Source organism: Haemaphysalis longicornis, unplaced genomic scaffold (assembly GCF_048455015.1).
Source record: "Haemaphysalis longicornis isolate Haplotype H1 unplaced genomic scaffold, Haemaphysalis longicornis Haplotype H1 scaffold_6, whole genome shotgun sequence".
In the NCBI taxonomy this organism is placed as follows: domain Eukaryota; kingdom Metazoa; phylum Arthropoda; class Arachnida; order Ixodida; family Ixodidae; genus Haemaphysalis; species Haemaphysalis longicornis.
The window spans coordinates 52,220,393-52,364,571 of record NW_027526407.1 but is presented as its reverse complement, the minus strand read 5'-3'; the positions used below and the strand labels follow the sequence as shown (position 1 = coordinate 52,364,571).

General features: G+C 47.8%; 3 protein-coding genes across 3 annotated transcripts in view; all 3 read left to right on the top strand.

Annotated features, from left to right (window-relative positions):
* LOC144141561 (transmembrane protein 62-like) overlaps positions 1–46,490 on the top strand; it is a 56,808-nt gene extending 10,318 nt beyond the window's left edge. Inside the window, exons 6-14 of the mRNA XM_077673105.1 lie at positions 2,370–2,488; positions 8,012–8,137; positions 13,280–13,435; positions 22,598–22,747; positions 24,402–24,525; positions 31,423–31,504; positions 37,917–38,042; positions 43,687–43,805; positions 46,031–46,490. Coding sequence (XP_077529231.1) covers positions 2,370–2,488; positions 8,012–8,137; positions 13,280–13,435; positions 22,598–22,747; positions 24,402–24,525; positions 31,423–31,504; positions 37,917–38,042; positions 43,687–43,805; positions 46,031–46,444 — 1,416 coding nt within the window. The 3' untranslated portion in view covers positions 46,445–46,490. The remainder of the gene's footprint in view (positions 1–2,369; positions 2,489–8,011; positions 8,138–13,279; positions 13,436–22,597; positions 22,748–24,401; positions 24,526–31,422; positions 31,505–37,916; positions 38,043–43,686; positions 43,806–46,030) is intronic.
* Positions 46,491–56,660: 10,170 nt separating this feature from the next.
* Positions 56,661–92,173, top strand: LOC144143016 (transmembrane protein 62-like). The gene is made up of 14 exons (XM_077674839.1): positions 56,661–56,837; positions 59,662–59,773; positions 61,856–61,993; positions 65,675–65,720; positions 66,565–66,712; positions 69,360–69,478; positions 73,443–73,568; positions 74,628–74,783; positions 77,391–77,540; positions 79,890–80,013; positions 81,336–81,417; positions 81,923–82,048; positions 89,094–89,212; positions 91,523–92,173. Exons 1-14 carry the CDS (start codon positions 56,661–56,663, stop codon positions 92,000–92,002), a joined length of 2,103 nt encoding a protein of 700 aa, XP_077530965.1. The 3' UTR covers positions 92,003–92,173.
* Positions 92,174–106,233: 14,060 nt separating this feature from the next.
* Positions 106,234–143,905, top strand: LOC144142666 (transmembrane protein 62-like). The gene is made up of 14 exons (XM_077674326.1): positions 106,234–106,700; positions 107,088–107,199; positions 108,555–108,692; positions 111,949–111,994; positions 112,956–113,103; positions 113,527–113,645; positions 117,405–117,527; positions 118,791–118,946; positions 120,553–120,702; positions 122,353–122,476; positions 126,953–127,034; positions 130,287–130,412; positions 137,632–137,750; positions 143,460–143,905. The coding sequence occupies exons 1-14, from the start codon at positions 106,518–106,520 to the stop codon at positions 143,814–143,816; spliced, it is 1,983 nt and encodes a 660-aa protein (XP_077530452.1). The 5' UTR covers positions 106,234–106,517; the 3' UTR covers positions 143,817–143,905.
* The last annotated feature ends 274 nt before the right edge of the window (positions 143,906–144,179 follow it).

The window sequence follows — 144,179 nt, the reverse complement described above, 5'->3', positions numbered from 1 at the left end:
ACGGCGTTAATTAAAATACAAAGAAAAAAAAATGACTGCGGCTTTGCTCAGCTAACCTTGGATATGCAAAGCAAAAGCTTGGCTTAGTCTGGTTGAATCTTGGTTTCCCTTTGTTAAACCCTAAGTATGTCCTTAACACGCGTTTGTTCCCTGGCTCACTCCGCTCTCTCCTTGCCCCTTAAAAGCTGTTGGGTGCCCGTGATTCTATGTAGTTCTGCGCTCCTCTTTGAAATAACGTCTCTGTAAACCAAGATAGAGCAGGAGAAAAGAATGCTCGAAATAATGAAAGGGCAAGATTAGGCCCGCATGAAAACTTTTAGGCAGCTGCAAGGTTTTCAGGTCACGGAATATGCATACGAACGGTAGTGCCGTGTTCAAACATCAGATACCAGCACCTTTGAGAACTTATTCCCACCAATTGATTTAGAATTTCTTTGTCGATATACTACTACACAAAACGCTAACTTTCTTATGAGCTAAGTAAAGTATATGCACTCTACAAAAATTCATTGGCTGTCCCTTTAAATGTAAACATCAGTCGTGACTTCGTCTACCGGTGCCACTAAAAAAGCGCCAATTGCATTCGCTACGCGTCAAGCTGCCCGTACATATTGCTGTCACGAGAATTCTAAGCGACACGTCAAACATAGCGGGGGCATAGTCGAAGGCTTCAGTGTTAAGTATAATAGCGAAGGGATACGTACCCACAGAATGCCACGTACCCTCCATGGAGCATTAGACATAAGCCTTGGGTGCACGCTCGGGCATTCACTTAGCATTTACCGAATCTTCCGAACAATTACAGTCAGCGCAAGTACCACGAGGTTCAACCACAAGGCGTTTTCGCACCAAGAAACATAACGCAGTGTTGCAAATCCACAGAGTAGCGCATAACCGCAGCGTTGCATTGCAGAGCGCCTTACAAGAATAATGTATGTGCCGTTTTAACATGATAATATGGGGTTGGGCTAGGCAATACATGTGACAAATTGTTGTTTAAATTGCCGTAATTAGGTCACGCGAGATTTTGATTGTGTCTTTAATTTTGGAATACAAAGAGATCCCGCTGATAAACAGTTTTGCTGACCCAACATGGACATTTATGTTCTTTCTTCAAGCGGTGAAACTAGAGAGGCCGAATCGTTCGAAGGCTCTTGGCAGTTTTCAAGAATCTGTTCTGTGCGGAACCTAAATACTACCCCACTGCCGGAGCGAACGGCCGAGTGTTAATTGTATGTCGTGGTATTTTGTATATTTTTCTGGGGGAACGCGCGTAAGTATGCACAACGTTTCGGCTGGACAGACCTCGTCATTATCATTACACTGCATTTTCTCTTTCCTTCCCGTACCTGCCGATGTTTTGCCATCATGATCTTGAATTGTTAACAGCATGATTAACAACAAAATCATGATCCACCCGCCGTGGTGGCTCAGTGGCTAAGGCGTTGTGCAGCTGAGCACGAGGTCGCGGATTCGATTCCCGGCCGCGGCGGCCGCTTTTCTGATGGAGGCGACAAGCAGAAACGCCCGTGTGTACGAGATTTCGGCGCACGTTAGACATTCCCAGGTGGTCGAAATTAATCCGGAGCACTCCACTAGGCGCGCCTCATCGCCTGTGTTGCGTTGGCGCGTTAAACCCTAGAATAAATAATAAAATCATGATCCACGACTAACAACAAAATCTCTCCTTTTTGCAACGACAATGTTGCGTAACCAATTGGTCATTGGCCTATTGGTTGAATATTGGTCATGAAGGGTAACAGAGTGGATCCCTAGAGAAGGCAAGCGTGGCCGGGGGCGGCAGAAAGTTAGATGGGCAGATGAGATCAAGAAGTTCACGGAAATGAATTGGTCGCAGTTAGCACAGGACCGGGATAACTGGAGATTAATGGCAGATGCCTTTGCCCTGCAGTGGGTGTAGATATGATGATGATGATGAATGTTGAATAGATGTTTCTTCTCCTCCCCTCCTGTTATAACCCTTGGCCTATTTCCTCGGTCAAAGCCTGTTTGTTGCTGTCACCGTCATGCGTGCCGCTTTTTTACGTGTTTTGGTTAAACATTTTTTATATTCGCGTGACCTCCATCCTCACTACTCCTCACAATGGTTCTGCCGGGCAGTTATCACCAGCGGCATTTACGAGAGATTAGCACCTTGTCCGCTTGACAGTCGGAATTTGTGGACCTTTTATGCATGCCTCCTCCAAAAGTTCAGCGCCTCTGCCCTGCAGCATCGCTCAGATCAGGGCAGCATCTGTACGCGGGTATGGATGGCTGCCAAACCGATGACGGGGAGGGAATACTATCAAGGCTTGTATAGTTTGCTGAGAAACTGTTTTGAGCACATCTGCATCGCATGTCTTCTGCAGGCCGTGATAAGCCACATCAAGCAAATTCGCGAGGAGACTCGTGGGAGCAACTTCACCATCTGGTTCGGCCACCACCCGACACGCAGCGTTATCTCGCGCCAAATTCACGAGCTTCTCAGGTGCGTGCGCGGGTATGCTGCGTGCATCTCTTCTGGCGTTTTTACCCAAATAAGAAACACCGTTAAAACTCAAGCCAAGCTCAGTTTGTGTCGAGCAGTAATTCCCTAGAGCACGCTTCCCCATGACATTGCTTGTAAAAACTTCATGTGACTCTGTAGGCGTTTTTAGCCAAATAATAAAACCGTTAAAACTCAAGACAAGCTCAGGTTGTCTCTGTGTCGAGCAGTAATTTCGGGAACACGCTTCCCCATGACATTTCTTGTAAAAACCTTACGGGACTACCTAGGCATCTTTACCCAATAATGAACGCCGTTAAAACTCGGGCCAAGCTCAGGTTGTCTCTGTGTCGAGCAGTAATTCTTTGGAACAGGCTTCCCCATGACATTGCTTGTAAAAACCTCGTGTGACTCTGTAGGTGTTTTTACTCAAATAATAAACACCGTTAAAACTCAAGCCAAGCTCAGATTGTCTCTGTGTCGAGCAGAAATTCTCTGGAACAGGCTTCCCCATGACATTGCTTGTAAAAACCTCATGTGACTCCGTAGGAGTTTTTACTCAAATAATAAACACAATTAAAACTCAAGCCAAGCTCAGGTTGTCTCTGGGTCGAGCAGTAATTCTCTGGAACAGGCTTCCCCATGACATTGCTCGTAAAAACCTCATGTGACTCCGTAGGAGTTTTTACCCAAATAATAAACACCGTTAAAACTCAAGCCAAGCTCAGGTTGTCGCTGGGTCGAGCAGTAATTCTCTGGAACACACTTCCCCATGACATTGCTTGTAAAAACCTCATGTGACTCCGTAGGAGTTTTTACTCAAATAATAAACATAATTAAAACTCAAGCCAAGCTCAGGTTGTCTCTGTGTCGAGCAGTAATTCTCTGGAACACGCTTCCCCATGACATTGCTTGTAAAAACCTCATGTGACTCCGTAGGAGTTTTTACTCAAATAATAAACAATTAAAACTCAAGCCAAGCTCAGGTTGTCTCTGGGTCGAGCAGTAATTCTGTGGAACACGCTTCCCCATGACATTGCTTGTAAAAACCTCATGTGACTCCGTAGGAGTTTTTACTCAAATAATAAACACAATTAAAACTCAAGCCAAGCTCAGGTTGTCTCTGGGTCGAGCAGTAATTCTCTGAAACACGCTTCCCCATGACATTGCTTGTAAAAACCTCATGTGACTCCGTAGGAGTTTTTACTCAAATAATAAACACAATTAAAACTCAAGCCAAGCTCAGGTTGTCTCTGGGTAGAGCAGTAATTCTCTGGAACAGGCTTCCCCATGACATTGCTTGTAAAAACCTTATGGGGCTCAGTGCATTCCTGAACATGTTCCCGAGCCCAGTCCAATCGTGTAGGCAGATTGGGCGAGGCTCGAGAACATGTGGGCAAGATAGCTAGCTATCTTGCCCATCGACTTGGTCACTAACGTGCTAGCTGCCTTGCTTTGTGCATACTTCCTCGGGGAGCAGAATGGCACGTCATATTTCCACGAGCCGCCGATCTGCCGATTTTATATCGCAATAGCCTGCCTTTAGTGTTGACCCCAAAAATAAATTCTATTTCTACGCATGTAGCCGCTCATCACACTAGTTGCCGCTGCCACCGGAGTGTCGGCTTGTATATATGTGAGACGAGCGGCTTTCAAGCTCAAATATCGAACTCAAGGTGGAATGTGAACGCATACGAATATAAGACAGCGGATGACGAGTGTAGTGCATACGAAGGGTGCAGGAAGAGTGCGGTAGGAAGGGGTGGGGAAGTGCCCCATTTGCAACCCCCTGCCGACACACATGGCCACATGCAGTCCGAAGCCCTCCGGTGTGCTACACGGTAAACGTTTTTACGCTGTTATCACCGAAAAAATAGCTGCTGTATAAGTGGAATAAGGGTGTTGGGAAGTAATTATAAGCCTTTATACTTAGGTTCCCACACGCTAACTTGTACACTTGCGCCCTTTTTGTGTGGCAAATTCGGTGTTGATCGACCGCAACACCTTCGACTTTTGTATTGTGTGGAAAGGGTGTGAAATATGTGTTCAGGTGCAAACAGAAACCAGCGGAGCTGGGGACGATCTAGTTTCTTCTGTTGTTGTACATTTTGATAGGTTTTGCTAGGCTTTGTTAAATTTTGTTTGGTTTTGCCATGTTTTTGCTAGGCTAGGCTGAGAGCTGAGTGGTGAGTCCAAGTAAAGTCGCATTTTACAAGGCTGTTCTTGGGTGTCCCCTGCTCTGACAGCGCATCCAAGGGAGAATTAAGTTAGGTCGACCGCAGCTCCGCCGTTTCTCCAGCTTTACACACCTAGTGCAAGCTGTGCCAAATTCTTTGCGTTTTAGTAGCCCCGAATCACTATCACCGGGTGCGCACACGCATGCGCCCCTTCTTCTCAAACTCCAGCAGGCGCGAACGCCAAGTTCAATGTTATACCTATCTGCGGTGTTGCACCGTTTACAGGAGGCGCAGTTTTTTTCTTGGCATTTTTCTGCGAACGCCACCGAACCAAGCTCAAGCTTAAACAGTTCCACTGGTAATAAATTATGCCAATTCATATTGTTATAAACACCGTGAGGTACAAAACATCCCTCCGATCGTAGAAAATTTTCGAATCTACCCTGTAAACGGTTAGAAAATACCTCCAAGGTTGGAGGTGTTTTACACCCTTTTTCCTAGTTTCCGACGCCCTAATTTGTAGCTTTCCACCAATTTTGTGAAAGGGTGTTCAAATAATGAGCAACTCTTCTTGTTGGGTGTTGAAAGCTTATGAATAGGTGATTGGTGTTTAATAAAATTTCGTAAGTTATTGAACATAATAACCACCTCACGATTAAAAACTTATTCCAAATTCGCATGCTCACTTGTATATGCTAACAGTGAAATATAGTTGCAAAATCGGCGCTAAAATGGCTCATTTTCGCGGCAAGCCCACCGACTCGGTCGGAGAACTTTCCTCTGCTGCGAGAAGAGCTGATGCATTCCTAAAGTAAGCAAGTATGTACGCGTTAGTTTTCTTGCTCAATTCATTTGCGGTCCAAGTGAGACTTGTGCGTGTTGAATGTGTGTATGTCATGCTGCGTGTTCAGCCGGTCCACATTGTCATTCCTAGCTGCGCTGCCCACACCCTTATTGCAGGGTGGTAGGCACGTTTACACCCTTATTTTAGGGCGTTCACAGGCACCCTTTTATTATCTGTACTCTTTTTTTTACTCCAAAACACCTTTTAAAAGTGTGTGGCACCGGACCTGTTTCTACAACCTTTTTGGCCAAAAAGGGTGTAAAATAGTTTAGCGTGGAAGCTTGGTAGCTTGATTGTCCTTCAATATTTACTTAAGATTTTGGTTTTTTCGGTACTTATAATTTGTGGCTACTTTGAAGGAATATTTAATTATGCGAACGAAAGACCGCAGATATCAAGGCACTATTGTCGCGCTTAAAAGCCGGGATGCTTGATCTGAGGTTGTAGAAATGTGTGTCCAGGCATTATTAATTGTTTCGAGCGGCTCTGACGTGTGTTTACGCCGTTAAAGGTTATGCCTAGGCTGAAAAAAAAGTGTCTAGTTTGCTGCTCTGTATGTTCAAGGTGCGAACAAAATTGTGTTCAGGCAGTGAAAGTTCGGGTTCAGCCTGATAAAAAAGTGAAGGAAGTTCAGACTAGCGCGTAAGACTTGAAGGTCGCGAAGCTGTACGCAACCTTCACGGGCACCGCGAAGGTGTACAGGGTGTTGCGACGATAATTTTTCCTCAGCGAACCGCCGCTCTGTTCGCGCTCAAACTTGCCACGAAGGTCGCAATTTGTGGTCTATTTTGTTTGATACTGTGGGGGCCAAGCCCCACATAACGGGGCGAGAAGGCGCTAGCGACGTCGCCCTCCTTGGTGGGGCGAGGGCGATCCTCGCGCGCTTCCCTCCTCTCCCTACGAGGCGACGGGGGATGCGCGCAGGAGACTGCCCGGGAGAGACCGCCCTTGGGACGCGCAGTGATCGCACGGTACGTAAATGCCCTTCGGCCACTTCTGGCCGTTTCTTGCATTGGCCGTTGTTTCCCACTTCCGTGGGTCACGGCACCCACCGTGTCGATTAGCGCATGCCTCGATTTGCGTCAGTGCGTTTATCTAGGATGCCCGGCGAGTCTCCGCGGGCATATTCCACTCATGGTGGGTTGCCCCCGCGTCCGCGATGTGACGGCTTGCGCCGTCTGAGGTCAGCGGACGAGCGCCGATGCCGCCCGATCGAGTCCAGCGGCTTGAAATGTGTAGCGGCCACAGAGAGCCCCCTTCCCCTACGTCAGCGAGCGTTGCGGCCGGCCAACGCCGGCGGACGCTAACTGCTGCCCGACTACGGGCTGGGCACACGCTGACGGCTGTATGCCCCAGGGGCTAGGTGCTTAGTGCAGTGTAGTGTTTGTATCGTGGTTTCCCGCGTAATAAACCCCTGTACTATGAAATGTCTCGCTTCCATGTGAAGTGACTGACAACGTACACTCGCGGCGAGAGTCGTGGCTCGCTCTCGAACCCGTCGTGGGCAGAGTCTCTCGGCAGGGCAGTTCGGTGCTGCGCGAGAGCAGTGAGGATAACGACGGCGCGTTATTCTATTATTCTGTTCTATTATTCCTTAATGACAAGGATTAAGTAAGGATAGGATGATGCCCACAATACCGGGAGCAACGATGGTAATCACCTGCACCATTGCTGTATTGTAGTACTGCACCATTGTAGTACTGCACCATTGTAGTACTGCACCATTGTTGCTATAAGGGTGACCTTCCTTTGTTTTTTGGGAGTGATAATAATTGGACATCACCTCGGAGGGGCGCGAGCTAGGACGTGTCTTTCTCGTTACGAACAAGTGTTGCCACGATTACGGCGAACGCTTGAGCTTTTTTTTTTTGGCCAATCTTGGCCGATCTTCCTAAGTGGATATGCTCGGCATTTTCTCGCTATTCTTAAAGGAGCCATGAAGAGACAATACAATTTCGCTTAATTTGAAAGAACTAGGATTCAGTATCTCACTCAGCTCCATTACAGCCCCAAAAGATGTTTTTTCAACGAAAAAAAAAAGCAAGAAGTACTTAAAAACTTTCAAATTTTGCGCCACAGTGACGTTATGAGCAAGAATGACGTCATACTGGCCAACAATAAAACATAATTTCCAGTGCGTTAACTGCGCGTTAGCATTCACGTGGTGCGGTCAAATGGAACTAGAGGCCCCATTACAGACGTCCAGTCATGTGTCGTCGCGACAGGCCAGTTAGGCGGCCGCCAATCGCACAAACAAGGTTCCGTGACGTCATAGAAAAGTTGCGGGAAATTGGCTATGGGGTCGCGACTGCTTCACACGTTTTCTTTCATATCTCCGTTATTTGTTCGAAGATTGCAATGATATTGGTATCATTGTTATCGGGACTAAGCAGTCTTTCTAAAAAACCCAACTTGTATTTTGTCTTCATGGCTCCTTTAAGGGCGGACACGAAAAATTTTGATTCGTGAAACAGCTTCGCAGTTAAAAGATGCCTGTATTTTCAGGTTTGGAGGTCCGTATCTGTGCGGCCACTACCACACTACCTTGGAGATGTACCCTCTCGGCGTTTACCTCCTCCAGAAGACAGGTTTCCTCGAACTCGTGCTCGCCGACTGGAAGTATAGTCGCGTGTAAGTGTGGCCTCCTATAATTGACTTCCCACCCCCTCACGCCATCTCTGTCTACATTTAGGCGTTTTCCCAATCGCCCAATTGGTTCGCCGTCCATTTTCATTCGTGTGAGCATGTTCGAGGCCCGATATTGGGGCTTGTTTAAATGCTACAACCTTTGCCGATTTCAGTGGATGGTTTCGTGTTGTCAAAAGAAAAATACAGAATTGTGCGCCACAAGTCGTTATTGGCGATTTGGAGCAAAACTTAACAAATCGCGTCAGAGAAAATGTGCCATTTCGAAGAGTGGCGGTGGTGCTTAATATATCTTGAGGGAAGGTATAGGGAACAGGCAGCTGGACGGGTGGCGCCACCACTCGGCACTGGCCCCGTTACAGGAACGGCGCTACGCATTGGATTACGCAGCCTTCTGTTGTTTTTGTCGTGTTTGCTTCGGTGCTTTTAAGGCTTAGGTGGCGTTGTGAGGGGATGTGTGCAGTGAAACGAAGCAAAGACAGATTTTTTAGGTCCTTAGATGCACTAACGGCTAAACTCGTGGGACGCTTCTAAGTTTGGGTATGGGCCTCATTCATACGGGCGCTTTTTGTGGCGCTGTACGCGCCTTGTCAATACATTTATCGTTATGAGAATACATATGCATCATTGAAAAAAAAAAACGGAACAAATATTACACAATTTAGATAGTGACAGCAATATTAGCCAAATCTGACAATCACCGTACGTAGCAGGAAAAGAACAAAAATATAATATATTGAAAATGAATTAATAAATGACAATTCTACGTAATCATGCGCTTTTATGTGCATCTGCAGACAAAGAGAAGAGAACTGGAAACCGGCTGGTGATATCAACGCGCATTCCCATCCCGCGCTCTCACGGGGTTAGCTGTATGGATTGAGGAATTAATGCCTCCTAGAAGATGCGCGCCCGGGGAAACATAAAAACCGCATTAAAAGTTTTACGCAAGATTAGACAACTCTCAAATTTCGGCGTTTGTTTTATAGCGGTTTCCTTTGTTTGTTCCAACAACTAGTTACAGCAGTTTAAGTGCAGCGCAAGCGATGAAGTTTCTGTTTATTCAAGGGTAGGCGGGAGCAAGCTTGTTGTGAAACGCGACCGCAACATCCAGTTGTGAAATTTAGGGCAGGTTTTCGGCCCACTCCCGTCCCTCGTCGTTCGACCACACAGTGATTGTTTTTTGAAAAACATCATTAACCAACTAGCCAGTACAGAAGTCTTATCACAGGCATGAAGGAATGCTTTTCCACGTCAAACAATATATTTCTACTGTCATGCGGTATTTATTCTAGAGACAATTCCAGATGGCTGTTTGTAAATGCATTTTTGAGAAATGAACCACCGCGTTTCTACCGCAAATAAGGAGGTTACATAGCGTTGTCCCTCAGCCTTTTTCTTTTGGGGAAAATCTTAGAAGCTGTCCACAAACTTTGTGTTTTGCTCGTGCACGACGCCGTTTCTTCATTAACTGCCAAAGGCCAGCGCCAAAGCATTCGTGGATTGCCTGCCCGCGCCGGCTATGCAGGAGCATTTAGTTGCAATGTCTCGATGCGCCAAACTGCACGCATGCGACAATACTGCATGAAAAATTTGCACGAAAGAACGGACTTGCGCTTCCAGCTCGACTTCCACCTTGGCGCATTGAGCGGCGTCTGCAATTTGGAATTACTGAGTATGGGCGTAAATCGTACAAATGTTATGTCTCGTAAAGGTCTCCTGCACCCTAAAAATTTACCGATCTGAAAAATTACGCCCACCTCCCCCTCGCGGGAACCCTGGTGTGATGCGACGCATCTCGGGGGTTCCATTGGCGTACCATTCACTAAAGGAACCGTCGCATGAAGATGTCGTCGACTGAGAGAGAGAGCAAGCGAGAGTGAGCGAGAGCGAGTGAGAGTGAGCGAGAGCACCGCTGACGACCGTCGACTGAGTGCGCCGGAGCGCGGCACTCCGCTTAAATGCGCAGCGCCCGTCGGAGCGAGAGCACACCGCGCCGCGCCACAGATGTTTGGGTGAGAGCAGTCGCTATCGGAGGAGAGGTGGAGAGGCGCAGCTGTGCGGACGCCGCGGACGCGGACGCCGTCACGCAGGAAGGACATAGGGGCGAGCATGAGATGCGTGTCATAGTCATTGTGGTTATTTAGGCTCTACAAGCCGCACCACAGCAGAACTACAGAAAGCCATGAAGTACGCCGCGCTGATCGCCACTGGCGTTCCACTGACGAGCGGTTCGCCACGGGCGGCGCTGTTCGCTGAAGCGGCGGGGCGCCACACTACAGCCGTCCGGTCCGTATAGGTGATATTCATTGGCGCTGCCCGCGTGCCGGCAACATTGCGTTTGCACCGACAGGTGCCGACCAAGGAGGTTATACAACCTCCTTGGTGCCGACGTGCCGGATCCGGGCGTCCCCGTTTATAAGGCGACATCGTACGGGCCGTGTGCAGCGCAGGACGCCGCGACTCCGCCATGTCTGTCGGGCTATCGGCGACGCAATTTGTTTTAACGTACACGCCGTGTTCGTGTGATTCCATAACGTAGGGGTTGTCACGTTGACATTGGCTACGCGAAAAAAGAGACTGTTCCGATAATCGGTGCGACAGCATCATCAACCAATCTCTGCGTGCACTTACGAGCGAGTACAATTCGGTCGTGGCACCGAGGCTCCAAAGTAAGCGCTTAGTAGAGTACAGTTAAACGGCAGAGTAGGTGCTGGCAGCAGGAGCAGCAGCAGTATGCTGTCCCAATCTGTGCCACAGCCTACTCAAAAACATTACTACGACGACAACTACTGTTTATCACAGCGTCCTAGGCTACCTAACATAAGACACAAATGGAGTCGTCGGCACAGGTGAGCTGATTGCCAGCCGACGTTTCGATATCGGCTACAGATAAGCTGACTGCCAGCCGTTGAGCCGCCGCGTCCTGATTTCCAACGGGATCACTTCTTCCTTCTCCCGTCCTCGTTAGCACTTTCCGTTTCAGGAGACTCAAATTAACGACGTACAGGTTCTACTTGCGACAACCTTCTTGAGCACGAATGGTAGTTGGTATGTAGAACACAGTTTTCAAAACGAGAACTTGCTTTGTGCGCTCTGCTGAAGATAGATTTCGGCTGTGTGTGTACACGACGTTTTCTACTGAGTTGTGTTGCGCATATCGGCATTTCTTCCCCCGCGCCATGTTCCCATGTGAGACTTTTTTACGTTATCTTCTCTTTCTGTTTACTGACACAACGCCGCCTGCATAAACATTGCCTGACGCGTCGCCCGCTTTCCAATGGGAAGGGTAGGGACGCTTAGTTCAACCGCTATGTGGAGCGCGCCGGCGTACGCCCCCTTACGTCACTGCTCGCGAGTCGCGAACACTGCACCCACTTCTACAGCGTGTGTCTGTCAGCTTGCCTCGAAGGCGTCGGAGCGCCGTCTGGGGAACGCTAGACAAACTCAAAAATTTTGCATAGTTTCCGAGAAGCGGCGCTGGCTGGCGGACATGAAAGCACGCAGGAAGGCTCCGGAGCGGAAAAGGGTAGGAGAGAGCAACAGGAGAGTGGGCGTTTGGCCATTTTTTGCTCACGCGTTAGACAATGTTTATACAGGCGGCGTTGACTGACATATAACGCGTTATTTGTTGTTCTGGTTTTTGTTCATTCGAAATTTGATGTTATCTTACAATTCTGTCGCGACACTCACCCTTTGTTACCCCCCTTACACAATGACCTGCAATAGGGGCCTGTAAGGTATTTTTAAATAAATAAATTCAATGCGCGGCAAATGGAACGCGAACACGAAAATATGAGTCAGAACACGCAAAATTGAAAAAACCTTTTCGTTGAGGTCTAATAATGGCGGCGTGCTATTGGTATTTTCGGAAAGCCACATTTCCGGACCTTGCTTCTGTAACCAAGCCACGCGCCATATTTGCATGTTCGCCTTTCATTTGCCTCGTATTGTACGTCCGAAATTATGCCGTCTTGTTCTGTTTTAAAGCAAGATGTGTCAGCGCAGTTGCGTACAGACGAGTATTATGGGGGCACAGAAGTTGCCCTTCTTATGAAGGCCCCAAATTCTTAGGTAATTAAGCCTGTCTTGAGTCCTTTTGTGCCTCTTCATGTCTCCCTGCGTGTTTCTTCTATTTTCTTCGCGTCACATATCATTGCCCGAAATCTCCGTCAGCCGTCGTGACACCAGGGAAATCTATTTGCGATACGAACGAGCCAATTCAGAGTCCATTCACAAATTGGGTAACGATAGAGTTTGGGCTACAAGATGCTAAAAATTGTGACCGTTCTCGTTTAAAGGGGCCCTGCAGCACTTACCATTGACTGCCTAGAATGTATTTTGGGGTAAAGTATATTGTCTCAGCAATAACCTTCCGAAAGAATTATGAAAATCCGTTCACTATCACCGAAACTACCCGCGATGAGAAATCACGCATACTTATTCCCTCTCAACTCGATCGCGGACAACGCGACGAAAGCTGCGCGCTCCCTCCCGTAGAGGGGGGCGGCTAGTGGCGTTCTCTGGGCGGCCTTCGATATATCACAGGCCGCGAAGATTTCTCCTTTTCTCCGCGACGTGGAGGGGTCTATTACTGGTCTAGTGCCACAAAAAAGCATGCATGACTGCCTGCTCGCAAGCGTGCGCTCGGGCTGGTAGGGCGTTTTTGAAGCAATAAACGTTTGTTGTAGAGTGGTATGGTTTAAAGTGGAGTAGTGAGTTTGGCACTCAAACTACGCGCGCACTCAAAACACAAAACAAACCCCAAAACTGTATACAGGATCAGACATGGAAGAGGTTGGTACACAGCGCCGACGACGGCGGATCTTACAGGAAAAGCGAGAAATAGGTCGCGAAGTTGACCAGCAACAGCCAACAGAACAGCCACGGCCTCAATGACGTCGTTTGGGCCATGCCAGGGGTGCATAATGAGGAAAATTGAAGACACGCGGTTGGTTTTACCGCGTCTTTCGCTGATATTTGCACTCTCACCGCTTCGCGTGCACGTGTTATATTTGGCTCAGGTATTCCTGGAAGTGTAATCTAAAGCTCTTGCAGGTTTACTTGCGCTGCTCAAAAAGTGTTGCAGGGTCCCCTTAACATACAGGTGACTGCTTATTCGTCCAGGTTCCGGGTTGCGGCGGTCGATCACGGCCTCTTCAGCTTCGTAGACGTTCGCTACCGTGAGTGGCCCATTATCCTGGTGACAAACCCGAAGAGCGTCGTGTCATACATTCCCTCCGTGGAGCCACTGAGCCGCATCTCTCGTTCCACACACATCAGGTACGAAAAATGGTCGTCGAGTTGCGCCGTGTGCAAGCGGGAAGCTGCCAAACCAAACCACAACTGCCAAACCACTTTTCACATCGAGGCTTCATGCAGAACGTTTGTCGGTCGGTGTGCGTAAACCAGCGACTAAAACTACTAATGGTATTTCTTGCAACAAAGTAAATCATACCCATGCGTGGTGACTACCCACATTTAAAGCGAAGCTTTCTACGTCCCACTAATTTAAAGCGAAGCTTTCTACGTCCCACTAATGGCGTCCGTGCGCACCACAAAACGAACTGCAGGAATGACAACTTTCTCTAACAATGATGATGATCGTGGCGATAGTGAAGAAAAAACGCTTCCGTTGTCGGAATTGAACCTGGCTTCCTCACGTTTGGAAGCAGACGTCTATCCTATGGTGCCATTCCGACATGGTTGAAGCAGTTTAGATTTTGAGAAGGGTGCATGGACGTGAAAAATTGGACAAAAAGATCATGCACCCCTTTGGACCAAGTTACAAGAAGCACTCGGTGTGTGCGTGGTGTATCTGCAATGTACTAGAAAGAACAAAAAAAAAACGACGCAGAACAAGAAAAACATAACACACAAACAAGACCACTGGATTACGATGTGGGGTTGCCTGTTGGGTCGTGTTTGCTGCTCTTCAAAACGCGGAACCTCCATTCGAGTGATGTTAGTTCCAGCAAGAGATTAGTTTGGTGATGCGCTTAAGCTTAATTCAGGAGCCCCTGCTACACTCTTAATCTGGTTCCATATAAGTTCCAGTTAAAAACGGTGATCCATATATTTTATGTGGATCCGAACGAAAGAATAACTGGAACGAGGCATATAAGTGGATCTTATCTGGAACCGTCAGCTTGTTTTCTTTATGTTCGTGGTTTTTATCTGGAACCGAAGAAATGGGGTCATGCGATGTCGGCGGTTCCGGTTACTGTTCCACTTATGTCCCAGTAAACGGTTGGGGAGAGTGCGTTTGTATATTTTTTGCTCGTGTCTTGTTCCACATAACTCGTGCACGGCAGTGAAGTATACGCTCTTTCATGCATCAACTGGAACAATGAACCGCATGTATATTAGGTGCTTCTTGACCCAAGATGCACGTGCGCGTTTAATATACACGCGCACACCGCACATAAAATATAATGAACTTCGCCGACATCTATGAAACTGCCTTGCAGCAGTTAACTTTCATAATACGGCTAAGCTGTAGTTTTAGTGATGTCCTTTGACAGAAAACGAAATCCCACTTTTTTGTCAACTCCGTACAAAGCATTAAAAATGTCGAGAGGAGGATATCTTAGGCAAAAGAAAAAATTGCAGGAACCCATTTCCATGTGTTCTGAGACACCCAAACCGCTTTCGTGAACATCGTATTTTTCTAATTTGAGGCTTCTAGTACAAAATCACCAGTGACTTCAATTTGAGAAGGACTAAACGTCTTCCCTTTCTCCATATGCCGTTCGGGCGAAGCCATAACTGCTATAGCGCTGAAGAATTCGTGGTGCTTGTTGAGGCCATTACATTTTATGCATTTGGTTTACAAAGCTTCGCAGAAACGGTAGTTTTTGTTCAACACTCAGTCATCATCTCGCTGTGGTGTAGTACGCGCTCAATGGTACTTAGTCCACGTTACTTATGTTGTGATGGGGTACATACATAATGTTAACCGACTGCGTCACATTTTACACCACCCACATCATGCTACGCATGCAGTTATATGCTTAGAAGTTAGTTTTTGTATTTTGTCTCGTCCCGGCTAGTAATTTTCACAAGCAAAAACGAAAGCCTCTTTGCAGGAGGAGAATGACACAAAACCCGGAGAACTAAATCTACCCCGCGGCATCTGCCTTACATTCTATATATTTATACTGAAATGGCATTCTTATTTCAAATTATGCATTGCAGTATCGCGAAAATTCGCAGTGTTACCCTAATGTTGTTACTTGCCGTAGTAATTCAAGTTCACCGAATGACCTGCCTTCTCCTGCTGGTTCCCCCGTTGCTCTTTTCCTGCGCTATTGGTGTTCATGAAGAAAAACTGCTGGAAAACGGGCAGATGTATTATTACTCGCTAATTAGCGAGTAATCCCACTGGATTCACTATGCGGAAGTAGTTTTCTATAACGTGGGTATCAAAGATCGTCGCAGTATATATTATTGGTATTGGAAAGACTTGTTGTCAAGAGAACGCAGTCAATAAAGAAGCGTCGTTTTGTTTTCACTGCAAAGAACGAAATAAAGCTGTCATCAAAGTGTATGCACACATACCGCACGCGCTCACGGCCCGCGGAGAGAAACAACTTTGCCCAACTAACGTGTTAAATTGGCTAATATCTGAGCTCTTCGTTCCAGCCTCAGAGCCGCGTAGACGTCCGCTTAGAGGCCTACTGCTATTTTCCGAAGCAAATATAAGCGATCAAGGGTGCCGAGATTGTGATCTCTACCGCGGACTGGTCACTGGCCACGGCGTGCATCGCCAAAGGCACGGAGGAAGAAAAAGTTGCCCGAAACGATTACGAAACTACCGCCACTTCAGTGCGGCATGCCGTGCGGATGCGTTGACAGCATGGAGGAAAAAATACAAGGCAGCGCCGCTTGCGTTGATGCATGGTATAGTGGGACGGCAACGGGTACAACGACGATGAGGGAAAAACGGGACTGCGTGAACACTTTTAACGACAGCAGCGCCCCTACGTCTCAACGTTTACGGAAGCTAGTTTTTGTTCGTCCGCATGCAGCGCAACTAGTGGCCTTCTATAGCGGTTTTCTCGATTGCTCGCGTTATGCGTCTGATGTACTAAATGAACTGTCGGTCAGACTGGCGGGAACGGTTACCAGTTTGGTTGTGGCGTGAAACTGCGGATTTCTTCATGTCCTCGGGCTGTATTTACTGTTCGACGAAGTGAAGTTTTGCCTGGAGGCGCAAAAAAGGTCAGTGCTGCTTATTTATGTTCTGGTAACGGTTGTTGTTCTTTGACTTGTTCATCACTGCGTCCGATAAACGTGCCGCTCCGCTGCCTGTTCGATGCGAGAAACGTTTGCGGACGTTATTACTTTAAGCTCGTGTGTTTGTGGGTCGGAGTCGGCTTGACATTTCTAACTGCGTACGTTAGCTAGTGCTATATAGAAAGTTGCTTCTGTGCGCATTTCTCGAGTCTGTATGTCCCCTTATGGTGTGGTGTTGCTTAGTTGCATATTGACGGTTGCTGTCCTGTCAGTGGTACTGAATCTTCAAGGGTTAGTCGCACGCCATTGTCTCGCGCGCACACACTGCATAACTTGTTTGTCAGAGCGTCTGTCTTTAGACTTATCGGCATTTTCAAACTTTCGTGTTGATTGCGTTGTGTTGGTCTGCTGAGAGCCATAAATTTACTGTGATAATCACGCTATTCCGCCTAATGTTAATGTACCTTCAAGGCGTTAGCGGCAGCAGTGCTTACGTTTATCTGTGCTGTGTGTGTAGTTATTCCCGGTTTCTTCCAATGCCTTCGATGAATTCAGATGTTCTATTTACACTAGTCAACTTAAGTTGGCTCCCTGACGTGTAGTGAAATGCAAGGGAAAGTGGTTGTCTGAGCAGTAGCGTAGTGACAAAACGTTCCTTTTGTGGAGGGGAAGGCAGGTGGTAACACGCAGAAAGTGTGGTGCCGTTTCTATGCTGTCAATGTCAGTGGTAACCTGAGACCGCGGAATAATTACCCATAAAGCTCACGTGTGGACTATAAAAGTTTTAACATTACAAAGTAAGTTTAAAAATAATCAATTCCTGCATTTTTATGCTATCAATGTCAGTGGCAGCTCGAGAGTTGGAATAATTTTCAAAACGCTTAGGGTCAAAGTTGTTGCATCATGATGTGCACCAAACGTTAATCCATTTCTGTTCTCCTACGAAAGTAGAAATTATACTGCAAAAGCAGATTGCTACATTCTGTATTCATACTCTATGACCTGTTCAGAAACGGTCTATGGCTGACTGTGGAGACATTTGGCCCTGCACTGACAGGTTGTGACATGTTTTTGTTCCTCTGCAAAACAAACAAACAATGAAAACAAATTATTTTTATTCCTTAGATGCTCCTGCGAAGTCATGGCTGTGGAATTCACTATGGCTGAAGACATCTTCGGCATGCTGAAGGGTCGTTGGGGAGAGTGTGGCGGATTATGAATGCCCTGTGGAGCTCATAGGCCACAAAAGAGTACCTTTTGAGTCGTGCATATTGTGCAGATATTCACCAGTTCGCGTAGACCAAGAACAGGTGAGCTTAAAGTATGTTCAGATATTTTATATCTCAAATTGTTTAGCAAGAAAAGATTACCAGGGCTTCCGCTGTAAAAAAAAAAAAACATTCGAGTTTCGTGGGACGAATCAGACATTGTTCAATGTTTTCTCGTGCTCCCTGGGTAAATCAAGGCAGAACTTCATTCCCTGATATTTTTGTACTGTTTATTTTCTAGGCAACAGGCTGAACATAGACCTTAAACAGCGGGAAAAGGAATGCACATGGCCATTTTAATTGTATTTGGACCCCTTCTTGGAAGTGTATGATCACAAGGCAACACATTAAAGCTCTTGCACGGGATGAAATCATTGCATTCTACAAGTAAGTACGCACTGCCATTTCTGGGTCTTTTATGGCGCGTTTTTAGGTAGTTGCTTTATAAATAATGGATTGAAACTTCTTTTCAGTGACAGCTTGGCCTGTGGCTCAAGGTGACAGTACGAGCTTTTCGGAACACGTCGGCGAAACTTTCCTGGAAGTGCACTTTGAGACGGCCCTGGCAGAAACACCCGGGTCTTAAGTTTGGTTGGGTAAGCTGGCATTTTGTTTTTGCGAGACTCAATTTCTGGGTCTGTTCGTCCTAATAAAATCTCACTGTTAAGAAGTTATCGTGAACGCCAATATTGGCCATTGTGTTCACATTCCGCCTATTACGGATGCTCCAACAGTGGCCAAAAAAACACTATTTTGTATTTTAGTTTTGTAAATATTTAGCTCTTACACCTTGAGAGTTGTTGCTGTGATTTGCCAGCACCACGGACACGCCGAACGTGGTTGCTGCTACAATACGGTGGCAACTGACGATTTAAATTTTCCGCTTTTAATACGCCCGTAGCACCAATAATACTCCCAAATACAGGCGTAGCATGAGTAATGCTTGCATTGGATTTTGACAGGGGGTTAAATAACGGGTAATTTTTTTAAGGGAATTGTTTAGAGCACAGAAAGTGACGTCTGCAAGAAAATGTGCTATAGTTGCGATTTATAATAAAATTGTGCAACAGCCTAGTTCAGCATTAGTCAACTCAACTTCTGCCTCATACCACTACGAACCATGGAGGTAATACATATCGAGAGGGAAATATTTTAGGTGGAACTAATTCCACAAAAAATTTCTGCCACAGTGCGATATTTATGATTTCCTATGACTGGCCATTTATTTCTTTGTGGTAGAAACATCGTTTAGCTGTAAGTTATAATAAGCCAGCCTCACTACAGCATTCTAGGAAGCACATTATACAGTACAGAGAATATTTTTTGCAGAGAGAAGGTGTGTAAAATATAATGCCGAAAGGTGATTATAGTAATTATTATTTGGTTATAAACGAAACCTCTCAAGGATAAAAAAACCTTATATTCAGGATACCGAGGCAGCAAAGTTGGATACTTTCCAGAATGAGGGCAATTTCATTCATTGTCTGTGGTGATATTGTTTAGCGCACTTTCACCTTTAACAGCACTCCCAGAAAAAACCCAAGACATCACTGATTTTATATCAATTACTGTGTTATGAAAGGGCCTAAGCAACTCGCTCATTTAAAGCAACCATGTAACAAAATTTTCTTGTTTCCTTGAAGGTACATGAGGTGAGCAGTAAGTCTTCTCGAGGCCCGGTTATTGTGAGAGAAGGGACTGGCGGCATCAATATTGCCCGCAAGAAACACATCACGGATTCGCCGCCTGCATTGTCACTTCAGGATGTGGTCATCCTCTTCGCCGCATATGTCATCTTTTTCATCGTGTCATCATATTCATATGGTTGTGTGCCTTTGGAGAGTTCTTGGAACTTTTGCAGGGAGTTCTTGGAAAGCATGAGAAGTTTGACAGTGGCCTGGTGTCATTTAAGTTGGAGTCTCTGTTGAAATACTTGAAGTGTTCAGCTCTACTTGGGATTTTAAATTATTGGTAGAGGTTAAAGTATCTCTTGAAAGGCATGAAGGAGGTCAGATGAAAGGCATGAAGGGGGTGAAATCAGATGAAGAGGTTTAAGTTACTGGCACATGCAAGTTTCATGTCAACTGAACACTGAAGTCGTGCCTTATTTTTCATCATTGGCACAATGCGCAGGCTGCCTTTGACTCTATAGTGGGTGTTAATGTAGTTCATGGCACCGCATTCTAACGTCCTTATTATTCAAGTGTAGCTCATGAGATTTTTTTTTCATGGCAGTGCTGCTGCTGATGCAAAAGTGACAGTGATTATTTACGCAGATGGCTTCCGCATTCATTGATAAATTTTAGTACCGGATGTGAGCTTACACCCATGACCTAGAAGAATTGGAAATGTGCGTATTTGGCTTGAACAAGTTTTCTTCTTTGAACAAAGCTGCATTTCTTGCTTGGCAGAAGCAAGGCTTTGGTCACAATTACACTGATAGCAAGACGGGGGGGTTTTTATAGCACGCAACTGTGAATTTCACCTAAGGTAAAATGTTGAGGCTGGAAAAAATGCTTTCAAGTCTGTTTGTAAAACTGGTCACCTGTATGATTCAACGCTGGCTTGTTTGCTTCTTAAGGATTTCTGACTTGTTCCCGCTTGAATTGATGACGTATATAATTAGTCTGCTTGTTAAATTTTAATATGTGTAACATGCTTCCAGCTACCTGGTTTGCAAAATTATATAAGATTCACGCTGGCGTTTGTGAGACTTCTTGGGATGAATTATTTTAAACAACTACAAATTGTTCGGGCAAGTAACGTGCCTTAAGTCAGAGGCCTTTTCAGGACGCTCATAAAGTCTATTTTGCTTACAAATAGCTTGATGTTACACTTACGTCTGGTGTCAGGAAACTACTATCTTTAATAATCACGTTTTAATGGTGGCATACTGCCACATATGACCTCTCGTGTCAAATTGTTTCATCGTTAATCTTGGCTCGAGCGTTGTTTCTAAACTCTTGCACTGCAGTGTTGTAGGTTTGTGATAATACAACCGTGTATGGCTTGTTTTTAGGCCTTTCCCTACAATTTAATAGCAAACTGCATTTTCCCAATCAGTTATGCGTAAACATAGTATGGCAAGCGCAATGAGTCATTCCGCCTTTGAATTACCTTGGTTTATCTGATAAGACAGCATATTTGATGCTCACTGTTGTATAATGTATGTGTCAGTGCCGCGGTAGACGCACACGTCTATTTATTTGTGAAGCAGTTGCCCCTAATACCGTCTTTATTAACCATGTTTTTGAGTAAAGGTGAATATGTGAAAATGCCACTTGGAGCCTAGTGTTATCGTTATGGTATTTATTCCTTGTACGTTGGTCATTTTCTGTGCAATTTAAAATAGACAGCTATTCAAATCTGAAATGTATCATACTAACACCCAATAAAGTTGTATAGTATGTTGAAAATTAGTGTATGAGTCATAATAGTTGGTTGCGTGCGTATTTTAATGCAAGTATATTGTTTCTTTTACATGCAGCTGAAACACAGAACAGGATTCTGCGGGTGAAGCCAAAGACTGTGTGCCGCTCTAGGTGCCTCAGACCAACTTTTATATAGAACTGTGCTCCGATAGGCAACTGTTGGGAACTGTCAGGGACCACACTGCTGCGGTGGTTTCTGCTTTCCAATTGTTGGTATCACTGCGGGTCATATATCAAGGCTGTGTTAAAATGGTGCTTGCGGTTTCCTGCTGATACCAATGCATCCGCCAGCCTGGAATATGACCTCGGTGTATACCGACAGGAAAGCAGAAATATTGGAAAAGTGGAGTCCCATAGACAGCTTCCCAATGTCTATAGGAACACCGTTTTATATAAACAGCTGGCCTGAAGGTACCTGGAACGGCGCACCGGATAAATTCCATAATCATTTTACATGGATCAATGTTCCAGTAACTTAAACTACCCTTTTATTTGGAACAGTGATCCGCATACTTGTATTTGGAACACCGATCCACATAATTTAGTTGCAAAAATATGTGGTGCACTGTTCCACTTAATTTTCAGGATATGTGGAACACGGTTCCAAATATATAACTGGAACTTTTTTGCAAAAAAGTTCCAGTTACTAAGTGGATCTTACGTGGAACCAGATTAAGAGTGTATATGGGTGATCTAATCCTTCTGCCATACTGCCAGTGGTAGGCCTACTGCATTTAAGTAGTTTACCAAAATTCAATGCCAAGGTGTCATCATATACCAACTTTACCATCTTCTGTTCCCCTTTATATATGAGAATGTCGGTTTGATTTAGGATGACTGATTCTTGCGATAAAACTGTGAAGAAAATTAGTGAACATTTACAGCCGTCCTGCTAAGCTTCAGAGAAGTAGCACATTTCTTCAGAGCCCCGCCACAGCGGCTCAGTGGCTAAGGCGTTGTGTTGCTGAACACGAGGGCGCGAGGTTCGTTTCCAGGACGCGGCGGCCGCTTTTCTGATGGAGGCGAAAAGCAAAAACGCACGTGTGTTCGAGAATTTGTCAGACATTCCCCCCTCCCCATCCAGGTTGTCAAAATTAATCCGGAGCCATCCACTGTAAAGTGCCTCATCACCTGCGTTGTGTTTCCGCGTTAAACATAAAATCAATCAATCAATCAATCAATCAATCAATCAATCAATCAATCAATCAATCAATCAATCAATCAATCATTTCTTCGGTGTATCTGCAGCTGCCCTTTTCCCTGTTCTTCCACATTTGCTGTTATGCGCTCTATAATAAGGGCGCGACATAAAACTACCAGGTAGCCCCTCCCTTTCATTTACTCCGCCTTTGTTTGAGGTACACGTACCCACTATCGTAATCGACAATATTCTTCACCGAAACTCCCTTGTTCTGACACGAAGGCAACGGCAAGGCAACAGGGCCAACAGTCCTCGCGAATATATACTTAGCAGAGCTGACGGAACACACTCCTGTCGTCCTTTGCAGGGTGCTGGTGTTTTCGCCCCGGCCGATATTTGAGGTGCGTTGCAGCATTGACGACGGTGGCTGGCAGTCCCTGACGCGGGTCGGCAACAGTTCCCTCTGGGTCGCTCCTTGGAATACGTCCCAGGTCTCGGGTGGGCTGCACACTCTCACGTGAGCAAACGTCCCAGGTTTCGGGTGGGCTCCACATTGTCACGTGAGCAAACGTCCCAGGTCTCGGGTGGGCTGCACATTGTCACGTGCGCATACGTCCCAGGTCTCGGGTGGGCTGCACATTGTCACGGGAGCATACGTCCCAGGTCTCGGGTGGACTGCACATTGTCACGGGAACATACGTCACAGGTCTCGGGTGGGCTGCACATTGTCACGGGAGCATACGTCCCAGGTCTAGGGTGGGCTGCACACTCTCACGTGAGCATACGTCCCAGCTCTCGGGTGGGCTGATCATTGCCACTTGAGCTTACGTCCGAGCTCTCGGGTGGGCTGCACATTGTCACGTGAGAATACGTCCCAGGTCTTGGGTGGGCTGATCATTGTCACGTGAGCATACATCCCATGCCACGAATGGGCTGCACATTGTCAGGTGAACCACTCTGCGACCCTGTTAGTGTTTACAGTGATTGCACCAACGCCCCACAGTTCCCTAACCAGTCCTTTAGACAAAGCGCGCAATGGTGCTTAGTTTGCAAAAACTTGACCTCTGCCGCCAAAACGACCAGATACAAGTTTTATAAGAGGGACTTGGTACTGGGTGAGTTGGCGTGAACTTTGCGGCATGGTTGAAGAGCCAAAAAATCGACGTACACAAGAAAGATGACAGGAGAGGTGCTAACTATCAACGTTTTATTTCCTTAATGTGCAACGATATATATAGGAAAAGAAAGGAAGAAGAAAGATGCGCAGATGAGCTGTGTGCAGAGCTTCACTAGACGACTTTGGAGATTACAAGTGGGCAGTTTCAAACCATCTCATTTCACTACTGCGAGACAAGACGTGTCGCTGACACAATCACCTCCTTTATTGTTCTTGTGTCAGCGACACGATGCCACATATTAAGTCATCGCGAGGGCAATTTAACTCCAGAAAGCAATCCGGTTTCGGGCTCCCATTGTTTGTGCACCTGAAGAAAACACAGGCGGGATGTATTCTGAGGAGGAATTTCCCTGTTTATTTCTTGGTTGCACACGTCTATGCCTTCGTTTCTTGTGATTGAACCGGGAGTGTTATTGTTAAAATAAACAAAGGAAACCCGCCCCCCCCCCCCCCCCCCCCGCGGTCAACATGTCACTAAATTTCGAGGAAGAAGCAATCTTTAAACAGTTTAGTGAACTAAACTCTGTAATTAGCTGCTATAATTTCAGTGAAACGACGTTAAACCCACCGTGACGAGTGGAGGCAACAACGCTACGCAAAACGCCGGTTACGGCTTAACCTGTCGCAAGACTGAGTATGCCGGTTTGATGGTTCTACGGGACAAGTTTTTAACTCATTCATGTTTGAAGCGCGGACAGACGAAATACAAGAAGAGGACAACACGAGCGCTTTGTTGCTCGTGTTGTCCTCTTCTTGTATTTCGTCTGTCTGCGCTTCAAACATGAATCAGATCCAACTAGCTCAACTTTCCGTTCTACTGCAAGTTTTTAACCACTAGAAAGGGCTTAGGTGGGCACATACCCACGAGATTCAGCGGTACAGTTGTTTCAAGCTTGCGTAAAAGATATTGATTCTGCGTTGCGTCACGTAGCATGAACAGTTTAAACGATGGTCAAGGCCTGTTAAAAAATGGATATGGCATGTTTGTGTCCAGGGTGGAGGCCATGGACTGGACAGGCGGCTGGTCAAAACCGACGAAAGTGACTTTCTCCTTGGACATGAGCCAACAAGCCCCCACACTGCTTACGCTACTGGTCCTCAGGTTCGGCGTGCTGGGGGTGAGTGCATCATTCTTCACGCTATCACTGCTCCTAACAATGACTGCAAGACTAGGTGGACATGGTGTTGTGGAACATTATACATTACCGTGCATGTTCACTCGGATGTGGGGACTCGCGACCGTGTGCTTACGACTAACCAAGCTTCTTTTGCACCCGACTTTTATCTCTGGAGAAACGATGGCACCTCTAGGGTTGCTGTTGGGGGGTGTAGGCTGCACGAGATTATTTTTGGTTTTTTGCTGCTGGTATATGGAGTTAAAAAAACTTTGGTTGATTTGTCGTGCTTTGGTTGGTCGTCGTGCTCCGCCGCGGCCTTGGTCTGCTAGCAACTCGCTTACATGGGGCTGAGCAAAGCACTGGCTCGAACAATACGTGTTCAGTCATGTTGCCTTTGGCGATAAACCCGTGCTAACAGCTGCTTCCGCTCCGATGTAATATGCGTGCGCCTCTTGTGCGGTAAACCCCATGGAGACACGATCAAGAAGACCTTTTCTCTTAGCACGGATATGTATTAGCGGACGTACAACGAAAGCAAGCATAATTGCAAGCAGGTACTACCAACCAGCAGCTTTTGCACGCGTGGGAACGTAATCACGCCGCATGCAGCTAGGCTTTGGCGAAAATGTTACTTCGAAACCAGCCTGTTGACACCAGCCACATCCGACGATTACAGGCCAAATTGGGCTTTCGGCTACCACAAACTCGACGTGGTGGAGTCTTCCGAGGACACTCACATCCAGATGCACGTATCCAATCGGTTGTATCTCAGCTCCGTTGAAGGCAAGCAACCGTGTGGCGGTTGCGGACTGGATTAAGTGGGGCACGTGAGCGATGACGGAACGGTCCAAAATGTTGACAGCAGCACCCGTGTCAACAAGAGCCTTTAATGATTGGCCCAGCACGACCACGTCGAGACACACGTAAGGTGCATCGTGGGAAACCTTCGCCCGGACTGTGGTGTTGTCCGGCACTCGTGGAGCCACAGTGGGCACAGACAACACTACAGGGTTTACCTCGTCTGTAGTTGCTTCGCTGACCTTGGGCACTTATGGTACATCCCATTCCGTACGCCCTGAAGTAACCTCTGGCGACAAGCGAGGGGCTTGATAAGTTACGCGGGTTCCGGCCCTCGACGACCCGCGCTGGCGTTTCCCGGTCGACCAGACAGAACATCTGTTCGGCGGTCACAATCATGCCAACTGTGGTACAACGGGCGTGGAAGGTACAACGGCCGCAGTCAGCTCCGCGGCAACCGGCGGACACGACGATTCCACGACCGCCATACGATTGGACAGGTCAATTATTCGACCGTTCGCATCCGCTAACCAGGCAGTCATCTTCTCAGTGATTGAGGTCATCTTTTCGTTGATGGCGCATTTATGGCGGTCCAGGCGGTCAACGAGGCTGCGAAAGAGCGCTTCTAACTGGCCCGGATACGCTTGGTTCCTCGCAGCAGAATCGGAGAACGCGTTGGGGCTTCCCGTTGATTTATCATGAGGCTCGCGCAGATCCTGACCTGATTGTGGGGGTTTAACGCGCCGACGCAACGCAGGCGATGAGGCGCGCCGTAGTGGAGGACTCCGGATTAATTTCGGCCACCTGGGGATCTTTAACGTGCGCCGAAATCTCGTACACACGGGCGTTTTTGCTTTTCGCCTCCATCAGAAAAGCGGCCGCCGCGGCCGGGAATCGAACCCGCGACCTCGTGCTCAGCAGCGCAACGCCTTAGCCACTGAGCCACCGCGGCGGGTAAAACCTGTTGCGTGGGCCCCGTCGTAGACACGCTGGATGTATTGAGCGGCGACCGGACTTCTGGATGGGAGACCACTCACGGGAAGCGATGCGGATGGGTCACTCGCCGATCCAACTCCTTGTGGAAGAACCCGCCGCCATCTTGGTTTGTAGCCGCGTTGCTCTGTCTCTCAGGGGACTGGATGCTGGATGCAGGCGCGGCAAGAAGAGACGGAACCTCGGTGAGGGCTCGAGCTTAACTGCGGGTAATCATGTCTATCCCACCGCTGCCACCAAAAATTCTAGGGGCAACTATTCACAAGTACACACCGTTAACAGGAACACAGTGACAGGTTAAATCACCGTCCGAACCAGTCAGTCCCGCGATCTCATTCTTCGTCTTCCTCATCCTCTTCCCCAGCACACCTCTCTAACTAGGTCACAGTCCTAGGGGTATTGTCTTTCTCTATAGGTTTAATATGTATCTAATTAATCCATAACAATATATCGCACAGGGGTTCGTTCCCTTGAACAGTAACGTGAAATGCAACGGACAGAGAATAGAAGCATTATTTGTATGGATGCGATAGACCTTGGGATTGGAAGGGGCCATGAAGACGATATACATGTTCAGTTCATTGAAAAGACTGTTTTGACCCGATAAGATTAATATGGATTGTATTGCAAACTTCAAACAACTAATCGACATATTAAGAAAACGTATTCAACAGTGGCGACTGTCTAACCACGTCCGGCCATTTTCCGATGACGTCACAGAATCTTGTTTGTGGAATTGCCGGTCACTGACCTAAGGCACCGCCAAAAAGCATGACTGGGAAATTGTAGTGGGTCTCAACTTCGTTTGATTGTATCACTTGAATCATAACGCGCAGTTTACACACTGTGAAAATGTTTTTAACGCCGGTTTATAACTAGTGCCTCCTGCACATTTTGTAACATTACAGCTCGAAATTGGAAAGTTCAATATTTTCGCATTTTTTTTCGCCTTAAAAAACGTCGTTCGTGTCTGGAATGTGAGCTACGAACATCCAGTTCTTTCAAATAGAACAAAGGTGTATTTTTTCTTCATGGCCTCTTCATGGAGGAGACGTCTGCAGTGACAAAAAATCACCACAGTCTGCTTATTGTTCTACTTTTGTTTGTATATAGAAATTGTGAAGAAAGTACTAGCGAAAAATTCGAGTCCAAATATTGACCAAGCTATCGCTCTCTGATACCCCTAAACTACTATTTTGTGCCTGCCATTAAACTTTGCACCTTGTATTCGTGCGACTAAGGCTACAATAAACCAAGTGTCGCCCGCTGTTCCTTTGCATGTAATAGTAAGGTTTGCATCATTTTTCCTGAATTCAAAAGCTTATAAATTTGACCCTGCCACGAAAATGGGAAAGTGTAACACTTTCTGACGCAAGTTTAAAATATTCTATACTTTATTTGAGCGAAGCGTTGCCAGTATTTAACATAGCATTTTATACTGTCATATTCTTCTGAAATGAGAAACCTCAAATTACGGCTGTGCAAAACTTCAACTTTCCGGTGCTAGGGAAACACCAATTACGTATTAGGCTAGTATTTAACGCATTGCTAAGAAACTTTGTACAAAACAATGAGACGTGACATTCTACATGCCTCCAAACTCATACAGCGTAGACAAAAATTGACGGCATTGCTGGCAGATGTCTGCTCTTTGCAAGCCAAAACAGTTTTTGTGAGAATTTTAGGGGGATGGGTTTAAAGGTAATGGAAATGCCTGAAGGACCCGTGTATTCTTTTAAGTTTGTGGTAAACAGGGAAGCGAAATTGGTGGGATATCAACAGCAGAGCTCTTCAAGCTCATAGTAAGCTTTTCGAGCGTTACCCTCCCCCCAAAAAATTCTGCAGCTCGCACTTCTGGAGCAAGGCTCAAGAAACACCAGAGCTGGCGACCTATCTCCTTGCGTCGAAGACTTGCACCTCACATGAATTTCCGAACTTGTCGCTGAAAGTTTGACTGGCAAGGCGGGATCCTTTGGTCCGCAGCCTTCCACGTCTCTCCCGAAGTAGCAAGCGGTATTACAAATGAAGTACCAAGCGGTGGAACCGGCGGCAACCGGCATGGTGAACAGTGCGTCGGTAGCGCGAAATCGGCGTCTGTGCTTCCCACTTCAGGCGCGAACGCACGTGAACTGGCGAAACGAACACGAAATCACGCCATGAACGCTGGGTAGAGTGTTCTCGAACGTCGAACTCGCCGACGCCGGGCGCTGCTCACAAGGCACACGCTCACGTGTGCTCGGTATTTTCCCTTCGTATTTTTGTGAGCTCCTCACGGGGCGCGAGCACACACACAAGCATGGACGGTGCCGGGCGCTCCTCACAAGGCGCACACTCCCGTGCGCTCGGCTGGGCTGGGTTTTCTGGTAACGCTGCACGTTGGAACTAAAGGCTTAAAAGCTGTACTTTTAAAATGCCAAGGAAAATACCGAGCGCGCGTGAGCATGCGGCTCGTGAGGAGTGCAGTGGTTGCCAGCTTGACCTTAGCGTTAGTGCCGTGATCTCTCGCGTGCTGTTCTCCTAGCCAATTCACGTGCATTCGCGCCTGAAGTGAGGAGCACAGACGCCGAGTTCGTGCTACAGACGCAGAGTTCGCGAAGCCAGTTGTTGCCGTGGGTTCTAGCGCGTTCTAATGCGGTCCACGTTAAGAGAAATGGGAAAGACTGCGGACAAAATGATGCGGTCCTGTCAGTCATGGAGAACTTTCAGCGGTAAGTTCGAAAATCCCCGTGAGGTGCAACAGCCCGGTCACCGACGTAGACATGAAGCTGAGGGGCTATAACATAAAATAAAAGCCCAACCCGTACCACATACGTATCACGTGTGACGCCAATTAAAAATAAACAAACTGGACCGAAGTCAACTAGAGTTTTGAAGAGAAGGAAATACCCACCAAAGGTGGAAAATAAAAGGGAAAATGCTACACAGCGACACCACAGCCAGGAGAGCGGGCCCGGGGAGACTCCCCTGATCTCCCCTGGGACGGTGGCAGGAAAGGTTGGGATGAGGGATGCGGATGGTGGTAATAAGGAATGGGTTATGGGAAGATGGGTGGGAATGGGGACAGCGAGGTCTTGTTCTAATCCTTAGATGTCTGACTCCTAAAATAGGCCTGATAACTCAGGATGGGCGTCAGACGGTTCCAATTGGAATTCAGGCGACCCCACTATAGGTTCCGACCATCTGAGCTCCGACATCGAAGAACAGGGAGAACCTGCGACGGAGTGACGACACCTAGTCTCCGGACCCTTTTCACGACCAGCCCCCCGGCTAACACCCACGAGGTCCCCCGAGTACTCAAGAGACACCTGCCCAGCCTACATAGGTACTAATCCCCCTCGCCTCGACGGTTTCGGATACTGGTAAAGCTAACTGTCCGACAGACGGGGTAACTGTACCCTGTACGCATCTGTCGATCCATATGTGCACCTGAATCACCTATCTCCATAGGAAAGCCTATGTGACTTGTAGGGTTTCGGTGGACCTATAATGTGCTCCTATGCCAACCACTCACCCACCAGGGAACCTTCCCATACGGGCAGCAGTCATCAGGTGGAAGGAGTAATTCGAATAGAGTACGACCAGCCCGACTCCCGATACTGAGGACGAGAAGCTTCCCTAAGAAGTGAGCCAATCCCTCTTTCCTCGGTCCTAGCAAGTGCGCGCCTCCTAGACTGGTCGCTACTAAAGGCCAGAGATCTTGGCCATCATGAGCACCTATCGAAGGCCCTGGATCCTGTTGTCCAGGAACCTTCGTGTCGGCAGCGAGCAGTCGTGCCCGCGTGGGGTGACTGCGGCGGTCCCTTAATAAGGGATCCTTTTTCACCGCTTTTAAGCCAAGTTCCCAGAGCCAACCTCGGTAGCCACCCAGGCTGTCCGGGCCTGCCTCCGCGTCCAGCATCGGCTCTGGGGCAAGGAACTGGCTAATACAGTTCCAGAGAGTCGCTGCCACTCCCTTGGGGTTTTGCATCCCCGGGTGAGACCTGGCACCCACCCACCGCTGCCGTTGGCAACCGACCAAAGCTAGGCAGCCGAAACCGCCTTCGCCCAGCCAGCTGGCAGGGGGGACCACGAGCAGGTAGCAGTCGGATTCCCCCCCCCCCCCCCCCCCACCGACGTAGACAGAGGAGCCGCCACCTCTGCTGCTTCTCCACCCTTTCACCACCAGTGCAAGCTGCCACATTTTTTCTGCCCCCATGTAAGAAGCACGCCGGTAGGAGGAGTGCACGCTCTGGGGAGTATTCATTTATGTGGGGCTTTATTGGGCGGCTTTTCATCAATTCCACTGGCTGCATTCCTGAAGGAAAATGGCGGGAAGCCGGCACATGCTGCGCAGTGAAATTATAATCTAGCCGGCCCTTATTTCGACGGTAGAGCATCTGGGAACAAAGCCTTTGCTTTATTACGCACACGTGTAAAAACGTCACGAGCTGCAGTTTCGTGCATTTTCGAACCCCTATGGCAATAAAAGCCACTCTTTCCTCTCGAACGATACGTCCACAATCCCGAAGCGCAGCAGACGTTGCCAAGCGTCTGCAACAGGTAAAGACAGCGGAAAGTGATCAGTGCAGATCACTTTAAAGGTTTCTTTAAAAAGGGGAAGAATGAGTGGTAGGCGAGTTTTGCAGGGTGAGCTACACTGGCCGAGGTTGAGCAGTTTCGCGTGGCTCCTGGAGAGCCGTGCGGCGCATGCGCGAGGAGCAGTGACGTCACACGGTGCACAGAACGTTGTTCGCTGCCCGGCGTCTCTCACACACCCCACGCGCCCAGCGTCTTCGCCGACCGTGGCGGCCCGGTCCACTTGATGATCATGCGAGGTGTGGCTGCGTGGAACCGATGGCTCGTGCGTCGCAGAAACACCGGCGTGCACCTGTGAAACCATCTTAGCTCTTGGGCGATTGGTTATGCTGCACCGGAGCCGCTTGATAAATATATACATGTGTCACATAATGCGCATACCGTGTGTGTGTCATTGAAGCAGCAGCGATCATGATAATCAAGCCAATCCTAGACAAGCAGAAAACCTAATAACCAGCTGATCCTTAGCTCACGCTACGTATATCCTGGCGTAGCGGAGCTAAGCCACTGCTATTTTTTTCTATTTTGCAGATACGGCTCATCTTCAACTTGCATGTCCTGGCCACGCTACTGCTGCTGCTCTGGTTCAAGGCAGTCCAGACATTTCCGTTGGGTACGAACGCACACCCTCTCAAATAGTGCTTACAGCTGGACGAAGTAGTAGGAGGATATTTCAGATGCAAGGCATCTGTTACACTCGGCCTGTCCCTCCATCCGGCGTCCGTCCGCAACCCTCCTGCTTTACCCTCGCCCGCCAGCTGCGTTAGCACGTTCTCCTCGCCATGCCAGCTGTGCGTTAGTGCGCATGCGTGTCTCTCTCTCATCACTCTGTCTCGCAGAGCGGCTATATAACCGCGGTATCTGCAGCGCGCTCCTCAGTCGCTCCGTCAGTCGCTCTTGCTGCTACTGCTCCGACTGCTGCTCCGATGAGTTGAAATGGACACTAACATGCCTGCTACCGCGTAATTGGAAATGTACGTGTGATTGAGCATCATTTAAGGTTCGCTACACTTCAACCACATTCGGGTAACCAACATAACGAAAACGCAAATTGAACCCCGTTAGATGCCTTGCATCACCCCAGGGTTCCCCTCGCGGAAGATGATGGAAATTTATTTAGTTAAGGAGTACTGATACGAAATTTTTAAGCTGATCAGGAAACCACTGATATCTCTGCGTCGTCCCAAAAAGATCCGAATGTCTATGTGCCTGCAGCATATCTGCCCGACGTCCCAGTAAGTTCAATTTTTTATCAAAAAGTTGCAATGTTGCAGCACGTTGCTGCTATTTCATTTTCAACGTTATTTGGACGTATGTTACATGCATACTCTACTTGTGGCTAGTACTCTGCTGGTGGACGCTATTTGGGCAGATCTAATTGGCGTAATTTAGTCGTAACTGGTATTTCAGCTCCTAGCTTGGTACACACGTACTTTAGATATAATCAACTTATAGCTATTTCTGCTATGCTTTATTTACCAAATGTCCTTGGTTAGAATTCCGTGGACGTTGGTACAGGAATGTGCTAGTTTTCTGATCAACGAGCGCCGCTTTTTTGGGGGATACAAATTCAGAAACCATAATAAGTAATTAATCTCAATTATATATGCCTGAAAAAGAACGAGGCTCATATCTTCTTTTCTTTGATGGAAACAATTTTTGCTTGGTCGTGCGGCGCGGCGGCTCAATAGCTAAGGCGTTGTGCTGCTAGGTGCAAGGACCCGGGTGCGATCCCAGTAACTGTTTTCCCAATGAATACGAAAAGCGAAAGCGCCCGTGTGTCGATATTTCGACTTGTGTTAAGAATCCGCAGGTTGTCGAAAATTAATCCAGAGCCCTGCATGACAGCGCGCCTCATAGCCCAGGTGTAGCTATGGTGCATTAAACCCCACACTCACTCACTGGCTCACTCACTCACTCACTCACTCACTCACTCACTCACTCACTCACTCACTCACTCACTCGCTCGCTCACTCGCTCAATCAATCAATCAATCAATCAATCAATCAATCAATCAATCAATCAATCAATCAATCAATCAATCACTCACTCACTCACTCACTCGCTCAATCAATCAATCAATCAATCAATCACTCACTCACTCACTCACTCGCTCAATCAATCAATCACTCACTCACTCACTCACTCACTCACTCACTCACTCACTCACTCACTCACTCGCTCATTCAATCACTCACTCACTCACTCACTCGCTCGCTCAATCAATCAATCAATCACTCACTCACTCACTCACTCACTCGCTCGCTCAATCAATCAATCAATCAATCAATCACTCACTCACTCACTCACTCACTCACTCACTCACTCACTCACTCACTCAATCAATCAATCAATCAATCAATCACTCACTCACTCACTCACTCACTCACTCACTCACTCACTCGCTCGCTCGCTCGCTCGCTCGCTCAATCAATCAATCAATCAATCAATCAATCAATCAATCAATCAATCAATCAACCAATCAATCAATCAATCAATCAATCAATCAATCAATCAATCAATCAATAAATCAATCAATCAATCAATCAATCAATCAATCGTTCCACGTGCGTAATAAAATACAGCCGCTGGCTGCATAAATCACGTCGGATACTGCGCATCCAAACATGCTAACTGAAGTATTTTGAAACTTTACAAATGTTGTTCTTCTGTATAAGATGCTTTGCCACGTTTAAAAATGGACAACCCACCCAGCTGAACGTAAAGTGTCAGAAAGCAGCTGCACTAGGTAAATTAATCAGAAGATTTTTAATAGTATTTCATCAAATTTTAAAAAATCGAATACGAATGCGGGTTTTTTTTCTTTTATAAAGTCTGTTTGAGACCTCAGCCACGGCCTCCGCGATCGGCTACCGGCGGCGCGCCGCAACGGCGCGCCGCCGGCAGCCGATCGCGGAGGCCACGCCTCAGCATAATAATTCAAAGCACAATTTTGGAAATCGTGTTGCACTTGAAATGTAAAATGAGCGCTTTAAAGTTATCTAACCGTGCACGACTGTTCAGCTTGGGCCTACTATTAAGTCATTTCTCAACGCAAACATGGTTCCTTATTTAGGAGTTGATAAGGAAACACTGTATGGTCACATAGGTTCCTGGACAGTAAGAGACGGCAAGACTGCATGCACTCCGCGCATTGTGCTAAGCTGCGCCACATGGCTCAGTAAAGGACTACTGGAGCAAAAAAAAAAAAAAAATAAGCGTGGATGAATGTTTCGCCAAAACCTGACATCTTTGCTCTTCTTGGCCGAATTGTCAGTGGAAAAAAAGAAAGAACTATACATAAGCTTCAATTACATGTAGTTCACAGTAATTCTAAAGCAAACGTAACAGAGTTTTAAGCTGGGCAAATTGATATGCGTAGGGTCATTCTGGACAACAGCACGAAAAAAGACGTGGGTGAAGGCAATGGACAGGACGACCACTCGTCCGGTCCATTCCCTTCGTCCACGTCTTTTTTCGCGCTGTTGTCCAGATTGAAGCAAACGAGCCAATAATAACACGAGCACGCTTTTTTTAAAAAAAGACATGGGTGCTGCTATCCGGAACGTTCACGATGCTAGGATGCCTTGCAATCAGTGTTTCGCGTTTCACGGCAAACAAACAAGCACAGAAAAACTTATAACTGTTTATAAATAATATGTCACCGCTAAAAATAAAAAAATAAAAAGCATCGCCCATGCCCAGAGTCTTATCCATTTTTCTGCTTTAATAAAGTCAATACCTTTCTTCTTACGCTGTCATAGGCAAATAAAAAATAAAAGTACACCTGTGCTCAGGACTCGCATGCAGTAATCGTTTTAATCAAGAAGTTGGCAGCGTTTTTATCGAAGATTGCCTCTGTGATATATCTAGCATGGGCGAAAAAATATTAGCAGTGGCTTACCATTATCCACATGATTAAATATTTGTGCTCATATCAAAAAGGAAATCCTGAAAAATACCTGACTCCACGTACAGTTTCGTTTGTGAATGCAGACACACACCCCACATGATATATTGCATGACATACACAAATTAAAAAAAAATGTAACCAGTACGGTATCATGCAGGCTATTACAACACGCACATGCTTGTGCTGACTTACGCACTAAAATGCCAATACACTATATCCGAGGGTATGTAGACCTCCCTTAGTGACGCCACAACATCGCCTACACTGAAAGCCCGCTTGTTCAACCTACAAGAACTGCCTCTCCAGTGTGACGCCAGTTTATTAAGAGAGAGAAAAAAAATAGCAGTGGCTTAGCTCGGCTATGCCAGGATGTACGTAGCATGAGCTAAAGTTCAGTTGGTTATTCTTAGGTTTCCTGGTTGTCTAGAATTAGCTTATTATTACTGCTGCTAAAACGATTCCCAATCAAATTCAATCCATTCTAATCCAGTCGCGGTGGCGGTGGCGGCTTCGGCGCTCCAGCTGTGCGCGGTGAGTCGTCACTTCTCCTAGCGCATGCGCTGAACGGCTCTCCAGGAGCCACGCGAAACTGCTCAACCTCGGCCAGTGTAGCTGACGCTACAAAAGGGGTGTTGTAGCAAACTTTACTACAGATCACAAGAAGCATAGTTGTTACATCTGACAAATAAGACCAGCTTTGTTGAATATACAAACGTTGTGTACACGCTGTGGCCAACATATCATAACATCGAGGTGCTCCTTCTCAATCAGGAATTACTAAACCAAAATAGTCATGGAGGACGAAGCCAACAAAGCTCCTCGCACTGGACGTTCCATCCGCGCAACTACTCAACCAACTACGCGCTCAGAAAGCAACCTCCGCCCCATATCTTTGACCTCCTGCATTGGAAAATTGCTAGAGCACGTCATATACAACCGTATTTCCCACTATCTAGAATGTAACAACCTGTATCCTCCCAATGTGCTAGGCTTCCGCCCCGCCCTCTCCACACAGGATGCCCTTTTACAATTCCACCACGAATAAATAAAACACCCACCTGCCAAAGATAGCTCTGCGGCACTCTCACTTGACCTGCACAAGGCTTTTGACCGCTTATCACATGAGAGGATCCTCGCAGCCATCAGCAACCTCGGACTGGAAACCCGATTCTATATCTATATTCACAACTTCCCTTACCAACGCGCAGCCGCTATCAATCTCGACCCCATACAATCCACACCTTTCCAATTGCCTTATCGTGGGTCTCCCCAAGGGGCAGTTCTCTCACCGTTACTTTTTAATATTACTCTTATCCCACTCGCTCACCAGCTCCTCAACATACCCTCACTTCGCAGCACAATTTACGCAGAATATATCTTCCCATGGGTGCCACGTGGCAGTGATAACCAGATAGAAGACACCTTACAAACTGGACTTGACCACGTCCTCACACACATCACCCCTCTTGGCCGCCCACCAAATATGCCCTACTTATCATGACACCTCCAAAAGCCCACCCTTCCCCCCAACCATCAATACGACTATTTGCGAATGACAACCCCATCCCCCACACTCACGAGCTAAGAATCTTGGGTCTAACTATCGCACACAACAGATCTACACTCCCCACACTCAAGTACATAAAGAAATACACAGCCCAAACTATCCACCTCATAAAACGAGTTGCCAACCGCCATCATGGCTTAACAGAACTGGACCGAATACGTTTATTACACAGCTTTATGATCAGCCGCATACTCTACCAACTCGCCTACATGCACATCACAAACACTCAGACAAACGCCCTGGATGCCATGCTCCTTAAAGCAGATCGCGCGGCCTTGCTCCTTTCTTCCGGGGCTCCTGCCAATTTCCTTACGTCGCTAGGCATCTATAACACCATCCCTTAACTTCTTGAGGCCCACCGGACAGCCCAACTCGCCAGACTCTCCACCACACCTACGGGCCATTACATACTCCAAATCACAGGGCATACACCCCTCACAACATCCACTACCCCCCAACCTATTCCACGCAACATCCGCGCTCTCATCCGCATCAAACGGCTTCCCCGTCACATGCACCCCATATTCCATGCGAACCGCCGAGCGGCTCGTGCAAGTCATCATGCAAAACTCCACCCCCCTGCCAAACACACCCTGTACGTAGATGCAGCCAAATACGCACACGAACCGGCCTATGCCCTCGCGGTTACCGGGCCTGACATCAACGTCCCGACACACACTGCCACCATCTCCACCTCATGTGCAACTACGGCGGCGGAGGCGGTCATCGCCCTTGCGCTCTCCCAGAGTCCTATCCCAATCACCGTCCTATCAGACTCGCAGCAGGCCATCCGTAACTTCACGAAAGGCTTTATATCCCCCGTAGCCCTCAAAATGCTTCTCCAAAGCCCCCCGACCGACCCAGTGCAACTGGTGTGGACCCCGGCTCACACCGGCATAGGTGCTAACGAGGCAGCGAATGCACACGCTCGAGCTCTTACTTCCCGGGCCGCTGTTTCTCGTACACCTATACACGGGCCTCCCGAAAACGAGACCTGCGAGTATCTCCTCAGTTTAAGGGAAATTACACTTCATTACAGCCTCCTCCGCCGTACTCTGCCACCCCCACACCCACACCTATCCCCCGAGGCTGCCCACATGTGGCGTATACTACAAACGCACACGTTCCCTCATCGTACTCAACTAATACATACGCATCCGCCTCAATTCCACACACCCCACTGCCCCAAGTGCGGTCACCTGGATACTCTGTATCACTCTCTTTGCGAATGTCCTACTGACCCATACTCCCCACTCCCCTCCTCATCCCACTGGGAGCAGGCCTTGGGCAGCTCCGAGGATCGTCCAGCCAAGTGCTAATCACCTCCCGAGCTCTGGCGGTCGCGGCAGACCTTTGGTCCTCCGCCACCCCCCTCACTAATCTGGTTTTTTAAATAAAGTTTCGCTCTCTCTCTCTCTATCTCTCTCTCTGCAAAAATTTGGTTCCGCGACACCGACGATCTGTAGTGAGGACACAGCGTGCACTTCGCTCAGTCGTGAGCGAGCTGTAATTCCGTTGCACCCTCTTTGCGTCCCCTTTGTTCAGTGGGTCCTCCCGACCTCAGCGCGGACTTTCTGTGGTGTGGCTGGCTGCGTCGGCCACTGCACCTGCTGGCTTCGGTGGATTCCGTGTTCTGGCCCCTGGTCTGCCTTCCACTCTACCTGTCTATCGGTAACTGCCCGCCAACCTTTCCTTCCTAACACGAACCAATCCTCTTAAGGCGAATCCGTGAACTCTTTCACTGAGGCAAATGCAGTTATAGTTGATTTGGCAGCTGCCACATTTTGGCATGCACTGGGTGCATGCCCAGAAATCTCTTCCCTTCAGCGCAGCTTGCTTGTAAATTTTGGAACTTTTGGGCAAACCTCTTCGTAAGCAGCAGTTCGGAAATTCTTTTATCAATGTGGAGCATTTCTATAGTCATCATCAGTTCGGCTTTTTTTATTTATCAATGTGAGGCATTTCTAGAGAAAGCAGCAGTTCTGGTATTTTTTTACTTGTCAATGAGCAGCATTTCTATAGTTAGCATCAGTTCGGGTTTTTGATTTATCAATGTGGAGCATTTCTATAGTAAGCAGCAGTTCGGCTATTTTTTTATTTATCAATGTGGAACATTTTCTATAAGAGCCTTCGATTTCATGCAGTATGCAACACGCATGGCTGGTAAGGATGGCAGTGAAGTTTGTTCTGTTCGTTTCTACGACCTCTAGTGTCGATGAGGAACCGAATCGTCGGGTTCCGGTTGATTTAGAAGACTCAGCAGAGCGAAGGTGATTGAGGTTATCGAGTATAGTGGCCCAAGTGACGAATTCGAGACTAGGTTGATACGATCAGAAGCAAGGACTTTATGTACGGCTATTTACATTAGACTAGCTTAAAACAGCAGCAAGATTGCAACCCCAAGATTCCAACTCCACATGAGCACCTCAAACTCCGTCTAACTTTTCTATGCTCCAAGTGTACACCAATCACCTGAGCGACAATGGCAGGCATTCTGCTCACCGCAGTTTCCCGGCACACAGACGCACCCGTAACGTCCCACGCTATCCTGAAGGCCCAGATCTACACCTAGCTTGAAGGGGCCTTGAAGACAAAATGCAAGTTTGGTTCATTCGAAAGATTGCCTCGTTAGAATCAAACTGCCACCACTTTTAATGTAGACCTCGCTCAAATAAGCTATATAATTAGGAAAAAAGGAAATGGCCATGCGACCCACTAGCTCATTTCCCACACCCGTACCTATGATATACCAGCCAGCTCTGCGATTGGCGGAGGCCGGCAAAAGCAAACGCAAATTAGGCAGAGCTTATAAGTTTCCCGAACGAGCTATTTTCGCTTAAATTTAGGACAATTCTTTTTAAAGCAGTAAGAATGGTGGACAAACAGGGGAAGTTACGAAATCACACGTAAACTCAGAAGTACCGATGCGTACTGATGTTGGTACTGCGCGCACTCTGCATGGTCTAGTTCTACAGGAGTTCGGGGCTTTGGGGTTGTCTCAGACGACACTGACCGATTGAGGCAAGCAACGGGGTCTTACGTGACCATTTGTCGAACGAGCACTATGTTTCACGAAATGATTATTTCCTCGCATAACAAAAACAAGCCAAGCTTAAATACGGTCAAAAACAAACTAAAGGCAGAAAACGGCTTGCCGCGGTATGGTGGTGCCATCTAGGTTCACTAACGGTAAACAAGGCTTCCCAATCGGCTGCACAGCGGTCGGCTTCTTCGATGTCATTGCAGACCACGTCAACACACGATTTAGGGTGAAAACCAATATTTTAACTTACATTGATTAATTTCTCTGTGAATAAAACGTCGTTTGCATCCGGACAAGCGCTGGGGGCACTATAAAACACGAAATCTTTTGAATAAAACAAACTTGTGTTTTGTCTTCATGGTCACTTTAGGGGTCATAAATCTCAATTCTAGCTTGAACGGACAACACCCAAAGCCTTTCCGCGAACTGCCTGGCTCAGCCCAAATTCGCACGGACGGCTGTCACTCACAGTCATTGGCGCAACAGCTTCCACAGCTTAGAAACCAAAAGCCTGTTCCTTACACGCGCTAACTAGCGCAGGGAGAGGGGAGAAAGCGCACCGAAGAGGAGGGGAGGGTAATAAGGACTCCGTGGACGGTCACCGCGCGAAGCCACCCTCTTGCCACGGCACGATTGCCACAAACGCAGACAAACATCCAGTTCTCGGGCAGGAAGCTGTGTGTTCATTGAGTGAGCTACTGCCGAGGGATGCGGAACGGCCGTCGAGCTTGTGGCGTCGAATAAATTCCTTTGTACCTGCCCCTGCGAATTTCTCACACTCAAAGGGAGCAGACGCGCTATCCCGGCGAGCTCTCCGTACAGGCTAGCGTCACTAAATAAAGGCTGTTAGAGTATCGGCACTCTTTTCTCTCATTGTTATGTTCTGCCAGAATTTTCATTGGTTGGTCGGCACCACGTTATATTTGTTTACATATGGGCGCAGCCATTTTGTTTCTGGGCGCCTCTCTCTCTCTCTCTCTCTCTCTGCTACGCGGACGCTAGAAAGCGGCCGGTCACACTCTGCCCGTCACAACCGGTGGTGGTTTCGTTAGGAGAGATGGCAACACGGCAAGACAGAATCAAAATGGCCCCCAGACGCTTCCGGGCGCACGAAGTGGCGGTACTATTAAGCGTAGCTTATGTAGTGACGATATTACAGACCAGCTGTTGCCCCCTGGAAATGTCATGACGAGTCAGAACAGTCCCAGCGTGATTTGCAGCCGTGTAAGTGGTGCACACATCATGGTGGCTTCATCTACGGCCATAGAAGTGGAATTACAAGAGAGTTTTAGCATATCTTTACCGTGTTTGCATTACCGTTTACCGTGTTACCGGAAGCTGGAGTTTCCGTATACCGCTGAAAACGGTATAAAACGTTTTAGCGCACCGTTTGCGGTTTGCATATCCCGGCCGCCGTGGCGCAGGTAGCGGCATCTGCTGAATTAGTCTCAAAGCAAATCACGCATAATTTTGTTCCTCATATCTAAACGCTTTCGTTTCAGGTAGCTAGAACATTTCACTTTTCGGGTGAACCGTTCACAATAACTGTAGTTGTTTTGAGGGCACCGTAGCCATCAGCTGTAGAGCTTTAAAAAGAAAAACGCCGGTGGCGCCATCTACCAAGTAGAGTTGGAATCAAGGTAAAATAAAAGTTGCCCCCACGCTTAATAGTTAGGCAAGAAATGAGTAAAATATGTTGTAGTAATGACTCAGTAACCTACACTACCTTGCCCAGTACAATTCTGGAGGCCTAAAGCCCTTTGCGAGCTCAGAAACGTATCTGATCTATTTGAGGCGGGCAAGGCTTAGCACGAGTAGGGGCGGCCATTTTGCTCGCCCATCTGAGAAAAAGGGTTGGTTGTCTTTCTCCTGAGCATCATTTAACAAGAAAAACGTAATAAACAGCGTCACGTAAAATTACTTTTATCGACTGTACCAAGCATAAAGCGCCGAGCGCCCTGCATTTGCTGTGATCAATACGAGGGTACACTACTACACTTGGTCTGCTCTGGAAGCTCTCTGGCGACGGTAAAGCCTGTGCCGGTAAGGTAACGTTCGCGTTAACTCTTGCGCATGCGCAGCCGACTCCCGCAAGCACGGTAAACGGTAACGTAGCTAAAACTCTCTATAGTCGAACACGGAAGGGGATCGTGAAATAGTTCGATGTATGAATTACTCCAAATATAAAACATGCCCGTCTGAAGATCATCTGATAAGTCTGCACATCAGTGATAGCTTTCCCGGATTTCGACTAGCGGTAGCCTACCGATTTGTTCTTCACAGCTGGAAAAATTCGAACCACTGCGAGACGAGCACCGCACTCTATTTAACATGAAAAAAAGTCTGAGACTCGCTTGCTTACTCTTCTATGTCATAAAGTTTACAACTGTCTTCAAGGTTACGAACGCCCTCCAAATAAGAAAATCCGGTGTTGTACTCTGCGCCACAACAGTGGCGAATCTAAACACCGACGCAAGCTCGTCTGCAGAAGGCTGTTGGGAACGTTGTCAGGGTCGCTCTAGCAGGGTTGCCTTCGGCAACGGTGATGTCCGCCACAGCCTGCACATCGTCGTCAGGACTTACGAACTCGTGTGCCATTGTGTCATTTCGGAATGGCGCGTGGGAATGCTGACAGCTGTCTAAATTCACTGTAGAGGCACGTAGCGCCGTCGGCTTCGTTATCAGAACACAGCCGGTCAGAACACATTCTGACACATAGGACGCGCCACAGATCGGCTGCGCCGTGTCTTCACCTTATATATATATATATATACATATACAGAAACATAGGTCGGCAGTCTACAACGCCAAAGGAGGCATAGGGGTGTGGTTAGGCTCCATTTTTTACTATCGTTAATGAAGTTAAGATTTTTTTTAATAGACGGAAGAAAGAAAGAAAGGGAAACACGCGCCCAGAGTGGGGACCGAACCCACGCCTTTCGATGGGTTCGGTCCCCACTCTGGGCGCGTGTTTCCCTTTCTTTCTTTCTTCCGTCTATTAAAAAAAAATCTTAACTTCATTAACGATAGTAAAAAATGGAGCCTAACCACACCCCTATGCCTCCTTTGGCGTTGTAGACTGCCGACCTATGTTTCTGTATTTCCTCAACGAGCCCCTCATTTACTTACTATATATATATATATATATATATATATATATATATATATATATATATATATATATATATATATATTGGAGAAGAATACAAAAAGACGTTTTGGACCACGGTGAAAAAAGGACGGATGTTTCGACCGAGAGACCGGCCTTCTTCAGATTACAGTGGTGGCATTTGTCGTACAGCTTACATATTTAAAACTCCAAATTATCAGCACTACGCAAAAGCAATGACAGCAGTTGAATCAGGAAAGGGAAAAAAATCCTGAAATGCTCTTCTTTCTTATTTCCTTCTCCTCATTCAACTGCTGTTATTGCTTTTACGTTGTTCTGATAATTTGTAGTTTTGAAACATATATAAGCTGTACGACAAATGCCACCACTGTAATCTGAAGAAGGTCGGTCCCTCGGCCGAAACGTTATTAAATCCGTCCTTTTTTCACCGTGGTCGAAAACGTCTATTTGTGTATATATATATATATATATATATATATATATATATATATATATATATATATATATATATATATATATATATATATATATATATATACGGTTGAAGAAAAAAACGTTTCCAATGGTCCACAAGAAATATCAAAATGTAAAAATGTAGAGTCCCACGCACGTCTCAAAAAACAAAAACAAACATGTTTACTAACATTGCGACTGGAGGTCGAGTCTTCAATGGAGTAATATTTACAGTACACTGCAGCACGCTTTTATAGGTGCGTGTAGAGAGAGGAAGTTGCACTACAGTGCGCCCTCTTTAAAAAATCATATGTCATCATTCAGCAAAACAAGAAAAAACGGAAGACATACACATGAGAGAGAATGCACTCCTCTTTTTTGGAAGAAAAGGTGCGCTACAATGCGCCCTGCTTAGAAGTAATTGTTGGCACGTGGCACAAAACAAAGAGAAAAGAAAAATGCAAAAGGACGTCTAGGAAGGAGGTAAATTGGCACCCCTCCTCATAGGAATTAACAGAAGAAGGGGGGGGGGGGGAGAAAGAAATAAAGGTGGCAGAAAGAGATAAGGAAGAAAGAGGATATATATATATACACGCCGCTGATATCTCATGCGTATGTGCACATGTACGTAATATCTTTGGCTGCGTGTTCACTGCAATTTTTGCCTTGGCTGTCTTTGTTTTCATCAGGGCCCTGGTTTGTGGCTGAGCTCTTCGATGGCCACATAGGCGTCTGCTTTGTGTGGGGAACCTTTATCGAATGGATGTACTTACCACCTGGGGGTTCCTACTTCTATGCCATCATCTACGTAAGTGTGCCCATCAGGGGCTCTTCACGGCTCGTGGTTTGCTCCATCCGTTAGCTTGCGCACGTACGTGCGCATGGCGATCTCTTGCAGTTTAGTCTGGGCACCAGTGGCAATTTCTGCACGGGAAATAAAATCTTTAAAATGCTTTCGTTGTTCTAGATGCAAGATCAGTCATTGTCCGTTCATTCATAACCTGATTTCGGTAGCGAACCTGTGAGAGTGTCGACTAAACCTGTCTGCTTAGCCCGCTTCCAATATGAACACAACATTTTGTGTGCACTGAAGTTATACTGATGTTGATAAAAGCCCCTTCAGTGAGACTGATTAGCGGAGATCTCTCTCCCCGTAAGCACTTGTACGGTTGCGCAGAATGTCACCCGCCACTTTCGCCCTGAAATTACAATGCCGGCACTCAGTGAGCCCTGAAAAAAAATGTTTTTTTACCAAATGTAACCACAGTCGCTCCAAGCAATTTCGTGGATTTTAAGCAACGGCTCTTGTATGAGAGCGGTAATGGGTCGTCTGCTCACAAAAAGGCTGCCCCACTTGTAAGCAACCGGGTGGGCAGCAAGCAAACAGATGTGGAGGAATCGTCTGACTCTGAACAAAAATCTTCCATTGCGTTGCCATGGATACCAAGTGACGGGCCTAGAAGAAACGGAAGGCCAATAAAACGCTGGAGTTATGAAATAAGGAAATTTGGAGGGGAAGCAGGGCTCGAGCAGCGCCGGCAGGAGAGGTTGGAGGTCAATGGGAGAGGCCTTCGACCTGCAGTGGCCCTAACTAGCCTGTTGTTCTTGTTGTTGATGATGATGATAATTCATTACCCTTTGAAGTAACTTGCCATGGCACCGATTTCGAAAAAACAAACAAGGAAAAAGAAGAAAACGACGAAGACGAGCGCACTCTAACAAATGAAATTTTATTGATTGAAACGAAGGCCTACATACCTACAAAACTGGGCATCATAATCGCAAAAAAGTTTTTAGAGCGCACACAGCACACACAGCTAACACGTGTCGGCTTCGGACATTACATACAAAATAGCACGGATATTTCTTTGTCCAGTAATGCCACAGAGAGCTGACTTACACACTTGTTTTTGTATTTAGAGATATAAAAGCCACCACAATATCTCTGGAAGTTTGATTGTGATGTGTAAACTAAACAACTGTGTTTTCAGAACAGAGGTGAGCAGCCACAGTCTTTACTATGCGTGGCTAAGTGCGTGAAAGGGCTTCCTTTCAAGCTCGACTCATGTTCCCTTATCTTGTATTAAGGCACCTTCCAGTTTGCCCTATATACACGTGCTCACATCTCCATGGTGTCTGGTGGACTTGGAAAGGAATCTTTTAAATGCAGAGCATTTCAGTAACTCACGATGTCACCCGCGTTGGCGTCCGTAGTCCGCGTCCGCATCGCTCCCCCTACACTATATAAATACTTGCCGGCGCCAGGTTTCGATCCTACGACTCTGCGGGCGGAACGCAAGGTGCACGGTACTCTACCAACTGAGCCACAAAGCCGACACAGAACGGAAGGTTACGAACGTGCCTTATATCCTTGACTCATTCAACCGTCGGCCAGAGGTGCGCCCTCTCCCCCGCGTCCTCCTCGCCTTCTCTCCGCTCGCAACGCCCTCTCTCGCCGCGTTCGGTTCGGGCGCACAACAGGTGGGGACGTGCGCAACACCCTCTCTCGCCGCGTTAGGTTCGCGCGCAAGAACAGGTGGGGCGCTCGCATCGCGCTCTCTCGCCGCGGTCGGTTCGCGCTTAAACCACATATGTCGTTCGCGCGCGCTGCGGTCGCTAACATCTGTGGCGTGATCGTGACGTCAGCATCACGCGTTCGCGTGGTGGCGATTTCGGCGCTATAACACTCTCTCGCGAGGGGCATTGTATTGGATTCGATTGGATTGGCTTGGCTTACATTTGGATTGGATTGGATTAAAGTGGATTGTGTTGGATTGTGTTGCGTCATAGCCGCGCCACGTTGCGTCATAGCCGCTCCACGTTGCGTCATAGCCGCGGCAGGGGGTTCACGGCACGTTTCACCATCGACTTCATCGACAATGTATACGCTGGAAGACAACAATTACAACAGCAACAACGAATACGTAATCCATACGACTTGCAGGCGCGCCCCCCCGCAGAAATGCTCTGCATTTGATCGCGCCCCTCGCGAGGGGGATGTTTCTTCTTTTTTTCTCTTCTATTTTTCTGCAGATGTTGCTGTGTCACCATACGCTAGTCTTTTGCGTGACCTTCACACTGTGGCGGCAGCGTCAGGCGCTGCTTGTTGGCGCTGCCAAGCCGAGGACGGGCATGGTGCCCCTGGCGGTCACTCTGTCCCTCCAGAGCGCGTGGGCAGCCTTCTTCTACTTGGCATTCGGTCATATGGTTATTCTGCTCGGTTTCTTGACCGTCGGGACGCCGGTGGTCTCTATCGTCTGCTGGCAGCGAGCACGGGCGCTGTCCTTTCACCTCCTGGAGACATACGAACTGTTCGCCAGCGTCACCACCGGGGAACGTGGCGACATGCCAATCCAAGCCAACGGCAAAGCCGCCTCGAGAGGACTGGCGTCCCCGTCGCTAGTTCCTTCGCGGCTACCAGCTCCCCCGCCCCAATATCTTGACTAGTCATGATAAATAATTTTTTTATAATTTTGTTAGTTGGGCTAGAAACTTCTCGAGGCGACTCTGGCCATTTGTTTGAGGCCCACTAATTTCAAAACGAGTTATAATATAACGAAACTAATGGTTACAATAAAACAACGAGTTTTTCGTTTTGATTTTCAGCTTAGTGTCTGTTTAACTAGAAATTTAGTACGACTACCTTCTGTCATTTATGTCAATTAAAGTTCTTATAGCTAGTCACATTGGCAATAAAATGAGCTTACAACTTTAGAACGTTACAACTCTATGATAACTTAATAGAACTTGTTGTTGGGCTAGTTGGTTCATGTTTTCAAGGGGAAATTTGAGCGCGAAAATTTGACAAAGACACAGAAAGACCAGACGGGACTAGCGCTCACTTACAACTGTGTTTATTTTACCGGAAGCATCGAAATATAAGAGTCGACGGAGCCCATTATCACGTTTTGAAAGGATCCAAAAATGCTTGCTCTTTGCCATGCAAACATACCGAAGTGTTGCTAACACACTTGCCACCCATTTTCCTGATATGATAAGCCTCCATTAATTCTCGCGCTGTCTTATCACGGCTCTGCCTACAATCTTAATCTCCTGAAATAATGGGGTGCATTTGCTGTCACTACACTCACTACAGTGGGTAGGCACTTGTGCCCCCTTTGCGTTTGTTAGTGAAAGATAATGTTCCCTTGCACGGTCATTTACGCATCTTCCCGTCTGACCGATGTACTCCTTGCCGCATGTCAGAGGAATGCGGTAGACCACTCCAAATGCGCAGTCCACGTAATGATTAGCATGCCGCTTTTGGCAAGCCTGTTTCTTGTGCCTCGGGCGCAAGTTCGTGGACATAGTTGCGCAAGCATTTTGGGGGCAGAAAACACAACGGGTACGTTGTGCCGGGTGGCGACTTTTTTCAAATTATGAGCCACCTTGTGGATATAAGGCACCACGGCCGCCATTTTTTCTTTCGTCACTGGCTCGGTTCTGAGGTCAGTTCTGCCCTTAAGCTTCTGGAGGAGGGTTTCAACAACTGCGACTAGTACCGTACAAGGGAATCCAGCTTTTTCAAGCCGAGTAACCTGTGCTCTGAAGCTTATGTCTGCGGAATGGATGCAAGATTTCAGGAGGGATGACTGTAAGCATGACGCCGCTATTGCCCTCTTGAGTGTCTTTGAATGAGCTGAATCATTAGGTAAAAACTCTTTTCGGGCTCTAGGCTGGTAAGACCAGCGGACATGGTTGTGCGAGAAAGTGATACTAATATCTAAAAACTGTAAGTGGTCTTGGTTAGGGAGTTCGTGGGTAAAGGATAGGCCTTTGCCCACTCGTCGGAGCGTTGACAAAACGCTGTCTATTGAAGAGTCCTTCGTAGGCAAATATTGTTTTTTCAAAACTATAAGAAAATCGTCGATGTACTTAACAACCTTTAAAACAGCATCTTTTCTCAGGGCTAGTTCCACGTCCCGATCAATACGTGAAAGAAAAATGTTGCTGAGGATTTTGCTGAGAACTTTGCAACCGTCTGATGCATATAGTATATACACTTATGGTTAGTAGTTGCGGTATGCGCTCGCGTAAACCCGAATGGATGCATCTTTTGATGGCGCCTAAACACGAGGCAAAAAATTTTGGCGATGATGATGGTAACGAACAGCTTACGGTTATAGAAGGGAAAGTCTCTAGACCCTAAGGGCAGAGAACAGCGTGTACAGCAAAAAATTCCATTGTAGCAAGGCTATGTCTAGAGTGCTATCTTACGGCACTATAAGAACTCTACTATAACGACATTCCATAAATATGCACACTAAACTCTTTTACACCCTTTTAGCCAAAAAAGGGTGTAGCAAGGGTGAAAAAAGGGTGTTGGGAGGCCTTTGCACCCTTTTTCTTGAATCTCAACACCCTTTTCCTAGCTCTACACCCTCTTTGTGTAAAAAAAAGGGTGTTGATCAACTTCAACACCCTTGGTTTTTCTTAGGGTGTTTAGGGTGTTGAAAGGGTGTGGAAAAGGTGTTCAGCTCTTCATTTAGTAAGGCCATGCTTGGATGAATAATAGCACTGTAAAGAACACGACATCCCCTCATATACTCCTCTACTCGCAAGAAGTTTTCAAACGCAAAAAAAATAATTGCTAGTATGCAATGATCGTTCGTTTCCATATGCGGTGCACCTCATTCCCCAAGTTTAGCTTTGGCACGTGAAACACAAACTTGAACCTTCAAAATTAAAAAAGACTATAGTCGTGCGGCGAAAAGGGTGTTTACCGACTGCAACACGTTTGGCTTTCTGAAGGGTGTTGAAACAGTGTGAAATAGGTGTTCAGTTGCAAAGAAACAACAGCGAAGCTTGGAGTCGACCTAGTTTCTTCCGGTGTTGCTAAGTTTTGTTATGTTTGCTTTTTCTAAGCTTTGCAATGTTCTTGATAAGCTAGGATGACCGCTGAGGGGTGAGGCCAAGTTTAACCGGATTTTACAAGGCTGTTCCAGTCTGCCCCCTGCCCCCCCCCCCCCCCCCACTGCCAGGGGATCCAAGGGGAAACAAGCTAGGTCGGCCCCCAGCTATGCTGTTTCTCCAGCTTTGCACCACTACTGCAAGCTTCGCCAATTTTTTTGCCTTTTAGAATCCAAAAAAAAAACTAGTACCTTTGAAATGGTATAGTAAGAGGTGCGCATACACATGCGCCCCTTGTCCTCACACTCTAACAAGCTCGAAAGCCGCGGCTTCACTGTTATAATACCATATATAATACCTGCACCATTTACGGGTGCAGCAGTTCTTTTTCTTTGTATTTTTTGCTAACGCCCCAGAAAATAGCTCAAGCTCAAAGAGCTCCACTGGTAATACACTATGCCAGTTCATATTGCTTTAAACATGGTGAGGTACAAAACACCCACCGCTTATAGAAAATGTTCAGTCCATCCATGTAAACAGGTACAAAAGGCCTCCAAAGTTGGAGGTCTCTTCACATTTTTTCTTAGTTGGCGGGCTTTTCTTACACCCTTTTTCTTACACCCTGTTTCTTTACGCCCTTTTTCTTAGTTTCGAACACCCTAATTTGTAGCTTTACGCCCTTCTGGGAAAAAGGGTGTTGAAATAGTGAACACCCTTTTTGAAGGGTGTTGATGTGGCGGAGAAGATTTGTTTGTTATTTAACAAAATTCTATATGTTATGAAACACAAAAACCACGTCGTAATTAAAAAGCTTTTGGAAATCTGAGTGTTGATTTGTGTAGTCTCATAGTAATATCCATACTTCGAAAATTAGCGCTAAAATATCTGTTTTTTGCGACAAGCCCACCGATTCGATTGGGATTTTTTCCTCTGCTGGATATAAAGTCAAGAACAGCACACGTACTACTAAGTAAGTATGGTCTCCCTGTACCGCTTGCATCCCGTTGGTTTTCTTGCTGAATTCCTTTGTGTGCCAACTGTAACTTGTGCGTATTGGCTGCTTGTGTTGAATGCTGCGCGCGTCGCCGATTCACATTGCCACTGCGCTTGCCGGATGCTCAACACCCTTTTTTTAGGGTGTTGAGCATCCTCAACACCCTTTAAGGGTGTTGAGATCAACGCCCTTTTTTCATCCGTACACCCTTTTTTTGCCAAAACACCTTTTAAGGGTGTTAGCCATGGGACAAGATTTTTAAACCCATTTCGGCCTAAAAGGGTGTAAAAAAGTTTAGTGTGTGCCGTGTGTGGCACTATATTGATTTTCCTAACGTGCTTAACAGCGTCTAATGCTTTGCGCGACTGAGAATTGCATTAGAGGGGCGGCGAACGTCGACGTTCGTGGACGCAGGACGATACGGCCGCTGCAACAGACACGTGACGGTCGTAACCGACCCAGCTGGCAAACTTATGAACACAATATACGTAGTTGCCCGCAAACCCACGATCGCAAAACGAGTGGCGATTGCCAGCTGGCTATGGCCGACCCGCCGAGACCGAACATCTACCGGGATTCAAGGGCAGCAGTCCGTGCGTTCTCCAAAGGAACGATAGCCAAGGAAGCAGCGCGAATCCTTCACAATAGAAGCGAGGACGACTATCACTACATTGCATGGTTCCCTTTCAACGTGGGACACGAAATAGACGGGAAATCCCCAACGCCAACAAGATGGTCCGCAACTGCGCACGTGAAATCACCCGCCGCGGCAGCGTAGCACGCTCGACGAGTGTGAGTGCTTTATTGATACAGAAAGTGGGAAAGAAGTGGACTGGGAATATTTTGAACTCATTTGGAGTTCACCAGCACACAACCCAGTCCGGGGGAAGGAAAGAAGGGGAATGAAAGGGGATATGTGACAGAGAAAGAGGGAGAGAGATAAAGAATCAGATAAGGAGTGCGTAAGGCTGGCTGGCAAGTGTTGGACTACAACCGTGTTGAGAGGTTCGCCTCCTCGAAGAAGGCCAGGAGAAGTCGGAATGCTTCCCGCTGGATGGAGTTGGGGCCCGTCGGGAAAAGCAGGTCCATCATGGTGTGGCTGGGCAGCCCGAGACGTTGTAGTGCGGCCCGAAGCTCTGCTCGCGGGGCAACGTGCTGGAGGCAGGAGCAGAGAAGCTGCTCCAGTGTCTCGGGTTCTGAGCAGTCAGCACATGTGGGCGACGACCGGCGGCCTTGTCGGTGCAAGCGGGCTGCCACGTTGCAGCAATCGAGCCGCATGCGGAGGAGTATGGAGCCAGCTTCCCTGCTGATGCGGCCAGCCAGGACCTGTGGAGCTTGGCCGCTGATGACTCTGGGGCCCGGCTGCATCGTTTCCACCTCCTGCGCCAGGACGGGTTGTGCGGCGTCGAAGGGCCTCAGGTCGCTGGGGGCAGGAACCCCATCCTGGCGAGCAGCACCTCTGGTCAGGGCGTCAGCCACCTCATTGCCGATGATTCCTACATGAGATGGCAACCAGTGGAGCCGCAGGTCACAACCGCGGGACTCCACCAGGTGAAGCTTCGCTGCCAGCGACCGCTCTACACGCTCCCCTGGGGCACCCCAGAGCGGACGTCTCGTGGGCTACTGGTCGCCCGGCCGACCTTTGCCCGAAGGGTCCGGCCAGCCAGAAACACCTGTACATAGCTCCTCAGGTGCCCCACAACGCCCATGCCATCCAAAGATTCCAGGATGGTGGAAGGTAGGAAGGAAGAAAATTATTAAGAAAGGATGGCCCGAAGCCGCAGGGGAAGGGGGAGGGAAGGAAGGATGCCGGGATGGTGGTGTGGGGGACAGAGTCGAATGCCGAGCTGCTGTCAAGGAAGATGAGGTAGGCCATCTCTTTGTCGTGGCGCACCTGCTCCAGCTCGGACACGACGTCCCCCAGCGCGTCAGCAGTGCAGCGGTTCCTCCTGAAGCCACTCTGCTGCTCCGGGAAAACGCCACGCTGGTCAGCTATCCACTGCAGGCAGGCCAGGACGGTGCTTTGCATGACGCAGGACGCAGTCACTAAGAGTGCAAACGGATTTTCTTGACCTAAATAAAGTTCTGTCTGTCTGTCTGTCTGTCGGTCTGTCTGCCTGTCTGTCTCTCGGCCTGTCTGTCTAGCGTAAAGTATCAGGTAACCTAACCTAACATAGCATAACACGACCTTACGAACATTTCAAACGCCAAAAACTAGCCTAAGCCTACACAACGCAAGCCCAAAACAACGGAATCAAAATTTTAATTCAATTTAAAGATTAATAAACAACCCTGGCAATAGCTGGTCTCGAAGCACCATCTTTGGCTACAACGAGCTATGACGGAACTCCTACACCACAACAAAAGGAGCCCACGGTGGTGCTGGCCTAGTCCTAAATATTAGAAAGTCATCGGACGGCACTGTAGCCATGCCTGCAGTACTGAGCTGTAGCGCCATCGTACGGAACTCTAGGCACTGCGTTTTTAATTCATCGGGTGCCGCTAGCCATTCCTCCACCAGCACCAACCAAGCAACCTACCGACCGCCATTCAAGTGGTATCAAAGATAACATAAGAGACCCTGTAAATTTTTCACTTTGTAGAGGCGAAAGGACGTCAAAGGGAAAAATCATGAACGCTTTAGTCAAACCACGACGATGTTTAAAAGCGAATCTTCCTCGTGATGGATTCATGGGTTGGCAATTACCACACTGCGAGTATCTGCAGCTACTCTGGAGGTGTGCACCACTTGTCTAGAATAACCTCAGCAACTCCCGGGTGCGTGTAGAACTAACGTTTGGGTGTGGGGTCTGCGGCGGAAATCGGTACCTCAGTGCTTGGCGTAGAGTATTTGTTTTTCCAGTAGGGGCCAGTTCAAGGAGTCAAACCGCCAAATGTGACATTATTCCTAGCATCCTGAACCTCAAAATGTGGCGTTAGGCCTAATCTGCAGCGACCAACAGCCTTACGTCATGCAGAGCAACGTCATTCTTGTGATACATGAAGCTGTGGGTAACGTCTGTCGACGTTCTCCACAGAACATGACGTTAGGCCTATATAAGTCCCTTCGCACGCCTGGAAAACCTCCTGTCTCTGCTGCACGTCGACCTTTTATATAGCGGAGGGGGCTTAACAGAGATGTTGCTAAGCTTCGCAGGAAAGCGTTTTGATTTTTTACACTTCACTCACGCTCACCATCATCGTCAGAGAAAGCTGGTTTTCCTGCTTCGCGTGTTCACGCACAGGCATCAGTAGTGCGAGGCTGAAAGCTTTGCTCTAAAAAATACGCTTGCTGTGGTTCACCAAACGAAGTGCCTGGTTCCCTGTTTTTTTAAACCACAATATTGGTGAAGGAATGAGCTGACATGACGCACCGCGACCGTGGCTTAAATCAAACAATCTCATCATGATGACGATGGCAGGCCAGAGGGTGGGAGTCTTTTTTTTTCTTTAACAGTTCCGTCTATCTGGCGGTTTCGCTCACTATTACTGTGGTTCATCGCACATTATACGCCTAACAGAGCAGCTTCACGGCGCCGAACAGCCGAAAAGTTGCTGCGTGATATGTGTACCGCTTGATGGGCAGCTGTGATTGCCGACGACGAAGTGGTGGCCAATAGGATTACTCCTCTTATTGATAGAAGTACTCCCCTCGAAATGAACTTCCGCAACATCGTCCCCCAAAACGCCAAAATATTGCCTTCTACTTTACTCAATAGGCTCCTCAAAGATCATTTGGCCTCCATTCAGCCTGCTGCCATTATTGCCTCATATGTCTCACTATACTCGGTTACAACTCAAGAACGGCACCACCTCATGTAGTGTATCACTCCGCCAAAGCGCCGCACCCGTGACGTCAGTGGGCGCGCGTTTTGAAACGGGTTTGCTATGAATGCGTGATATCGTCTGCCTTGCCTCACGCAGTTTGTTTGTCGTCACTGGAGTCGTTTATAAGCATATTAAGTAAAAAAAAAATCACGGGAACGGCTCACGCCATGTTCAAAATATTCCCAGTAACGCCCTACTTGCGCCGCGCGGAGAAACATCCGGCTACGGTGATAAGGCACAACGGCCACTTCCGGTGCCGTTCTTAAGTTGTCACCGAGTATAGTACGAAGAAAAGTCAGGAATAGGTATATGTTCTCCCTCCCTTAACTGGTCCGTCTCCCTTCGTTTAGTTGATTTCAGCCCCACATTTTATGCTAAATTTTTGGCGATCATTTCGGCACTAGCGAAGTTAGGTGCATCGATTTTTTCTCCGGTTGTAATCACAGATTCTCTTTCAGTCTGCTCTGCCCTAACTGATCCTAAAGATTCCCCTCTCCAACGGACAGTTATATCTCTTGTGCCACCTCATCTGACTGAGATTAATCTTCTTTGGGGTCCTGGGCATACGGGGATTTCTTTGAACGAAGCTGCTGACTCTCTGGCATGGATAGCGCTCTTCGGGCAAGTCGTAGAAGTCATCCAGACAACCGCGTTAATTACGGCGGGAAGGTATCGTAAAACGGTAAAACTTCAAGGCCACCAGCAATTCATTTTATTATAATTGGCAGATTTTTTAGCACCTTAAATTTCCCGGGAAACCAGATTGGTAACCTTCCCACAACCTTAAGGTTATTGTAGCGTGAGCTACACTGGCCGAGGTTGAGCAGTTTCGCGTGGCTCCTGGAGAGCCGTGCTGCGCGTGCGCGAGCAGCAGGGACGTCTCACGGCGCACAGCTGGCACGCCGGAGCCGCCGCCGCCGCGAATGGACTGGGTTAGATTAAATTGGATTGGATTGGATTCTATTGGATTGGAAATCGTTTTAGCAGCAGTAAGCATGGTAATCAGCTAATCCTAGACAACCAGGAAACCTAATAATAACAGAGCTGAACCTTAGCTCACGCTACGTATATCCTGGCATAGCCGAGATAAGCCACTGCTAATTTTTTTAACCACTATCCGTGGTCGTGTACCGAATTAAACTAGTGTCTTTATAGCTACTGCAGTGAAGATGAGTCCTGATCGACCATTACCTGATGGCCTGTCGACGTTTCCCTAAATCAGATTTCAGCTTCTTGAATGGCCACTTCGCAGCCTGGGCATTACATAATCTGAACCGTGTCTCCTTTCGTTTGGGGCGTCCGAGACGGGGTTCTGCCGCAGGGACGTGTGCTCAGCCCTTCTGAGATTCATAGAAACGCAGTGTCTAGAGTGCTGTCTGACGGCACTCCAGCTGATTGCTGCAGGCATGGTTGTAGTTCCGTCCGACGACATTCCAATATGTAAGACCAGACTAGCAACGGGCAAAGCGTCTGTAGCTGTCTGTGGAAGCAGCCCGGAGCCCGCGAGGTTTTCTCAAAGAAGTAATTGACACGTTTCGCTTTTTACAGGCTCGGTGTAGCCTTGAGTACATATTTACTGCTTCGCGCGAGTGTATTTCTGATGCACTGGTTTCTGGCCTTTTTCCCATACCTTTATATCGTGTTCCGTACCTCCAGTGTCCTTACCAGGATGTCCTCAATAGAGTGTGTAAAATGTGTGTTCCGCCAGGTGTTAAAACATTTTTCTTTAAATTACACACTGGCACGCTCCCTATTAAAACTTGGATGAAAGACCGGGGTCTGTTTATAGCTTGGTCGATAGACCATCGGCTCTATTCTCGACCAGAGACAATTGATCACTGTTTTGTAGATTACAGAGATACTGTCTTTTTCTGGGACATTTTACAGCGAACGCCCAGAAAAGACATGGACATTACGCCTTTCTCTATCCGATTTTTGCCATTCGACTATCCTGGTGAGCCGCCTTATGACATGTTTGTGTTGATTGGTTTGTACAATCTGTGGCGATGCCACTTATTTGATAGGCATTCTGAGCCGCCAAGATCAACTAAGTAATATTTCCGAGAAACTGTGGCATTTGTACATAGTGTGTATACTTCGCTTGACCAACCACCCGACTGGTTCCCTCTTTTGAACGCTTGTGTGTGTTTGCCTGAATTGTGATGCATTTGTGCTTCTCATAATTATTTATTATTATTATTATGTATTATTTTGTTTGCTTGACTATATATTCCTCGACTGCCACGTCTGAGCGTATTCTCCCACGTAATAAAAAAAAGTCGTTGTAGTGTAGAGGATCCCCCTTCACTTGTTAATCCCAAAAATGGTGGTTCGAGACCGGCTCTTGCCTTGTTTGTTTGTTTTTTATCTTTAAATTGAACTATAATTTTTATGGCTTTGATTAGTTTTGGTGTTTTAGATGATTTCTTTGTGTGCGTTATGTCCTGTTATGTTATGTTTAGGTTAGGTTGCCCAGCTTTACGTTATCTAGAGTGATGTAGTGCCAATTTTGTTACAAAACGGCGGTGGATGTCGATATAGTGGAGTGCTTATAACACCGTCGGACGGCACTCTACACACGGCCTCAATAGGAGACCCTAATCGTTTCCAGCTCTGACTGTATTCCTTTACGCCGGCAACTTGCGTAATTTGTTTGGGGTCTTTCTAATTCTTTTTTTATTTTGCATTTTACTTTCAAAAAGTATTTTCAACGTCTCTAAATTCCCTATTTACCGGAGCCTGTAAATATCTATTTTCATGCCCTCGTGTTTGGCCGATCCCCTGTTAGGGAAGGTACATCACCAAGGAACATCATCATTATCATCATCGTCGTCGTAATCATCATCATCATCACCAGCTCGTCATCGTGCGGTCCAGTTTGTCACTGCCGCTCCGAACTGTCCGTGCCCGCCGCACCCAGAAAAGAACCTGCGCTCCCCTGTGATTTTCGCCCGATCAGTCCGCCCTTTCTCGACTATAGAATCTCAGAAGATGGCGGGTGACGAGAGAGGGCTCCTGCGTCTGGTGTGTTTCTTTCTCGTGTCTCTGCACCGTGCCCACCTCGCTGACTCCAGTCTGTCTGAAGAGCCCCGGTCGGCCCAGCCTGACACCTCTTATGCGGACGTCGTGCCCAACGATGAGTATCGACACCTAATGCACTTCGTTCAGGTAGGTTGAAGCAGCGACCATTCTCACGAGCTAACAGTGAAATCTATTTATGGGGAATCAGATACCTTCGATGTGTGAACGCCGGTAGCTGGTTGGGACTGCGTTCCCGCAGCACCATAGTCCGCCTGTGTAAATGATGTTTAGTTTAAAGGAAAGAGGCAAATCAGGGTCACAGCTCTTAACGTTTCACAACCTTTGGCATTGTTGCGAACCAGATCTGGCTTGCTTTTCATTTAGGCTGCGTCTAATCTAACGGCAGCCGTGAGAATTACCTTCGAGAAATTCTCCCGGCAGTTTCCATAAAAGCTGGCTGGCCTAAATTTCGCTGAAAAATATTGCGTCCCAACGTAACCTAACATAATATAACCTCACCGAACCTAGCGTAACATAGCCGAACGCGTCATAACCTACCCAAATGCAGCCCAACTGCAACAAACCTAATCTAACCCAGCCCAAGGACACAGAAAACAAACTATATTAAACGCAATTCAACCCATTCTAGAATTCATGTGTGTCGATCTCTTGATATAGTAAAAACCAGAGTAAAAAAAGTATGAACAAAATCACGATGACCGGAAAATTCCCAAAGCTAAAAAAAAAAATCGCAATGTCGGGCTCGAACGTGATCCTTCTCGTTTAAAACCAAGCGCTACAGAGGCAGCTGCAAGCACGGCTCTTTAGGGAATATTTATCCCATAGAATCTCCGCGTAGAGTACTTAACCAATGAGAGGCGACTGCCCAGAAATTTCTTGCGGCAATTCTCACGGTTCCCGGGATAATACACACTACCATCTACCTATGGAGGAGCTTCGATGTGTAAACGCCGGGTGCTCGTTGGGCCTACGTTCCCGCAGCACTCTACAGCGCCTGTTTTAAATGACGTTTAATTTACAAGAGGCACTACTGTAATCAGGGTCACGGCTCCCAACGTTGCACAACCTTTGCAACTATTGCGAATAAGTTCTAGCTTGCTTGCTTTTCATTTAAGTTGGTACGGGGATAACTGGGGCATGTTTTCTGGAGCAAAAAAGACGGGAACTTGAAGAAGAATGCGGACGTTTTGTTTGTTGGTCCGCCTTTTAGCGTTTATCCCGTCCGTATTCTTCTCGAAGTCCTCGTCTTTTGTGCGCTATAGAAAACATGCTCGAGTTAACCGTTCCATCTAATGACGAAGATAGTTGAAAGGGAAGCTTCCTCGTGCTAGATTCCTCGGTTGGCCATTCCCACACTGTCAGGAGGTGGAGGAAACAACATTTATTATCAAATGGAGCGCGTTATACTCGGTTACAACTGAAGAACGGCACCACCTGATGTAGTGTATCACTCCGCCAAAGCGCCGGACGGCCGTGACGTCAGTGCACGCGCATTTTGAAAGGGGTTTGCTATGAACGCGTGATATCGTCTGCCTTGTCTCACGCAGTTTGTTTGACGTCACTGGAGTCGTTTATAAGCATATTAAGTCCAAGAAATCACAGGAACGCCTCACGCCAAGTTCAAAATATTCCCAGTAACGCGCTACTTGCGCCGCGCGGAGAAACATCCGGCTACGGTGATAAGGCACAGCGGCAACTTCCGGTGCCGTTCTTAAGTTGTCACCGAGTATAGGTGCCCGATGGGGTGGTCCCCTCTTCACGGGTTCCGTATGCTTCCAGGGCCACCTGGCCCCTGTGGATCGGTCGGAGCTGGTCTCCCAGGGCGGGGCTGGATAGCAAGATCTCCCATAGCTCGTCAAGGGTGAGGATAGTGGATTACTTGTGGGTATAAGGGCGGGGGGGGGGGTCTTTGGAGAAATTGCCCTCTCCTATGACGTGCTGGAGGGTGCTTAGTGTATTTCAGTGAGGGCCTCTGTTCTTGTATATTTCTGGGTACATTCCACCCTGGAGGCAGTGGTGGGGAAAGGAGTCTGCCTGGATTGGCCTGTATGTCGCTTGTTCTGCTCTAGTCAAGGAGTGGTCGGGGTGTAGGAATGTCTTCCTACCGAATGTATCCGGAGGCATACCCGATTGACAAGTGCCAGCTCTGCTGTAGGGAGACTGCAGACCAGAAGCACTTCTTATGGAACTGTGTCACGAGCCCAATGGAAGCGACGTCAAGAACCATCCCGCCACGGCTGGCAGAAGCCGCAAGGAGCTACACCTACGAAAATCAACACTGGGCCGTCCAGCAGGTCCTGCGGGCGCTCGCAAGGCATGAGACTCGCGAGTCGGCAACGGCGAGCTCACGACTCGGATGAGTAGCCATCAGGACGACGCCGAGGCCCGCGTCGCGGCACGTAAAAACGTCGTTCTGCCGGCCTAAATAAAGTTTTTTCAATCAATCAATCAATCAATCAATCAATCAATCAATCAATCAATCAATCAATCCTACCGACCCTGTAATACTTGACTATATTTGTGATGGGTTGCCATCCCCTTCACTCCTCCCCGGTGGCCCGGGAGTTGAGCACTTGGGCTTGTTGATGAGCATATTCGTTGCCCTCAAAACTCCTGGAAAAAGGTACGCCTCCTAAACAAAAAGATCGAATTAGTTTGGATGCCGGCCCACACTTGAGTTTCTGCCACTACTGTGGAGGTCACCGCTCTCAACGTTTGTTCACAACCTTTGGCACTGTTGCGAACCAGTTTTAGCCTGCTTTTCATTTCAGTCTAGTGGACTCTAGTGACCTACTTTGATTGCTCTTTAGAAGAGCTTACAAACGTAGCTGTTGAGAAGAAAGGAAGTGTGTAATGTACTTTCTGATTGTTCCACGTATTTAGGAATGATCCGTTCCGATCGTATACCGTTGCCTGTACCGACATAAATGCGTTTATCGCGTTTTCCCAGGTGACGGACACGCACCTTAGTGTTTCCGCACCAGAGCGTACGGCTGAATTGAAGGAGTTGATTTCTGACGTCATTATGGAAGTCATCAAGCCACCCGTCGTCGTGATGTCAGGTCAGTTTCCCAAAGTTTCCTGATTGTACTGAGAAGTAACATCTTTCCTCGTGCTGAAAAAGTTTCTGCACTTATCAATCTCTTGGGAGAATTGTGTTTTGTACCTCCAGAGTTTAAGGTGAAGAGAGGCACACAGACCAAGAGCTGTGCGCGGAACAAGCACACAAAGCACATTGGTAATGGTCGGTTTTCGGGAGAACTCTCCAGGTGGAGTAAGTTTCTGCGAAGGAAAAATGTGATGACCACGTGAAACGCAGCGGTGCGGCTATGCAAATGAAACTTATATGGTTTAAGCTACACATAATGGCTTTACAGCGCTCTCCCCTGGTGGATATCCCTAAACTGCTCGTGTAACACTTCCCTCGCATCGATTTGTTGTCGATCAGCTCCATCTCGCCCTACAAACGGCTAGCCCCTTGGTTAGCTTAGTTGGTAGAACGAATGTCCTAGATAGGCGGAGAACCCTGGCTAGAATGCCGGACCACGACTAATTTTAAGGGCGATGCCCCTTAGGGGCTCGGGCTGTCGGCGTCTCATGTCGCCGTCGTCTCATGCCGTCGTATTCTCATGTAGTCACGGTACTAAAACACCGGAACACTTGTTTTCCAACGGCTCACGCTACTTCTCAGCATACTTTTTAGCTTGCTGCGGCGCGTGACACGAAGACAACTTACGCCCAGCCGGTCTCTGATTTAATTGCTTAAATACGGTTCAATGCAAGAGATGGCGCCACCGCCTCAGCAAGCGCGCGATTGCTACTCCCGCCTGCGCTTTTCTGGCGCCCAATCAGCGCGCGCCGTGTGGCAAGGGGGATACTTGCAATCTTTGAACTCACTTATACACTGCGTGCTTCTCACTCCCCAGGTTTCACGTTAGTAGATATGGCCCGGGATTTGTTTTTAGTCTACTGAAAAGTTCCTGAGAAAGCCGTTCGGCTGCATTTGTGGTGGATGTAAAAATTTCTCTCGTAAAGCACTTTATCACCATCAGCCTTGTTCACAGTAATGTGACGTGCATGGGTAAAAATGTCTTACATCGCTACCTTACGTATATGTCACAAGCAGTGAAAACACGGGTTGAGGTCATCTCGGTTGATCAAAAGCCCCATAGCTTGTAGGAGAAGTATTTATGATCTCACTTATATAGAGACATGATGTAATTTCCCAATGAATTACCTCTTTTTCATGCACCCTCGGGATCCCTTGACGACGTAGCAATGCTGTTTCAGATGCTTCTCAGAATCACCATTTGAGCTTGGCGGCAGTCCTGGATTGAGAGCTTGTAGATTATGCCGCGGTATTCTACCTGGCTCGCTTTCCGTTCTGTCGACGACTGTAACGCGTCCTTTATGCGTCCTCAACATGGTCTGATAGTGACATGACTAGTGGTGCCTTGTCAGGCGACCGTTCTATAAGGGTAGGTTATGGTAGTTAAAATTAGGCTAAGAGAAATTCAGGTCTGACTATCCCACTACTCCACAAGGGTACAGTGTGCTAGAAGGGAGAGGGGTGTCGTTGGGGACCATTTAGGAAGGTCACTCTTGCTATGAAAATTTCTATACTGGAGAACACCTGTTGCAAGCAGCGCCCCTGGCGGCCGCTGTTTACCAGTAGGTTTTATAAGTTGCCATCCTTAAATTATTCCTTATTTATTGCCCTATATAGTCCTATTTTATAAATTCTTGATATAAACTTTTATAAAACCCACGATATAACTGTTGACTTTTATCTAAAAACTTTTAGGGGGCGCTGGCAGCAACGGGAGTTCTCTGGGGAACGCCTGCGCTCCATACAATTTTTTCATCGCAAAAGGGACCCGCGCTCTCCATTGGTTTCCCCCCGTATGACACACCTTACCTTCTAGTACACTGTAACAAGGGTGAATCTCCTGTCGAACCATCGTGGTGATACACTATATCCACAGGTCTTTCTCAAGGGGCGATGGAGAGGACGGGAAGTGACTTTGGGCGTTGATCCTTCAGCCTAGTTCAGGTTTACTGGCTTTGCCCCGTTCCTCACAAATATCGTGAATGCTACTGCATTCCACAATGCCTGTACTTGATGACGACTGCGCTTGTTCCAGGTGACATAGTGGACTCCTTGCGTTCTCGGTTCATCGACACCGGACAAATCCTCGAGGAGTGGGAGCTCTACTGGAGCGTCATCAACGAAACCGGCGTCACGCGCTCTCTAGTCTGGCTGGACATCAGGGGTAACCACGGTATGGCATGAAAGATTGTAACATGATATCGCATCAGCACATGGAATGATACAGGACTCCCCATAGTAGCTGACTGTAGGGGGCATCTTATGACATGGTTTAGGACGCACTAAAGGCGACAGGGCGAACGATAATAACAATTGGTTTGTTGCACTGAAGTTTAACCACACATATAGGAGAATACTGCGCGGACGAGCTGTGCGCAGAGCTTGACAAGTCCACTATCAGTCTACAGAGGCGCACTATCAAACCATCTTATTTCCCGTATTTAGCGCGTAAACCACGTCATCGCCAATTTGCCCAGCAACAAGTTCTTCGTGCGTCTACTGTTGAGGCATGGTGTTTCCAACGTTGTCGATGCAGACCGCACTTGGCTCCTTCCGAATGTTTTTGGAGTGGTGCCGTTTTGTTTCGCTTGTCTGTCTTCGGGGGGCGCCACCAACTTTCATTCGTTTTTAGAAAACGAATGAAAACCAACCTGACATGGGAAGGACAGAAATGCACACAGCAGAGCAACACCCATCGAGGACCGCAACAGGGATGCCCTTTGAGCCCAATACTGTTTATGCTTTCCAAGGAAGGGTTAGACAAGAAACTGTAAGAAAGTCAATTAGGGTTCAACCTAACGCACCTGGCAAGGCGAAGTGGTAAAACGTCGTATTCCGGGGATATTTTACGCAGACGACATTGTTCTTTTAGCTGATAACTACAGAGATTTGCAACGGCTCATAAATATTAGTGGCCAGGAAGCCACACACCTCGGGTTAAATTTGAGCACTGAGAAATCGGGAATAGTGGTTTTCAATGAGACTAGAACCGACACAGTGTAAATCCAGTATGGCAAATTTGCCACAGTCAAGAAAATAGTGGGAATAAACGAAAAGGAAAACTACTTAGGAACTCACAAATAACAACATAAAAAGCGAAAGCGAAACGTAGCGATAATGAAGCATAGAGCTTTGTGGAGGTATACCATGTGCAAAGTTGTGAGAGGAATTTGGGAAGGAGTAATGGTTCCGGAGAGCGGTAGGCCATTGGCCTTAGGAGCAGATGGTAAAACAACTAACGAAGCAGTGCAGGGAGATATGGGCTGGGCGTTCGAGAAGGTCAGAATAAAATATGTTTTGAGAGGAGTTTGAGAGCAATGGGTCTGTGTAAGGGGACAGCTAAATCTTTTAGGTGCCTATACACGAAAAACGTGGACACGCAATGGCTAAGGAAGAATAGAAGGCTAAATATGAAATGTGGAAAGAACAGTGGAGAATCAAACACATTCAAGGTAACCAAAGAAGAAGCAAGAGAGGCAGAAACAAATAAATGGAGAGGAAAAACATTGAAGCTAAAACGTCGGTAGAGATGTACATGGCAAAAAAAATGTTCTACGAAAATTTCAAGGGCAATGCTTTGGTTTTTGAGGCTAAAGTAGGTTTCTTGAGAACTAAGAGCTCTGTGGGGAGGTATTAACAAAATGATGGGGTATGCGTTGCGTAGTCTGCGTAAAGAAAAGCAACTAAGCGGCACATAGTGTTGGATTATGAGTGTATCCATCCAAATCTACACGAGCAAAAAATTCGGCTTTCCGAAGCCCTAGGATGTAAGGGTATCCCAGAGAGAGCGAACGTTAAGGCTGTAGATGTGGTTGTAGTCGAAAATGACGGCAGAAAAATTTCTGTAGTTTTGTCGTATTTTCGCGTGTCGTACAGTGTCGTCTTGCCGTATTCTTGTCGTGTCGGAATTGTGATGTTCTGTCGTGTATCGTGTTCCTGTCCTCATTTTGATGTTCCGTCGTGCCGAATTCCTGTCTTGTCGTGTTGCTGATGTTCCATCAGTAGTTGCACATGGTTTGAATATTATTTCCCGTTGTGAAGAGTAGTGTAAACGGCAGTTTGGTTGTGACTGCAGGAATGTTGTTTGCCGTAGAGAAAATTGACTTTGTCGTTACGACAGAAATGTTTGTCGTAGCGACAGATGGCTTTTTCGTGACAAACGACTTCGGTTGCCACAACAAAGTTTTTGTCGTACGACAGGAATTCTTGTTATGTTTTTGCTCTAGTCCTGTTGTGATTTTATAGACTGGGGGAACACTGGTGGCAGAAGAGCAGAAAGGGGAATATGGCCCAGGACAGCTACCATCTGTAACTCACAAAATTATTTTGAGCCTGCTCTGAGAACATCGCTAGAATGAAATCAGTATTCTGTCAGTATATTAGATCCTTTGGTGCGACGACGCGTTATAACCCCGTTATAAAGGGGATAGCATTAACAATCAATCATCAATCAATCAATCAATCAACCAATCAATGAAGACAGATTTCTCTCTCTCCCGCTAAGGGAGAGAGAGATGGGGGAGGCAGCCTCCCACCACTGACGTTTTGCTGCCGATGTGTTTGCGCGAACCGTGGAATTTTCGCGGCGACAGCGCTGCCGTTCTAGGGCGAGCGCGCATTGACGTTCGAGCCCACACAAGAACACAACAGTTCGAATGTCTCAACAGATTTCACACTGGGTGGTACTGGGTTTAGTTTTTTAGCAAGCGTCTCATCTGAGCAGTCAAGTTCGTTCTCTCGTTTCCGGCGCCAGCACTATGCTCGGTGTAATAAACGGTCACCTGCCGGGCCCGGGACTGGTGTCACCACATCAAAGCGCCTCTCGCACCGCAACAGATCATGGTTCCTACTTGGCGTGATACATCTACGCAAAGTGACGAAACACTGAGCACTCAAAAATCAACGTGAGGAATAGAATATGATCAGAAGAGAACGAAAGTATGTTAGAATTTGAAATTGTATCCAGCAATTACTGCCGAATCTCCCGAGGCCCCATCACCATCGCAACCAATGAATGCCGAAGGATGGATAGTGTGCGCCCAAGCGCTGGCCCCAACCACGGCGCTCACAAAATATGCACTTCTATACACTCAAACTAATGAGGATGGCTGGATGTTTATGGCGCAGGGCCAACTAGGGAAAAGAGCGCGAAAACTATTGCATTCTAGCTGAACTCAGCAAAAAACCGCAGACACACGCTCTGACGGCCATATTTTAAGCCACACAAGCGTAGATTTTCTCTTGACTTTTTTTGCTTTTGTTGAGCATAGCTTGTTTGTTAAAGTATGACTACCATCAGCTGGCGAAACAACAAATCCTGATAAATTTTATTTCATCTGAATACTGGTAGCGCTCTACTGCTGCTTGTTCACATTTTTCTTTGTAGTATACGATTGGGATGTCATTCATGATTATACCAGACCGTCCATGGGTGGTTTGGTGTGGACAAAACCCCTCGATACACATCAAATAGCCCTCGGCTATTTTGCGTCTGATGGGCTTTTTTGTTACTTTGGTAACTAATTTCATGAGCACACAAGTCTTTGCACCTTGGATGCATTGCATTGAACGCTTAAGCTTCTTTATTCCCTTTGTAACTTTCTTCGTCTGAAACCGCGGCTGTCTTCGCTGTCTATGTGCTGATAGTTGTCACTTGAGCCAAGGCCGCATCGGGTGATTGTATTTGAGTGCATTTGAAAACTAGCGGTAACCGTCACAGCTAGTATCAGCCAATGCTGATATTATTGCGAGCTATCTCTACTGTCGTTAAGAATGTGTTTCTTGTAACATTCTGTTTTCGTTGCTTGTCTGTTGTATCAAAATGACGACGCGATGCGCATTTTTTTTCTTCCAGATAATATGAACCTTCCTTCACCAGAACACAAGCACAACTATTACAGGTAAGGGCGCTATTACGAATCGACCTTGTGTACGCATCTGTGTGTCTGTGTTGACACGGCGCGCAGACTTCGACAACACACAGCGCGACGACGGTGCGCCCTGATACTTTCTCGCATAGCATTAATGGTCGAAGAGGAAGGCCACTTGTGGCGTTCATGCGACTTCGCCAATACGGCGTGGCCGGAACCCTCTCGAGCATGCAGGAGCCTCCCGAGCGGCCGTTGAAGGCGGCGTCTGACTCATCGCCGAGTAATCTCTGCGAGTCTGCGAGAGTGTTTTTGCTTTGGTGTGTTTGATTCTAACGGGCCTTGCGCAACATGCCGAACGCCTGTTGTCCGTTAGGAATTCTGGTTAAAATAGGCGCCTACCGCGAGTACCGAGCAGTGCGTCGTGGGCCCCTGCTGAAGGACGTTTCTCTGCCTGTTCGAGCCGTCATGTTGTAAGCACGCCAGTATGCTGCTACCTGCCTCGTCACCGCTCTCTACTAGCCACGTAATAAACCAGCCAAGTTGCTCTCTGCTCTGCATATTCGTTTGGAAGGGAGGAAAGTCCTCTGCAAGCCGCTAGTCCACCACGCTACCACGACAGGGCGGAGGTCGGTTCTTGGATGCCTTCGCCAATGTAACAGCGCCATCTTTAGATCATGTTAATAAATTTGGTAATTTTTTTCGCTTGTCCACTGTTTCACATTTGCATGCAGTAAATTAATTCTCAGTGCACCACGACCCTTCACCCTATCCCAACCGTGTTCTTGGCGTAACTTACGCAGTGGTGTGGACCTCCTGTGTGAAATCAAAGGCGCAGAAAAATAGAGTGAACTCTGACGTCTGCACCGCTTTGCAGGGTGTACTCCGTGCAAGGGCGGCAGCACATGCACTCGTATTCGTACACCCATCAGGATGGTGGGGACCGGTACACGTTTATTGGCATTGACACCTGCACCGACCCCGGCATCAAGCTGCCCTTCAACTTCGTCGGCTCTCTGCCCGAGGTAAGGTTCGACACCCTTACCCTTCGTTGCGGACACCCATGAGAACATAACGTTCAGTTCGTGCAGGGCATGGTTTATTGCTATGGAGCTGCTATAGATTAAACAGACGGGGAAATTGATTTTTCGAACTGGTCAGTGTCCGCTGGGAGGTTTTTTTTTAGTTTTCCCTGACAGAACAACTGTGAGATGAATCGGACACCCAGCCTTGTGGCGGTCATGCATTCTGAGCCGGCGTAATTTCCGCTACTCGGTGGAATTTGGAACTGGGATTCCAAAGCTAAATAGCGAAGCAATATCCGTTGGTGTACACTTTCATGGCTAATTAGGTTGGGGTCGAACCTCGTTTCATGCAGTGCTCTTCAGGGGCCGAATTCTCTAAAACGACGGGGCGTCGCTTTGAAACGACGGGGTAGCGCCATGCAAATGCATGTGTTCTGGGGTTGTGGCCGTCGCTTTGAGGAAGGTGTGCACCTAGTGGGAGTCACTTGTCGCTTCGCGCCCTTGCCACAGTGCTTTTCTGCGGCTCCCACTAGGTGCACACCTTCCTCAAGGCGACGGCCACAACCCCAGAACGCATGCATTTGCATGGCGCTACCCCGTCGTTTCAAAGCGACGCCCCGTCGTTTTAGAGAATTCGGCCCCAGATCTGTTAAAGGGGTTGCGAAAAGATTAAAAAAAAGCAATGTGCTGATTTGGCTTTTAGAGCCAGATTTTCTAAGCGAAAGCTCCCTCAGTGGGACCAATGGAATTCTGTGAAAAAAAAAAAACGAATGCATTTCCCCATTCGACGGAGAAGCTCTGATAAGATCCCTCAACATGAGGCGCGAGAGTGAAACAGGGCTTCCATTGCGTCAAAGCGGTTGCTCCAAATTCACGAAAATGGAATAACGGTTCTAGGTAAGACAACACCCGCATTGACCATGAAGAAGGAGTACGATAATATACCTTTATCTCCTAAACTACGTATGGATATACATTTAGATCGTTCGTAGACGCGTTTACTGAATGCGAAAAATCATCGCATGGGTTCGTTCTTTGTTTGCCATGTGAGTCTTTGAAGGTTTGGCGATCGACCGGACGCAATGTCGGCGAAGGGTTGAAGGAATTTTAGCTTTCGCGCTTCTCTCAAGTTTCTTCAGAAAGCGATGGTAAATTTATCCTTGGAAACACGTACCAGTAAGCGCACCGTATCTTCGGACGTCTTGCAAACATATCTAGAAACTTCAACAGCGCGAACTGACAGGACGAAAGACGAGAGACACAAACGACGTATACTCTACAGCGCCCGTCTACGTCGTTGGTGTCTCTCGTCTTTCGTCCTGTCAGTTCGCGCTGTTAAAGTTTCTAGATCATGAACCAACTACATCGCACCAGAGTCTTGTTTGCAAACATAATTTTAACAACAAAATGGCTCCTTTCTGCAACAATATATGCTCAACAGATGTTTCTTCCCTTCCTTCCTTCCTTCCTTCCTCGCTTCCTTCATTCCTTCCTTGTTTTTTAGCTTCCGCGTCTATATGCTATTTGCTGCTGCCACCGTCTTCAATGATGCTCTTTTTACGTATTTCCGGTAAAAATTTCGATATTTGCGTGACCTCCATGCTCGTTACTCCTCTCCATGGTCCTCCCGGGGCAGTTATCACCGGCGGCATTTACGCGGGATTGGCACTCTGTCCACTTGTCAGTTTGAATTTCTGGTACTTTTCTAGACTTCAAAAATTCCGCGCCCCCATCCTGCAGTCTCGCTCAAATCACGGTAGCATCTGTCCTAGAGATGTACGTTTTCATAATTTTCAGGGGCGGGAAAAAAAGTTTTCTTTCGTGTTTTTTTTTTCAGACAAATAATAAAAGTTGAAGAAGGCCCATACGATCCAGTACAAACGTATTAAAAATTCCGCGTTTTTCTTAAGGAGGAAGCTTAGATGTCTCATCAAACTCGAAAAGTGACTGTAGTGGCTGGTGACTACACGAATGAAACCAACTTACGGCAGCTGTAAAAAAATAGGTATATAAAAGATACATAGAAACATATTTGCGTTTGAATGAGGCCGCCAAGAGTCGCAGCCAAGTGTGACAACTACAGCCCTAACCCTGTACCGTACTAGGATGGAACAAGAATTAGCCGGATGCGTGCCGCATGACAACTGAACGTGACGGTATACCGCAAACACGATGCAGCAGTGAAGAAGTCTTCGATAATTGCTAGATTTCGCCCTCAAATCACTCAAGAGTCTTAAGTGCCCATTGATTTTTTTCTATATACACTGAAAAATATATAATCGTTACATGCTGCATCAAAAAAGTCCCAGCAGAGCTTCTGCTCTCAAAATCTGCGCACGATTTCCCGTCAAATCATTGATTTCAGAAAGCGTTTTCCTCGCAGCATATTGGTCGTATCACAACAAATTTTCCCTGAGAAAATTTTTTTTTCAATGTTACCACTGTTGAAAAAAACGAAAAAAAAAACAGTTTTTTTTTCTAATGGGGTTCTGATTTTTTTTTTCAACTGCTCACATCTGTAATCTGTCCCCGTTGTACGCGGCCATTAAGGGCTGCCAAACCAACGACGTCATGTGAATACTATCAACGCTTGTGCAGTCTACTGAGAAACTGCTTTGAGCACAACTGGCTGGCGTGTCTTCTGCAGTCCGAGCTGAGCAGCCTCAAGCGCATTCGGGAGGAAACGCGGGGGAGCAACTTCACCATCTGGTTCGGCCACCACCCCACACGCAGCGTGGCCTCGAACGAACTCCACGAGCTGCTCAGGTGTGTGTGCAGGTTTTCTGCCTGCATTCTTTTCCAGTTTCTTCGCTGAAGTAACAAACAACTTTTAAATTCAAACCCTGTTGAATCCCTTTCTGTGTCGTGGCGTGGTTTCTTTGGAACTCGCCTCCCTAAGACATTGCTTGTAAAGGCCTTCTAGGACCCCGTGACTTTTTTTCCTCATGTGCTCGGACCGGACCCAATCGTGTAGGCACCCGTCTCGGTCATCGGCTTGGTCACGTACACAGGGAATGCGACAAAGGGACAAAGGGACAAAGGGACAAAGGGAATAGACAAAGGGAATGCGAACACAACAATATTAACCAGAACACGCCAAATTTCCAAAATACTGTTCGCGGAGGTCGAATTGGCATATTTGGAAGCCACATTACCCTATTTTGTTACTGTAATTAATACAGTCGTCAATTTGACTTGAACGTAAAAAATTGGCGCGATTTGTGTGTTCTGGTTCAGATTTTCGTGATCGCCTTTCGTTTGTCTGAACATGACTGAACGTGCTTAGCTGCATCGTTGACCGTGCGTGCGGGACGTCCCGCGATACGTGTATGCTCCCCATGAGGGCAGGGTTGCGCATCGTATTTCCACCAGCAACCGAGCCGCCTATTCTACTATCTCAAGAAATCAAGTTTCGAGTGCTGCGCACAAAACGTTTTACAGTTATGCGCAGGTAGCCGCTCATCACCGCTGCTGCCGCAGCCATAGAGTTTCATACTAACATATACTAGAGGGAAATCTGGCGCTGCATTCTCGTGCCGCCGTGGGAGGCGCCATTGCAGCTAGCGACGTTCCTCACCTACTTGGCTTGGCTAGGCGCGTGGCCTCTTTTTTGTCTCAAATCCAAAACCAACAAAAATGGGTGACATTGTTTTCATGTTCATCTCGCGTGAAGCTTCTAAATAATCCCTGACAGATCAATCTTTCTGGGGCTTTCATTTTATAATAACAAAACAAATTTGATTAATCTTCTGCAGTAATATTGTTGCTTTTTTGGAGCCAGAGGCAACTTTCCAGCCTGTTCGTGAGCCATGCCAAGGACAAGTGGAACGTGCCTGCCCGGTACATGACGGAACGCTCGCTGAAGCGCGGCTCCTCTAGGCAGTGGCGCCAGATTTCCCTCTAGTGTATATTAGTATGAAACTCTAAGGCCGCAGCTACGGGCGTGCCGGCTTCTGCTTGCGTGACAGGTGGCTTTCTTGCTCAGATATCAAGCTCAATACGACGGACGAACGCGCATGAACACAAGAATGAGGATGGAGAGTGTAGTCAGTGCTCGCCGCTGCGTTAGAGCCGAGTAAAAAGATAGTATACAAGCAAAGCGGCCGTAGAAAAGGCACAGCAAAGGGTGGAGAGAGTGTGGCGTCGGCGCTTAGCGCTGTATTACAGCCGCGGAGAAAGGGGGAGAGAGGGTGTGGGTGGAAGCAGCGCCAACACGGCGGAGGGAGGGGAAAGGGAACGTCGAACGCGACATGCCCATCCTGGCGGAAATCACGTGGGTACAACCGGCCGCCTGCAGGAGGCAGCAGCATTCCTTTGGACTGCGTCCGGGTCAATCGCATTTTAACAGCGAATCTGGTTAGCAGACATTTTGCGTGTCCGCCGTTAAAAATTCCACGAAAATGCCGAGCGCACGTGAGTGCGTGCCTCGCGGCGACCGCCAGGCAGCTAAAAAAACAAGAAGATTCCGAGCTCTCGTGTATGCGTGCCTCTCGGCGACCGCTCAATGTCCCCGGTGCACGTTTTCAAGCCAAGCAGACCGACTAAGGAGATTGGCAAAGATTGGCAAAAAAAAAAAAAAACTCCAGCGTTTGCTTAATCCTGGCAACGCTTGCTCGGAACGAGGAAGACGCATCATAGCGTATACATGCCTCCAAGGTGATGTCCAACGATTCTCACTTCCAAAAAAAAAAAATAATAAATAAAGGAAGCTGCCACTTATAGCAATAATGATGAATTAAAGGTCCTTGCGGTAGCGAAGAAGCAAATCGGCTGCAATCTTGGACTTAAACCGTCTTAATGATCGTGAAGGTTGCGTACAGGTTCGCTACCTTCAAGTTTTGCGCTGAAGTGTGAGCTTCCTTCATTTTTTTTATTTCATGAATGTTGGCAATCCAATGAGACCGCAACACCTTCGCTCCGTAATTTGTTACCACATGAATGGTTCGGACGACTCATTTGTTTTAAATACATGCTGAATTCCGGCCATGCCTGAAGGCTTGCCGATTTCTTTTTCGCTAGCATTTCACTTTGAAGGGGGCACTGCAATGCCACTGCCTGCTTGGTGCATTTACGTCGTTAACTGCATTACTAACAACCTGATATAGAACAGTGAGTATGAAAAATACGCGACTGGCCTCCTTCTCCTGTGCTTTTACTAGATATGGCCTGGGCTACTGGTGGCTGCAACGCTGTCTTTTTAACAGAGCCTCCAAGCGGCTCAAATTTCATGCCCCTTTTTGTTTGCGAGAAATATACTCGGCGTGCTGTAGTACAAACCGTCGCCTCGAAGCCGACCCGTGACTTCTGTATGCCACTTATTTTAAAAAAGCATTCGATTAAAATAGAATCATTATGGTAGCTCCCAAACGTGTGTAAAGATTGCTGGGGCTATCACCTTTGAAGTTCAAGTGACCGAATAGATGCTCGCAGCCAAGGTTTTAACAACCCTACACACTGCCCCAAAATAATGGGCTGTCGTGGTTATTTTGTTGATGCGAGGGGAAAACAAAAAGAAAATTAATGAAGCTCACACTAACACGTAGGACTTGAAGGTAGCTAAGCTGTACGCAACCTTCACTATACTCGGTTACAACTCAAGAACGGCACCACCTTATGTAGTGTATCACTCCGCCAAAGCGCCGGACCCATGACGTCAGTGCGCGCGCGTTTTGAAAGGGGTTTGCTATGAATGCGTGATATCGTCTGCCTTGTCTCACGCAGTTTGTTGTCGTCACTGAAGTCGTTTATAAGCATATTAAGTCCAAAAAATTACGGAAACGGCTCACGCCATGTTAAAAATATTCCCAGTAATGCGTTACTGGCGCCGCGCGGAGAAACATCCGGCTACGGTGATAAGGCAGCGCGGCAACTTCCGGTGCCGTTCTTAAGTTGTCACCGAGTATACCATCACGACGGTTTGAGTCCCCGATTGCAGCCGATTTGCTTCTTCTTCGCTGTCGCAACGACCTTTGTTGCTATAGGTGTGCGCTTCTTTGATTTTTATGGAAGTGATAATCATTGGACGCCACCTGGGAGGTGCGTACGCTATGACGTGTCTTTCTCGTTCCGAGCAAGTGTTGCCACGATTACGGCGAACGCTGGATATTTTTTTTTTGTCCAATCTTGGCCAGTCTCCCTAAGTGGGTATGTTTGCCTTGACAAACGTGCGCCAGGGACGCTGGGCGGTCGTCACGAGGCACGCACACACGAGAGCTCGGCACTTTTTTCGGTTTTTTAACTGCCGAGCGCTCGCCGCTAGCCCCGCGCTCACGAGCGCGCACTGGGCAATTTCTTGGTATTTTTAACAGCGGACACGAAAAATTACCATGTGCTAAACAGCTTCCCTTTTAAAGCTCTTGCGAAGGTGACATTGGGAGTGTGACAAAGAACCACATGTAGTAACAAATCCTTCAGTGTGGTACGCTTGATAGCTCGCTTTTGTTTCATTACTTGCCTGAGATTTTTCTTTATCCAGAAGATATTGTTTGTTCAGAAGCTATAAATTCCGACGTATATACCGGTATTCGAACGGAACACCTAAGAATAAAAGAGGCGATGCTTGAACTGAAGCTGTAGAAATGTGTATCCAGGCTTTTGAAATGTTCTTTTTCCTTAAGCGGCTGTAATATGTGTCCGGACACTTTGCAGTTACATCACAGGCTGCAAAAGCTTCTGTCTAGCCTGCTATTTTGTATGTTCAACCTGATAGCAAAAATGTCCTTGTGTTCAGGCTTGGAGGACCGTACCTGTGCGGCCACTACCACAGTGCGCTCGGCCTGTTCCACCTCGGCGCTTACACCCTGCAGGAGACAGGCTTCCTCGAGCTCGAGCTCGTCGACTGGAGGATAAAACGCGTGTAAGTGGGACTTCCCATGTTTCGAGTCATTCTCCGCAACACATTTCCCTCTTCTTCATCCAGTCTGTCTGTATATGAAGTGTCTTCCCATGCGCACAAGTTGCCCCCGCCCCCCATCTTTATTGATGTGAGTATCTTCGAAGGCATTCTTCCTTCTTAGAAGGCATTCGAAGAAGGAAGGGCTTCTTTAAATGCTCCAGCATTGTGGACTTGAGTGGCTGCTTCTATCTTGTCACACCAAAAAATACAAGTCGTCATCGGTAACTGCAAGCGAGACAAACATTGTCTTAGAGGAAATACGTCGTTTCGAAGTCTGGGGCTTATATGTTAAGGAGGATACTAATCATCATCAGCAGCAGCAGAAGCAGCAGTAGCCTATCCACGCCCACTGCAGGGCAAAGGCCTCTCCCATGGATCTCCAATTATCCCGGTCCTGTACTAACTGCGACGTTATCCCCGCAAACGTCTTGATCTCACCTGCCCACCTACCTTTCTGCCGCCCCCTGCCCCGCTTGCCTTCTCTAGGGATCCACTCTGTTGCCCTTAGTGACCAACGGTTATCTTGCCTTCGCATTACATGCCGTGCCCATACCTATTTCACACAAGGAGAATACTAATATGGGAAGATAACTACTAAATGGGGCAGTACTGGTGCTACTTACCCTTTTTGGGTGGGAATGGCAATCTGTATGTTTGTGCAAAAGAAAACTGCAGTTTCCCTTTGATAGCTAGTTATGTCAGTGCATTTATATAGAGGCAAGTGTTCCGGGGCACACCAATGGCTATATTGTAAACAGGCCCTAAATTATTTATGTAATTAAGCATGTGTTGTGTCTTTTTTGCCTCTTTGTGTCTCCCTATGTGTGCTTTCTCTTTTATCTGCGTCAGACATCATAGACGGATATCTCCGCCAGCCCTCATGCCATCACGAGCAATTCTGAAGACCATTCACAACTCTTTTAAATGTCGAGCTGCGCTGCAATGTTTTGCTAAAACCGTGCAGCGCAGCTCGACCATGGCGTCGTCGTTTACCTGCGGATTGACTATTTGTTCCTCCAGATTCCGGGTTGCAGCGGTCGATCACGGCCTGTTCAGCTTCGTGGACGTCCGTTACCGTGAGTGGCCCATCATCCTGGTGACGAACCCCAAGAGCACCATGTCAATAATTCCCTCCGTGGAGCCACTGTGGCGCATCTCCCGCTCCACACACATCAGGTATACGGCAGGGGATCGGGTAGTGGTTCATGAGAGTAGGAGCAGCCCTGGCTCCCTTACGCTGCCAAAGCACTGTTCAATTCGATGCTACATAAATCATGTACGTCTTTCCGTGTGTGGGAGTGTTCACGAACGTGCTTGCACGCACTCACAGCCTGAACCTGCAGTGGTTTAAACTTCAAATGTTGGAGTTTCTGGCGATGAAATCAATCAAACATTCGTGGCGCATTGTACCACCCCACTTTATTCTACAGATTACCTCAAGACAATCGCAGATGATCCCCGCTCCTTCACCCCCTTGGTGTCAACAAACTTTTATGCGGATACTCAAGTGATGTCGGAATTTTTTAATCTAACAAACTTTTCACGCGACAATTCTCACCAGAATTTTTCCTTGCAGTGTAGAAAGGCGAAGGAATACTGAACACAGCTATTTTATGCAAATTTTATGATAGCAGGGGGTTTTAAACAATCTGAAGGTAACATTCCGAAATCAAAATACTGGCTGCGTGGGATTATCAGTCAGGGGGATCCCCTAGTGTCTTAGTTTTTTTTTACTGCATTTTTAACCTGTGCATTAGAGGTTGTTTCACACAGTGTATTTTGGCATGCTGGGAGCACACATACAACCAGATTTTGTCTACGTTGCAAAAGTGTTGTACATACCTTTAACCGTTTGTAATATCTCATGACACTCTGTACTTCCCACATTTTCATTTACAGTACGCAATTTACTAGCTTACCTTAAACATCTTTGGGTTGCAATAAGACCCCAAAATGCAACTACATTACAGCTGCAATTTTCGCCATATATCACTGCAAATATTATGACCGTACAAAGTTTCATGAAGTAGATGCGAATATTTCAGTCATAAACTATAACATTCTTCTTGCTTGGGCCAGAAAGTTCTGCAGATCCATAGATCGATTGTCATATCCTGCTTTCGAATGCATAAGGGCGAAGCGAATCTGAAAAGCACTTCCCGTTATACTATAAGCATGATATTGGTAGGTACTTTGTCGTAACTACATCTTGTACTAATTAGAATTCGCAAACATGGTTAGACACCTCTGGCACCCTCAAGGATTGTGAATTACCTTGTTGACAAAAGTTCGGCCTTTCGCACATTTTTGGACCAAGTGGCCTGACCCGCCTCCCCGCCGGAAATTTTCAATGAATGTCATTTTCTCTCTTCTACCAGATGCAGTGTGCGCGCGCGCGTGTGTACGCGTGTGCGCGTGTGTGCGTGTGTTCGTGTGCCTGTGTGTGTGCGTGTGGGTGGGTGCGTGCGTGCGTGTGCGCGTGCGTGCGCGTGTGTGCGTGTGCGCGTGTGTTCTTTCTTTCTTTCTTTCCTTCCTTCCTTCTTTCCTTCTTTCCTTCTTTCTTTCTTTCTTTCTATCTATGATGTCAGGTTTCTTGTTCGGGCCACTTTGGTGCTCTTGAAGACATTAACCCCGATTTGAATAATAGTGATAAAAAAAATATGGCGCTAAACTAACGAACACGAAGGGAAACACAAACCACATATAAAAGGTGCCTGTATATGTTGTTTGGTTGTACCTCCTCCTTCGTCTGTTTAGCGCCCTATTCTTTTTACTGCAGAAACGAAACAGTTAGCTCACAAGTTCTGTTGAAGAATGGTAGTTCTAACAAGAAGATAGTGTGGTGATGTGCTTAGGCCTAATCTTCGTTTAGGAATCTTGTTTCATATATTGCTCATTCAATCCTTACTGCCGATGGAAGGAGTACTACAGTTAAGTCGTGACTACCGCAGCTCATGTTAAGATGTCACCATATGCCAAGTAGCCCACCTGGTCTTCCCACTCTATGGGAACGTTGATGTGACTAAGGGTTACTTTTTCTTCCGATGAAACTGTGCAGAAAATAAATGCACAGACATGCTGCATATACAAGCTGCACACTTGTTCAGAGTACCTGCAGCTGTTGTCTTATCTACTCTTGTAACGTTGCCGCTACTTTCCTTATAGGCACGAGATTGACATCCGGCTACCAGTAGAAACTCCCACTCATCTATTGTGATTTGCTTAAGGGGGACTCGCCTGTTAACATTGCTATGCGACTTACGACTTCATAATCCACGGGCTTAAAAACCATCTCGCACCAATACGAAAAGCTTCACAAATACATATCAGTGTTCACAACGGCCCAGTTTACTTATTTTAGAGGTATAACGCCTGCACTGAAATAAAGAAATAAAACTCCTGATTGCTGGACAGCTAGCGCCATCAAGTGAAAACTGGATAAACCAAAACGCGCTTCTTGTGTTTTCTTTTGTTTTATCTCAGTACAGAAGTGATATATTTATAAAGCACACTGTACCATTAGGAACATTCCTATCCATTTGTAAAAACTTTCACGTCGGTGCACGACGCTTTTTAAGCGCGTGGGTCATAGATTAGTCAGTCCCATATGATAATGATCAGGTGAGTTCCCCTTAAGGTGTTACCACCATTTTAATTGACACTGTTCTCAACTGAAGTTGCCTGGTTGTGACACGAAGGCATTGGAGAGGCAGTAATGGCCAACAAACCTCGCGACTACTTAGCCGCAGATGACGGAACACTTTACTGTCTTCCTCGTTGCAGGGTGCTGGTGTTTTCACCCGAGCCTGTACCCGAGGTGCGTTGCAGCATAGACGACGGTGACTGGCGGTCGCTGAAGCAGGTCGGGAACGGTTCCCTCTGGGTCGCTCCTTGGAACGCGTCTGCGGTCTCGGGTGGGCTGCACGTAATCAAGTGAGCACCTCTGACCAACTGCTCGCGATTGCACTGATTGTACCAACCACCACAGTTGCCAACCCAGTCCTTTAGGCAGGTGTTCGTTCTTGTTCTCAGGGGCCAGGACGACAAAACGCAATCATTTATAATTTCCAAAAACTTCACTTTGGTACCTCGCTGTACTCCAATCTTTCCCTAAAAAACGTTGCTCGCACGGAAAATAAGTAAGAAATACTGAAAAACTTGGAAATGTGTACTACACGAAAGGCGTCACTGCAATTTCAGAACGATGTTTCGTGGCAGTGGCTTCGTCGACAGACACAATTCACACAAACAAGTCGCTGTGACGTCATAAAGGCTGGGCGAGGAGTCACCCCTTCTTTATGTGCTTTATAGTCCGCAGTAATCGTCAGCAAGTTTCAATAAAGGTTGCATTATTGTCTCTGAGACAAAGCAGCCTTCTGAACGAACAAAACTAGTCATTTCTTTTTTTTGTCCCTTCACGAAAAACTAACATAAATACATTTGAGAAAGACAAAAACCTGCATGCTGGACTAGGCTGCCCTTTCCATACCAAGGGCTATTCCTTGGCCAACAAATTAGAGTGGGCATGTTGTTGTTGAGGTCTGTGCTCGATCCTTTATGTCGTAATGTTCCAAAAAGGTACCGATAGGGCACTTACACTCCAGAATGTAATCGACATTCATCTTTCCGTTTTCATGCACATGAAAGAAATACAGCCCGCATTGGTGTATTATGAGGAAGACTTTTCGTCCTCATTCGTTGGTTTCACACGTCTTTGTCTAAGTGCACCCGAAGCACTATTGGTAAAATCAGAATCCGTACCTACAATGATTGACTTGTCACTTTGTATCCAGGAAGACACAGTCATTAAACAGGTCAATTAGCTTGGCGAATTTCATTGGAACAACGTTAAACCTTACGTAAGGAAGGGAGGTGACAACGCTCCGCAAAAACGCGGTAGGCATGGCTTAACCTATCACAACAACAACTTTGAGTGTGTCGGTTTGGTGGTTCTGCAGGACTAGTTTTCGACCCCAAGAAATGTAGATAAGAACTAGATCTCACGCTAGAATTCTCCCAAGCTTGCGCCGAAGACATGGTTCATTCAGCGTTGCGTCACGCCGCTTCTGCGTGTTTAAACAAGCGGTAAGGCCTGTTTAAAGAATCATGCCTAATGATGAAGATGGTTGAACCAAATGCTTTCTCGTGAATGATTCCTTGGTTGTCGTCTGAGTTTGGACCTTGACTTGCAGATGGTTAGGACTTTCACTCATTGAGATTTGACTTTGACACGAACGAAGTTTGGACTTTTGATCACAGCGGCTTCGATATCATTGGCCTTTTTATTTCGCACTAAGAAAGCTCCGCGTTCAACCATCGTTGTCGTTGGACCGAGCGTTGCGTGGTTGTAACTCACGATGTCACCCGCGTTGACGTCCGTAGTCGTAGTCCGCATGCTCACTGCGCATGCGCGTCGAGTCGAGGTGATAGCGAACACTCTCTCTCGCGAGGGGCATTGGATTGGATTCGAACACTCTCTCGCAAGGGGCATTGGATTGGATTCGATTGGATTGGCTTGGATTGGATTGGATTGGCTTTGGCTTTGGCTTGGCTTGGCTTGGCTTGGCTTGGCTTGGCTTGGCTTGGACTGGATTGGATTGGATTTGGATTGGATTGGATTGGATTGGATTAAAGTGGATTGTGTTGGATTGTGTTGCGTCATAGCCGCGGCAGACGCGCTGGGGTCGGCGCATGTGCAGTACTCTTTCTTCCGCGGTTTCCTCTCCTTCGGGCGCGCTGCGCATATAACCGGTGTGCCGTTCTCCGGCGAAGCAACATCCACGATTGGCTCAAACACCTAGAGTCCACGCCGCTTTACAACTACGCCAACGTCGTCGACTGGGACCGGCTTAAGCAGTCCCCTCAACGTATATAAGCGGCGGAGCGCGCGTTAGGAATTCAGTCAAGGGCGTCTTTGCTTGGCTTTCGCTTGACGTGACGCTTTGCTTGACTCGAGTAGATGTGACGCATTTACTCGAGTTCCCCCCGTGGGAAGATGCGGGCGCCTTTTTTGTAATTTTGCACGTCCAGGCACTCCTTTCTAAATCCAAGCTGCTTCAACCATATTAGAAAGGGGCAATAGGATAGACGTCGGCTTCATAACGTGAGGGACCCAGGTTTGATTCCGACAACGGAAGCATTTTTTTATTTAGGTGCTTTTACGATCGTCATCATCTTCAGAGAAAGTTAACTGTCCTGGAGTGCGTTTTTGGCGCTCACGGACAAATCAGGGAGACATGGAAAGCTTGGCTTTAAACACCGATATGACATGCTTGTGTCCAGGGTGGAGGCCATGGGCTCGGGTGGTGGTTGGTCGAAACCGACGGAGGTGACTTTCTCCTTGGACAAGAGCCAACCAGCCCCCAACCTGATTACGGAGTTCGTCCTCAAGTCTGGGCTATCGGGGGTGGGTAAATTATTCTTCGCCCTATCTCCACTTCTCCCAATAATGACCGCAAGACAAGGCGGACTTGGCGTTGTAGAACATGGCTTTACCGGGCACGTAAACTTGGAAGAATGGAATATTGTGTGTGTGTCAACGTTTCACCATCCATGCGTGCACTTTAGAAACCTTGCTTTTGCAAAACATTTTCATTTATGACAGAACCTTGGCACCGCTAGTGTAGCGTTTTACGGTGCAGGTTGTACCAGACTATTTTAGGTTTTCTTTTTTTCATTTGGGAAACAAAGAAGGACTAGAAATGGGGCTGATACCGAATGGGCAATAATGCAGAATCGTGAAATGCGTGGGACCAAATTGGATAAATTAACTGAGCAGTGTTGTACATGAAACAGTAGCACCCTGCTTTAGAAAATTAATGCTAAAGCCAACGGAGTGAGATAAGAGGTAGTGTATGTGTAAGATGATTCCGCCAAGCCTGTGTGTGCGCATTGATAGGTGCCTAGCGTCACTAAATAAATGATTTTAGAGTATCGGCACGCTTTTCGCTCATTGTTATGTGCGACAGAGATTTTCATTGGTTGGTCGGCACCACGTGATATTTGTTTACATATGGGTGCAGTCATTTTTGTTTCTGGGCGCCTCTCTCTCTCTCTCTCTCTCTCTCTCTCTCTCTCTCTCTCTCTCTCTCTCTCTCTCTCTCTCTCTCTCTCTCTCTCTCTCTCTCTCTCTCTCTCTCTCTCTCTCTCTCTCTCTCTGCTGCGTGGACGCTAGAGCGGCCGGTCACACTCTGCCCGTCACAACCGGCGGCTGTTTCGTTGGGAGAGATGGCAACACTGCCAGCCAGAAACAAAACGGCCCCCAGACGCTTCTTGGTGCACGAAGTGGTGGTACTCTTAAGCGTAGCTTATTTAGTGACGCTATAGGTACCCGTGGCTGCACGTGCGTACAACGGGTGCTCCCAGAGGAGAGCGACTGCGGGGAAGCTGCAACAGAAGGTGCGGCCAGTGTGGCTTTCGAAGTAATTAATGTCAAAAGGAGGGGGAAAACAAGCAGCTAGGGATCCCTTGATAATCGCTGGGCTTTCGCCTTTAAATCGCGTGAGTAAACCAAAAAGCCAGAGAAATTTTTCTGTCCCTTTTAGAAACCTTACTCCAAGTGAAACATTTTCTCTTTTTGACCAAATATCCCCCATTCATGACGCGTAGTTAGTGGCGCCAAGGCGTTGCAATCAGGTGAGGGCAATGGTTGTTTGCTTCTCTCCACATCAGTGCGAGATGGGTCATCTAAAGAAAGAACTAGAACGAGTGTTTTTCTATATTTTGCAGCTCCGGCTAATCTTCATCTTGCACGTCCTGCCCTGCCTGCTGCTGATGCTCTGGTTCAAGGCGGTCCAGACGTTTTCGTGGAGTAAGAACCCATTCCTGCTCAAAGCGGGCCTACAGCTGATAAAAGTAGGGTGTGGGAAAATTTATTTTTTCTTAAACGCGACATTGTCTTCCTACTTGTTACTGACACTTTCTGCCAGGTCAGGTGATTACAAGCCTCCTCCTTACATCAGGGACTCTAGTAATCATGAATGTGTCCTGAACAAGCCTCCGCCTTTCTGTTAGCATTTATGTCTGGAAGATCGAAGTGTCCAGGGCTTACTGTTTGAAGGGCGACTAAAAAGAGACATAAAAGAAAAACTTCAACAACTCCGGCTTCAATACCCCCTCGTGTCTGTGTCTGTGTCGGACTGTCTGTTGGTCGTGTCTCTGTCTTCTTTTACTGTCTTCGTTTGGGCGCCGTTTCACTGTTTTATGATGAATTAACTAGCACTAACCCAAGCATTAGTAAAGCTGAACCTCATACTCTTGTATGTGCACAATATATAATTCCCCTTGTCCCTTCCTCCCCCGTCCTCTTTATGCAGTGGGTCCCCCCAACCTCAGCTCGGAGTGCCTGTGCTGTGGCTGGCTGCGTAGGCCGCTGAACCTGCTGGCTTCGGTGGACTCCCTCTTCTGGCCCCTGTTCTGCCTGCCACTCTACCTATGCTTAGGTAACCGCCCGGCCACCGTTCTTTCCTACCACGACCCAATCCCTTTAAAGGGGCCACGAAGGCAAAGTATGGTTTCTTAAAAAGCCTGTTGTGGGCCGATGACAATGATACTCCTTCTATCAAAAATTTAAAAAAAATGGCTCCAATCTACGCCGTTAAAGGAGCCATGAAGACAAAATACAAGTTGGGTTTATTGGAAAGACTGCTTAGTCCCGATAACAATGATACCAATATCATTGCAATCTTCGAACAAATAACGGGGATACCAAAGAAAACGTGCGAAGCAGTCGCGACCCCCTAGCCAATTTCCCGCAACTTTTCTATGACGTCACGGAACCTTGTTTGTGCGATTGGCGGCCGCCTAACTGTCCTGTCGCGACGACACACGACTGGACGTCTGTAATGGGGCCTCTAGTTCCATTTGACCGCATCACTTGAATGCTAACGTGCAGTTAACGCACTGAAAATTGTTTTATTGTTGGCCCGTATGACGTCATTCTTGCTCATAACACGTCACTGTGGCGCAAAATTTGAGTTTCTAAATACTTCTTGCTTTTTTTGTTAAAAAAACATCTTTTGTGTCTGTAATGGAGCTGAGTGAGATACTGAATCCCAGTTTTTTCAACTTTTTTCAAACGAAGTTGTATCTTCTCTTCATGGCTCCTTTAAGGCGGTTCGACTGCGAAGCTGTAAACGTCACACACAACGATTACCCATGCGGCGTCATTGAATGCACACACGGGGCTCTAAAAGAGTGAAACCACAGACTCTGCAAGCCGTTGCATGGGATTTGCGGGGGCGGTGTCCCGAACGCACAGCGTCGGCAGAAAGAGCGGAGAGGAGCGTCTTTCGAACGGTGAGGAGGGGGCGGCACCCATGGCTATGACGCCATGTCTCTCACTGCCTCCCCCACACTCTGGTTTCATTTGTCGCCTCTAAAAAGCGCTCACCCCCTCCCCAGACGCTGAATGCAAACCACCGCTTGTCTCCCCGTCTCCACGTGTGGGCGTAGCTTAGTCGTCAAGATGACGAGCTCTCGCACCGCTTCTGCATTCGGGCCCTGGTTCTATACCTGGCGATGCCAGTAGTTTGTGTAGCCTGGGTGCAGTCAGTAGACAGTAGAAGCCTGGGATGTTTCTTTGTGCAGCCAGTAGTAGCCTGGCAGATTTCTGCTGACGCGGACACCAAAATTTTAAAGACGATAGTCTTTCTTAGGCTACTTAAACCCAGAAATTTTGGTCTGTCTGTCTGTCTGTCTGTGACTCGATTCAGCCAACCAGCCAAAGTAAAACAATGCCTTCGCAATATATTTATATAGTCACAGCTAAATGTACCCATCTAAGTCCGGTGTAATGTTCATACTTGTCAACATTGTTGAAGAAGAACAACACATTACGCAAATATAAGGCAAAAAATTAACACAGAAGTGATATTTGCAGTGTTCCTTTATAAACAATCATACCTGCTTGACTTTTGCGAAATTAAATACTTCATCAACTTCAGAAAAAAAATCGCTCCTCCGTCGCCTGCTGTCGTCCGCGCCACTATAGCTTCTGGCGCCATTTTAAGAAATCAACCGGCAACAGTTACGAAAGGTTCCACTAGATAGGTTCCACGTTCTGCTTGCAACGCACGTGGAGTAGGGAAACGCGGTTCTATAAACGTTGAAGTAGGGCGACTCGATTCACGCGCGTCTTCGCCGCACGGCAGCGTTGGCATCGAGACACCCGGTTTGGAGCGGTGGAACGCGGTAAACTTAAATGGACTTGAGCAAACCTCTGGCGTGTTATCTTGGAAGGAACGAGACGGAAGATGAACAACATGAGAGGTGAGCGGGAAAGCGAAGGGAGGCATTTACTTGGCAAAAGTCGATAAAGACTGTCGTCTTTTGACGACATTTGCAACGAAAGGAGCAGATACGCGGGCATTTTTTTTTTGTCAGGTTACAGCTGTACTGCTTCTTAGTAATGGAGCTATTAAAGGAAACGTGCAGTGCTGACTCCCTAGACACTTTACGGTGATTTCGATATGGCGTTAGAGAATATTGTTTGTGTGATTGGCAGGCCGCCTACCTAAGCCACCGCCAATAAACTTGACCCGGCGATTTTAGTGGGGCCTGCTGGCGTGCAGACGCTAATAAGTGTGTTTTAGTGCTGGTCCATATTACAACACACATTATGTCATTGTAGCTCGAAATTTAAAAGGTTTTAAGTATTCCTTGCGTTATTTTGGGTTAAAGAAAACGCCCTTCTCGGCTGGTACGGAGTCGCGTGAGTCACCAAAAGCCAGTTCTTTGAAACTGAACAAAGTGGCATTCGGTTTTCGTGGCCCCTTTAAGGCCAAGACGTGAACTCTTGTACCGATTCACATGCGGGCAGAGTTGTGGCAGCTGCCGAATTTTGGCATGCTGTGGGTATACTCACAGCAATTCTTCGCGGTGAGGGGTTGTGGGCTCTCTCTCACTCCATTGCTGGGATCCGAACTCGTGCACACATTGCTTGTAAATGCTGTAACTCTTGTGCGAAGCTTTCGTAAGAAGCAGTTCGGATATTTTTAATTTATGAATGCACAGAATATTCATAGGATCCTGCCATTTCATGCAGTACGCAATACGTATGACTGGTACAGAGGGGACTAAAGTTTGTTATGTCCGTTTCCCTGAAGTCCGGTGTCGATCAGGAGTCCAATAGCTGAGCTCCAGTTGATTTGGCACAAGACTGAGCAGAGCGATGGGAATTAAAGTTCTCGAAGATCGTGGCCGGAGTGACGAATTCCAGGCGTGGTGTATACGATGAGAATAAGTGAAGGCTTTACATACAGTTATTTACGTTAACATAACTGAGTACACGAGGAATAGAGGAAAACATAAACAACTCCGAATTCAATACCCACCCCTGTATACCCATCCCTCACCACACGGGCGGCTCGCATTTGCCATCGACCACAGACAAACACATTCTACAACACCTCGATACTCCGCTACATCTCCAGCTTCACTGCCCCTACAACTGCACTTGTCGTTCCGTTCCGAACCCCACTTTCCACTTAGTCTGGGAATGCCCCCACGTGCCAAAGCCCTTCTCATCCCCTTCCCCTGAATAATGAGAGTGAGAGCTGGCCAGCTTACGATGCGAGGACCAGGAATGCCTTATCCCTCGCCCCCAGGCAGCTGCGCTGGCTCGCGGCTTTCTGCGCTGAGAGATAAAGAGAAACGACATCAGAGCTGCGCAGAACGGTCTCCAACTGCCCCTCGCTTTTAATTAATAACGAAACACCTAGCGGATCCTTCTTGTGTGGTCATTCCCTAATAATATGGCGTAGGTCTGCCCTGCCCGTACATAGCCTACACTGTACATGACAGGATTGGGGAATCTATTTGTCTGTAAGAGGCTTCATGTTACAGTCTGCCATTTGTTGAGAGTACAGTGAGCGGGGTGATATTTAACCCGTTCCAATCTGTAATGATTAATTATGTCTCTGCATGAGGCCATACGGTCCCTCCCACGAGTCCCAGCACGCGAGAAGGGCTCAGATGTTTCCGCGACGTGATCGGCTCGGTTAGCCAAACCTCGAGCCGCGTCGTGAGCGTTCTCGTTACCGGGTAGAGAAGAGTGAACCCGCGTCCATACGATTTGGACCGTTCTCTGGTCTTCGAAACCGACCAGAATTCTCAGTGCCTCGGAAAAGATCCGTCCCTTTGCGAAATTCCGAATTGCAGTTTTAGAGTCGCTGACAATAAATTTAGCTTGCGTGCAAGTCATCGCCATAGCAATGGCCGCATATTCTGCCGCTTCCGGCGACGACGTCAGTGTCGTGCCGCTAGTTACGGAATTGCCGTTGCGGTCGATAGCTACCACGGTCTTGCTATCACGGGCCGCGTATTACGCGGCGTCCACGAACACAACGTTTTCGGCGTTTTAAATGCAGAGCATTTCAGTAACTCACGATGTCACCCGCGTTGACGTCCGTAGTCCGCATCGCTCCACCTACACTATATAAAAAAGTAATACTTTCCGGCGCCAGGTTTCGATCCCACGACTCTGCGGACGGAACGCAAGGTACATGGTTCTCTACCCAGTGCGCCACAAAGCCGACACAGCATGTAAGCTTACGAACGCGCCTTATATCCTTGACTCATTCAACCGTCGGCCACAGGTTCACCCTCTCCCCCGCGTCCTCCTCGCCTTCTCTCCACTCGCAACACCCTCTCTCGCCGCGTTCGGTTCGGGCGCACAACAGGTGGGGACGTGCGCAACGCCCTCTCTCGCCGCGTTGGGTTCGCGCTGAGCAACAGTCGGTTCGCGCGCAAGAACAGGTGGGGGCGATCGCATCGCGCTCTCTCGCCGCGGTCGGTTCGGGCTTAAACCACATATGTCGTTCGCGCGCGCTCCGGTCGCTAACATCTGTGGCGTGATCGTGACGTCAACATCACGCGTTCGTGTGGTGGCGCGATTTCGGCGCTATAACACTCTCTCGCGAGGGGCATTGGATGGGATTCGATTGGATTGGCTTGGATTGGCTTGGCTTGGCTTGGCTTGGATTGGTTTGGATTTGGATTGGATTGGATTAAAGTGGATTGTGTTGGATTGTGTTGCGTCATAGCCGCGCCACGTTGCGTCATAGCCGCTCCACGTTGCGTCATAGCCGCGGCAGGGGGTTCACGGCACGTTTCACGTTTCACCATCGACTTCATCGACAATGTCTACGCTGGAAGACAACAATTACAACAACAACCAATACGTAATCCTTACGACTTGCAGGCGCGCCCCTCGTGGAAATGCTCTGCATTTGATCGTGCCCCTCGCGAGGGGGATGTTTCTTTTTTATTTGAATCTCTTCTGCGAGGCTTTCGCTCTTCCTCATTTTCTATCTTTGTTAGGTTCGGGGTACATATTCCGCGGTATAGGCGGTATTCATTGGCGTGTAATGCATGCAGGCCACCATGCGAGTGCGCCGCCATATCTGTGGCCAAGCGTCTGTTGCCAAGGCGACGTTGTGCGCACGGCCCCCAGATCAGGCATCCCTCTTCTCCTCCATCACTTCATGGCAGCCAGGCAGGCCGCGGGCCGCGACGTGACCTTGTGTTTCCGTGCAAGGCGTGTGCGAGTGATTCGATAGTCAGTTGTACCGCGATAGCGTTGGTTACGCGAAAAGTCATGATTCCGCTCACGAGTGTGACAACCTTATCTGCAATTCAACCCCAGCCTCCGCGCACACCTCCGAGCGAGTGCGAGTCGGTCGTGGCACAAAGGTTGCAACGTGAGGGCAGTGGTCCGTTTGACAGCAGGAACTGCATTTCCGAACTGTTGCCCACTGAACGCAAAGTAATAGAGAGTTTTAGCTGGCTGTTTTTGACGCTCCTCCCGACGGCCCGCAAAGCACAACCGGAGCGTCAGCGGCAGAAAGGCTTTTAGCTAAGCGATAACCGTATCTCCCTCGACGGGGAATGATTCGCTTTACTGGTCGTGCCCTGTGCGTGGGCAAACCAAAACGTCGTCGCGAAGTAAAGATACGCATTGGAATTTGGTTGCTCAAGTAATGTAAAGTACCGTGTTTAGTGCCTTATTTCACCTTTTTAAAACGGTGTAGTCGCTTGCACGGTATAATGCTTCTAAATTATTTAAAAAAAGCCGATAAACTTTGGAATAGCCAAGACAAGGCTGTCTTTCTCGGCGCTGCATAGAAGCAGCCCCGCACTTCGGTCGGCGTTTTTCGCTTCCGTACTAAAGCTTGTTGAGGAGCGTGGCACCTTTGCCTATTCGGAAGCGCTTTCGCGATTTCGTCGCTCGCGTTTCAACTAAAGAAACGGAGTTCGCAGGAGCGCGCTCGCATCGCGGGGCAGCCATGTTGATATTCCGCACGGTTAGTGGACCGGGACCCCGCTCCGATATCGCCGCTAGCGCCTTTGCGCGCCACGCATGCGCAATGGCGCTCCCGCTAGCAATCGGAGAGGAGCGGACCGTCAGAAACGGTCAGCTAAAACTCCCTAATACCTCGATGCCAAGTGCTGTTGAGTGCAGCACAGTACGATCTATACCTATTGCCAGACGCGTATGAAGTAGCCGCCGCAGATCAGCTGATTGCCAGCCACTGCGCGCTAGCGTTAGGCGTGAGTTGTTTTGCTGAGTGTGAAATATTTAGCGCACGAGAAAGCCAGCACTAAATCGTCGTACGCGCGAACCATTTCTTCAAAGAAATTATTTGGTTTTTGTACTCAACGCAATAAAGGGCGCTTACCAGACATAAAGTCGTGAATGCGGTGCGGGTGCACTTGCGTCGACATCCGCGGCGGCAGCCAACTGCAGCGTCGGATATGCGCGCCGTTCGCAGCCGCGGTTTCATCCTCCGTGGATTCGAAGTGCTCGAGGGTAGGTAGAGCACCACCACATAATGTGAGTGCGATTAATATTGTATCTGTTGACGCCACTACCGATAATCGGGCTGAAACGCAGCAGACGATGTCCGCTGGGTTTTTTTTTCTGCGAGATGCGGGCGCAAAGCGCACGCGCTGGCACGGTGCCACCGACATGGCGGTTTTCAGTGTTGATAGGCGGAGAAATCGCCCACTAAACGTTTTCATTGAATACCACCTATAGGACGGGTGTGAATGCATTCCCACACGCACGCGCGCCCGTGTGCGCGAACCCACGCCCACGCCCACACACACACGCGCGCACACACACGCGCGCACACACACACACACACACACACACACACGCACGCACACGCACACGCACACACACACACACACACACACACACACACACACACACACACACACACACACACACACACACACACACACACCTGCCCTCTCCGGCAGCGGTGGGTTCGGCACCGCTCCCTTCTTGCCTACCTTCTAGAGACGGATGCTTATCTCTACCTGTAAATAGTTATTTTTATGCCAACGGGCACACTATGGCAAAAAAAGGTTAAGCAGGTTCATGTGGCTGATCTCTTGTGCGTTTGTGCGCACACATGTAATAACTTTGGCTGCGCGTTAGCCCCAATTTATGCCCTCGCCCTCTTTCTTTGTTTCCATCAGGACCCTGGTTTGTGGGGGAGATGGTGGAAGGCCACGTAGGCATCTGCTTTATCTGGGGCGTCTTCGTCTACGGGACGTATTTACCCCCTGGGCTTTCCGCCTTCTATGGCATCACCTATGTAAGTGTTCCCACCAGGCGCACGTCCGTTTGCACGGCGAGCTGCTCCACTCGTGTATCGTCATAACGTAGGTGGGCAATGCCCCATGGCGCCATGACCCACCATCAACGACGACGAGGGAGTGGCTGGCGGGCAGCCTGCACTAACTCTAGCTCTCATGACCACGTGTAAATGTTGTAAATACATCGTTGACCATTAACCATGGTTCGTCGGTAGGTATGTAGGAGTTAGGTATGAAATGTTTAATTTTGAGCCTCTGTAGTGGGTGTGGTTCCCTATTCCGAGAATTCATGGGATGAGCAGAAAGTGTTCGCTATGTATTCCAGGAGTCGCTGGACGTCCAGATGACCGCTGGTCAAGAGGGGATCGGAGAGGAGAGAGTTCGGGATTGTGTTCACACTGTATTTGTAATATATGAGGTGGAGTTCCGGGTTGTGAGCAGAACTAGCATTCAGCAAAGGATTGACTTGGAAACACACGATGCAGGCGAACTGGATGAGGAGAGGTATTACTTTGTATTCTGCGCAGTAGCGATTCTTTTTCTTTGGAGATTGCAGGGTGAGGAGACGAAAGTGTTGTCTGTCGGACCGGTAGAATTGCGTTATGTATTGATATGTTACAAGAGGGATGGACGATGTGGTCTCCTCAGAATCCTGGAGAGTGAGGGCGCAGGCTTGCTGAGGAGTAAATTTGTTGCCCATCAGTGAGGAATGGCCTGGAGCCGTCCAGATGATGTCAACTTTTCGGGAGGGTTGTTGTGGCGAGAGTAAATTTAAAGTGAAAGGGGCCACCTTCCTGGCTAAAAAGCTTCTGCAGGCACCTTGTGAATCCGGGGTAAAGAGCGGGTGCTTCATATGTATGAGGGCTAAGGCGATAGCTATCTCTTCAGCAACCCACGTGGACTATGTCTTGATTGATGCAAGAGGGATGAGGGTGGCCTTTGTGGTGACTGTGGAGATGTCGCCTAACTACGGTACGTGTTCTGCGGCCGCGTAACAGCAAGTTCTCCGGTGGAAACTTCAGCACGGGGAAAAAGATCTAGCTAAGCTAAAGCAGCCTTCGTTTTGGTAAATGCATTATCGCTGTTATTGTCCGTCCATCCATAACCTGATTGCGGCTGCGAAGCTGTATTCAACGAGAAAGGATGTCCCTCAAGCCCGTTTCTGATACAAACCTTGGTATTCTGAGTCCTTCCTCCAATCGAGCCTGCAGCGGAGGAGATCCTTGAAATCGATATCCCAATGCATAAGCACTGCGGAATCCTGCCCTCAGTCGAGTAGAGAGAGCAAATGGAGTGGAGGAGGGACTCTGAATACGGCCCAAAAACTGTTACACTCCATCCATACCGATGTTGGTAAAGGCATGGTATGTGAAACTGTTAGAATAGACGTTTATCTCTCTCTGCCCTCCGCATTGATGAGGTTGCGCAGAAGATCTCATCCACCCCTTCAGCGGTGCAGTTCAATGTGGGGACACCGTATGGCCACGAGAAAACCCTTTTTTATCGTCAAAATGCAGCAACTGCCAATCTAAGAAGATTTTGTGTTTCTAAGCTATTTCGCTTTTACATAAAAAGTAATGCGTTGTCTACGTTTTGCCCGGGTTGGGCTCACATTAAAGCTTCCCCGCTTGAGGACGCCAACGCGTACCCATACGCTGCCGACCACTTTATTGCTCCGAACTTGAAGCTTTGACAGTTCTTCTACCAACAGGGCATAATACATGATATAGATCAATTGTCTGGACCGCTGCATAAATCTTTCTTTGCATAGCCATCCCCCTTCGAAAGAATGTGAGAAGAAATATTTTAAAGCGACAGCTTTCTTAGTAAGACCGATGGTGTCCTGTCAACAAACTAGTGCATTTCCCCATTGACCGGTTGGTCGGCCGAAAAGCTCTGATAACTTCTCTGGAAACACGACGCGTGCGTGGAACCGGGCTTCCATTGGGTCAAAACAGTTACTTGAAAATCGCGGAAAAGGAACGGTTCTAGATAAGACAATGCATGCATAGATCGTGGAGAAGGAGTATAATAGCATAGCTTTATCTCATAAACAGCGGATCGGTATACATTTAGATCGTTGGTAGTTAATTTTACTTACTGTCAAGACATCCTCGCATGGGTTCGGTCTTCGTTTGCGATTTGGGTCTTTGAAAGTTTGACGATCGATTGGACGCACTTGAAGCGAAACTTCTGACTCACTTTTGACTCACTTTTGACTCACTTTTGATAGTAGAAAACGTTCACCCTTCTTTCAAATTTCTTTAACTTCTTTGTGCAATTTTTCTTTTTTTTTTTTTTTTTTGCAGATGTTCCTGTGTTACTTGCCGCTGCTGCTCTGTGTGACCTTCACACTGTGGCGGAGGCGCCGGGGGCTGCTCGTTGGCGCTGCCACGCCGTTGGCGGGCGTGGTACCCCTGGTGGTCGCTCTTGTCCTCCAGAACCTCTGGGCGGCCATTTTCGTCCTCGCCTACGGTTACTTAGCGCTGCTGCTCGGTTTCTTGACCACCGGCACGCCGCTACTCTCTATCGTCTGCTGGCATCGAGCACGGACGCTGCCTTATCGCTTTCTGGAGAAGTACGAGCAGTTCGCCCGCGGTACAGCAGGAAGTGGCGCTGCCGCCGAGAATCCCCTCGAAGCCAACGGCAAAGCCAGTTCAGGGGGCAGTGGAGCTGCCACCGAGAATCCAATCGAAGCCAACGGCAAAGCCAGTTCCAGCGGAAGGACGTCACCGCCACTCGTCCCTTCGCTGCCGCCGGCTCCTCCTCCTCCTCAATCTCTTCCCTAGTCACTAAAAACCCTATTATTTGCGGCTTAGTTGGTCTTGAAACTTGTGGAGGGAACTGTGCCTGTTGCTGAATTGCACGTACGGGCATCCCCGTCGCCCGTTTCTCCACTACCGCCGGCTCCTCCTTCTCAACCTATTCCCAAGTCATAAAAACCCTGTTTATTAATGTGCGGCTTAGTTGGGCTTGTAACTTATGGAAGGGACTATGCCTGCCGGTTTTGGGGTGCACTTATTTCAGTGCGAGATATAATAAAAGGAAAGTTACGCTTCAAATGGAACCATTAGTTTTTAACTCCTTGTTTTAGTCGGCTTACCCAGGGTATAACGCTAAACGTGACAGGGCTACATATTGTCCTGTATTTTTATGATCTTTGTTATGGTTGGTCCCAATGGCACGAAAATAAGCTTAACGCTGTCTCGGAGGAAAGACACGTTGGAACTTTGTGGATGGAACGTACGTTCAGTTATTATGGTTTGAGGAAGGATCCACAAAGTGGTCGACGTTGCACAAATGCACGCGCACGCACACATGGAAATACACATGGAAATACACGTGCTCAGCTGCAACGATTGACGTAAAATATTAGTCAGACGTTCTTATTCTGCATATCCTGCAGGCAACCGTACATTCCGATCATTGTTAGATTTGCGTGTTCGCTGGTTGTACGCGCTCTGCTACCGCGCTGGTTGTATGGGTACAGAATCCTTGTTTTGCTTATTTTTAATAGTATACTGGCGCAAATATTGTGACATACAGCACTGCTGAACTTCTGTGGGAGTTCCAGGGCAATGTTTAGGCACAACCGCATCTCAGCAGTGCAAATGAAGTTAAGTGTGTTATTCAAAGGTAATAAACCAAAATCTACTGTTTCCCGTGGACTTCACGTGCGAGCGAAGTAAGAAGACTTTCTAAAAGTGCCCAAACTACCTTGTAGATTACCGTACTTATCCGATTCTAACGCGCACTTTTTTTCCGGAAAAATATGTCGAAAAATCGCATGCGCGTTAGAATCGGATACGAAACCCAAACTGCCGGAACAGCGGAAGTTTCGTCCCACCCATCGCCATCGCCATCTCAAGATGGCGCCAAAGGTCTTGGCAAATTTTTCGGACGCAGGAAGCATAGGCGCCTAGGCTTTTCTATCGGCGTTCACACAAATCGTCAAATCGTTCCACTTGCGCGCTTGATAACAGCAATGGCAGCAGCGGCTCTCACGCGTTCGAAATGACCGGTCGGCTGAAGGGTGCGCCTCTGGAGAAGCTTGCGGGATGGGCGTGCGAGGCGTGGGCCACGATCTCGTCGACCATGGTTGAACGTTCGTTCAGAAGTGTGGCATCGCGAACGCTCTTGACGGCACCGAGGACGAGATGTTGTGGTCAGCGGAGAGCGACGAGGAGTGAGATGAGCGAGATTACTTTGAGAAATAAATCTCCGTATTCTCTCGCATTCGTTTTTCTTGCTCACAAAGTTCTGTGCGCGTTATAATCGGAGGTGCAAGTTTTTTCGTTTTTTTTTTGCCAGAAAATCGGGTGCGCGTTAGAATCGGGGGCGCGTTAGAATCGGGTATTTACGGTAGTTGTTTCAGGTTCAACCGAACAAACGCAATTTTGTTGCTTCAGTCCACAACAACAGATGCACAGCCCGAGGGTAGCGTTGTGAAATGTGACAGCATTCGAGTGGGAAGCGGTACGCGAGTGTGAGTGCACGTTTCGGTAGACCGCTTGATACCGACGCCGTCTTTCTGTGCTGGGCGGACAAACTTCAAATTCTTGTGACTGATTTTTTTAAGACGATAGTCTTTCTTGGGCTACTTAAACCCCTAAATTTTGGTCTGTATGTCTGTGACTCTATTCTGCCACCTGGCCAAAGTGAAACAAAATCCAGCAATAGTCTTACATACTCACCGTCAAATCTAAACGTCTAAGACCAGTGTGAATGTTCGTACTTGTAGACATCGTTAAACAAGACCAACGACATTACGCAAACATAAGGCAGAAAATGAATACATACGTGATATTCGCAGTTTTCCTTTCTTAAAAAATTCTAGAATGCTTAGTTTTTACGATGGCAAATGAAATACTACATCAACTGCAGAAAACCGTCGTTGCTGTTGCGCGCGCTCCTGACGGCATTTAAGAAACCATATAGCAACAGCAACGAAAGGTTCCACTAGATAGGTTTCACGTTCAGTTTGGAACGCTCGTGGAGTAGGGCAGCGTGGTTCTATAAACGTTGTAGTATGTTGCCTCGAGTCACACGCGTCTCCGCCGTGCGGTAGCGCTGGCATCGAGGCACCCGACTTGGAGCAGTGGAACGCGGTAAACTTAAATTGACTTGAGCAAACCTCTGGCGTGTTATCTTGGAAGGAACGAGACGGAAGAGGAACAGCATGAGAGGTAAGCGGGAAAGAGAAGGGAGGCATTTACTTGGCAGGGGTGCCAGTCGACTATCGTCTCTCGTCGACATTTGCAACGAAAGGAGTAGATACGCGGCAATTTTTTTTCAGTGTAACTGCTATTACATGAAAAAGGTTTTCTACTCTGTAGCACAGACACGCGTTCCTTGAACTCCTCTCAGCAATCTCTGAGCTTCTCGGAACCTTATGATCTAAAATTGAATGCCAGTGCGGCGTACCATAACACTATTATTTTGATCACGTAAGGAACATTTTGCTTTCACAGGCAGTAAATACATTTCTGACAAGTGGTATATAGGGCGCTGCGTACTTCGATCAAACAAAAGCTTTATTCTAAATTTCGCTTGTTCGTTTTCTCCTGGAACCAGTTCGAGCGCTCGGCTGAAAAGGTAATTGAAGCTGAGGCCCCGTAAACCTTCTCCTACCAATAATTGTAAAAACAGAGCGACTACTAACGTTGCAGCTCCGCTTCTACTTGACTGCATTACTACAGTCCGTGTTCGTGTTTCACGCCATACTTCCCTGTGTCCTTTCCTAACAAATAAATAAAACGAATTTAAATGCATTTTTTTTCACAGTTGGGAAACTTACCAAGGTGCTAACGTATAGATTTTTTGCATATAAATAAACACTAAATGCTCAGTGTGCTTCTTGGTTTACCTGTATAGAAAAGAGGCTCTCTCGCCTTTTGTTCGACGACCAAAAATGCCTTGTTTGCTAATAGATAAATCTAGGGTGTATCTCTACAGCCTTTCCTCCATTCTCGGACGTTCAAAAGCGTACCCCAAGGTGCCCCGAGCCAGCGGAGGCCGCATTTTCAATGTTACTCTATCTTCACCATATTCCTGAGTGCTTGTTATCATTAGAATTGAATTTAATCCCAAAGATTGAAAGCCAGTCAGAAAGAGGACGCAGTTGTAACGACAAATTGCGTAGTCGTTATTGTTACCATTCAGCGCGCCGCTACCCTCTGCACGCAGCTGCAAGTTTTGTGTCGAGCTCCGGTGTTGTGCAAGAAAGCTCGCCTTCCTCGGCTGGGCTACAACATGCCGGAGAATTTCCGCCGCGCAGGCACGTCGCCGGCAGTGACTCAAGCTGTTGCAGCTATAAAATACAAAACATTACACCATCTTCCCGTTGGGGAACTTTGAGTAGTATGCGAAGCAGCCACGGGGTCGACTGAAGTTCCCATTAGTTTTCAGTTCGTCGTTTCCGGTGACGTTCAGCTTCGCGTGCCTTCGTTGTATCAGTAGCCCCTTGGCGTAGTTTGAATGAGTGAAGGACATAAGGCGCTTTCGTAGCACATGCTCCCGTCTCGGTTTGTAGCGCGCTGGGAAGAGCGCCACGTATACCTCCTGTTGCGGAGAGAGTCGTGGGATCGAAACCGGGCGCCGCCTAACTATTTCTTTTTATAGTGGACTGCGAAGACGTTAGCCCAAACGCTGACGGGGCTGAAGAGACGCGCATGTGCTGTAGAGTGCGGACGGCGGACAACGACAACGAGAGAGGGAGGGACACAGCCCCTAGCACGAGATGCTTCGCATCTAAAACAATCTGTTCATGCAGAGACATGCATCTGCCAGCGGACGCCGCTTGCCGGGATTTTCTCTCCCCCCTATCTCAGACTCAACGAGTTCCGCTACTGCCGGCCCTCACGAACTTGGGAAAGAGTGTTTTTGTGTGTCTGTACTATTTTTGTGCCACGTACAGACCACTAGGAAAGCTGTTTGATGATTATCGCTTCGGGGACAAATATGCGGTTCCTCCGAGCGCGAAACGCATAAGTTTGACAGCATCGGACCCACTGTCGCCCTGTTCGAGTCCTGGTGTAAGCTCGCCCTGAAGGGTGATGTTCCTGTACCGTCGTTGTTCATCTCTCGCCATGGTGTAAACCAGTTAAGTTTTGCCTTCGACTTTTTGTCGTCAACACCGAGGCAGCAGCTTTTGCTGGCTGCTCGTCCTCCATACTGCCGCTTCATTGACGGAGGTGACGGAGCCCGGTTCGGGGACGCCTTCCCGAATGAAACAGTATGCTGACATATTGAAAACGCGTGTTTTTTCAACTTGTTTTCAAAAAGGTAGAATGCGGTACTGTTTGACGCCATCTTGGTGCGGCGGCGCCCACACAAAGTTGGTGGGATGTATGCTTGACAAACTGGCCGCCTGGAACCACCCCCACTAGCTCCATCTGCTGTAGAAAAAATTAGCAGTGGCTCAGCTCGGCTATGCCAGGATATGCGCAGTGTGAGCTAAGGCTCAGCCGGTCATTCTTAGCTCTCCTGGTTCTAGGATTAGCTTGATTATCAAGCTTACGGCTGCTTCAACGACACACACACGGTATGCGCATTATGTGACACATGTTTATATTTATCAAGCGGCTCCGACGCAGCATAACCAATCGCCCAAGAGCTAAGCTGGTTTCACAGGTGCACGCCGGTGTTTCTGCGACGCACGAGCCATCGGTTCCACACCCGGCCACACCTCGCATGATCATCAAGTGGACCGGGCCGCGACGTGCGGAACGGAGGTCGGCGAAGACGCTGAGCGCAGGGTGTGTGAGAAACGCCGGGCGGCGAGCAACGTTCTGTGCGCCGTGTGACGTCACTGCTCCTCGCGCATGCGCAGCATGGCTCTCCAGGAGCCACGCGAAACTGCTCAACCTCGGCCAGTGCAGCTCACGCTACAAAACTGCGCGTCGAAGACAAGACTAGTACAAAGGGGAGAAGATAAGCGCAGACTGACAATTGACAGTTGTGAGTCTGCAGCGCCCGTCCTGTCCCCTTTGTAGTAGTCTTGTCTTCGACGCGCAGTTGTTCTAATCTTGAAGTGCTGCACCGACTAGCCCAACCACATGCTCTACTGCACTCTATCTGCTGGTTTACCTTGGAGCACTCCTTCTACTCAGATGAGCAACTGACAACACGGCTTCCCTGTTCGGTCTCAGGGGCCTCTGGGTATAGCCACGGGCCATTCAAGCATACGGCCAGGATGCGATACCTTAGTGCTTCTGATTTTTCGCAAAAAAGTCATTTTTCACTGCAGCATGTTCTCTTAGGTAATTTGGAGGCATTCTCTTTGGAAATAACTATAGTCTGATATCTGTTAGGTCGGGTTAGCCGACCAGCATGTTTAATTGCTCAGCGATTCTTATTTAATTCGACGCTTAAAGAGGAGGATGTAGGGTTCACCTGGGTGGCCATCTAGGTTTGTAAATATTACGCGCCCGCCTCACTACCGCCATTGGCTAAATTTTTAAAGACGATAGTCTTTCTTGGGCTACTTAAACCCAAAAAATTCCCTCGCACTTCCCCGAGGGGGAGAGTGTGTAAGTGCGAATGCACGGTTGTTGATTGCGCGATTACGGTGGATATCGTGATCTTGGAGTGGAGAGGAGGCGCCCAACACCCGCAGTCACTGAGCGGAGAGAGGAGGAGGAGAGTAGCGCCCGCCGTTACGGCGAGGGCTACACGAGCGCCCTCACGCGTCGGAATGCGGAGCGCCCGCTACGCGAGCGAGAGCTCTCCCGCCCGAAGTGGAGAGGAGGCGCCCAACACCCGCAGTCACTGAGCGGAGAGAGGAGGAGAGTAGCGCGCGCCCATCTCCCCCCGTTGCTAGGGAAGACGAGGGGCGCGCGCACCCGCAGCTGTTGCTATGCGGACGACGGCGGCGGACAATTCAGGCTCGCTTAAGAAGTGCATTCGCACTTTAAAAATTTAGTCAGTCTGTCTGTCTGTAACTCGATTCAGCCACCCGGACAAAGCAAAGTGCTTACTGCGCAATATCTTATATACTCACAGCCAAATGTAAACGTCTAAGCCCGGTTTTAATGTTCATACTTGTCAACTTTGTTGAACAAGAACAAAACATTACGCAAATATAAGACAGGAAATTAGTACACAAGGGATATTTACAGTGTTCTTTCTTACAAAAATCCTGCATGCTTGCTTTTTCATAGCAAATGATATTCTACATCTACTGTAGAACAACGCGTACCGCCTGCTGTTGCCCGCGCCACCTCCTGGCGGCATATGAGAAATCACGCGGCAACAGCAAAGAAAGGTTCCACTACCGAGATTTCACGTTCTGCTTGGAACGCACGTGGAGCACGGCAACGCGGTTCTATAAACCTTGAAGTCGGCCGCCCCGATTCACGCGCGTATCCGCCGTACTGCAGCGCTGGCATCGAGGAACCCCGTCTATAGCAGTGGAACGCGGTAAATTCAAATCGCCTTGAGCAAACCTTAAGTGTGTTTACCTTGGGATGAGCGCGACATAACAGGAACAGCATGAGAGGTGAGCGGGAAAGCGAAGGGGGGCATTTCCTTGGGAAATGTCTACAGAGACTATCGTCTCGTAAGGAGCAGATACGCGGCCAATTTTTAATGGACCCGCTTGCGACTGCAAGCAGGTGTAGAAATTTCCGGTGAAGTTGCTAAATACAGTTCTTTCTTGCAAGCCTATTGCGCTATTAATCTTTGATTTTGCGAGCGCCTGTTGCACACACTGTGTGCTTCTGACAAGAACGTAATACAGTAGGCTCTCGCGTGAACCCGCATGCATGCATCGTTTCATGGGACGTGTATTCATAGCGAAATATTTCAACAAGGATCATTATAACCGCTGTCTACTAATACAGTCGAGTCCGCTTATAACGAACACATCGGAAAATTGAAATCAGATCATTATATCCGCTTTTCGCTATATCTGGACACAAAATATAAGCATACAAATGGTAACGGGAAACGAAGAATTTGTTCGTTATAGCCGTTATTTCGTTAAGACCAGGTTCGCTATAAGTGGGCTATTATGAGATCTCGAGGCCATTAGGAGAAAGAGGGGGCATGGATACGGTAAGAAACTCTCCTTTATAGCAACCAGTTCAGTAAGCTGAAAGAATTACGGATCTCGCCGTGGGCATACAGCAGCGGAGGAGAAGAAGCAGGCCGCGCCTCGCCAAACTCTCGCCAGGCAACTCTGATAGCGGAAGTGCGTGATTGGTGAAAGATTTATTTACTGGTTAATCAATTAATCAATCAATTAATCAATCGATGAATAAATCAATCAATTGAGCAATCGATTAATCAGTGTAATAATCAATCAATTGACTAATGAATAAATTATTCAGTTAAGTAATTAATTAATTAATACTATATCGAGGGATTATTAATTCATTATTTGATTGATTGATTGATTGATTGATTGATTGATTGATTGATTGATTGATTGATTGATTGATTGATTGATTGATTGATTGATTGATTGATTGATTGATTGATTGATTGATTGATTGATTGATTGATTGATTTAACGCGCCGACGCAACGCAGGCGATGAGGCGCACCGTATTGGAGGGCTCCGGGTTAATTTTGACCACCTGGGGATCTTTAACGTGCGCCAAAATCTCGTACACACGGGCGTTTTTGCTTTTCGCCTCCACCAGAAAAGCGGCCGCGGCGGCCGGGAATCGAACCCGCGTCCTCGTGCTCAGCAGCACAACGCCTTAGCCACCGCGGTGGGTTCATTGGTGAAAGAATTCCTATCAGGGGTTTGTGTCTTTTCGAAAGCAGTTGACCAGCAAAAGGACCCGCGTACAATTATTTTGCATTTTTTGCCGTCCTTGCCCCAGTGTTTGTTCATAAAAGAAACACTCATCATGTGCTTCACCATTCAAGATTAGCGATATCACAAGAGGTAGGGCGGGAAAATATCAGGGGCAGCAACAGGTATACCTGTCGCTGCGGAAGAAGACAGGCAGTAGCATTCGGGGTCATGCCTGGCCGCTACGGTGATGCTCGCTTTAATAGAGACTTTTAGCAGGCCGTCCGTTCCGTCGTGTACGTTGCTACCGGGTTGCCCGAGACCCGTCTGGGCAGAAGAATGGAAAGTTGGGCTAGGTTGTAGGTGTTCATCTTGGTGGAAACAAAAGCGCTCAAAAAACAGGGACGAAGGAGCACCGTGCTGTCTACGTCTTCTTTCGTCCCTGTTTTTTGAGCGCTTTTGTTTCCACCAAGGTGAACCCGTCTGGGCACTTGGACATTCGTCGCGGTAGGTGATTAGTTCCGTGGGCCTGCCTTCGCCATGTCCGCGCCTCCTCGCCCTTCCTCCTCGCCCTTCCGCGCGCGCAGGCGCAGACGGGTCCCGGTAAACCCGGTAACAACGTACACGACGGAACGGACGGACTGCTAAAACTATCTAATGACTTTCTGGGGCGTAGAGATTGCACACCTCCGTAACAAGGGGAGCGGCTCCTCTGCCCATGGTTCTTTGCCATTCGGGACGATCGATCCATTTATGAAGGTTGCGGTTACCTGAATACAAAGCGTATTTCAGGTAGGTGGTGGTGAAAAACGTTCTTTACTGAGCTCAAGGGGTAGGGAAAGGGGTGTGGTCAGCCTCCTTCGTCCAGGAGGCCGCCGGCCTGCGCTGCATCCGCGGCTCGTTGCACCAGCGCGAGTTGACGCTCCGGCGCCGAGCTGGTCAGCGCAGACTCCCACTGCTCAGGGGATGGGGATGGGATGGGGTGAGGGTGGTGGGGACAGGAGTATACTAGGTGGTAAGTTGAGAGTGGGATGGTGGGGACAGGTGGGGCTTGTCCGGTTCTTCCTGGCCTTGCTGTTGGGAGTGCCCGGTTGAGGAGGTCGCGGGCTACGGCGTGGGCCGCCTCATTCCCTGCAAGGCCGGTGTGGCCTGGTGTCCAGATGATAGAGATGTCGATGTCTTCGGGGAGGTGTCGTAGGATCTGGATGGCTTGAGGGGGTGCGAGGCCGGCTTGGTATAGGCGGCAGGCTTGTTGGGAATCCGATATGATGGTCAAGTAGGGTTTTTGTTGGTGGGTAGTGGTGGTGTGAGCGATGGCTAGCGCTTCGGCCGTTGCTACAGGTAGGTTCCGATAGGAGGCTGCAGTTGCTAATTTACCAGTTCAGTCGAGGACTACAAGGGTTGTGTGCTTGTGGTCTGTAGATCGAGCAATGTCTGTGTGCCGTGTGTGAGGGTCTGAGCTGTGTCGTTTTTCAAGGAGCCTCACCCTGGCCTCTCGGCGTCCCCGGTTGTAGGTAGGATGCATGTGTTCTGGAACAGGATGGACCTTGAGGCGTTGACGGGTGGTGAGAGGAATACGTTGCGGTGCTTGCTGTGAAGAAGGGGTAGTGCGTCCGATGTCCTGGAGAACTTTTCTTCCTGCTGGTGTTAAAAAAAAAGAAAAAAGGACAAAGAGAAGGAGTTGGAGTGGAGATCGGAGGACACCTGTTACTCGGTATTTATTTGGGCGAAGGGTTTTTAACGCGTGGCATTCCTAGCCGATTACCTTCACAGCACCAAACGTGCGAAGCCCTGCATTGGCACAAAAAATGCATAATTGGCGAAGTTAACACATTTAATAGATAAATTAGCGTAAGTGCAGGTTATTAGTCAAGTGGAACTTTAAACAGCAAATATACAAAAAAGAGAAAAATGAAAATTAGGAAGTGAACCTAAGAAATAAAATATATGCTTAAAGAGCAGCCGATACCAAGCCTTGAAAACAACCGTGGTGGTTTATTCGCTTCCGAAAATAAAGATCCCATTATGAAATGGTTCTTCGTAATTAAACGGCAACCGAATCGAAATTAGATGTTTCTTTCTACGTTACCCAACCAGCAGTCATAGCTGTCAATAATATGAAACAAGTAAGGCCATGCAGGTCGCTAGTTGGCGAGGAATGGGATACCCTGTACTCCCGTTCATAAATCGTAAGGTGTCTTTACGAGAACCTTCCACGACGCATTCATGAAGTTATCGAAAAGAGCGGTTACTTTATACGAAATTTAACAGCTGGACGTAACTACACTTAGGATTCAAATGATGTCTTTGTAACAACGGAGCTGTTGCAGGTCCAGCCTTTTCGTCGGTCTGGTGTAAGTCGTGCGTCACGCACGGCACGTAACACAAATATGTACGGGAGGCGAAACGGGCAATTGCGGCAAGCGCAGGCGAGCGACCGCATAATCTCACAATTAAACGAACGCGGACTACAAAGGATCCGTAGCTACGGCGGCGAACGAGAGTTATCGCGGGACGTGATGGACGAAATGATTGCGGCCACAATTCATCCGGTGCTGCGCAGTAAAATGCCGATTGCGGCGGACACGCAGTTTCTTCTCCCGCGAGAGGTACCGCTACCTTAACCTATAGGCCAAGCGCTTGTGACATTGTGCGCCCGCCCTATCTAGAAGCGCCGTTTACTCTCCTGTCTTATTCTTATTCCGTGGCCGCGCCCAACCCCTAAACTGGCTTAATGATACCAAATAATTCCTTTTCTACGACAAGAAGGTGTATAATAAAGCCAAGAGAAATTTTAACAATTAAAAAAATCGCGCGTCCTGCAGAAAATTTGTCACTGCTGGGACTCGAACCCTGACAATTTGTTCCAAGACCCGCGATTCTACCCCTAGGTTGCTGAGACCTTTTTAGGGGTGAAGCTCCTCTTGCTCGGGCTCTGTCCCGTCCCTCGTTGCTGCTGTACACGGCACCACGATGGTGATTGTGGCAGGATCCCCCTAGGGATTGGCCAACCAAAGATTGGCCGAAGAGGTCAAAACGTTCAACGCGTTCGTTGCTACCCAACAAGAAGGAGAGGAAGAAGAAGAGGTTGTCTTTCGTCGCCTGCAAGCTCAAGACACGTACCGGGGGTACGCGACACAAGACGCTCTGCAGAAGGCGACGGGCAAGGTGGCTAAAATGTCACACACCGAATTCGCCAACTTACCCATGGAGATTCTCATCGTCCCAAACAATTAAGCCCTACATAATCACCAAGAACATCGACGTCGTCGACGGGCTTGTCAACGGAGCGGTGGGAAGTCTCAAGCTTTGCGAGCGAGGAGTGGTGGTCTTGACGCGGCGGCGCCCGGTTTCGATCCCACGACTCTCTGGCCGCGACGGGAGGTACGTGGCGCAATCCCACTGCGCTACAAACCGAGACGCGAGCACGGCTACGTACACGCCTTATGTCCTTCACTCATTCAGATGGTGCGCGCCGTCAAGAATACCTATAACTATGCTTCACGGTTTCACCGATAAGCATTTTAGCTTCGCCCCTCTCATCATCATTCACTTCGTGGAGATGGCGGGATTTTTTTTTATTTATTGCACAGGAGAATACGCTCAAACATGACAGTAAGAGGACATTACATATTAAAGCAAACAAGCAAATAGCAATAAAGTTAGAAAAAACACACATACATCAAAGTTCATGCAGGCAAGCACACATAAGCTTTCAAAGAGGGAACCAGTCGGGTGATTGTTCGGAAGAATTACGCACACTATGTAAAAATGCCGCAGTTTCTCGGAATTATGAAAATTGATCTAAGTGGCTCAGCACGCCTATCACATAAGCGACATCGCCACAGATGGCACAAACCACGGAGCAGTAATAATATAGGAGGGGAACCGAACCTTCCTAGCGCGGCGAGATAATGTCACAAGTGCTCCTCAGAGGTTAAGCTAGCGGCATCTGCAACGGGCGAAGAAACTGCGCGGCCACCGCGATCGGCATTGCACTGCGCAGACACGGAAGGAATTGCGGCCGCTATTATTTCGTCCATCAGGTGCCGCTACCGACTCCTTTGCCGTCGCAGCTACGAAGCTTGGCAGTCCGCCTTGGTTTTCATTGTGACATTATCTGGTCGCTCGCCCGCGCTTGCCGCAATGGGCCGTCTCGCCTCCTACATATTCTTGCTCTGTGGTACAAACCAGTTAAAACAGACATGTTATAGGGTGGCTCACCAGGATATAGCAGAAAAATTGGATTAAGACTTTAATACGCAAGTGTTCTATTCCGGGGTCCACCAAGATTTAACTGACGTCATATCCGTCACGGAAATGACATCGCAAGAAAAACATCAACTGACGCGACGGGGCCGGGATTCGAGCCACGAACTCTTTCGCCGCAGCGGGAGGTACGAAACGCGCTCCCGACTGCGCTATGAACAGATGCGTCATTAGGGCGACAAACGCGCCTTATACCCCTCCTCAGAGTTGGTGATGCCATGATACTGAGCACAAGGTCGCGGGTTCGATTCCCGGCCGCGGCGGCCGCTTTTCTGATGGAGGCGAAAAGCAAAAACGTCCGTGTGTACGAGATTTCGGCGCACGTTAAAGATCCCCTGGTGGTCAAAATTAATCCGGAGCCCTCCACTACGGCACGCCTCATCGCCTGCGTTGCGTCGGCGTGTTAAACCCTACAATCAAATCAGTGATGCCATGATAGCGGGGCAAGTAGCCCATAATGACGCTAATGAGCGCCGACAGTTGGCGCCTCGGATGCCAGCGCCTACGTATACGGGGGACGCGCAACGTAAGCTGCGGAGAAGCCGACTTGCGGATGTCGCGCTCGTGACACGCTCCGCTGCTCGTTTCTCTGCAGCCATGGAGGAAAGAAAAGGCATTCTTTCCTCGATGGCTGCAGCAGACCGTGTGTTTACCAAATGATTCGCTGACAATCCGTTTGGTTTCGTTCGCACGGACGGTTTGCGAGCTCCTGTGGTTTCAGTCGGATTTACGGAATGCTCCCGCGCGTGCAATCCGGTGTCTAACGTTGATGCGTATAACGGTGCCACACCGATGAAATATAAATAGCGACGTGCAAGTTCACATCGATGCACAATAAACATTGAGCTACTCCTGCGAAGGTACATTTAAATTTCGTGTTTTACCGGTTCCTATGAAAGAGGGATCAACCACATTTTTTGATTGCCTGTCTAGACAACAACCTACAACAAATGCAGGATTGGATTGAATAAACTTTATTTAAGCCGACAACAAATGCAGGCTCAGCCTTGTAGTTGATGTCAGTAAACAGCGCGCTGGCCTGCTTTGTGCAGGCAGTTAAAATTTGCGAACTTTCATCATAATTAAATAACTGGTTATTTTCATCATGTCATCGTCACACCTTTGTGAGAGATACACTTCTCTCGTCTTGGAACCATTTTTTAACGAAATAATAAACTACGGGCCTTGCGCTCACGTAATTATTATTACCAGAGGCCGAACTTCGGGTTTTTTTTTAGCAAGCGCTTACAACAATATAAGGTGTGTTCGAAGCGAACCAGTAGATTGCGCTGTGTGCAGCTCCACCTATTAGACCAGGTTGCTTGCGAACTAAGCGCTTTGTGGGGAAGTATTCACAAAATGAAGGGGTATGCGTGGTCTGCGGAAAAGAAGCAGAAACTATGCGGCACATTGTGTTAGAATGTGAGGGTATGCATCCAAATCTACATGAGGGAAATATTTGGCTTCCAGAAGCCCTAGGATTTAAGCGTATCACAGAGGGAGTTAACTTCGAGGCTGTCGAGGGGACGAAAAGAAGATTACAATGCTGGTGGACGAAAAGCAGAGAGGGGATATTGCCTAGGGCAGTTACCACCTGTAACAGGAAAAAAAAAGTATTTTGTGCCTGCCCTAAGAGCAGCGATAGTACTATACGAAGACTATAAAATATAGGTATATTAATTTTTTTTGGTAAGATGACACGTCATCACCTCGCTACAAAGGGGATACCACTAGCAATCATCATCATCAAGTGCCGCGCTTGCAGCCACGCACCCTCCTGTAAGAGGCCGGCATAAAGAAACAAAGGAAAACTATAGAACAACAAAACAGCAGAACCGGCTACTCATGACCAAATCTGGCTATAAAAATCGCAATGAAGATCAACGGCGTAACAACGCTGCGCATCGGTAGACAATTCTCTGAATTTCTGCATTTTTCTGTTCACATTTACCGCGGTCCATCGCTCATTCCACGCCCGACAGAGCAGCTTGGCTGCTCGGAACGGCAAAACAGTTGCGCACGCGTCATGCAGCTGCGCTGGCGTGCCGGCCGAGGAGCAGCGATGATCGCCGACGACAAAGTGCTCGCCGGAATCGCTCGTGGTGTGCGATTCATTCAGTGCGCCACATTTTCTGCCACCTACCATCATCATCATCAACAAATTATTCCTTTTTTCCAGCAAGTCGCTTCGAACCGTCTGTGCCCGCCGCATTCAGAAAAGAACGCGCGCTTGCCTGTGATTCATGCCAATCCGGCCAACAACTCGTCCATCCGCGATAAGAATCTTGGAATATGCCGTGTAGCAAGCGAGTGCTCGCGGGCCTGGCAGTGTTTTTTCTTGTGTGCTTGTGCTACGTCGCGCGCATCGACGACTCGAGTCGGACCGAACAGCTCTGGGCGGCCCAGCCTGACGACGCCTCTTCTGCGGACATCGTGCCCAACAACGAGTATCGACACCTAATGTACTTCGTTCAGGTGGGTTCGATTAGCGATCATTCTCAACTTTCAGTCAGTCAATCCCGAGAGTACCGTATCTTTAGAGTGTGTAAGCGTTGGTTGGTAGGTGTTCTGGATACTTTCATTAGGTAAATTTTGGTTAAATTACAAGAAAAGGGAATAGCTTATTCCAGGACCGCAGCACTTAACGTTTCGCAACCTTTTACACTGCTTGCTTTTCAGCTGGGTCTGATGAACTGAAGCGTCCTAATTCTTATTGATCACTTGGAAGAGTTTACAAACATCGCTGTCGAGATGAAATCGAGCGTTTAGTTTACTTGCGACTGTCACGCGAATTTAGGGTTGATCCGTTGTGAGCTGCGTGGCATAGACTGACGAAAATTGTCGTATCGCGCGTTTTAACAGGTCACTGACACGCACGTGAGTGTTTCAGTACCGGAACGTGCGGCTGAATTGCAGGAGTTCATTTCTGAAGTCATCATGAAAGTCATCAAGCCACCGATCGTCGTGATGTCAGGTCAGTCTCCCTGATTTCGAGGTTGTGAACTGTCTTTTTCTCGTATTAAAAAGATTGATTGTACGGCTTAACGCATCGTCGCTATGCAGGCGGTGAGGCGCGCCGTAGTAAAAAGCTCCGGTTTAATTTTTACCATCTGGGTATCTTTACCTCGCGCCGAAATTTTGTACACGCATTAAGCCCTTATCTCTGTGGAGATAAGGCCGCAACAGCAATTTTTTTTTGTGGTGATTTTCTGCACCTTCCGGATTAAAGATCAAGATGCACATCATAAGTCAAGATATGTGAATTGACCAATTCATGTAAGCCCCTTGCCATCATGAGCATTGTTAATTTAAAGTAAAGTAAAATAGGGGCAGAGCTGGCCTCTATAAATCGTGTGAGCATGCTATGGCTATAAAAGTTTTGGCCATCAGATGACGAGGTCTCAAGACGCAGGCTTTCCGCGCTAAATGTTCGTCCGTGGCGGAGACTGTGCTACGTAAAACAAAAAACTGTTTCGCCAAGGGTTAACACACAGCTTTCGCAAAAAGAAGCATGTCACGAAATAATAACCTAGTTTCACCGGGTCACAGACAATCTTAAAAAGGTCGTCTCGAAGTACGTCCCGGTAATGTTTTCATCAACATTAAAACTTGAAACACTGAGCTCACAAATTGACGCAGAAAAGAGGCTGCCCAAAAGACCTTCTAAGAAGCATGCCCTTCGTTTAATGTGATAGTTTCGTCTATGAGATACCGCGTGTGCAGCGAAGATTAAACCAGCCAAGCTGGCCGATATGTGAGTGAGCGGTTATGCGAACGTGCCCTGTCGATAAAAATCAAAACCGAAAACCACACACCCCAAAAAAAAAAAAACGTAACAGGGTCACTTTTGCCGGTACACTTCAGGCTCAAACTGTTCACCCAAGATGGAACAACAAAAGCTGTAAAAAAAATCGCATGTCCCGACACGTGTTTGCAGAAGCGTTTTGTATCAAGCGAAAGGGAAATATGTGTGTGGGTGATCCCTCGTACCGACGCAACGCAGGCGATGAGGCGCGCCGTAGTGGAGGGCTCCGGATTAATTTTGACCACCCGGGGATCTTTAACGCGCGCCGAAATCTCGAACACACACGAGCGTTTTCGCTTTTCCCCTCCATCAGAAAAGCGGCATACCCGCAGCCAGGAATCGAACCCGGGTCCTCCTTTATGCTTACTATATAGTATATGCCTGCCCATTTAAAATGAAAGAAGTTGCGAATAGCATCCGTCCGGCCTGTTCATCACCCTTACCGTAACAGCAATAAACCTTGTCGTGACTGCTAGGCAATTCACACTGTGTTGGTGCTTGATAATTGCTGTATTTTTTTCCAGGCGACATTACCGACGCGCTGGGTTCCGGTTTCTTCGACTCCGGACAAATCCGCGAGGAGTGGCAGCTGTACTGGAAGGCCATCAACGAAACCGGCGTCACACGCAAGCTAGTCTGGCTCGACATTCGTGGAAATCATGGTACGGCTCCTGTGTCTGTACTCTGAGATCGTATTGGAACGCTGAATGTAGTGTGAATCTACTATGCGGACATGATGAGTCTTTTTGCCGTGAACATCACGTTTGGTGGCATCCGAGTGTTCGTAGCGTGCTGCCGGTTTGTTTCGCTTATCTGTGCACCAGCAACTGAACGTCTGGTGGAGAACCTCTCTACTGGGCGGAGTCATCAACTGTTGTTCGTCTTCGGACTCCCCTAACATTAATGGCGTAAAAGTACCACGCTACCAAGTCAAAGCTTCAACTTCTGATCGATGTATGTTACAGATGGATACTTGGTACACGTGTTATACACGTAGCACATTTGCCTGGCTCACAAGCTGGTAAATCCGCATCTTGCTTCATCTTTGTGGCCTGTGTCATCCTATTGATTCGCCCTTTTAATGTTAGAGCGTTACTGTAGGCTCAGCGGTTTTCCGTGGGTCCTAGCCGTCTGCAGTTGCCGTGCTCATCAAGCGTGCGCGAAAAGACACCATCGCAGCTAACCGGAAAACCACCACGGCGGCAGCGAGAAGTGAGCGCGCACCTTAAAGGGACCCTGCAACACTTCTTTCAGCTTTTTTTTTTTTTTTTGAAATCTTAAATGCTTGCAGAACATAGTCGCCCAACACACCCAGTACTTAGATTAAGCAAAGTACCTCAGCAAAAAATTCCTGATCTATGCCCATGAGATAACTTGGAAACTCGCTCAAAAGATTTTCCCTCTTTCCTGGTCTTGAAGTTCTTCGACGGCCCGAATTACGCCACTGAGGCCATGTAGCGGCTGTTGGCCGGCTTTCCTTCAGTTGCAGCAATGACCGCTTTCCGATAGCAACTTTAAAAAACGGAACGCGTATCTGGTGTTACAAGCAAATCAAGCAGTGCCGCTCCGTGCTCGCGATAACTGCAGCTTTTTCAGTGCTTCCAGACGCGAAAAAAAGAGTGAAAGCGTTTATCGAAGGTGTTGCAGGGTCCCTTTAAAGGGACTCTGTAACGCTTCCTACAAACGTTTTCACTCTTTCCTTCGCGTCTGGAAGTTATCTGGTTGGCAGAGAGCAGTAATTTTGCGCTGAGGTACTTTGCGACCTCCTAATATAAGTACTACATGTGTTGGTTGACTACGTTCTGCAACATCTAAGATTTCGAAAAAGTTATAAAAGTGTTGCAGGGTCCCTTTAAGCTGAAATCAGGTGCACCGACAACTGAAATGTCGAATAAAGGAGTCGCTCCGGGGGCCCAACCGTCAGTGGTACTGTATATAGTGGAGGCAATATGTAATTTTAGCTAGCACGCGCCTGCACTGAGAAGTTCCTTATCGTCCCGTCGGTGCTGGCACAGCGCTCGGCAGGCACGGTCACCAGCCGTCCCAAGCATAGTTTCTTAGTAAGTATACTAGAGAGGAAACCGCACCTGGGAATCCATGTCGTCGTGGGGGGTTATATGAAGACTACCGTTTCCGGCTTGGGCTTGGCATGACTGGATTCTTGAGCAGTTTTTTTGGGATTTGCTTTCTTCCCTATGCGTTAACACGTCTACAAGCTACGAGGTACCTTGTTGTGTGGTAGCCGTGAGCGGTGGCAACTGCGTGTTTGGGGAAAGAGCAGGTAGTACGTTATCGTACCTTATAACGTTGGTCATGCCGGAGTCGAAGGAACGTATGACTGAACGGGTAATATGCCGCCCCGACAGTTGCAGCTGACGAAGAAAAAGAAACGTACTTCGGCGAAGACCAGATACGGCAGATTCGGGCACTTTTTAACGCCACATTTTCCTTTTTCTTTTCAATTAGGAACCAATTCGCTCGGAAACAACTCTTATTGATTAAACTGTAGCTTACGGTCGGTGCACCGGTTCGCCATGAAGGCGACATTTTCATAGGCACGCTCAAAAACATTTCAAAGCTCTTCAAACAACTTATTTGAAATAATGGTAAAATTGATGATATAAGGGTCTCTAATAAGTTTACCCCGAAATATTAACATGGTTAACTAGCAGTTTGGTCTGCAGAATAGTAGGCACAACCTTTCCGGCAAAAATACGCTTTAATTTTTTTCTAAGCTTTAAAACAGCCTGTTTTATTTCCCACTTATGTAATCACACTTCATTCTTTGCGTTTTTGTGGCACTGTGCTGGAATATATGGCCACTAAAACGTTTCAATCCAAGCCAATGATGGAACTAAGGTGAGCGCATGGTGTAATGGCGGCCCATGATGACACAGACGGCCTTTATGTGAGCCGCATAGGCGCTAGCGCCAGATTCCTCTCTAGTGTATATAGTAAGAAACTCTGGTCCCAGGCACTGATCCAATCGAACAAAGTGCCTCACCCATTGTAAGTTCTGAAATGATGCCGGTACTAACATTTCGTCGCCTAACCACAAAACGTGACAAGAATTTGCGATGGTCCCTCAAATTTTGCGCCACAGTGACGTGTTATGAGTAAGAATGACGTCATACGGGCCAACAATAAAACATAATTTTCAGTGCGTTAACTGCACATTAGCATTCAAGTGATGCGGTCAAATAGAACTACAGGCCCCATTACAGACGTACGGCCAGTCATGTGTCGTCGCAACAGGTCAGTTAGTCGGCCGCCAATCGCACAAACAAGGTTCCGTGACGTCATAGCAAAGTTGCGGGAAATTGGCTATGGAGCCGCGACTGCTTCACACGTTTTCTTTCATATCTCCGTTATTTGTTCGAAGATTGCGATGATATTGGTATCATTGTTATCGGGACTAAGCAGTCTTTCTAATAAACCCAACTTGTATTTTGTCTTCATGGCTCCTTTAAGGCACTTATTAGGTTGTTCCTGCGTGACTTTAATGTAGCCGGGAACTCTCCACTGCTTAGTCTGATGGGCCTCTCCATCGCCTTGGTGTGCTGGGTGTTAACACGACAAATTTGAATTGTACGTCAGCACACACCGCCTTTTGCAATTTGCCAGCGTTGCGTTGAATCCTTCCTCTTTCTTGTTCCCTTTGTTGCTTTCACGTCTTTCCGTGTGAAACCATGGCCGCGTTCTTGCTCCCTACGTTCAGATTGCGGTAACTTGACCTCCAACCTTCTTGTGTGATTGCCTTTCAACGAACTTAGAACTTAAGAATGGTCACACCAGGCATCTGCCAGTGCTGTTGTGATTTTCCGCAATCTGTACTTATCCTAACATTCGATATGCGCAAAAAGGGCGTTTTTGTTGTTCATGTCGAAACGATGACGTGGTGCGCAATTCACTTTTCAGATAATTTAAACGTCCCTTCACCGGAAGACAAGCGCAACTTTTACAGGTAAGGGTGCCATAGACGGAGCGTCATTGTAAGTTCACGTTTCTCAGTTTCGCATTTTCACGCTTTTCATGCAATCCATGCATTCCACTCTCTTCTGCATTCCATTCCATGCATTCAGGCACCACTGTGCATACGGTTTAGTTTGTGCGGTGTTGTCGCATTAGAGAGCTGTAGCAGATCGGAAAAACGGTTCCGGTGTGGTACCGTAAACCGTCCGGACACAACCGCGCATGAGCAGAACCCCACCGTAAACCGGAGCGACTCCACAGGACCGAGTCGAGTGGTCGAGTACCAAGACGCACCATGTACTGTCGCCTCATGCGAGAAACAAGGAACCGCGAGAACGTCACCGTTTCTTCCCTTCGCGCCGTCGGGTGAGCGTTTAGCCGGTTGAGCCATTCAAGCTTACGGCGCGCGGGCAAAGCAGTCTGTTCAAGTGTGCAAGAAACCACATACAATTCATGGATCCGAACAAATCGTTACAGATCGCTGTAGCGACGACCAGCGACAACACTGCATGAGCGCAGAGTCAATTTTCCTGGATTGGACAAGCTCGGCGTAGTGCGCCCCTTGTAGCAGTCAAAATAAGCATGTAGTATGCATGTACTGCCTTAAAGTGCTTTAAATGTATGGAAGTTAACAAATATTCCCTTTTTGCATCCCAATATTTTGAATTATTGCAAAAAAAAAAAAAACCTTTTGCAGCTTTACGCGGTGCCTTGACCCAATTCAGCGCAAGACGGCGCTCCCAGTCACGGCTAGATGCGGTCCGGTAGCAATTCCGGTAGTTCCGGTCTGCTATAACTCTTAAAACGTGCCTTCCCGGTACGGTTTAGTACCGGTTACCGCATACCGTACCGGAACTGTTTTTGCGATCTGCTATAACTCTCTATTGTTTTTGCTTTGTGAAACCCCAGGCGTGGAGCAAACAGGCAGCTCTGACTGGTCCGCCATTTTGCAGGGTGTACTCCGTGCAAGGGCGACAACACATGCATTCGTATTCGTACACATACCAAGATGGTGGGGACCGATACACGTTCATTGGAATTGACACCTGCACCGATCCTGGTATCAAGCGACCCTTCAATTTCGCCGGCTCCCTGCCCGAGGTAAGGAAGGATTGACCTCGCCGTTACAGGTGCCCATGAGAACAGCTGTTACCGCGCAAGTCGCGGCAGTATCCCCATTTTCTGCGCACGGACACAAATGTTTGTCTTTCCGATGGCGTATCGTGAATTCTTTCTACGTATATAGTATGCTGAGAAGCTGTTCGAGTAAATCCGACTCGCATGTCTTTCGGACTGCTGAGAAACTGTTCGGGGACATCCGACTTGCATGTCTTTCAGACTGCATAGAAATTGGTCGGGGACATCCGACTTGCATTCATTTCGCACTACTGAGAAACTGCTTGGGGACATCCGACTCGCATGTCTTTCACACTTTCGAGAAACTGTTTGGGGAAAAATCCGACTTCCACGTCTTTCAAATTGCTGAGAAACTGTTTGGGGACATACGACTCGCATGTCTTTCAGACTGAGATCAGCAGCATCAAGCGCCTTCGAGAGGAAACTCGGGGGAGCAATATGACCATCTGGTTCGGCCACCACCCCACACGCAGCGTGGCCTCCAATGAACTCCACGAGCTGCTCAGGTGTGTGTGTGCAGGTTTCCTGCCTGCATCCTTTCGGAGACTTCCTGCCGAAGTCGGAAGGACGCTTTAATCTCGAGCCCAGCTTGCCTCAACGTAGCAGTAAAGAAATCCTTGATAAGCATCGCCAAAGAAATCGGTAATGTTTTCGAATTTAAAGCCTGTCAGCACAGATAAGAACCACGACGAATATTTAGCAGTGCCTGAAAGGGGAACCAACTGCGTGCTACCTCACTAGTTTCGATAAGTAATCGGCGTGCTATGACACGGATCCTCGAATGCAAAACGACCAACGTTTTTAGGGGTGAAACCCTTAAGGCCTGGGGATATTGGCGTCTCCTGTCGTCGTCGTCGTCGTAATCGTCGTATAGTGTAGTCACGGTACTAAAAACTGGGGAAACTCGTTTATGCCTCGCACTACAACGTAACGCGTAATAAAAAAGAAAAACACCGGGACACTCGTTTACGCCTCGCGCTAGAGAGCTCTGTGCTTTAAAGACAAGGGACTTTTAGAGTAAAGCTGTATACCTCTGAATTAATGTGTCTATGCGAGCTAGTTGGTACTTCATCATGCGAACATGTTAAGCGCCAGGCACAACTGGAGGAAGGAAAACAGACAGAAAAGGGCGCAACGCCTTAGCAGCGCAACGCCTTAGCCACTGAGCCACCGCGGCGGGTGTTTGAAGAATGTCAAAATACCAACTAGGGCCACCAGTCAAGACTCGAGGAAGCGTGCATGGTAGCGCGCTGTTTGGCAATATTTGCCTGACATCTCTGTTGTTTGTTTGGAAGCTATGTATCTGGGAGCTTCAAGGAACGTGTAATTATCAAGCTTAAGTCGTCGTGTTCCTCGAAGCCACTCAGGTGCTTAAAAACCGCGATGCTTGAGCTGGGCTTGCATAAATGGGTACAAACGATACAAACGTGTTTTATCTGCTGAAATTCTTTTTGGGACGATTTAATGGGTGACCAACTGCGAAAATATGCTTCAAGCCAGCTGAAGTATATGTACCGGACGAGAAAAAAATTGTGCGTTCAGGCTGAGAACCAAAAAAAGTAACTGGCTTGCGCTAAGTCGCGCAAGACTTCAACCATAGCGAAGCTGCAGGATTTCTTTCTACGTGAGCACTTAAGGACACTCGACTACACTGTGACTACATGAGACGAACGACGATTACGAAGACGACGACGACAGGAGACGCCAACATCCCCAGCCCCTAAGGGGCTTCGCTCCTAATAAAACTCGGCGTAATGTTAGACTCGTCTTAGCGGCAATTGTCACATTTATTTCGGAATACTTTTCATAAAGCAAGAGTTTGAGCCGTGTTCTGTAATCATACTCCCTCCGTAGATGACCATGCTTCACTGCGTAACAGGCAATGTTGGAAAGCCAGCTTACAAAGACCGAGCTTACACCGATATTTTGAAAGTCGGCTTCGCCTCGACACACATATGCATTGCTTGGAAGACGCTTTTTAGGGGCAGTAAGAACCGTCTTGTATAAAAATGTGGAGGCCCTAGGATATTTACATATTACGATTTTTAAGTGCGGAGCACTTTAGGGGCCCGCCTTGTCGTAGCTCGTCCGGGGTCATGGTATCTAGCCACCGTAGTCACGCGGCGTCACGCACTCAGAGGCTTCGAAAAGGTCAACGCTTCCCCTCGTCATACCTGGGTTACGCGCCTTACGAAGCCGATGTCCACCCCATTGCGCCGCAAAGGCACACGTTACTGATATGCAAAGTATTAAGGGTGATCTTCGCGCTGCGCCGTTGCCATGGAGGCAGCCGTTGCTATGTCCCAAATAAGTACACAATATAGCGAAATACGGGCAAAAATCATGAATTAACGCATTGATTAACCTCAATAATCAAAACTCAATCCAGTGTCTCTTCATAGGCCGTTTCAGGTGCTGCGGCCCCCTCTCTTGACTACTGTCGGTATCAACGCCAGCCTGATTCTGAAACAAGTCAAGAGAGGGCGCCACGGTCCCTTTGGCGAATCACTGCTCCGCACTTGACAGTTTTCAGGTTTAGTGGGACTGCTTCAGTTTTTATTACTGGGAACCCGGTTTTTGTGTGGCGGATAAACCTGCTCCAGAGAGAGCGTGACGCGGCAGTGGCAGAGACTGTCGTCGGAGCCAGCCCTAGATCATCTCCGCTGTTAAAAACTTCTCCGGTCAAATAAGTTCATTTTGAAGGCGAAAACGTACCGACACTTTTCGGAAGTGGAAGAGGAGGAGAACGAGGAGAAAAGCTTTATTGGTGGCAGAAAACAGGTCTTCGTCTTCCCTAGTGAGAGTTCTCATTCCGGAAAAGTATTGCAGAATGGCTCTGGTCTGTGCTAGTTGGTACATGTTCGATGGGAATCAGCTGGAATAAAAACGAACACAAAGGAAGAGCGAGATACACGACACACTGCTGACTAACTGAGATTTCACGGAAGGAAACACAGAATTATATACATACAAAAATACGAATGATATAAAATTTGTTCAGGCCAGTCAGTGATATGATTAGCGAAGATCGCTGCGCAGAAACTCTTTTTCGGTTCGTGACAGGGCCACAGACGGCACACTGACGCAGCTATATCCACCTTCATCTATCCACAATGCTTCTACTATTTCTCGTCCTATCCTGATTCTCTTCCTTCCGATAGCCGCGATTTCATGCAAGTAGTCGTAACAGTGGCAGTCTCGAACGTGGGTAGCAAGTTGGCCGGAAGGGGTTGCTTGGAGCGAAGCAGCATACTCCCTGGCCCTGTCGTTCAGGCGATCGTCGTTTTGTCCGATGTAGACGGACCGGCACAGGCAAGCACAATCCAGAGCCCTGTAGCTTTGGCTGCCGCCCGGGCCGTCTCGACCAGTCTGCGCTGATCTTCCAGGGCCGAGCTGAACAGCACGGCTTCCCACTGTTCGGTAGTTGCATTGACATTCACGGGCACTGTCTTGGTTTCAGGACAGGACAACGTGACTTGGTGACAGCTTTTTCTCGCCTGTATAGTGGGCATTGATTTGACGGGTAGACTTTAGGGTATATTGTGTTCTTTAGTGCTGCCCTGTCTTGGCGTCTGTTTGTTCGCGTTCGTTTCTTCGTGTTTTGGCGCGCATTGCTGCGACATGCCAACTGGCCGCTCCTCGCTAGACAGCCCCTCCAGAATCGGGGCTTTCCGTGGCTGCCTTGCACTTGTTCTATTCACAAGGCGTCATGCTCACCTGCTACGCGGCAAGCAGTAGGATAACTATTCTGTCACTGGCAAGGTGCAGGTGCCGCGGCAAGAGGTCAAAGGTGGGATAACTCTTCTAACCCGCCGCGGTGGCTGAGTGGCTAAGGCGTTGCGCTGCTGAGCACGAGGTCGCGGGTTTGATTCCCGGCCGCGGCGGCCGCTTTTGTGATGAAGGCGAAAAGCAAAAACGCCCTTGTGTACGAGATTTCGGCGCACGTTAAAGATCCACTGCAGGTGGTCAAAATTAACCCGGAGCCCTCCACTAGGGCGCGCCTCATCGCCTGCGTTGCGTCGGCTCGTTAAACCCTACAATCAATCAATCAATCGGATAACTCTTCTGCCACTGGCAACATGCAGGTGTAGTGCCGTGGTGATTCACTGGGTTGCTAATTGGCCACCTTTGTTCTATTCCAACACGAACCCAAATGTTTCTTTTTTGTATTTTCTTTAGGCGCTGGGTGTTTAGGGGCACGGACACCAAATATCTAAGGGAGGGTAGCCGAGCACAGCTCCACTTTAAAATGTGTGCGCGTGCAGGCTCGGAGGTCCGTACCTTTGCGGCCACTACCACAGTCTCTTTGGCGTCTTCCGTGGCTTGTACACTCTGCAGTCGTCCGGCTTCCTCGAACTCGAGCTCGGTGACTGGAGGATGCGACGCATGTAAGTGTAACTTCTGATAATCCGAACCACTGTTTACGCTCCCCTCCGCCCTGTTGTCCATGAACACAAAATACAACGTCGTTTGGTATAATCATTTTTCCGCGCAACAAATACTGCTAACGGGGTCATGCAGACAAATAAAACTCCTTTCAGTTTAACAGAAGTAGCCTTCTGTAACTCACTGTTCTCTATTGCAGCCGCGAAAGGTTTTTAACCGAAAAAAACACAAGAAATATTTTAAAACCTAAATTTCGCGCTACATTGTCGTTGTATTGGCACGAGTGACGTAATAAGGGGTCAGCACTAAAACATTTTTACCAGTGTTACCAGTGTTAACTGCACATTAACATTAAATCAACTGCTGCGATCAAACGGAACTGAAGGTCCCAGTATACAATCGCCCAGTCATGTTCCGTGGCTGCGGCTTGTGTCGGAAGCGGCCAATCGCACCAACAAAATTCGGTGACGTCATTGAAAAATCACCAGAAGGTGACCGGGGAGTCGCCAATGTTGGAAGTTTTCAATAAGATTCATAAAATTTGCGTCATTGTTATCCAGACAATGCGCTTCTCTTAATGAACTGAACTTATACTTTGCCTTCATGGTCCGTTCAAGCACCTGCCGATGCGCCATAGTGACTGTCCACCCCGCTATGCCTGACGTGAGTGTCATTCGAAGCCTGATATTAGGCCTTTTTTAATGTAGCAGCATTCGTATACCCTTTTCATACCAAAGAATTAAGAATCCTGTGCCACAAGTCTTTATTGGAGAGTAGAAGCGAGGCTTAATAAGTCTTCTGAGAATAAGTGTTGTTTGAAAGATTGGTGCTGACACATTAACACGGTTTACTCTTAGCGTAGCAAAAACGACGCAGAGGGAGACAAAATGACTCTGTGCAGGTGCTCATTCCAAAAATCTTCGTTGAGCACAACTGACAGGGGATACCCGTGGAAAAATACCCTTTGTTGTTCTGTTCTGGGGCCAGGTATGTCGGTGCATTTATATGCGGACAAGTGTTCCGGTGATGCAAATGGCTACTTTGTAAAGGACCGCTACGTTCTGTATGTAAGCCTGTATCTCCCACTCCGTTTTTATCTTTGCGTCAAACTGTCATAGGCAGAAAATCCGCCAACCTACCTGCGATAGCGACGAGCAATCTCAGGGGCCATTTACAATTTAATTCGAGATTGGAATGATTCTTCAACATTGTGTTTTTCCTCCTCCGCCTGACGACCGACAGTCACCGACTGTTTGTTCCTCCAGATTCCGGGTTGCTGCGGTCGACCACGGCCTCTTCAGCTTCGTGGACGTCCGCTACCGCGAGTGGCCCATCATCCTGGTGACAAATCCCAATAGCACCTTGTCATTCATTCCCTCCGTGGAGCCCCTACGGCGCATTTCCCGCTCCACACACATCAGGTAGGGAAGGGGATTGGGTTGTGGAGCAAAAGAGCCGGTGGTAACCCTGTTCCCTTACACGTGTCAGGCCACTGTTCAAATCGATGTTACATCAATAATGAATGTCTGTATGTGGTTATGCACAAACATGCACGCACATATAGCTTGAACCAGTGGCTAAAATTTTGTGCTGGATTGGCATGTTGGATTGGATTGGATATGTTGGATTTATATGTTGGCGCAAAATAATGAATAGTCTTTCGTGGGGCATTGAAGAACCAACATCATTTCACATTTTAAAAGCAGAGCATTTCAGTAACTCACGATGTCACCCGCGTTGACGTCCGTAGTCGTAGTCCGCACCCCTCCCCCTACACTATATAAAAAATACTATCCGGCGCCTGGTTTCGATCCCTCGACCCTGCGGGCGGAACGCAATGTACATAGTGCTCTACCCACTGCGCCACAAAGCCGACACAGAATGGGAGGCTACGAACGCGCCTTATATCCTTGACTCATTCAAACTACGTCAAGAAGCTGATGATACAACGCATTCACTACCACCAACTCCCCAAACACTAAACGTTAACGCAATACACCCACCCCCTATGCGACGCATTTACTCGACTCCCCCTCGCGGGGAGATGGGCCCAATTTTTTATTCATTCCGGAATTCGTGGAGGTAATAATTAACATTTTAACGAGATAATTCTGTTCCTGAATCTGCAACGATTATCTCACAATGTTTACAAATTACTTCAGTGTCAATTTGAAGCTATTTCACAGCTCCTGGGAAGTTAACCATCATTTCAAGACGAAAGCAGTTCTGCCAAGAGCCTCGTGCTCTGGAACCTCCTTCTGTATGCTAAGTTATGTAAACATGTTTTCAGTAAAATCAATTTATTTTTCTTCTTCTTAGTCCAGGGCTTCCTCGACTAAGGAGATCCCCCACCGGGCGGTTAACCCAACATTGACTGCTCCCATTAAAAGTTTATTCCTCCTCCTCCTCCTTCTTCTATTGTAGCGATATGGTGAGGTTTAATCCGCAAAAAATCTCTACTGTATTGTTTATCCCAACCTTATGGAACACTACCATTGGTAGGCTTACTGTAATTAAAACTATTTCTACCGCAGTTCATGTCAAGGTGTCACGGTACCAATGAGCCCATCTTTCGTTACAACTCTGAGAACGTTGTGTTAATTAAATGAGGCTAATTCTTATGATGACCGTTGAATAAACTATTCATCTCGCACGACGAATGTTAATATTTGAGGTCAAACTCGTTGTTGTCGAAGCTAAAGTGTTCCTTTCAACAAAAACGGTTCTGCTAAACCTGCGGACACGCTGTACACTTGTTCAAAGTCTCCGCATCTTTCGTCGGTCAATTATTGAGCAAATGTCACCTTTTCTTGTACAGCACGACTACGATATTAGATTACAAATAAAACGTGACGCTCATTAACTTTGTCTAAGATTGAGATCTAATAGGCATCACAATTAAAAGTATCGTTAACCAAAACTCTTCCGTTGTGGGATAAAGGTGATGGCAAGGTACCGTAGGCCAACAGGCCTCGCGACTACCACAGCAGCAGCTGATGGGAGACATTATTGCCATCCCTGTTGCAGGGTAATGGTGTTTTCACCCGTGCCGGTACCCGAGGTGCGTTGCAGCATTGACAACGGGGACTGGCGGTTCTTGAAGAAGGTCGGCGATGGCCCCCTCTGGGTGGCCCCCTGGGACACCCAGCAGATATCGGGTGGGCTGCACACCCTCAAGTGAGCAACTCTGCCTCTCCCGTTCTTCATTCTGGCTGTTCGCGTTGCAGTGATTGTGCAAGCCCCCGAATTCCCGAAGCAGTCCTTTAAGCGGGTGTTTATATTTGAATGCAACCATGCTTAATTTGAATAAATTAGACATCAATAACTCGTCCAACTTCATTCCAGCCTCAAAAGACGCTGTTTTTAGTGTAAAAGTAAGAAATATTGAAAAGCTACCAAATTTCTCGCTACGCCACGTCAAGAGTGAGTGAAGAGGGAAATACTTAAAGCAGAATTATAACTCCACGTTTGCATTCAACGACCAAATAAAGCTGCAGGCTTCCCTGCATTCGCACAGCTATGTGTTCCTTGCCAGTGGCTTTCGTCGGCGGCCATAAATTGCACAAGCAAATATCTGTAATATAAAGGGTTTGGAGAGAAAGTGGAATATGAGCCACTACTGTTTTGTGCGTTTGCTTTATTACCTACAGCAACTGAGAGCAGTATGCATTAAAATGAACATAATTGCCATTAGGGAAAAGCAGTCCTTTGAATTCACATAACTTGTATTTGGCGTGCATGGTCCCTTTAGCGGAAAGAGCGAACAAAACACATAGTAGGGGAAGCATACAACCTGGCCCAGGCTGTGATTTTCCAAAAAAAAAGTATTGTCTTTCACTTTGACTGACAAGTTTCAGTACGCATGTGTTTGCCAGGTCCGTAATTGACCAGGAGGATACCATAGTTTCAACTGCACAAGTAAAAACAGTGGACAAAAACGAATTCAGGACCACAGCGCAGTCTGCTCTTTGTTTTAGTCCAGCGTATTTTCTTGCGTAGTTGAAACCATGATGTATATAAGCACCAGCTGGCCCGACGATGCACTTCAATCAGGAGGGAACTTCAATTTGGGAAAGTGATTCGCGACCCTGTTCTCGTTTTTATGCACCTGTAAGGAAATCAAGCGGGTGTATTGAGAAAAACGTTCTGTTTACATGCCTTGGTTGTACAGGTGCCGTCATAAGTAATTGGAACAAGGATGTGTGAACATCGCAACATATTTGTCGTACTGGCTTTATGACAGCCATTACCAGTTTACATAAAGCTTTTTCCATTAAGGAGGACACCTTTAAACGCGCTCCAATGCAGTCATGCAGTTTCCGGAGGAAGAAATTCCTGTGAATTTACGAGACCACGTTCTAAAAACTTTGGCGGCACCTGTACAACTCGCTGTTCGCCTTGCTTTTTATGGCGCGAAATGCATTATTGTTAAGTCAAAATGAAGGCCTCTCGCGATAGGCTTTTTACTTTAAATCCAACTAGAAACAGAGTTTACACAGGTAATAAACTAAACTTCAATAATTAGCTTCGTGTATTTTTGTGCAGCGGCGTTAAACCCTGCACAAAAAAGGAAAGCAACAACGTTATGCTAAAAACGGTAGGTATGGTTTATGCCGTCACAAGTCTTTAATTAATGCGCCGGTTTGGTGTTTCGACAGGCCTGCAGTACGTCCTAATCTATACTAGGGAGGTTTTACGGCAAACTTGTCCCAAGCATATTCAGCAGGCAGCTTTTCTCACGTACAGCTCACGCACTTTCTGTGTGATTTTTAAAAAAGCCGCTCTTCTCGGCTGATAGCCCTGGGTAAAGCATGTCTGTGTGTCCAGGGTGGAGGCAATGGACTCGGAAGGTGTCTGGTCAGGCCGGACGAAGGTGACGTTCTCCTTGGACGGCAGCCAAGCATCCCCCAACCTGGCCATGCAAATCGTTCTCAAGGCCGGCCTACCTGGGGTAAGTGAAGTATTCTTAATACCGGAGGATCTTAATGTGGGCGAGCTGGTGGAACACGTTAAAGAAACAATACCGCGAAATACAGCAAGAAAGGGACGCAAGTTCAACAGATTGGCGCTGTTGTACTTGTCTGTTGTACTTGTTCCTTCCTGTTCCTTTCATTGTCCCTGTTGTACCTGTAACTGTACATGTTGTATCTGCTGTAGCTGTCGTACCTGTTGTACTTGTACATTTTGTATTTCCTTTTGTGTTCCTTAGCGCAGTCTTTCGCGCTATTGTTTCTTCAATATCTTCTTCATACATTGCAGAAATAAACCTTGCAAATAGTTATATATCTCGCAGCATCATCTTGCTTCGGAAAATGCATGACGAGGGCAACGGACAAAGATAAGATAATAATTATGTATGATGCATTCTAATCAACGACCGACTGGGTGCAGTAGAATAAGAGAAATAAAGACCCTAGTGTTTAGAGCCCCAAAAGGCATCAAAAATCAATTCTATTATCTATTTTCTATTTTTATTATATACAATTTTGATGAAAATATTTGCAAAAAAAATTCACGGAAGCTTGCACCCACGCGCAAGACTTGAATGGCGAAGCGGTTGTAGGTAAGCATTGCCGGACACAGAGTTAAGTTTCAGTATCATGTTTATTTGCATAGTTGCGTTGCTAGTAACCTTCGTCATATGCATCGAAGAGGTCTTCTTCTTCTTCGAGGCGAGTAGCGGATGCAAAGTCAGCCTCAGTATTGCAGACTTCCGCCGGCTCTACGTCATCAACTAGAGGCAGCGGTGGCGGGATCTAAAGTCGTCTCGGGAAGGATTGGCGCACTCGTAGCCATGTCTCCAATTATCCATAATGGCTTCTAGAGAATGTGGCGCCCCTTCTCCCAAGCAAGGTGTCTTTTCATATTTAGCATTAGCGCTGGAGTTGATTTTTTTTTACACGCGTGGACAGCGCTGGAGATTTTTGTAGCGTGAACTACACTTGCCGAGGTTGAGCAGTTTCGCGTGGCTCCTGGAGAGCCGTGCTGCGCATTCGCGAGGAGCAGTGACGTCACACGGCGCACAGAACGTTGCTCGCCACCCGGCGTCTCTCACACACCCCTCGCGCAGAGCGTCTTCGTCGGCATCCGTTCCGCACGTGGCAGCCCGGTACACTTGATGATCATGCGAGGGGTGGCCGGGTGTGGAACCGATGGCTCGTGCGTCGCAGAAACACCGGCGTGCACCTGTGAAACCAGCTTAGCTCTTGGGCGATTGGTTATGCTGCGTCGGAGCCGCTTGATAAATGTATACATGTATCACATAATGCGTATACCGTGTGTGTGTCACTGAAGCAGCAGTAAGCATGATAATCAAGCTAAACCTAGACAACCAGGAATTCTAAGAGTAAGCAGCTGAACCTTAGCTCACGCTACGTGTGTCCTGACATAGCCGAGCTAAGCCACTTCCAATTTTCTTGGGTGCGAGAGCTACTGTGCGAGCCGGGCACTCGGCGGTCGCCGCGAGGCACGCGCTCACGAGCGCTCGGCATTTTCTTTGTTTTTTTTTTCCTGCAACGGCAAACTTACGGCTTATAAAACAGCTTCGCTGTTAATATTACAGTCCCATTACGAATAGCCTATCGAACTCTAAAGTCTCCTGAATGACGAATTTTCGCCGGCTTTTTAAAGTTCGCTCATTGTTTTCTCGAACCTTTCTGGCATGGAACCAAAAGTTGCCCGAAGTTGTTTGGCTAAAGCGTTGTGATCCCAAGGATGCGGGTTCGATTCCCAGCCGTGGCGGCCGCTTTGATGATGGTGGAGAAAAGCGAAAACGCCCGTGTGTTCGGGATTTCGGCGCACGTTAAAGACCCACAGGTGGTCAAAAGTAATTCGGAGCCCTCCACTACGGCGCGCCTCATCGCCTGCGTCGCGTCGGCGCGTTAAACCCCACAATCAATCAATCCCTCTTTGGGACTTACTGATCATGTTTGCACCAATCTTGCTGCATTCCAAAGTCCATGAATTGGGCAGTCTATTAAGATTCTAAATCTTCAACACTAAATATTTTCTACTTTATTTAACCAAACTATATTGCTCTAACGCATTATGTTTTGTGCTATCCTAATTTCTGCAATAAGAAAGCTAAAATTACATCTGTGGTTTAGTTACAGCCAAGGTCTAAGTGAACAAAAATACGTATTAATCCGGTAGCAAGCGATAGCCAAGGAATCAAATTTGCGCAGAACAATGTGACACATTACAAAACTTCAATCTTATGTTGCACAGACAGAAACTGACTGTATATCTGTTATCAGCATGCCAATAAAAATTTTGCGTGAAAATTTGAAGTGCGTAAGTGAAAAAATAACGAAAATGCCTTAATTACAAGTATGTTCCCCTAAGCTATCGGGCAGCACGAGAGGGACATTGGTTCCATATTCTGCTTGCCGCGTAAGAAGTGCTGAGGCGTGGTGTACTACGCAGTTTTCATTTCTACCTGATTATACCTCGCGACTGTTTATCGATTCAACGAGGGCATGCCTTAAAGCTGGACTGAAAACCAGCCTGTCTTTATTGCAAGTGCGTTTGGGGCCAGGCCCTCTGTTTCATTGGGCAGGCGTGAAAAGAGGTCACCAGTTATATTTTTGAAAATGATAGTCTTTCTTGGGCAACTTCAACACAAAGATTTTGGTCTGTCTGTCTGTTCCTTTCAGTCACCCTGCCTAAAGGTATAACAATTCTGAAACAAGAAGTTTATTAGGCGAAACCTATGCAAACCACTGAAGCTGGTGACACTATTCGTACTTCTCAACATCTTTGAGCACAAAGAAAACAGACACACTTGAGGCAGAACATCAGCACATAACTGGTACTATAGGCACTGTTCTTTTAATCGAAAATAGGTGTGCCCTTGACACTTCCACTAGCAAATTAAAAAATACGTGCTGAAAGAAATTTTAACCCCAGGGAACAAAAAGACAACGTGGAGGCATTTCAAGTCCAACAATAACGAAAACTTCCAATAGATGGCGCGCGAGAAGTGGAACGCGGGAACACTGAATTAAGTTCAGAAAACCTCCACCGTGTTTATCGTGAGATGGAGGGGCGAGACGGGAGGGGAAGAGCGTGAGGCGTGAGCGGGGAACAGAAGAGAGGAATTTACGTGACAGGGGCGACAGAAGACCATCGTCTTTCGCAGATGTTTCCAGCGAATTTAACAGATACGCGGACAATTTATTGCACTTTTTAACATGAACGTGTTATTCCGGGATTCAGGAAGATTTCTCTGACGTCATATCCGTCACGGAAGTGACGCCAGTACAACGAAGCAAGCGGCCTGTAAGGGGCGCACCCCTGCACACAGGGTCTTCTTGCGGGGAAGCAACCTTTAGCACTAAAGAGTACGTTATACTTGGGGTTGTTCGTTTTCGGGTTTTATATTTTAGCACGAAAGTGTTTTATGCCGGGATGCACCAAGATTTCACTGACGTCATGTCCGTCACGAAATGACGCCAGTACACTTTTGCCGATGCGACCCGCCAGCAGGACGTCGCTCGCCAAGCACACTTACAACACAGCCGCCGACCTGTAAATCATGCTCAGCTGAGATTTCGCTGCACTTTTCACTTTCGTGTTTTACTGATTCCTTTCACATAGGAATCGACCACAGTTTTTTTTTTTAACTCGTATATGCCACTCAAGTTCTTTTTTTCTGCACTCCATGAATAAGTCCGCAAGAGGGACATGTAGTGAACGTTGCTAAAGGTTTTGCAATTAGGCTCAGCAACGAGATCGTATTCGCTTCCGTAAAAAATTGTGGTTGATCCCTCTTCCATAGGAACCGGTAAAACACGAAAGTGAAATGTGCCCTCACAGGGCAGTTGACTGTTTATTGCGCATCGATATGAACTTGCACGTCGCTATTTATATTTCGTCAGTATGGCACCATTATACGCATAAACGTTAGGCCCTGGATTTCACGCACCGGAGCATTGCGTCAATCCGACTGAAACCACAGGCGCTCGCAAACGATACGTGCGAACGAAACCAAACGGGTTTTCAGCGAATCGTTTGGTGAACAGCGAAAGGAGCACCGGACCGTGTCGCGAGCGCGTCCCCCGTACACGTAGGCGCTGGCGTCGAGGCGCGAACTGTCGGCGCTCATTAGCGTCATAATGCACTACCTCGCTACGCCTCTCCTAGACGGCAGCAGCATCTGAGGAGAAGGCTATAAGGCGCGTTCGCCGTTATATTTAAGCGTCTGTTCATAGCGCAGTCGGGAGCGCGATTCGTACCTCCCGTTGCGGCGGAAGAGTTCGTGGCTCGAATACCGGCGCAGCCACGTCAATCGAAGTTTTTCTGGCGATGTCATTTCCGTGACGAATATGACGTCAGTGAGATCTTCGTCGACCCCGGCATAAATCATTTCGTGTTAAAAAAGCGAGAGGAAAGTTACTCGGTGGGTAATTTTTCTACTTCTTTGCAGATCAAGTTGCTGTTCATTTCGCTTGACCTCATCTGCCTGCTGCCTGTCTGCTTCTTCAAGGCGGTCCAGTCGTTTGCCTGTCGTAAGAATGAACTCACATTCAAAAGTTGCTATGCGCTGTAGGAATAGCGGGCTTTTTCTTTCTCTTTCCAGTCATAGAGTTTGATATACAGGAAAATCTGGCGACCCGCCGCGGTGGCTCAGTGGCTAAGGCGTTGTGCTGCTGAGCACGAGGTCGCGGGTTCGATTCCCGGTCGCGGCGGCCGCTTTTCTAATGGAGCCGGAAAGCAAAAACGCCCGTGTGTACGTGATTTCGGCGCGGGTTAAAGATCCCCAGGTGGTCAAAATTAATCCGAAGCCCTCCACTTCGGCGCGCCTCATCGTCTGCGTTGCGTCGGTGCACTAAACACTACAATCAATCAATCAAAAACCTGGCGCTGCAATCGCGGGTCGCCTAAGGTCCCTGAAATTTTAGGGACCTTAGGGTCGTCGTGGGCGCCGCCATTGCAGCGAGCAACGTTCTTCGTCTACTTGGCTTGGTTAGCCACAAAGCTTCGTTTTTGTCTCGGAGCCGAAATCAACAAAAAAGGGTAACATCTTTTTCTTGTTCGTCTTGCATGAGGCTTCTAAATGATCCCTGAAAAATAAATCCTTTGGAAGCCTCAACTTTATAATAACAGAACAAATTAATCTTGTACAGTACTATTGTTGCGTTTTGCAGCCAGAGGCAACTTTCCATCCTGTTCTTGAGTCATGTCAAGGACAAGTGGAACGCACCTGCGTGGTACATGACGGAACGCTCGCTGAAGCGGGGCTTGCCTAGACAATGGCGACAAATTTCCATCTAGTATACTTTACTATGAAGCTCTATGTTTCCAATAGAAAGAAGCATTCTTTTTCCACAAACTACTGACACCTTCTGCCAGTAGGACAAATGTTTTCAAGCCTCCTCTTGGCACTAGGGACTCTGGTAACTGTCAAGGTTCGTTTAGGAAACCCTTCCTTTAATGTTAGCACTACCAGATGTAAGAGTACAGAGCTTACTGTGGATTCTTTTCATAAAAGGTCACTGAAGGGAGTTGGACATTGTCTGTAAATCTGGAATGCGTACGCCATGTTCTGAGTTTTTAAGACGATTTAGAGACTTATTTTTGCGACAAAATGGGTTTGGAAGGGCTGTAGCCATGGCGCCGCGCTCCTATAGGCGACTCAGTGATGTGGGCGGTGAGCACACGTTCGTTGTTCCCAGAAACTTAACAGATCGTAATTTCGTGTAACCTGCATAACCATCGGGTGAAGAAAGTCTGTATTTGCCATAAAATAGTTTAAAACTGAAATTCGCGTTAGAGATTGAAATGAATCGTATTGTAGGCCATTGGTACGTCACAGATCTAGTTCGTGGGGATGGCAACTAAGGATGTGCTTATGATGTTCTGTCTTCTGGGAATTGTGTTTATGAATTGTATACTGAACTGAAACGTTTAAGTGGTTTAGAGTGCACAGTGAGGCCGCATGTAAGAATCCGATTAATTCAAGTCAGTGACCCTTCAGTGGATCAATACAGACCACGTACTTGGGCATGGCTGACCAAGCTGAAAACAGGGTCGTTAACATGGTTAACAGGATCATTAACAGGGGCGTTCATGGATTGGCGTTCATTCTGGTGCTTCATGGAACCTTGGGGGGCGAGCAGTATCAGAAAAAAACACCCGTTCGCCTACACGCGCGGGTCGAGGATTCCTGCCCTAAGGTGCAAACTTCGTTGTTCAATTAGGTTTATTTAGGCCAGTTCAAGTGGTGCGCTGTTCGTTCGGGGTCATAGTGTGCTGCGCCTCTCGCGAAGCATTGTGCGTACCCGGAGCGCATGCGTGACTGCATCATGTGGTCGCTGAACTTCCACAGGCAGTAAATACCAAGCAAGCACCCCTGTCATTATGCACGTCATCCACTGCACATCTGGTAGTCAGCAATCCGGAATATATGTGGTGACAACATTACGGTAAAGTTTGTAATGCAGCAGTTTATAATAGCAGTCTTGCTGGTGTACCAGGAGTTAATAATATCAGACAAAGACCGTTACTTGTCGATATGCACATGATTAAAGCCCCAAACTACTTCAAATATTCGCGGTTTGCCGTTTTCCGAATATTCAGTTTCGTATCATTGCTGAAGTCTAATATTAGCAATTTCAACATTGAATGAGTTTATGCGTGCATTCGCTGTTTGTTTATAGTTCGGAACTCTAATCCTCAGGAATCCCACCTTGATTCCTGCGTCCTTCTGCGCTGCCCAGTGTTTTTAACAATTCATTTGCACATATATACGTCGTCTCAGACTTGGACTTGGACCTGGACTTAAATGCAGTTGCAGACGAATAGATATACAGGTAGACGTACTGATAATATGCGCACGTCTCGCCCCCTATCCTACCACCCTTACATTCACACGCACTAGACTACGAGTGCTTCATGCATCACTACGCAACACAGTCATCATCATTATCACTATCCAGGGCCTGACCCACTCTTCTCGGGTTAGGGGTCGGAGATGGGTCACCTCTTGTCGCTCCTCATTACACTACAAATATAGTGGAGGGCGAGAGGACAGTGGGGTAGAATGACACACCTTCGTAACTCCTGAGGCGGTAGCACGGTCTTGATCTTTGCCCCTACACCAGGGGGACATTCACTCGTTTTGCTAAGCGGGGGGTGGATCGCTAACAAGTACTGCATGCCTTTGCGTGAATGAGTGCAATCTTTTTATATACGATAGTCTTTCTTGGGCTACTTTTTGTCTGTCTGTATGTCTGTCGTCCTCCCTGACCCTCTATTCAGCCTCCCGGCGAAAGTTAAACAGATGTTGAACAAGACATTTATATACACGCAACCATTCCCAAGCATCTCTGGTGGCAGTGTTCTTACTTGTCAACATTGTTGAACAAAAACAAAATATTAGAGAGATCTAAGGAACAAAATGAATGTATGAGTGGTATTTGCGGTGTTATTTTATTAAGAAATACATGGATGCTTGACTTCTGCGTTGACAAATGAATCGGTGTACTACATCCACTGTAGAAAACAAAATCACGCCGTCGACTGCTGTCGCCCGCGCCACTACAGCTTCTGAAGGCATTCCAAGTTGTTCAACAGTAACTAAAGATTCCAGTAGACAGCGCGTAGACCGCGCGTGGAGGAGGGCCTCATAGTGGAACAGTGGAACGCGGTAAACGTGAACTGATTCACGTGGCAGCGGCGCCAGACGACTATCGTCTTGAAACGACGTTTGCAACGAAATGAGCAGATGCGCGGCCAATTTTTTTTTCCGCTTTGTGCAGTGGGTCCCCCCAACCTGAGCCCGGAGCGCCTGCGCGCCAGCTGGCTGCGTAAAAGGCTGCACCTGCTGGTTTCGGTGGATGCCCTGTTCTGGCCCGTGGCCTGCCTGCCACTCTACCTGGCCATAGGTAACCATGCATTCACCTACCGTTCCTCCCTACCCCGCCTACCCTCTTAGCCCTAGGCAAGAATTCTGGTACCGAGTCTCTTGCGGGTCCAGTTGTAGGGGCTGCTAAGTTAGCAGCCAGTGGCTATTTGCAATACAGATCGGCGAGTTTGCATTCGCTATCTCCCAATCTATAACAGGAATCCCTGCCTTTGTTCACACACCGCACGGATATCTTACCATGCCTGTAATTCCAGTCACTCTTGTGAGAAACTTTTGGCGGAGACCAGCTCGGAACTTTTTAACACCAAAGTGTTTTGTTCCCGGTTACAAAGAGATTTCGCTGACGTGGACATCCGTCACGAAAGTGACGCCAGTGCAACGAAAAAAGCGGTCTGTAAAGGGTGCACCCCTGCACACAGGGTCTTCTTGCGGGGAAGCAACCTTTAGTACTAAAGAGTACGTTGTACTTAGGGTTGTTCGTTTTCGGGTTTTATATTTTAACCCGAAAGTGTTTTACGCAGCGATACCCCAAGATTTCACTGACGTCACATCCGTCACGGAAATGACGCCAGTACACCTTTGCCAAAGCAACCCGCCAGCAGGACGTCACTCGCCAAGCACACCCACAAGGCAGCCGCCGACCCGCAAATCGTGCACAACTGCAGATTTTGCTGCACATTTCAGTTTCTTGTTTTACTTATTCCTATGACAGAGAAATCTACCACACTTTTTTAAACAGTGAAGCTATTCTTGATCGAGAATTTCATGGGACGAGGCGTGGTAACGCGGGCGCAGCAAAGTGGAAGGGGCATAGCCAAGCAAGGGAGAGAGCAAGCGGAATACTTGCAGCGTAGTGAGGGCAGTGCAAGCGCCAAGCACAAGTGCAGCTTTATGGGGAGAGGGAAACGAGCGCCAAGCGCAGGCGGGCGGATCCAAGCTGCGTTGATCCAAGGCGCGGGTATGGTGCGGGTGAGAGCAGGAGACGAGCGCAGGAGGTCGGAGTCAAGGAGAGGAGTGGGCAAATTTGAGCAAAGATGGCAAAATTACTTCTAAAAAGTAATTAAATGACATTACTCATCACTTTCCTAGAATTTCCTAAAATGTAATTAAATTACATTAGAAATTACAGGTGGCCGAAAGTAATGACATTGCATTACTGTTACTTTTCAAAAGTAATGAAATTGCTCTGAAATTACTTTGAGAGCTCTCATTGAAGCGTTGTTTTCTTCGCGTTCAAGAGTTCCAATGCCCAGAGACACTCTGGGCATTGTAACTCTACTTGGTCAACTTTTCTTGGTCAACTTTTTATGACGTAAGAGAAGGGGACAGGCTATATCGTAGTCAAAAGTAATTGGGAAAGTAATGAGTAATTTTCATGAAATTACTGGCTCGAAGTGATTTATTACGCTAATAAATTACCAACACTCAAAAGTAATTCATTACATTACTCATTAAATCGAAAAAGTAATTTAATTAGTGTAATTTAATTACTGTAATTTCATTACTGCTAAGTCCGACGTTGAGAGCGCGCGTCCAACAGAGGGTACAGGGGAGCGCGCACATATAGGCGAGTGTGCTTGGCGGTCGTTTCTAGAATGTTCGGGAAATGAATAAAGTCGCGCGCTCTCCGGGAAAAGAAGCCGCCTGTCGGGAGCGCCAGCGAGCGATGGCGCGCGAACGGAAATCGATCTGCTGGCTTTGAGAAGTTCTACGAAGCTTAGCCTTACGGTTAGGGAATCCCAGGAAGCTTCGCTGTTGAAATCAGCGTTCGCGACGCTATGTGAGCGAAGCTGGGCTAATTTTTTTCGCTGTAAGGCCGCGTGCCACACGTACACGAAAAATGACATTAGGTGTTTAAGGCGTTAGGATACCGAATGACATTAATTGGACGGGCCTTGCTACACGCGAAAACACAAAGGCATTAAATGCGTTAGGCATGATGGCGATCATGACCAAAAAGAGAAATGCACTCATACTTTCGAAGTTTTTAACGTAGAAAAAACTTCTTACAAGGGTTAAAAATGTTTTTTTTTGTGTGTGAAAGAAAACCTTATGAGAAATAGTGATTTCTTAAAAATGGTGTCAGCAGTTTCTAAAAGTGGCTTCAGCAGCTGCCGTTGCCTGCCAGCGGTAGCCAAATCCGTAAAATTTAACACGAGTAACACGATGTTTTGCCTTTTGCCGCTATTTTAGTGAACTTCGTCATCTTCAAAACTCCACAACCAAGAGTACCCAAAAAATCGTCTTATTTCGATGTTCAGCTACGTTTCCGCTTCAACACTCTGGTGCTGAGAGTTTCGTTGGTTTCATTTAGTGCTCATTGCGTTCGAGAGTAGGTATATTTAAGGCGTTCGTGAAGGTGAATTAGTTGTCCGGAACTCCTTAAACCGAAATGACATTAAAGCGAATGGCATTACATTTTTTGCGTGTAGCAGCGAATTAATAGCATTAAAACTTAATGGATTAAGCACTTAATGTAATTTTTCGTGTACGTGTGGCACGACTATAATAAATCTGCTTGTAATTTCTTGCAGTACGCAACCCATACGCTGATAAGGAGTAGTATCATATACATCCTCGTTGTGTCAATAATTTTCGAGTGTGTTTTTTCAACGTATCTAACATTTTACTCTTCCTGTGTGCAAACACAATGTTGAAAAATATAACCTGGGGTCATGGCTCTGCTTAGAGCGCTCTTTAAAGACACATCGTCTATTTCTAGCTAACGTTGGTAATAAGATGCTTCCTTGCCTCCTCGTCTACATTCCTTTCCACAACACTTTGTGGGACAATCTGCTACACCCGCACGTGTAGCATAGTGAAGAGAATAAAGCTCTCACGCCCCGCGCCTCGCGCCATGACCTTGAAGTCATGCACGTGGTGCCAGGCAGGCATTCCTTCCAACATGGTGTCAGAAGTGGGATGTGCTGACCGCTGCTCTCCGCCTGAACGACACGTCAGCACACCCAACCAACCCTCGTTCTGAAGCCGCTTCTGCCTCGTCTACGGGCCTTCCCTCGACTACAGACCTGCGTGCGACCTTCGCGAGCGACTCACCCTCGATGGCCAACAAGAACGGCAGCGCGGCCTCGTTCCAGATCACGGCACCTGACCCGTTCACCTTCTCACCGTCAGACTGGCCCCAATGGAAGAGACGTTTCCTCCGCTACCGGGCTGCTTCAGGGCTCAGCGATCGACCCAAAGAATGCCAGGTGGATGCACTGGTCTACCTCATGGGACCCCAGGCAGAGGACATCTTCAATACCTTCAAGCTGACTACTGACGAACAGAAGAACTTCGACGCAGTGCTTAAGGGCTTCGAGGACTACTTCATACCTCGGCGAAACATCATCTACGAGCGGGCGAAATTCAACACCCGAGTCCAGCTGGATGGTGAGTCAGTCGAAGATTTCGCAACAGCCCTACACGCACTAGCAGATTCTTGTAACTACGGGGAGCTCCGCGAAGAGTTCATTCGAGACAGACTAGTCGTGGGCCTCAAGAACCATAAACTGTCGCAAACTCTGCAGCTTGACCCCAGCTTAGACCTAATGAAGGCGCTAACCATCGCTCGTCAGAATGAAGCAGTCCAACAGCAGCAGGCAGAACTCTTATCGGGCACGCCAAAGGAAGCTGTCAACCTCGACGCTCTGAAAGTACGGCGTAGTAGACCCGTTAAAGACCCAGTTGCAACGCCACCCCCAACCACACACCACCCGAGGCGTTTCAAGAAATCATGCGGCTGGTGTGGCAAAGAGCGTCATGTGAGGGCCATCTGTCCTGCCAAAGACTGCGTCTGCCAGAAGTGCGGGAAAAAGGGCCATTTCCAAACCGTCTGCCGCTCAACAAATGCTCTTCGGAACATCGAGCAGGAGCCAGGTTTCCTGGGCCTCATGGCGACGACGGCTTCATCCAGGTGGGAAGTCTCTCCCCTCGTCGAGTCCCAGACCCTGGTATTCAAAATCGACACGGGAGCGGATGAGACTGTTATCCCGGAGCGACAATTCCGACAGCTCTTCAAGCACGTCGTTCTGACTTCCCCCGACCGGAGGCTTCAGGGTCCAGATGGAAAGACTCTGCGCATCTCGGGACTGGCAAGGCTTCGTTTCAAGCTCAATGGCCGAGAAAGCGTAGAAAACGTCTACATCTTACCCGGTCTGCGCACAGCCCTACTTGGCAAACCAGCCATCACCAACCTTGGCTTGTTCCCGTCTGTGAACACTGTTTTGGATTTAAACATAGAAATAGATTTTCCCGACGTTTTCCAAGGGCTCGGAAAGCTGCAACAGGAGTATGACATCGTGCTCCAACCTGACGCAACTCCGTTTGCCCTGACGTCTCCACGACGGGTACCACTTCCCCTCTACGAAAAAACCAGGGCAGAGCTACAACGAATGAAGGAAGTTGGCGTAATTACTCCTGTCACGCAACCCACAGCATGGTGCGCGCCAATGGTCGTCGTACTCAAGCCTTCGGGGGCACTCCGAATTTGTGTAGACTACACGGAACTAAACAAGTCTGTACTCCGCGAGTGGCATCCCATCCCAGCTGTTGAACACACCCTTGGCATGCTTCGAGGAGCCGCATGGTTCTCGAAAATCGACGCAACCTCGGGTTTTTGGCAGATCCCGCTGACTGAGAGAAGCAAATTAATCACTACCTTTATAACGCCCTTTGGTCGTTTTTGCTTCAATCGTCTACCCTTCGGCATTTGCTCTGCTCCTGAACACTTCCAACGACGCATGAGTGACATTCTGCAAGGCCTCGATGGGGTCGCCTGTCACATGGACGACATTCTCATCTGGGGTTCGACCAAGCAGGAACACGATGAGCGACTCCGAAGTACTCTCGAGCGGATTCGACGCGCTGGTGTCACCCTAAACAAGGAAAAATGTCAGTTTGGCGTCACGAAAATCTCGTACTTAGGGCACGTCATCGAGAACAACCATGTTCGACCTGATGAGAGAAAACTCAAAGCCATCACAGAAATGCCTAGGCCAACTTCCAAGACTGAACTTCGACGGCTACTGGGCATGGCGACTTACCTCGGTCGTTTCGTACCGAACATGGCCGAACTTCTCCAGCCCTTGTCCAGCATGCTGTCTTCAAAGCAGGAGTTCGTCTGGGAGGCCGCACAAGAGGATGCATTCGGCAAATGGAAGAAACTGCTCTCATCCAGCCCAGTTCTAGCCGTGTACAGCAACGACAGGCCGACGAAGATCACAGCGGATGCGTCGTCCTACGGTCTCGGCACCGTATTGCGCCAAAAGCAAGAGAACGGCCACTTCGCTGTTATCGCCTATGCCTCTCGTGTACTTACGGAAACAGAACGTCGATACCCTCAGATTGAAAAGGAAGGTCTCTCTCTCGTCTGGGCATGCGAGAAGTTCCATGACTACGTTTTTGGGATGAAGTTTTGCCTTGAGACCGACCACAAGCCCCTAGTTGCGCTTTTTGGCTCAAAACCCATCGACGACTTAACGCCTCGTCTACAGAGGATGCGGATGCGCTTAATGCGTTACGCCTACGAGGTCGTTTACGTCCCCGGCAAAGAACTGACCGCAGCTGATGCCCTATCGAGGTCTCCCGTAAGCCACGGCGAGACGAATGAGCTCGAGAGAGAGATTGAAGGACACGTGGGTCAGCTGTTATCTACGCTCCCAGTTTCACCACCTTCCTTGGACGAATTGAAACAGGAACAACAACACGACGAACTTTGCCGCCAGCTCCGTGCATTCACGCAGAAGGGTTGGCCGAGCCGTCGCGACCTAAAACAAAACCTTAAGGAATTCTGGCCACATAAGGACAGCATCACCGAAGTCAACGACATCCTGATGCATGGCTTTCGGATAGTCGTGCCCAAAAAGCTACAGGAGTCAGCTCTCCGCGTACTGCACGAAGGCCATTTCGGCATCGACAAGTGCCGTGCGAGAGCAAGAAATGCTGTCTGGTGGCCTACGATTGACACCGACATCGAGAATCTTGTCAAGTCTTGCCGGACCTGCCTCCAGCACAGGACTAACCGGAAGATGCCGCTGCAGCCGACAGAATTTCCTGACAGGCCTTGGCAGCGAGTCGGCGTCGACCTGTTCTTCATTGGAGGAGTATGGTGGCTAATCGTCACCGACTACTACTCAAGGTATCCCGAGTTGGCCAAACTCACGAGCCTGAATGCGAGGGCAGTGGTAACTCACTGCAAGTCAATTTTCGCAAGGCATGGAATTCCCGAAGTGGTCATCAGTGACAACGGTCCACAATTTTCAAGGGGACCTGACTCACCATTTGCAGCCTTCGCCAAAGAATACGGTTTTAAACACGTGACATCGAGTCCCCGGTACCCTCAAAGCAACGGGCTCGCGGAAGCTGCCGTAAAAGTGATCAAGAGCTCCCTCGAGAAGACGGGCGATCCCTACAAAACGCTTTTGGCGTACCGGACGAGCCCACTCAAGAATGGTTACTCTCCCGCTGAGCTCCTAATGGGTAGGAGACTCCGCACTACTTTGCCGGCTTCTGCGGACAGCCTAGTCCCCTGCCTCCCGGACAGAGACAGGCTGAGGGCATACGAGGCTGAAAGCAGGAAAAAGCAACAGCACCACTTCAACATCCGGCATGGGGCACGAGACCTTCCGGACTTGGACCCCGACACTGACGTATGGATCGTGGACCTTAAAAAATTTGGCACGGTCAAAGAGCAAGCGGAGGAGCCGAGGTCCTACTGGGTCGACACGGAGTATGGATCTGTTCGCCGCAACAGAACTCACCTGGTCGCAATGCCTCAACATTCCAACGAGTTGCAGCAACAAGAGACAGTCCCGCGGAACCCATTATGCACAAGCAGTGACCATACTCACAGCAAGAGTGGCCGGTGCATAATTCCGCCATCGCGGTTGGAACCGTGACCTTTTTAGAGAGGGGAGGATGTGGGACAATCTGCTACACCCGCACGTGTAGCATAGTGAAGAGAATAAAGCTCTCACGCCCCGCGCCTCGCGCCATGACCTTGACGTCATGCGCGTGGTGCCAGGCAGGCATTCCTTCCAACACACTTACGCACACGCATTTTATTTCCGCTCGCAAAATTATGTAGCCATACTGCTCACAAAACCGAACCCTTACCAACGTTGTATTTTTTATTTTCAGAAGGTTTATGATTGTTGATTTATTGTGAACAATAGTGCGCTCTTAGCGCGTTTTCTTCACTACATGCTTTGAGCTTTTTTTTTCTTTTTTTGCCACAGGGCCCTGGTTTGTGGCTGAGATGTTGGAAGGCCACATTGGCGTCTGCTTCGTCTGGGGTGTCTATATCTATGGCACATATCTGCCCGCCGAGATTACCTACGCCTATGGCATCATCTATGTGAGTGTGCACATCATGTTCTGTTCCCTTCTCTTGACTTGCACTATCCGTCAGCTTGCATACGTCCGTACTCGTGGTTCCAGGTTTGCATGCTCCCAGGTAAGAAGTTTAGCGTGACAAAAATAAGGAAGGCTTTCGAAAGCCATTGTTCTTGTAAACGCAAGCGCATTTTTTATTGTTCGTAAACTCGTAACCTGATATCGGTTGAGAAAGCTTTAATGAAGTACTCCTTCCTCAAGCCCGTTTTCAATGAAAATTGAAAACTATGCATACACTCAGAGCACACTGAGGTTGCTAAAAGAAGAAACCTTCATTTATTTTCTTCCGTCCGCATTTATATGGCTGCACAGAATTTTATCCTCTATGCCAGCTCTTCAACGGTGTGGGCACTCCGCAGTGCCCTACGAAATTATTTTAAAACGAAAGTGTTTTCTTCCTGGATACACCAAGATTTGGCTGACGTCATATCCGTCACGGAAATGACGCCAGTACACCGAAGCAAGCGGCCTGTAAAGGGTGCACTCCTGCACACAGGGTCTTCTTGCGGGGAAGCAACCTTTAGTTCCAAAGAGTACGTTAGACTTAGGGGTGTTTGTTTTCGGATTTTATATTTTAACCCGAAAGTGTTTTATGCGGCGATACCCCAAGATTTCGCTGACGTCATATCCGCGTCACGGAAATGACGTCAGTACGCCTTTTCCGAAGCGACTCGCCAGCAGGACGTCGCTCGCCAAGCACACCCACAAGACAGCCGCCGACCCGAAAATCATGCTCAGCTGCAGATTTCGCTGCACATTTCTATTTCGTGTTTTACTGCTGCCTATGACAGAGGAATCAACCACGGTTGTTTACCAAACGCGACTAGCTTCAATCTAAGTAATTGTGTAGGCTTAGAAAAGGTGTAAAAATGTAAACGCAAGGTTGCCTGTATCGGATGGTGAGTGCCGCCAATACTAATGTAGCACTCGCTGTGGCAGCAGTTTCTTAGTAAAGCAGAATATGCAAAAAAACTTGAAAACGGGTATGGCCCTAATTACTTTCCGCGCACCACAATCGTGGCATCATGAATCTTCAATGGTGAGGAGCAAATTTGGAGAAGCTTGCCTAGGCGTTTTTCTGATGCAAATACTGATAAGGTCGGACAAGTAAATGCAAAATATATTTAGTCTTTGTCAAAATTTTCTAGGTCAAGCCGGAAACGCGCACGCCGCAAAAAATTCAATGTTACAACCTTACGTCCCGAGCGAGGTTGAAACTTTTTATGCCGGAAATATAGTGAAAACACTTGTCTTACTGTCATAAAATATATTTGTCACATACAAAGGCAAAGCTTATTCTTTGAATTCTTTGTGGTTCAGAATGCTTAGGATCGGCCTAGAAAATTTTGACAAAGGGTTGTACGTGGGAACTTTCTGCTTTGAAAAGACACAACCATCGGCTAGGACACATAAAACAGGAATGCCTCCGCGCAGACGGTAGACGCTGTTTCAGTCTGATATATTGGCCGCGAGGCCCACCACTGGAGAGGCCGGCGCTGCGATCGTTTAGACGTCACTTCTAGGATCATCGTTCCTATCTTGCTGCGTAGTTGGCTTGCAGCGCGTGACGCTTCGCTTAGGAAGCGCGTTCTAAAAGTATTTTCGTGTTAATTTGCTTCGTTGGAAGTTATTGCTCACTGCCTCAAGCGCAGTTCGACCTAATGGTGACTGTATAACCGTATCAACTGTGGATAGATTATCCGCAAACACCATGAGCGGGGTGGTGTATTACGCATGCGACCGAAGCGTAAGCAGCGGCTTTTTTCCCCGATCAACAATGTGGACTACGACGATCGCCGAGTGAAGTTTCTAGATTTCTCTTGTTTGCAAGAAATGTATCAAGCAGGAAATCGTGAAGCGTTGACTGCTCGCAGAAGCACACGCACCCGCCGTGCCTGCCCGCACAGCCGACGGTGCGGCTCGAACTGACGCAGGTCGCGGCAGCAACAACTTGTTGCCGCTTTTTAAAATCACACAAGTCGTGGAAAAGAAGTTCCAGATTGGTGAAAGTGGATGTTAGTGTAATGAAAAATTCTGATAGGTAGTGTCATCAGCTGTGGTTTTCAAAGCGATGCTCAAACATCTGCCGCGATTTACGCCGACCGGCCGCGGAGGTCGGTCCCGGATGCGCCGGCCCGTTCACGCACGGTGCGGCGAGCGGCCGAAGGATGGCTATGCTTGCGCGCAAGAATCGACCGAGGCCGTGCGTGATCTTGATCGTCGATCGCTTCAACGGAAATCACCGCGCTTACAGAGTTCCCAGCGCGGTGAAACGTTCTGTTACGGACTGTCACTCGCAACTTTAACGGCGATGAAATATCTGCTGCGACGCCAAGCCTAAAGTTCCCAACATCCGATTACGTGCATCCGAAGCCGGCTGCGAGCTGTTGGCGAAGGCCCTCCCGTCGCGCACGCGCGTGCTGCGTTTGGGTTCCTCTAACTTCTTGGGGGCCCCCAACGCTCGGTTCTCCTATTCTAAATATCCCCATTACCCGAAATCATTAACGACGTGTTTCGCCTCGTACAAAGCCTCGCCTTCTGAGAGAAGTCGTGAGTTTCGAAATTGATGCTTGAGAAATGCCGGCTTACTGTAAACATACAAAACACGCTGCAATTATAAATTACCACGCCGAGCACCTAATGAAAACTAAATATAGCCTTGTCCGAACCCGCTCGAAGGCGTTAAAAACTCGCGTTCATACCGTTCATACATTGCGTACAAGTCGCGAAAAGTAAACATCAGCCGTGCAGAGTACAGGCTACGGCAGTGATCGTTAATCAAATCCGGGCATGACTATAAAAACAATGTAGGGGAAATAGGCACTGATCAAGCCAAACTGCAGACCATAAAAATACTTTTAAGCATGTGCGGCGAAGCAATCTGATCACCGTTCTCGCGTCATTCATTTACCAGGCAATACGAGCAGTTTGCTTGGTGAGATCATAAGTGAGCGACGCGTTTCCGTCGCTGTTACAAGGTGTTTGCTTGCACACACATGGCCCGTCACAAGTATTTCATAATGAATTTACAGTGTACTTTTCTCGGCATCAGTTGCATCGTCCTTGGCGTTAGCTGGCTGCGTATGTAAGAGCTGTGGGTCGCGATGGTAGCAACTACCTAAACGCGGCGGTGTCGCCGGGAACAAGCGAGTCGTTGATTGCTTGCCCGAATTATTTGGTTTACAGACAACTTTTTTGGTAATTTGCATCAAATCCACAAGAAGTGGGCGAGACGGTGGCCACAACAAAAAAACACGCTTCCGCATACGCACGGGAAATGTGTTGTAGCAGACGACAACACGATTCGGCGTCCTACAAGTGACGTCACTCGTAGGTGGCGCCACGGTATGTCCTCGAGGCCAATATATGGTTGAAATGTTTCACCTTGCTTACAAGCGCGATCGAAAGGTTTTATTTGTTTGTTTGTTTGTTTATCTATTTATTTATTTTTTATTTATTTATTTATTTTATTTATTTATTTATTTATTTATTTATTTATTTATTTATTTATTTATTTATTTATTTATTTATTTATTTATTTATTTATTTATTTATTTATTTATTTATTTATTTATTTATTTATTTATTTATTTATTTATTTATTTGAGTACCCTAAAGGCCCCGAGAGGCATTACATAGGGGGGGGGGGTATACTGTTTATACAAGGTATACGTCAATACGTGTAAAAAAGACCGCACACAGCGATCAGACACAACTCGGCAAAAGATACATTTTGGAAAAGAAAAGAAGAAACGACAGGGGGATAATACACAGCACATGTCACATTTGCAGTACATTTCAATTTCAAGAAGCACACATGGCAGTTGATCTTGAACGTTGCACTAGTAAACAAGATATAACAACAGGGCTCACAACAAGTATCAGTTGAAATTTTACACATCAAGAAATGTGCGCAGGGCAGATTAGAATGCAGACGGGTCATCTATCGTTACCATCTCGCGGGGTAGCTAGTTCCACTCGCTTAGCGATAACACAAAAGGGGAATTTTGATACGTTTTGGTCCTTGCGAACATGGGCGACACTTTACGATCGTGGTCAGTGCGATTTGACACATAATGGACTGGAAAAATATGAGCACACGAAAAAGATGTAACACCATGATAAAGAGAGTGTAAAAAGGTCAAACACAAGAATTTACGATGAGTGCTAAGGTCCGGAAGAATGGGGAAGATTAAGAATCTATTTTAATGCCGATACACTTTGGTATGGCGAATACTAGCCCAGAATGAAGCTTGCATGCACTTGCATGCAAGCGAAAATAAAAGCGTACCGTACCTCCACGCCATCATGCATACATCAGGGTGGAAGAATATTGCTTCCACCGTGATGTATACATATATATTATTAACGCAGTAGGCTTGAAAGAGACGGCCGAATGCTGCATTCGGCAAGGACACATGTATATTCTGCTCTGGGTCCCAGAAGCTCGAAAAATTTGCCTGGGGAGGCAAATATAGCGTGGTGGGGCGGGATGGTTAATTTCACTTGGGCGACGCCATACCAAGATGGCGTTAAAAAAAAAAAAACAAGTTTTCAAGCAAAGCTTTACAACTTTCGTCCAGCGGTTTCGCGGAGGGTGTGCAAGTTAACCTTTTGACCATGGACACACCCCCGACGACGCACACATCACAGAGCATCACGTGATTCGCCGGGCCTGCTGTCAGCGCGGCGCACGAGACCCCGTTTTAAGTCGTTCTACTCACGTAGCGGCGGCGGCCGCGACGGCAGCGGACGCTTTGCTTTTGTGGCTTTCTTTTAAGTGGCTATCGAATGCGTTCATTGCTAAAACTGAAAGAAAGCCTACTAATCGTTGCTAAACCACTGTAATGACGTCATTCGAGCGCTCGAAGAACGCCAAGACCGGATAAGGGAGAAAAATTTCTTGAGCAAGTTTCTAAATTATCTGATGGGCACAGACCAGCAATTTTGACAGAGGTACTTCGTTCCCCCTATTCTAAGTATACTGGATGTGTTTGTTGACTACGTTCTGCAACATTTAATATTTTGAAAAAGGTATAGGAATGTTACAGGGTCCCTTTAAAGCTGCTCCGCTTCAGAAGGCCAAAGCATGCCCACCTGGTTTTGACGACCTATAGCAGAACTGGACTTGAAGCGCTGTCCGTTTTGTGGGCAGTACTAATATACAACCGTGTGGCCAGGAAAAAATTGGGCCCATCTCCCCGCGAGGGGGACTCGAGTAATGCGTCGCATAGGGGGTGGGTGTATTGCGTTAACGTTTAGTGTTTGGGGAGTTGGTGGTAGTGAATGCGTTGTATCAGCAGCTTCTTGACGTAGTTTGAATGAGTCAAGGATATAAGGCGCGTTCGTAGCCTCCCAATCTGTGTCGGCTTTGTGGCGCAGTGGGTAGAGCACCATGTACATTGCGTTCCGCCCGCAGGGTCGAGGGATCGAAACCAGGCGCCGGATAGTATTTTTTTTATATAGTGTAGGGGGAGGAGTGCAGACTACGACTACGGACATCAACGCGGGTGACATCGTGAGTTACTGAAATGCTCTGCATTTAAAAAATAGCAGACTAGACTTTTGACCTGTATCTTACTTTATATTGTCATTCATTATCCTTTGAAACAGGGTCTGAAAGAAAAAAAAAATTCTGCAATATATATATATATATATATATTTTTTGCAGATATTGTTGTGTTACCTGCCGCTGGTGTGCTGCCTGAGCTGCACATTGTGGCGGCGGCGTGAGGCGCTGCTTCTTGGAACTGTCAAGCCACCGCCGAGCGCACTACCCCTGGCGGTCATCCTAGCCCTTCAGGGCCTTTGGGCCGCCAGCTTCGTCATCGCCTATGGTTACGTCACCCTCCTGCTCGGTTTCCTGCTCGTCGGCACTCCGGTCGTCTCTATCGTCAGCTGGCAGCGAGCGCGGACGCTGCCCTATCACCGCCTGGAGAAGTACGAGCGATTCGCCAGCGGCACCGCCGCTAGTGGCGCCGCCAGCGACAGCACGCGTCAAGGCATTGGAAAAGCCTCTTCCAGCTGACCATACGTCTCTTTTCAATCTCTTCCCTAGTCGTGACAAATCCTCCTTGTGAATTTGCGATTTAAAAATAAAATCTGAACTATAGCTACAACGAAAAGTGGTGTTTTTACTTTTATAGCGGCGTTGTCTATGCCTCGACTTCCACAATACTGTGTGTGGGCAAAAAGGCGTATAACAAGTTTTGCGCACCAAAAGGCAAGTGTTTTGTGTTTTTCTTCTTGCAGAGCTCCAGGAGGGAGGTCTGGGCCAGTTCCCCGTCCAGCTTGAAGGGCTTCCGGAGCCGGGTGTCTTCCACGTCTACCCATGAAACGCAGAAAAAGCTATTTGAAATCCAAAATTAGTCTACACAAGACGATTCGAATT

What these genes read in the sequence shown, in the direction of transcription:
- LOC144142666 (XM_077674326.1), top strand. Translation starts at nt 106,518, where the DNA reads ATGCCGTGTAGCAAGCGAGTGCTCGCGGGCCTGGCAGTGTTTTTTCTT. An exon ending in ACCTAATGTACTTCGTTCAG is followed by an intron (nt 106,701 to 107,087) that starts GTGGGTTCGATT and finishes GCGTTTTAACAG; the next exon opens with GTCACTGACACGCACGTGAG. An exon ending in ACGCCTATGGCATCATCTAT is followed by an intron (nt 137,751 to 143,459) that starts GTGAGTGTGCAC and finishes TATTTTTTGCAG; the next exon opens with ATATTGTTGTGTTACCTGCC.
- LOC144143016 (XM_077674839.1), top strand. Translation starts at nt 56,661, where the DNA reads ATGGCGGGTGACGAGAGAGGGCTCCTGCGTCTGGTGTGTTTCTTTCTC. An exon ending in CACAAGCACAACTATTACAG is followed by an intron (nt 65,721 to 66,564) that starts GTAAGGGCGCTA and finishes ACCGCTTTGCAG; the next exon opens with GGTGTACTCCGTGCAAGGGC. An exon ending in GCCACTCTACCTATGCTTAG is followed by an intron (nt 82,049 to 89,093) that starts GTAACCGCCCGG and finishes TGTTTCCATCAG; the next exon opens with GACCCTGGTTTGTGGGGGAG.